Source organism: Pygocentrus nattereri, chromosome 23, assembly GCF_015220715.1.
Source record: "Pygocentrus nattereri isolate fPygNat1 chromosome 23, fPygNat1.pri, whole genome shotgun sequence".
In the NCBI taxonomy this organism is placed as follows: domain Eukaryota; kingdom Metazoa; phylum Chordata; class Actinopteri; order Characiformes; family Serrasalmidae; genus Pygocentrus; species Pygocentrus nattereri.
Genome location: NC_051233.1, coordinates 15977537 through 16099838, shown reverse-complemented (window position 1 = coordinate 16099838; position 122302 = coordinate 15977537). Strand labels below are relative to the sequence as shown.

General features: G+C 40.0%; 3 protein-coding genes across 6 annotated transcripts; 2 read left to right on the top strand and 1 right to left on the bottom strand.

The window, feature by feature from the left end:
- Positions 1-19972: 19972 nt before the first annotated feature.
- Positions 19973-57916, top strand: kcmf1 (potassium channel modulatory factor 1). Its single transcript, XM_017724736.2, has 7 exons — positions 19973-20149; positions 44421-44588; positions 44686-44825; positions 49452-49553; positions 51388-51565; positions 52637-52922; positions 55990-57916. The coding sequence occupies exons 1-7, from the start codon at positions 20134-20136 to the stop codon at positions 56249-56251; spliced, it is 1152 nt and encodes a 383-aa protein (XP_017580225.1). The 5' UTR covers positions 19973-20133; the 3' UTR covers positions 56252-57916.
- A 4300-nt stretch (positions 57917-62216) lies between these two features.
- Positions 62217-94824, bottom strand: ntrk2b (neurotrophic tyrosine kinase, receptor, type 2b). 2 transcript variants are annotated; one of them, XM_017724738.2, is made up of 19 exons: positions 94251-94824; positions 92181-92255; positions 92001-92072; positions 91746-91814; positions 91423-91568; positions 90288-90439; positions 83418-83550; positions 79919-80233; positions 79197-79211; positions 78751-78768; positions 78611-78639; positions 78248-78347; positions 75565-75753; positions 75072-75202; positions 74088-74260; positions 72676-72916; positions 69284-69442; positions 65613-65806; positions 62217-64230 (listed from the first exon to the last, which is right to left on the bottom strand). In XM_017724738.2, exons 1-18 carry the CDS (start codon positions 94430-94432, stop codon positions 65621-65623), a joined length of 2385 nt encoding a protein of 794 aa, XP_017580227.1. In that variant the 5' UTR covers positions 94433-94824; the 3' UTR covers positions 62217-64230; positions 65613-65620. The 2 variants fall into 2 exon arrangements, with proteins under 2 accessions (XP_017580227.1, XP_017580226.1); XM_017724737.2 differs by having other exon boundaries at positions 62217-65806; positions 94251-94823.
- Positions 94825-100123: 5299 nt separating this feature from the next.
- hnrpkl (heterogeneous nuclear ribonucleoprotein K, like) lies at positions 100124-121272 on the top strand. 3 transcript variants are annotated; one of them, XM_017724739.2, is made up of 16 exons: positions 100124-100268; positions 101505-101617; positions 105421-105518; positions 106202-106258; positions 107272-107315; positions 108538-108610; positions 108823-108936; positions 114127-114255; positions 114380-114690; positions 115111-115164; positions 115838-115877; positions 116364-116379; positions 116578-116610; positions 116700-116767; positions 116879-117048; positions 120361-121272. In XM_017724739.2, exons 2-16 carry the CDS (start codon positions 101557-101559, stop codon positions 120389-120391), a joined length of 1299 nt encoding a protein of 432 aa, XP_017580228.1. In that variant the 5' UTR covers positions 100124-100268; positions 101505-101556; the 3' UTR covers positions 120392-121272. The 3 variants fall into 3 exon arrangements, with proteins under 3 accessions (XP_017580228.1, XP_037389434.1, XP_017580229.1); XM_017724740.1 differs by lacking the exon at positions 100124-100268 and adding an exon at positions 100326-100347; XM_037533537.1 differs by lacking the exon at positions 116578-116610.
- Positions 121273-122302: the final 1030 nt, after the last annotated feature.

Sequence of the window (122302 nt, the reverse complement as noted above, 5' to 3'; positions counted from 1 at the left end):
TATGCTGATAAATGACCTTTACAGCATTTAGATTTAACATGAATAACACATCACAACTAATTCAGTAATTAGTTTGAGTACACTACAAGCTCGCACAGGCTGTTTCCTTTAACTCTGTGGCACAGCAAACGCCCTCAAAGATTCCGTATTCAATCCAGTTTTACTTCTGTAGTTGCATAGTCTTTGGCTAAAGTGGCTCATTTCATTCAGAATTATCTACCCCACAGCACAGCCACTGTAAAAAGTGTGGCTAATGGTTACTTAAAAAAACATGGCAACAAGAGACACATTTTTAATTTAATAGATTTTATACCTAAACTTTGATTAAAATGCATTAAATAAGTTAACTAAATTTAAGCAAACAAACTAAGTAAATGTTAATAAAAGCAGTTGTATTTAGTAATAGTATGCCTCAAAATGATTTAAGGTAGCCCACAAAAATTGAGTAAATACAAATTAATTTAACAAGTAAAATTTAGTAATATCTACCAGGTGTCTGAGCAAAATTGCTTTATATTTACTCAATATCTGGAGAAAATGTATTTACATTTACTAAATATCTCAATAAACTGGTTTATATTTACTACACTTTACTACAGCTGTGGTTGCCAGATCCTCACAATAAACATATATAGTGGAAAAGTATAAGACATTACAGTATGCTTTTTTGCCAACACAGGACAGAGCCTCATGCGGACATGATGCTGGATGACTACTGGAACTTAAAGTTTGCATTGCCACGAGTTCCGCATGTGAACTTACATATTGTCCAACAGGTGTTCACTAGGGACATAAGTAAAAGTTAGAATGATGCTTTGCTTGAGCACGATGCCTACACAAAGATGAATGCAAGGGCTTCTGCTGTTAAACCGAGCTCCAATGTAGTAAATATACAAAAAAAAAGCATTTAGCATTCGTACCAATTACCCCAGCTTTATCTTGTTTAGTCAACTTACATAAATGACTGGTTTTACTGACTGATATCTGTCAGCACTAAAGTATTTAGTTGAGCTAACATAAGAATATTTGTTGTACTAAGTACAGCAAGTCTCAAGCAAACAGGAGAAGTACAACACAGGTGAACACAGCTGATCAATCAATATTCTGCCACTGTTCTAAGAAAGTAACATATGATGCCTATGTAATGTCTTAATATACACTGCTCAAAAAAATAAAGGGAACACTTAAACAACACAGTATAACTCTAAGTAAATCAAACTTCTGTGAAATCAAAATGTCCACTTATGAAGCAACACTGATTGACAATCAATTTCACATGCTGTTGTGCAAATGGAATAGACAACAGGTGGAAATTATTGGCAATTAGCAAGACACACTCAATAAAGGAGTGGTTCTGCAGGTGGGGACCACAGACCACTTCTCAGTACCTATGCTTTCTGGCTGATGTTTTGGTCACTTTCACACTCGCGGTAGCATGAAACAGACTCTACAACCCACACAAGTGGCTCAGGTAGTGCAGCTCATCCAGGATGGCACATCAATGTGAGCTGTGGTAAGAAGGTTTGCTGTGTCTGTCAGTGTAGTGTCCAGAGGCTGGAGGCGCTACCAGGAGACAGGCCAGTACACCAGGAGATGTGGAGGAGGCCGTACGAGGGCAACAACCCAGCAGGAGGACCACTACTTCCGCCTTTGTGCAAGGAGGAACAGGAGGAGCACGGCCAGAGCCCTGGAAAATGACCTCCAGCAGGCCACAAATGTGCATGTGTCTGCACAAACGGTTAGAATCCGACTCCATGAGGATGGTATGAGGGCCCGACGTCCACAGATGGGGTTTGTGCTCACAGCCCAACACCGTGCAGGACGTTTGGCATTTTCCAGAGAACACCAGGATTGGCTAATTCGCCACTGGCGCCCTGTGCTCTTCACAGATGAAAGCAAGTTCACACTGAGTACATGTGACAGACGTGACAGAGTCTGGAGACGCCGTGGAGAGCGATCTGCTGCCTGCAACATCCTTCAGTATGACCGGTTTGGCAGTGGGTCAGTAATGGTGTGGGGTGGCATTTCTTTGGAGGGCCGCACAGCCCTCCATGTGCTCGCCAGAGGTAGCCTGACTGCCATTAGGTACCGAGATGACATGCTCAGATCACTTGTGAGACCATATGCTGGTGCAGTTGGCCCTGGGTTCCTCCTAATGCAGGACAACGCTAGACCTCATGTGGCTGGAGTGTGTCAGCATTTCCTGCAAGATGAAGGCATTGAAGCTATGGACTGGCCCGCCCGTTCCCCAGACCTGAATCCGATTGAGCACATCTGGGACATTATGTCTCGCCCCATCAAATGCAACGCAATACAAGAAAGAGCAGGTTACTGTGAACAACACTGGACTGTCTTTTACAATATCACACAATCTTTAAAGTTCTATTGTTCTCATACAACAGTTTTGCAAAGTGAAGAAAAAAGTACATGTCAAATACATGTTAAAATACATGATATTGACAATGTCTTGTGCTAAAAGACACAATAAAATATTTAGCGTAATATGTAATAATATTTCAAATTACCATAAAAATACCATAAATTAAAGTACCTGGGACAATACCTGATCAGTTGAAAGCCAGAAGCAGCAGTAAGTGGCTGTAATCGTAAAACATTTGGTAATGGTTTAAAAGACAAACTTCAACAAATGAAACAGATACGGGCACATTTATGTTGACTAACTGCATTTGTATAAGCATTCAAGCCCCTCAAATCCAGTGAACATGCTGCTTTCATAGCTTAGAGACATTTTTCTGGCTTATACTGGAGTTGCTAATCAGCGAGAAGCTGTGTCTAAAATACAGAGCATCTTATGCGTAGTTCACACTACACGTTTTTAGCCTGGTTTTTCAGTCGCCGACTGTTTTTCGTAGATCGCCGACAGAAACCTGTGGTCGGAGGCAAATCGGCGGTCACTCGGCGCTCGCTCAGTCGTGTAGTGTGAACTAGTCGCCGACTAATTGCAGACGCCTGGCAAATATCTAGCATGTTTAATATCTAGGCCAGTCGGCGACTATGAGTCAACAGCAGCGTCTAGCTACAGCCAATGGGAACGTGTAGAGAGAGAACCGCGTCACCGTTGAAGATCTCTCTGCGCGACAGTCGAGGAGTACACAAACAGAATAATGGCTACCAGAGGTTCTCGCTCTACTTGGACACAAGAAATGGAGGAACAGTTGATAGTTGTTTTTTCTTCTTTCTTTTCTCACTACAAATCAGCGCAGTGACAAATCGGATTGCTTTTTTTTGACAATCTTCTACGTATTGCTAGTTCTCACGAGTTTTGTTTTTGTGTGTTCTCGTGTTTTTGGACAGCAGCCAGATGATTCGGCGATTCCCCAGGGTGAAAGTCGTTTAATTCGTGAGCCCGTGTCGCCGATCAGTCATGTAGTGTGAAAGCCACAACAATTGAAAGACTCGCGATTACAGCACAACCAGTCATGTAGTGTGACCGGCGCAAAAACCCGACGACTGAAAAAGTAGTGTGAACCAGGCATTAGTTGTTGCGTAAGACAAGTGTTGGTAATTTGAGTAAAAACATAAATATTCTTGGATAAATATTACTTATGAAAAGGTATTGAGTCAACATTTGTACTTCAGTCAACACGCACCCATCCATAAGAAACATTTAAAGACATCACAAAACCGTTCTTTCTCAAAGGTTATTACAGTCTCGACGTCTCCCATTCAGATTTGAGCCCATCATGGTCAGCACAGGTTAGTCGGAGTGAACTGGTCGTCCAGCAAAGCTATTAACATAGCTAAGCTAGCTAACTAACTAGGTTATTTGGCAAACTACCAACTCTAACAAGTAACGTTATACACACTAGTTTATTAAACCATAAATTCGACACAGTCTCTAAGATTCTAATTTAGCTAACTGTGAGCTAATTTAGCCTCACAGTCATCTAAAAGAGGTAGCTCGCTAGCGAGCTACTTAGTTAGCTAGCTAGTGTTAGCTAACTTAACTGTTAGCAAGTGATGCTTATTTTCATTTTGACATACGAAGAGTTCAACATTTACAAATTACAGAACTAGGTTTGAATAAATATCAGATTGAAAAGTTGCTGCTACGTCAAATAAACCAATAAATTATTCACATGCATGAGCTGGTGACGGCTCAATGCGTGTGTAATCTGCCAGTATCTACAGCGAGTGATTGTTATGGGCACACATCAGAGAGCCTCACCTCTATCTGTACCTCAACAGCAAAATCTGTTCTTTGCTATTCAAAACTAAAATGTATTTGCTAGCTGCTGGCTTAAATTTGACTTACAGCACAGGAAATTTGACATGTTGGCAACTGCCACAGCAACATGCTTTGAAATTGTTTGTTTTCTAGCGATAATTAAAAAGGTCTTACCTTTGGGAAGTTGGAGGACTGCAACCCCTTTCCAGAAGCCGAACATAGCGGACGGAGACGAAAATCGGCAGGTGAGTGAGGTTAAAAACACTAAACTCTGGTTTATCTAAATTATGAGAATAATTTACTAGTCAGGCTTAACAATTAGTGATGGGTAGATGAGGCGTCATGAAGCGTTTCGACCCATAGGGAAACTATTGATACTGTGTCACTGAATATTGACACCTACTGGACCTTAAAAATCCCTAGAGGCAACCTAGTTGACGGACTGATTTGATGACCTAGTCTATACAAAATATGTTTTAAGTCATTGTATTTTATTGTGTATTATTATTTAATATATTCAGTTACATTTAAAAAATCTTTGATGTTCTTAGATACAGTCAATAAATAATGTGAACATGTAACATGTGTTTGGAATGAGGATGCCTCTGCACTGTTTTTTCACAAATTTTTATTAAAAAAAAAGTTTAACATTTTGAATTTTAGTCTGTTACGCTTTTTTGCAACTTCTCCAGCTGTAGAAAACACTCGCTCACACGGGACAGATGAGGCTGGAGTGCAAAGATATTGTAAGGACAGCTGGAAGAGATTTGGATAAATAGTCTTTTGGTTCTGCCAGTATATCATAGGATCCTGAGACCTGGCAATATTGCCCTCTGCCAGGTATTTCTGCACCTCTTGGATGGCATCAGCAGTGGCACTTTTGGTTTGTCTGCTTATTTCAACATCAAGATGGTGCCAAAGGTTACCTAAAAACAACAAATTGGCATTTAAGTACATGATGTCCAAACAACAACAACAAACAAATAATGCTGAATAACATGCCTGATGTGGATGCAGACAGCTGTTGTGAAGACGGTCCAGGCTGTGCGTCCGATTACAGATGCACATTCGGACCGCAATCTACTGATGGCCTCATTGCCCCTGGAGGAACTGCGGAACCCGAGTGATTTAAATCTGGGGTCTAGAAGTGTTGCTAGGGTCAACACACTTAATGACTCCAGATTGGACGCAGTGTCTGTGACTCGACGCTTCAGGTGTTCATGTAGGTGTGTGGCTGCCTGTGACTGCAGGTTTGAAGCATTATGCTCTAGTGCAAGATGGAGCATTTTCATCATCGGGATGACCTTTGACCCTGACACTCGCCTCTCTTCAGACAACTCCACTATAGCTTGATGGAAAGGATTTAGAAGTACCACATTTAGAAGGATATAGAAGAACCTCATTTAGAAGTTTCAGGGTTGGTCAACCCATCTGTTGCTGCACTTGAGCAAGCTTCTCCTTGGCTGTAGTGCTTGATCTGAAGTATGTGACAATGTGCCTAGCTTTGTGCCTGATGGATGCAAGTGTGGGGATCTGATCACATGATTTTCTAACTAATAAATTGAGAGTATGTGCAATGCAAATCATGTGCCGAATTTGGAGCTGTCTAGTGGATGCGATCATGTTTGGTGCTGCATCAGTCACAAGACACTTTAATTTATTGGCTATGGCCCAGTCCTCCATTATGGCTCTTTTGACTTGGGCTAAATTGTCAGCAGTGTGACTTTGTGGAAAGTATTGTACTCCCAACACAGATGTACACAACTGCATCATTAATGTAGTGACAGGTAAGAGCCAAGTAAGCCTCCACGTTCACAGATGTCCACGTCAGCCGTTATACTCACTGCCACAGCTTGCTGTACTTCCATTTTCACTCGTTCACGTTCCTCCTCGTACTTTTTGGCCACCATTTGTTTGATGGTCTAAAAATGAGTCAAACCAAAAATAAATAAACAAATACATTTAAATTAAAGATTACATAAATTGGATTTATCAACTACTACTTTAGATCATTTCCACACAAACCTTTCTGGTTGGCAAAACATATGAGGGCTCAAGGACTTGAACCAGTTCCTTGAACCCTTCACTCTCCACAATGCTGAGGGGCTGGCAATCCATCAAGATGAAATTCAGCAGAGTCTCATCCAGCATCTGCTTCCTGGAAGCTTGATGGTTAAAAATGAAGTAAAGAATACATTTATAAAAATTAATTTAAAAAAAAACAACTGTGAGTAATTTGTAGAATGGTTGTATACCTGAGTTTATCCTGGGTGTATCTGGAAATTCATTCTCATCTTTGGCCCTATAATGGAGGTGGATTTGTTTAAATATGACAGTTCTGTCAAACAAATGCGACATTTAACCTGCAGAACATAATATGAATAGTAAACTATGAGTCAATTTGAGATGAATTTGGATTCAGATAGATCAAGTGGAAGCTCTGAAAGAAACCAGATGAAACAACGCAATTAAAACAAATACCTTATTTTCCGATGTAAGATCAAAATGGTCCCACACAGTAGAAAACTTTCTTCTTCCTTGAGGCTGTTCCATAGTTTTGGATGAAAAAGACGACGTGCCGCTAAAGTTAAGTGATTTTTTTTGGCAGATACATCGCGACAGTTGCGCTTCCTTATAAACACAGTTTGGCGCGTTAGTGTAATTTCGAAACAATTCCTGTATCGGTAATGTGACTTGCTGAAAGCGAGACGCGCACCGACGCGGGGTTTGCTCTAGGAGCTCGGCGCATGTGCCGACGAATCGGTGTTGTCGAACCCATCACTATGAACAATTTTTATAAACATGAGTTCAGATTACCGTTGCCCACTTGGCTGTTCCCCCATGAACTTAAAATAGATGCAGACTGATTAAGATCGGAGTCAGGAGTGCTCTGCTGTCTGAAGACTGAGGCAGACTGATTAAGAGTGGAGTCAGGAGTGCTCTGCTGTCTGAAGACTGAGGCAGACTGATTAAGAGTGGAGTCAGGTGTGCTCTGCAGGAGTGAAATGAAAACGTGCACCCACACCGTGGGTGGACTGGACATCTCTGAACTGCACTCATTCCAGATTCCATCCCATGACTTCACCCTTGCTGCTACCGGACCCTGCTGCTGATCCATTCCATGGTTTCATCTCCCTCCATCTGCTTAAAGAGGTCCAAGATGGCCGAGTCTCCAGAAGACTTCCTCATTGTGTCGCTTTGCTTTTGTGTATATTTTGCTACCGACCCTGCTTGTTTTGACAATTTAGCCTGACCCTAAATACTGTATATATCCTGTATGTTTGCAAATAGTCTGTGTGAACTGGCTGTAGGGAGGGGCTGCCATTTTGTTTGGGAGCAGGTTTGTTCGTGTGTATGGTTAGTCAGGGAGGTAGGTTAGGGCAGTCAGGGGTAGGTTCTGTCTTTTATTTATTTTTGTTTGTATGTAGGGAAGGTAGATTGTGTTGTATAGTAAAGTTAGTGTGGGTTTGTTTGTTGTTTTGGCCAGGGCCATTCTTGAGGTTGTTGCCAGTGTATAAATCTGTTGTTTTTGTCTTAGTCATATAATACAGTCTTGAACTTAATAGTTGCGTTTGGTGTTTCATCTCTCACATTGCCACATCTCATTCTTTCATAGTGTTACTGACCTAGACCGGGTCGTAACAGCATTGCAGATAAGTATCACCTAGCTAGTAGCAAACAAACAGGTAAAAGAGAGATTTAAGATGAACTTTGATAATTTGGAGATGAATGGACTTATTTGCGTTTATAAGCACTCAGCTGGTTTCCTGATACGTTTAATCTACAACGAGAAACTGTCAAACACTGAGTCGCGAGGCTGAAGTCAGCCTCTCACTCGAATTGTCCCGTTCCACCTTACATGGCGCAGCAGTACATTCTGGCCACTGTCAGCCTCATAAAAAATTGAATGTTGAGAGAAGAAACTCTAACTTTGCGGAAAAGTTTCATGACTGAGATGTGAGAAAAGCGGCTACAGCTGACCTGGAGCTTAAGAAGTGAAGTATGTAGCCTGTACTAGTACATTAGCATATACTGAGACATATTTACAGCCATGGTGGTTAAACGGACATAAAATGTTGCTCAAGTTTACTTGTCATTAGCACAAGGACATTTTATGCATTTATAGTCAGGACATTTTATGCATTGAAATGCTTATGGTGAAGCTCAGGTAATCGCTCTACAGAAAGTAAATAAGTAAAGTAAAATATAAAAAACATTGGAATATAATAAATATACACACAATATAGAGAAAATACACAAAATATAGACAATATACATTTTAAAGTGGCTTAAGTGACTCAGTGTTATTGTTAAAGTGATTTAGTTTTAGTCATTAAATGTTATTGTCCATAGCAGAGATGATATGATACAATAATAATGTTGACAAAGTGACTGAGTGAAATGCTAACTGAAGAAGGACCCACTGCTTCACAGCTTGTTCAGAAGCCTGACAGCCTGGGGGTAGAAACTGTTCATTAACCGGGTTGTTCTAACCTGGATGCTGCGGAATCTCCTGCCTAATGGCAGGATGGTGAACAGGCTGTGTGCTGGGTTACAATGTCTGACCAGATCTTTTTGACCTTCCTGAGGCAGCGGGACTGGTAGACGTCCTGTAGGGCTGGTAGTTTGTTGCCTATGATGGCTTCTGCTGTCCTCACCTCTCCTTTAAGGGCCTTGCCGTTGTAGGCGGTGCACCTGCTGTAACAGAGAGTGATGCAGCCCGTGAGGATGCTCTCTATGGTGTGTCTGTAGAAGTTGGTGAGGATGTCGGGACCCAGAGCTCCCCATCCTCCGCTCCAGAGTCCCAGACGATGTGGAAAAACATTATTGTTATTCTTCTTCTTTCGGCTGCTCCCTTTAGGGGTCGCCACAGCGGATCATCTGCCTCCATCTTGCCCTATCCATTGCCTCCTCTACTTTCACACCAACCATCTCCATGTCCACCTTCACTACATCCATAAACCTTCTCTGAGGTCTACCTCTTCTCCTTCTACCCGGCATCTCCATCTCCAACATTCTTTGCCCAATATGTCCACTATTCCTCTTCAACACATGTCCAAACCATCTCAACCTGGCCTCTCTGGCTTTATCTCCAAACGGCTCCACCTTCACTGTCCCTCTGATCTGCTGATTTCTAATCTTGTCCAGCCTTGTCACTTGTCCCAAGGAAAATCTCAGCACCTTCATCTCCGCCACCTCCAGCTCAGCCTCCTGTCTTTTAGACAGAGCCCCAGTCTCCAAACCATACATCATAGCAGGACGCACTACTGTCTTGTAAACCTTCCCTTTCACTCTTGCTGCTGTCCTTCTGACCTCTGACACACATCAGCCCTGACATCCGTCTCCACCTACTCCATCCTGCCTGCACCCTCTTCCTCACCTCTTTTCTACACTGTCCATTGCTCTGGATGGTTGAACCAAGATATTTGAAGTCATTCACCTTTACGACCTCTACTCCTTGCATCTTCACCTTTCCATCTGCCTCCCTCTCATTCACACACATGTATTCCGTCTTGTCTCTACTGACCTTCGTTTCTCTCCTCTCCAGTGCAAACCTCCAGATTCTCTTCCACCTGCTCTCTACTCTCACCACAGATTACAATGTCATCTGCAAACATCATGGTCCATGGAGCCTCCTGCCTGACCTCATCTGTCAACCTGTCCATCACCATTGCAAACAAGAAGGGGCTCAAAGCTGATCCCTGATGTAACCCTACCTTCACCTTGAAACCATTTGTCACTCCAACTGCACACCTCACCACTGTCTCACTATCCTCATACATGTCCTGCACCACCCTAACATACTTTTCAGCTACACCTGACTTCCTCATACAGTACCACAGTTCCTCTCTTGGCACCCTATCATATGCCTTCTCTAGATCCACAAAGACACAATGTAGCTTCTTCTGACCTTCTCTGTACTTTTCCACCAACACTCTCAATGCAAAAATTGCATCTGTGGTACTCTTTCTGGGCATGAAACCAAACTGCTGCTCACTGGACCTCTTGCCTTAGCCTTGCTTCAACAACTCTTTCCCATACCTTCATGGTGTGGCTCATCAACTTTATACCTCTGTAGTTACTGCAGCTCTGCACATCACCCTTGTTCTTAAAAATGGGGATCAATACACTGCTTCTCCACTCATCAAGCATCCTCTCACTCTCCAGGATTTTGTTAAACAACCTGGTTAAAAAGTCCACTGCCTTCTCTCCTAAACATCCCCATACCTCCACAGGTATGTGTAACCCAGACTTAAATACTGCTCAGTGGATTAAATTTAAAATAACCTTGCATTTTGGAATTAATTATTAATATAAATATACCATGTACCTTAGCATGAGGGTCACTGTGAACTGGATAATAAGAAATGTTGAATTTCAGATAGTCCTATTTGATTTGAAATCTTGTCACTGTGGACGTGGACTTTGTACACAGTTAATAATTAATTATTTGCAGTGATAAAAATTATATAAGCATATTAATTTTACTTCTTTGAACTAAAGAGTACTAGCCAATCAGGTTCAAGCCCCTCCTACCACACTCACGACTTGAGGTTTGGTATAAACTTTCTCTTCCCTTTTTTCTCTTTGTGCTCGCTCAGCACAGACATGCAGCTAAGCTCTGTGTTCTGATTAAATTAGAACACTGTCAGATATTAAGTTTTATCTGAGTGAGATACCACATCCAAGAAGCCCTGGAACTCCATTTTGACACTGAACACGTTTACTGAGCTTTGGTCAGGTTTTATTGGACCCCTTTGGAGCCTTGAGACAGCTTTAGTGTCAGAGTGTGGAATCCCTTCCCTTTGGCATCATCAACTCGAACGGTCCTGATTCCTCCTGTCAGGTTTCTTGAACACGTGGAACCTTGAGTGATCTAGCAGCCCTGATAGCAGGACACCCCATCCACTGGTGCCCTCTTTGAATTCTGATTTCTCCGGTAAGGAGTGGCGAGCCAAATTCTGAACAGGAAATAAAGCAATTGCATGCAGAAGAGAACACCTTGGAACTGAACTGAAACACACACCCACTTACACATTTTTATTTTTTATTTTATTTCATTTGTAAATTAATTTGATTCATGTGTATTGTTTATTGAAGTGCTGGTAATCTCCAGGTTTCATAAGACCCCAATTAAACTCAGCCAATTGTGCTATTTTTTTATAAAACATGGTCTCAGTCACTGAATTTGTCCTTCAAAGCTCACCAGCTCCTTCACGAGCCTCGGTCTGGTCCAAACAGTATGCGGAACCTCACTAACAGTGTCAAACCCGTTACATATGTCATCTGGACCAACTGCCTTTCCATTCTTCATCCTTTATAAACTTGCCCTCACTTCCACCTTACTAATTCTCTGCACTTCCTGATCCACTATCTCTGCCCCCGTTGTCCTCCTCTCTCTCTCATTTTCCTCATTCATTGGTTCTTCAAAGTACTCCTTCCATCTACTCAACACTCTCTGTTCACTCACTAGTACATTTCCCTCTCTATCCTTTATCAGCCTAACCCGCTGTACATCCTTTCCAGCTCTATCTCTCTGTTTAGCCAAACGATACAAGTCCTTTACTCCTTCTTTACTGTCCAGCCTCTCATACAGCTCATCATAGGCCTGAGTCTTTGCATTTGCCACCATTCTTTTTGCTATGCGACTAGCCTCACAGTACTCCTGCCTACTTCCTTCATCTCTCTGGTTATCCCACTTTTTCTTAGCTGCCTTCTTCTTCTGAATACTCTCCTGGACTTCCTCATTCCACCACTAACTTTCCTTGTCTTCTTTCCTCTGACCAGATGAAACACCAAACACATTCTTGCCAGTTTCTCTCACCACCTTAGCTGTATTTTCCCAGTCCTCAGGTAGCTCCATTTCTCCCTGAACTGCCTGCAACCATCCTCCTCCTTCAGCTTCCACCATCTAATCTTTGGATGTCTTCACTCTCTTCCTCTTCTTTGTTTCTAATCTCATTCTACAGACAACCACCCTATGCTGCCTTGCTACACTTTCCCCTGGCACCACTTTACAATCTCCAATCTCCTTTAGGTGGCATCTCCTGCTAAGGATATCATCCACCTGTGTGCACCTCCCTCCACTCTTGTATGTCACCCTGTGTTCTTCACTCTTCTGAAAATACGTGTTCACCACAGACATTTCCATTCTCTTTGCAAAATCTACAACCATCTGACCTTCCGCATTTCTGTCTTTCACACCATACATACCCAGCACCTCTTCATCCCTTCTGTTCCCTTCACCAACATGTCCATTGAAGTCTGCACCAATCACCAATCTCTCCTCTCTAGAGACACCATCTACGACTTCATCCATCTTACTCCAAAATTCCTCTTTCTCCTCTAACTGACAACCAACCTGTGGTGCATATGAACTGACCACATTCAGAATCACACCATCAACCTCCAACTTCAGGCTCATGATGCTGTCTGACACTCTCTTTACATCCAGAACACTTTTCTCAAGCTGTTCCTTTAGGATTATCCCTACTCCATTTCTCTTCCTCTCTACATCATGACAGAACAGTTTGAATCCACCTCCAATGTTCCTGGCCTTGCTTCCTTTCCATTTGGTCTCCTGAACATACAGAATATCTACCTTCCTTCTCTCCATCATGTCTGCAAGTCATTGTCCCTATGTTCAGAGTCCCTACGCTAACCTCCACACTCCTGCCTTTCCTTCTCTTTCGCTTCCTTCTAAACCGCCTTCCTCCTCTCCTCTTTGATGGTCTTCGACCTACAGTAGTCCAATTTCCACCGGCACCCTGGTGGTCAACAGTACCGGAGGTGGTCGTTGTTAACCCGAGCCTCGAACGATCTGGTATGGCAATCATATTTGTGATCCGCATGATAGTTTTGGAACAAGTTTTATGCCGGATGCCCTTCCTGACGCAACCCTCACCATTTATCCGGGCTTGGGACTGGCACCAGAAGTACACAAAGCACACCCCTAATGGCTGGTTTGGAAAAACATTGTTATTAATTAAAGTTAAATCAAAATTTTAGTTTTATTTAAATCTGTTCTCTAATGTGAAAATGAGTAGCAAATTAAAAGGACTGAAAAGGCATTCTTGCAAAAGTTAAAGAAAAGTGAAGAATCAATCTTGCTAAAAGTCAAAGTCACTTTAGCCGGAGGTTTTGTTCGAAGGAAAGAAAAGGCTTTCTTCATTTATTAGTTCCCATATGACAAAATGGTGCCCGAAAGCCAAAATATACAGACAGTCCAGGGCCTGCTCTTCCAGTCCCAGTTTGCCTGCCTTAGTTATATGCTTATAGGCCTGTCTGCTCAATTTTAGTGCTTATACTCTATTTTTTTTTAATTCCCAAGCTAATGATTATTACAAACCTTTCATTAATTTAGGGTTCAAGGACATATTTCTTCAAAAACCACGACAAGGATCTGAGGAGGCAGACCAAACGTCCTGAGCCTATGCAGGAAGAAGAGACACTGACAGGCAGATCTCACAATAGTGTTGAAGTGGAGGGGACCAGGTAAGGTCATCAGTGATGTGTATGCTGAGGAACTTCACACTGCTGAATCTCTCCACTTCGGCTCAGTTGATGAACAGGGCAGAGTTACCACCCCTCTGCAGCTTCCTGTAGTCCACGATCATCTCCTTTGTTTTGCTGATGTTGAGACAGAGGCTGCTGTCATGGCACCACTCTGACAGAGCGCTGACCTCGTCTCGGTAGGCTGTTTCATCTCGATCAGTGATGAGGCCTAGGATGGTGGTGTCATCAGCAAACTTGATGATATTAGACATGTGTTTGGCTACACAGTCATGTGTATATAGGGAGTACAGGAGGGGGCTGAGCACACATCACTGGGGAGCCCCTGTGCTCAGAGTCAGTGTGGAAGAGAAGCTGTTCCCAACTTTCACCACCTGAGATCTGCTCGTCAGGAAGTCCAGTGTCCAGTATCCAGTTGAAGAGATGAGAGTTAAACCCAAGTCTGTGAGCTTAGCAGTTTGGCAGTGATGATTGTGTTGAAAGCTGAGCTGTAATCTATGAACAGCATCTTACATATGTGTTCTTTATGTCCAGGTGTGTGACAGTAGTGTGTATTGTTAGTGCAATGACATCGTCTGTTGATCTGTTGTAGCTCTCAAGATGCTTTATTAGTTGTTGAAAGGACAAAATGGCTCTTCTTAACATTTTGGTTGCCATCTTCTGAGCTATGCCTACTAGTAAGTGGTCACGGATGGGTTAATAGGTAAGTAGCGCGCTACTTTTTGTAGTTAGCTACAAATTTTAGTATCTAGTAGCTGTGGCCGGTAGTTTTATGAAATGTAGCTAGTAGCTGAAGTGCCTACAAATTTTTGTGTTGCAATAGCGAAAATTTTCAGTCAGTCACGAGACTCTTCCAGTCAATCACAAACCACCCAGCAGATCACAATCACGTGAGTACTAATCATCACCACCTATTTGCTTTGTTTGCCTGTCTGTTTGAACCTTGTGTTTGTGAAGTATTGCCCTTGCTTAGTCAGTGCATACCAAGCAGTTTGGTTTTCTGATTGCTGTTCCATGTTTGACCTCGCTTGTTTTATGATTCTCGCTCCTGTTTTGGCTTTGTTGTTTTCAAGTATGTGTTTTCTCTGGTTACAACCCTCGTTAGGATTTTCAACTAGACTTTCACCTATGCCTATGCATTTAGTCTTACTAGTCTGATTATTGACCTGGTCTGGTGTTAACCCTGTTTATCTCTTTAGAGTTCACTTTTATCCATGTGTGTCTGATCTACAAACCCAGCATTACACCAGCGTTTAAGACCATTTATTTTGAAAACTGTGTTTGAACTGTGTGTTATAACAATTTTACAGCAAAGGAGGATTATTATGTTATTTTACCTATAAATCTAGTTCTGCTGTGTAGCTGCAGCAACTCATCAACAGTGGAAAGATTATTCAGGCCTGATTCTCACCCTAAACAGAGTCAGATTCAAAGATGAGGATTTTGAGGCTAAAGTGTTGCTGAAGTTTAATAAAGACGCTGAATGTCATGTCTGGTTATACACTGATTAGCCATAACATTATGATCCTTGTTTCTACGTTCATTGTCCATTTTATCAGCTCCACTTACTATATAGGTGCACTTTGTACAACCCCAATTCCAATGAAGTTGGGATGTTGTGCGAAACATAAATAAAAACAGAATACGATGATTTGCAAATCCTTTTCAAGCTATATTCAACTGAATACACTACAAAGACAAGATATTTAATGTTCAAACGGATAAACCTTATTGTTTTTTGCAAATAGTCACTCATTTTGAATTTGATGCCTGCAACACGTTCCAAAGACGTTGGGACAGGGGCATGTTTACCACTGTGTTACATCACCTTTCCTTTTAACAACACTCAATAAGCGTTTGGGAACTGAGGACACTAATTGTTGAAGCTTGGTAGGTGGGATTCTTTCCCATTCTTGCTTTATGTACAACTTCGGTTGCTCAACAGTCCAGGGTCTCCGTTGTCGTATTTTGCGCTTCATAATGCACCCCACATTTTCAATGGGAGACAGGTCTGGACTGCAGGCAGGCCAGGCTATTACCCGCACTCTTTTACTACGAAGCCACGCTGTTGTAACACGTGCACAATGTGGCTTGGCATTGTCTTGCTGAAATAAGCAGGGACATCCCTGAAAAAGACGTTGCTTGGATGGCAGCATATGTTGCTCCAAAACCTGTATGTACCTTTTAGCATTAATGGTGCCTTCACAGATGTGCAAGTTACCCATGCCATGGGCACTAATACACCCCCATACCATATTCAAATTGAGTGAATATTTGCAAAAAACAATAAGGTTTATCTGTTTGAACATTAAATATCTTGTCTTTGTAGTGTATTCAATTGAATATAGGTTGAAAAGGATTTGCAAATCATCGTATTCTGTTTTTATTTAAGCTTTACATAACGTCCCAACTTCATTGGAACTGGGATTGTAGTTCTACAGTTACAGACTGTATTTCTCTGATACTCTTTTTCTTTGTTAGCCCCCTTTTACCCTATTATTCAGTGGTCAGGACTCCACCAGACCCTCACAAAGCAGGTACTACTTGGGTGTTGGATCATTCTCAACACTGCAGTAGCACTGACTTGGTGGTGGTGTGTTAGAATGTTGTGCTGATATGAGTGGATCAGACATAGCAGTGCTGCTGGAGTGTTTAAACACTACTCACTGTCCACTCTATTAGACGCACCTGCGTTGTCGGTTCACCATGTAGATGCAAAGCCAGAGATGTCAGCTCATTTCTTGCTGTACAGTATGAGCTAATCATCATCTAGTCTTTCATCAGTGGTCACAGGACGCTGCTCACAGGTTGCTGTTGGCTGGATATTTTTGGTTGGACTATTCTCAGTCCACCAGTGACACTGAAGTGTTTAAAAACTTCAGCAGCACTGCTGTGTCTGATCCACTCAGATCATAGCAACACACACTAACACACCACCACCACATCAGTGTTACTGCAGTGCTGAGAATGATCCACCACCCAAATAGTACCTGCTCTCCATGGTGGTCCTGACCACTGAAGAACAGAGTAAAAGGGGCCTAACAAAGTATGCAGAGAAACAGATGGACTACAGTCTGTAATTGTAGAACAGTTATATAATAAGTGGAGCTGATAAAATGGATGATGAACGTCAAAACAAAGAGGTGATCAGAATGTTATGCCTGATCAGTGTATCTTGCTGAAATGTTTAAATTGGAGCAGTTTTATTTCAACAGTTGACAATGCTTTGCACAAAATCATCTGGTTTATATTCGGTTATTTTAGTTGATTTTTGTTAGGAAAAACCTGGAATGATTGACTTAGCTTTTAGTCTTAATTTTTGTTGGACGCCTTTGGGTGTGTAAGTTTGATTATTGATTATACATTTTGGTAATCTTTTTGTACATTTGCAGCTTTTCAAGTGCATGTTTCTTTTGGACACAGGATTAAATGCAGTGTCTTGTTCACACTATCAGTTAGGCCTGTTTGGTGTCTCAGGCAGAGATTCACAAACAAACGTTCTGACAATCGTACTTTGAAAGTAGCTAAAAAGTAGCCACTGCTTTTCAAAATGTAGCTAAAAAGTAGCCACTACTCTTTTTCTAGAAAAGTAGCTAAATTGTAGATAGCTACAAATTTTGGGAAAGTAGGCACAAAGTAGCTAACTACAAATTTTTTAGTAGCTATCCCAACCCTGTAAGGGTTGATCAGTGCATGAGACCAGTGTGTTACCGTTTGCCCAAGCTGTCCACAGCTCAGTCAGGATTGAATAATCACCGCTAGCCCAGTTAATGACCATGTTCTAAGGTTTAAATTTGTATGGATTGCCTGAAGTCAATAATGAAATTTTAGTGAAAATTATTGCTATAGCTACACAAAAATGTGTAGATGCTACAGCTGTTCATTACATTTCATAAAACTGTAGCGGCCACAGCTATTAGCTACAAAAATGTGTTGTTAGCTACAAAAAGTAGCACACTACTCCCCCATCCCTGGTGCTAGGAGGGTGCTAGCACAGGCTTCCTCTGAGACCTGGTGAAACAAGCCATCGCATCTTTGTGAACTGCTGCTCATGGAACATCATTGGACAGCTGAACGTGATCAGAAGAAAGCGCCAAACAACTACCTGCGCTGACTAGTATTGTGCTATGTAGAGGCAGGGCCATCCTACCCACACAGAGAGCGAGGCCAATTGTGCTCTCTTGGTCTTACGGCGATGGATGGCTGTAGCATCACCAGGGATCAACCTCTCAACATCCTGATGAAAGGGCCAACGCTTAGACGGTTGCAAGAGTTAAGTTTTCCCATCTTTTGCTGATGACTGTAGTGGAGGAATAAACCAGATGGATCAGCCATGGATTTTAGTCATCTCATGGTGAACATGATTTATACACAAAAATAAGAGTTCAGAGCATCCTCCTGTGTTTTTCCATTGCAAACATATGAACATAACATTATTATTTGTGAGTTTTGTTTATGTAGTTTTTCTGTTAATGTTCCAGGACAAATTCACTTATTTAAATTTATTTAAATAAAATTGCAAAATGGGAAACATTAGTTTGGTTCCCATTGCCTGTTTCAGTCCACTGCTGCTTCCATAATCCCCCCCACATGCACATTGTCTAAGCCACTTATCTTTCTGGGTCACAGGGAGAGCTGAAGCCTATAGCAAGAGATAAAGAGAATGATTCTAGAATTCTAGAAATGATTCTAGAGGTGTTCAAAGAGATACTGACAAATGTGAGCACCCTCTATAAGCTCTTAGTGTGGCCTTTGGCACAGACAGGTCCAATACAGACTCATCAGTAACCTCTTATACAAAATTTCAAGACATCCAGTCCACTATCAATGAATAAATTAGCTCAAATTTAAAAAACAACTAATAACATAATTTCACTGGTACAGTACATGTTCAAATGCATTCTTACAAACCCAATGGAGTCAAAGTCTTTTGTCCTCTACATCAGCGCATTGTTGACATTACATTTTCAGGAGGACTGCAGGGATTAGGGCACTTTAGGGTAGTTGTCCCTGGAGGTTAGGGAACCAGCCTTGTGACTGGAAGGTCGCTGACTTGATCCCCTGGGCTGACAGCGAACTGAAGTGCCCTTGAGCAACGCACCTAACCCCCAATTGCTCCTTAGGTGCCGCAGTTAGAGCTACCCACCACTCTGGGCAAGTGTGCTCAATGCTCCCTAGTGTGTGTGCATTCACTAGTGTGTATGTTGGTGTTGCACTGCATGGATGGATTAAAATGTGGAAGTGAAATTTCCCCACTGTGGGACTAATAAGGTAATGCAACGTTTGGGTCATATAGGGCAAGAGTCCTTGAGGGCTATAGTTTAAATGCATGCATTTGGCATAGACTTATGTTTGCTATGTGCGTACTGTATCCAGTGCAAGCTATGTGTGTACTGTATCCAGTAAAATTATGTTCAATTGTACTAATTTTTTCAAACTGACCTATTTGCTTCTCTACAATGTCTTGATCCAGACAACAAGCATAATGTATTTTAGTGACAAATTAATAAAATAATAATAATAATAATAATAATACATTAACTCACACATGTATCTTCTTTTTTTGCCATGTTGGTCAGCCAGCTATAAACAAATCAATCCACTCTGCTTGGTCCTATCTTACACACAGGGCACACAACTCCAGTCCTGGAGCGGCAATGTCCAGGTTTCCCAATTCAAACACACCCACTAAACCTGCCACTTAAAAGACAAGCCTAATCAGGTGTTGGAGAGGTAAATCATCAAACTGTGCCAGACACTGGATCTCTAGGACCAAAGTTGTGCACTCCTGCTATGGAAGATGTCTTCAAATCTGGAACTTGAATCCAGTTTCTGACTCTGGAATTTAATATTCAATAATAAACTGAACTGTTAATACAACTGATTGACCACCTAGTTTTATTTCTAACAGTGATTACAAAATCCAAGACTAGAAACAGGATTTTCAGTCTGGATTTTTAGACCTCTGCCCTATAATCACAACCCTCACTTGTACATGCAAATGAGGACTGAGGACCTCAAGTGTGCCAAATGGGACAGGTCAATCTTTCACCATGGCAGTTGGTGAAAGCAGCTTTGTGTAGTCATGATAACAGCGGTCCGGTTAATTTTTATGATGATATTTGGTCAGTAAGCCTATCGAGCCAAGGTGATTTGTAACGAACGCGCCGTTTGAAAATTACCGCCGTTTTAAACATTAAAGAAGAAGAATTTCTTTTGTCCGCGCGCCCCCTGCTGGCGCCCCGTCAGTAACGGCTCACCGCTGGCTCATGACACACGGGGAGGGGAAAAGGAAGAAGTGTAAGCCCCGGATTCATCTTCAAGAGAAAATAGGAGAGACCGCGTCCCACTTTTATTTCGTTTTTAGCGGCACCTTTTCGTACAATACGTGTTAAAGAGCCCGAGGAGCGGGCTGTGTCATTGTCTGTAGGATGTCCCGACATGAAGGTAGGTGTGAAACAGTCGATTGTTGCGTCGTTGGGTGAGAACTGTAACCTAGCACACTTGCTTGTCTTCAGCCGTGGGTTGCCATGTTTTGTATTGAAGTGCATTGGGAATGGCTCATGATGGCTGCCGCCATGAATTTTGCAACCTTTTCGAAACTCCTCTTTGTCGATAACTTAGCAGCCGTTTTCGCGAACTCGTTCTTACAAATTCACAGACAGACCAGCAAAAAAGATGTCGCTGGTTAGTCCGTGTGTCCTTCATTTTGGCTTGCTGTTCTGTCTGGTGGCTAGGACTTTGGTTAGCGAGCTAAGGCTAACTGCTAGGTTAGCGCCCTGGCTTTGGCCTGTTGTAGAGGGCGAATGGAGAGCTGCCACGGCACAGGATTGGATTTTTAGCTATTCCGAGCTCCTGGGCCACTTGAGAGGTGACTGCACTGTCATCAGGGTGGCCAATAATAGGTCAAGGCCTTGTAGGCCTACTTTAGATTAGTCCTTTAAAATGTTTCACAGAGTAATACCACCAAAGCAGGATGATCCAGCAACTATTCGTATTTCGCCCAATTAAGCTAGCTAACTTGAACGAGAGGTTTGGTTAGTCAGATAAAGCTGGACTGGTCTTGCTGGTTATGTAGTTTATTTCATGCTAGTTAGCCAGCCGTCTTGAGTCATGCTGTGTGTGGAGCCTCTGTAGAAGCTTTGGAAGCCTGTAAGACTGAATGACTTGCACGTCTGCATTTAGCATTTGGCTACGACTTGCATGTCAGCAAGACATATGAAAATTCACGAGTAGCTCATTCACATTATATAGTTAAAAAACTTTTTAATATTTTTACTTAGTAAGCAATAAACCCATATATTAAAAGTAATATTGTTACTGAGTTCTGTGGCGATGATGGTATTCGCGTAGCTCTTGCTAAGTCAGCTGCTTTCTTGGCTAACCTGCCATTAATGGATTTTACCATTCAAACGAGCAGATTGACTTGAATTAGTGGCTTAGGCTGCCTGTAGTTTAGTCTAATCTGGAAAGTTATCTTAAAAGACCTGTGTCCAAATATGGTGATTTTTTAAAGACATGATTAGAAGTCTTAAGTTGATAGAAACGCCAGGCCAGTTAGCTTTAAGTCTGTTTTCCCAAACCTAACTAACTCCAGTTCTCGTGGGCAGTATTAGTCTATGTTGAACGTCTTGCACAGACTCGTCCAGCTTCTTCACAGAGATACGTTGTAAAATCTACTCTTTATGTTTGTCTTATGATAACGGCCATAAGTAATACCTTAACTGGCCCACCCATGTAGTTAACATTTCTGTTAAAATACAGCCTGCGTTATATTTTGAGGTCCTGCGCTGATACGTGTTTTTACTTTCTGGTTAGTTGTGATATAAATTTAGTGCACAGAAAAAGTGCAATTTTTGTAAATGTACTGTACAAATTTCTATGTTTATCCTCAGTAGTGGTGAAGAAAGCTGTGTTTCTTGCTTTCTAAGGGACTTATGAGGGAATTTGTTGAAAGTGAAAGTCTTGAGTCTGATTACTTGGTGTAGATGGAAGTGAATGGCTTTTAGTATGAGTATTCAAAGTAGTTAGTTACTAGTACACACAGGCCAGTACAAGCATGGGAACGATTGGGTCCTAAAGTAATGTTTTGTCTGTGTATATGTTTTGTCTTGACAAAATTATCATTTATCTTTGCCTGTACTTTCAAAGATAGTCTGAGAAAAAGAAAATTATGGCAGTATTTATGTGCCTCTCCCAGGTCCCAGTGTGCTTAACAGGCTATAAGATCACCTGCAGCTGTGACCTGTAATTTTTGGATTTCACATTCCTTAAGTTGACTATTAAATAAGTTTAGCATTAAAATAACCTCACTGTTTTTTTTTGAGATTTTTCTGCTGTAGTTTCCGTTCATTAGTAATGAAGATTAACCTAATTCATCAAAATTGAGAAGCTGGATACAGTCGATTTTCACCATCCTAGTGGTTGCGACCTGTGAACATCAACTTTATGCAACTAAAGCTTCTGTTTGGTTTGTTACATCCTCTCCTGTAGGGATGCATTGATAAGTAGCCTACTTAGAATTAAATGATTTTTAGTGCAAATGAATGCAGTGTGCCGTAACAGTTAAATAATTAAAATGGAGCCGGTTTAAAAATGATGCGCGTTAGCTAGCTATGTTGCATTAATTGCTTTGGATAGAGTAGTATTGCAGTGGAGCACAGTGGGGTATGTTGCACATCAGAAAAGTACTTCTGCACAACTGGAAGTATAGCAGGGCTGGGATGGTATGTATTTTTTTTCTTACTGCAGTGAAAAAGCAGCTTATCCTTGTGGTTCAGTGATACTGCCAGTGATGGGACCCCCTCAAAGTAAAAAATTTACAGGCAAGGCGAAATTACACCGGTTATGTGGGGTTTGGAAATGTGAATGGGTAATGTAACGTTAGCCTGGTGAGTAGGCTGTAGACCCAAACGGTGCAGTCGCCACAGTACAGACCAAGTGGTGCCGACATGAGTTTCGATGATAGAAGCTAATTTTTGATGGAACAAATGTCAAGTGAGTGACTCAAATCCAAATTCAGACTTGTTCTGTGGCTCTTGCTTTTTGAGACTCACTATTGTTGCTGTTGGCTTGAGGTTGTACCTTGCTCTAAGGCAAGTTGTGTTGCTGCCAGGTCCAGCAAATGCAGCAGGATGGGCAATTCCAAGATGTGATCTTAGATTAGGTGTATTTCCTCACAAGTTGGCTACTTTTTTTCTACAAATGCGGCATATTGCCTCATCCAAATTCACCAGCTGCCCCTTTTTCCTCTGGCTAAACTAAAACCAGGCAGTAATGCACATGGTAGACTTTTTTCTTTTTCTTTTTCAAGTACAGTTACAGAAATCAGCATATTAATATTTATACTTATCCAGACCGAAAGGCAGAATGTTTAAAGTGACCAGTGGCTTTGTGTCCAACTGCCGTGGTGTCAGTAACACTTTGCTGTGGGAGCAGACCCTTGATCCCTGCCAGCTTGAATCGTTTATTCTTTGGTGCAGCAGTGTGACAAGCTTGTCACGTGGTATCAGTGATACCCGATGCCAGTACTGGTATCAATGCATACCATACCATACATCCAGCATCCAGGCTGGCTAGTTAAAAAAAATAAATAATGGCAGTTCTTGTCTCTTTCAGACCATTAGCTATGCTATGCTCAAATACTGTCTTCATTAACTTTTTCATTATTTTCTAGTGGTAAACATTGTCAAATCAGAAAGATTATAACCGTCAGTGAAGACTCTCATGTGTTTGTCATTGTGATAAAATGCAGAAAAATTAACAAACTAATTTACCATTGTAAATTTGTCAGCAAGGTTTATTTTAGGCTGCTTAATAATTTGTGAAAGGTAACGTTCACATTAGCCTGTTGTGGCAGAACTGAGTGTAGACTTTAGGCACACTGATGGTCATGTATGACCAGAATTTTACCCATTTGTCTGGCAGTCTCAGTCCTTCCCAGTCACAGTGAAACCCTCATGAAGATGATGTGGTGGCTTTATAATGCCCCATGAACTCCCTTATCACTTAAAATGTGTGATATTCATTGCTGATACATTGAGAAGATAAATTTATCAATAGTTTTTTTTAAGTGAGTGATTGATTTTAAATGAGTAATTAACAGCATTCAAATGGATTTAAGTCTTTTACAAAGTTAATTTGCTTCAAAAAACGTTTACTATCCTAACTATAAAGCTTTAAGCACAAGCCCAGCCCAGTATTCTTCCTCCCAACTCAATGTTAAATAAGCAGGAAGTATGTGATTATGGTGTGATTCTGTCCAATGTATATTTGGGCACTAGTGCATAAAATAACCTGAATTTTACATTTTTTTTTTTGGTGTACTGCCCCTAACCACTCTTTAGGAATTACATTTTATTTCGCACAATCTTAAACATCACAAGTAACACATTCACTTTAGCAAATTATACGCTATCTTATTACATATTCATAAACAATCTCTGCAGACCTCTCTTTGTGTAACTTTATAGCTACTAGGAGGTGCCACTCATTTACAAATGCTTAGTTTTTGGACACAAGGGAGAGAATGGTCACTCTTTACGTCTTCTTCCCAATAATTAGATCAAATTGCTCAAATTTATTTCAGGGCTTGAAATGACACCCAGTACAATTATTTGTAGGAAGAGTTTGTTATTGCTGGCTCATGTGAAAACTACAGGTCTGGATTTACCTGCCATCAAGCTGAAAGGCACAGCTATCCCGACACTTACTGGAGGTGAATGATAATTACTTATTTTAAAATATTTTTTCATTTGTACATTTATTCAGCAATGTAGCCAGGAATGAGTGTCAGTGTGTAGGCTAAAGTTTGCTAATTGTGCTATCTAACAGTAATATTAGCTGCCTGCCATCAAATATTTTGCATTCAAGGTGCAAGCCAGCTACAAATTTGTATGATGTTATGACATGATGCACTGAAATTTTTTTAAAATTGCCAGTCACTGACTAATCTAAGGTTTTGCATTTCAACTGTGTTAACATAAAGCTGCTTAAATCAACTATTAATCAGCTGTTCAAATTTTCCTCTTCCACCTTAAATGGTGCAGCATTTATGGTTTGCCTTTCCCTGTCCATCCAGGCAGTAATGTTTACTGCAAATGCTGTTAGTCAATCTGATGTCCAGACCCACATAGCAGAATAGTTATAGGTGACAGATAAAAATTAAAATGCAAAACATTCCTTCTAATGTTGTTTTTGAGGAAAAAATTTAAATTTTTTTGAAATATTGAAATATATTTGTTTTTCACAAATTTAAAAAACTGTGTAGGGCCTTTACAAAGTGTTTCTCAAATAACTCTTCATACATTGAACATTAACAAACCCACTATTAATATTAACCTATTTATATGAGCTTGTTGTTTTATGTCTGTATTAGAAAGCCATAGTCTAATGTTTGATAGAGCTAGACAAAATTGCTGTCATTGTATGCTTATCTCAAGCTAGACTTCTGAGCTTGCCGTATGTGTCCATTGTCTGATTTACAGTATTACTGGGCACACTACTGGACACAGTTTGCATTATAGTCATGCTAAAAATAGCCATCCAGTTGCATGTGAGCTTTGGTTTGTTACATCGGAGTTGGTAGAATATATACACAAGTTATACATAGTATAAATAGTGCATGCTAGTGAAAAGGAGGTGAAAAGGTACAGCTGGTGGACACATTAGACACAGGTTTCTGTCATCTTTCACTTTTTCATACCCTATTCAGTTTTTACTAGGGTTGTAATGATGCACTGTATTCACGATTCAATTCATGATACCAAGTTCATGATTCATTTTTATTTTTTTTTTTTTATTTAGGGTCCAAGCACACAGTGCATAGGACCCTATTGTTTTTGCTCAGATTTTTCTTCCTCTTCTTTTTCTCCTGAAAAAAACATGTTGTGGAGAAGAGTAAGGCATCCAGACAACAAACGTGGTGGGTAGGTGTAGTTTGTGTGCATCTAGTCAGGCAGCAAAAATGACCCAGATTGGCCAAAGGCGGGTGCTATAGAGCACCAAAACATATTTTGCTTCATAACTCCTAAACCGAGATGTGTACAGACAAAATTCTTCTTGTGCCTCATTTCTTGGGTCAAGCCAAACAACTTTGCCACTGGTACCATTTAGCTGCGCCCACTTAGATTTTTTGCTAATTTGCATACTATGCTAAACCTACTTTTGTGAACTAGTCCTACAATTTTCACTCAATCTTCAATTTTCTGGTATCAGAAAACAGTCTGTTTATCAGTAATTATCAAAAAAATCTTGATATTTGCAAACATTATGGCTACCATATGCTAATTCTGACAACTCAAAATTCACTTAAGTCTCTCTTAAGAATTCTCTATATAAGATTTCTTCAGCCAAAACATTGAAACTTCACATGCTTATTCAAGACAAGATTCGTTGGTTGCCTTTCAATTTTGGTGGGCATATGTCATTAGGGGGCAGGGTAATTGATAATTAACTTTCACAGCATCTGTGCATCCAATCAAACTGAAACTTGGCAGGCATCATCTACTACACATACTGTAAGTGAATCTTGAAGGCCTATTCGATTGCATTGAAATTGATGGCCACTAGCCAATCAGCATTCAGCAGGCCTTTGACAGGCTTAACATTGACCAGTCGTCATGAAACTTGAATGGTGTCTCTATGTAGGCACTTTCTAACAACCACTGGCAAGTGAAATCACTTATCATGAATCATGAAAATCACTTATTACATGTTAAGACATAATTACAAAATTGTCCAAAAGTCTGAGTTAAATGTAGAACAGTGTGCCAAACAAATTTGCAATTACAATTACATTTAAAAAATGCATAGTTTTTTAGTAATTGTTAACTGTTTGAAAACCTTGCAGAAATATTCTGCAGTGTGTCAAGGTAAATAATTAATTATCAATAAAATTTGGACTTTTTCCACCCAAACTGGTCTTGCTCTATCAATTCATCACTGCGGCCATGGCATTGCTAGCTTGATTTAATACAATAGTCGAGTCTTTTTTCCGATCCTCTCAAAACTTCATGGCTTTATGTAAATTGCGAAACAGATAGGGTCTGCAAAGGTTGGTCCAAATAGACCTTTAGGGAGAGCGTTGGCACTCATCTATCACACAATTTTTGTTTTTTTCTTCATTGTGCATCCTTTTTCGTTATGAACACGGGTGAAATATTCAGCAAAGCGCAAACACAGGGTAACGGACACGTTAGACTGAACATTCTACTAAAGCCCTGTTTCAAATTGCGCACTAAGCCTCCTCACAGTCCACACTTTGGTAATGTCAGTAATGTGTCGATTGATAGGGCAAGAAACTGAGTGCTGCACCAGGCTATTAGTCTTATTTTGTGTGTTTAAATAAGCTTGTCTACTGTGACTAAATGTACATTTCAAAAATAATGCAACATGACAAGTTCAGTAAACTTATGAACATCCTTGTGTTCGAACTTGGTGTTCGTTATGGACAGTCCATGCCTGGCACAGAAGTCCAATAACAATTCACCATTCAGGTTTAGATCGGGCAGGCCGTTCTTCCCAATCACGCCTCTCCAGGTCTCCCAGTCATTGGCAACGTGAGTATTGAACTCTCCCAGTAAGACTATGGACTCTGTAGGTGGGACCCTTTCCAGAACCCAAGTTCTGGCTCCTTCCCCCCCAGTAGGTTACATTCCATGTACCAAGAGCTAGTTTCTGCTGCAGGAGCCTAGGCCACCAAGGGCTTCTCCGCAATCTCCCATTGCCAATACGGCACTGCACCGCTCCCCCATGCTGGACCTTGCGGGTGGTGGGCCCACATGGCAGGGTACATGATAATTTTGTGCACCATATGCATGGAGTAGTTTGGATCGCGTTAGTCTGGGTCTTCACTCCAGACCTGTTCGCCTTGGGAGACCATAGCAGGAGCATATTGCTCCTGACGACTTGGCTCTGAAGATCCCTAGACCACACAAGCCCTTCCACCACGACAAGGCCCCGATCCAGGAAGGGTACCAGAGCTCCTTGGGTCAAAGGTCAATGATCGACTTTGTCGTCGTCTCATCTGACTTGGGACCATATGTTATGGACACTAGAGTGAAGAGAGGTGCTGAGCTGTCAAAAAATCACCATCTGGTGGTGAGTTGGATCAGATGGCGGGGAAGACTGATGGTCAGATCCGGTAGGCCCAAATGTATAGTGAGGGAGTGCTGGGAATAACAGGGTGGCCCCTGTTGGGGTGGTAACCCAGGAACCTCCTGGTGCACACCGGTGGTGAGGGAGGCCGTGAAGCTGAAGAAAGAGGCCTTTAGGGACTGGTTGGCCCGAAGGACTCCCGATTCAGCAGATGGATACCGACTGGCTAAAAAGGTGGCAGCTGCAACGGTGGCAGAAGCAAAATCAAGGGCATGGGAGGAGTTTGGTGAGGCCATGGAAAAAGACTTTCGTTCGGCCTCAAAGAGGTTCTGGACAACTGTCTGACGACTCAGGAGTGGTCAGGGTGGCTGCGCCCAAGCTGTATTCGGCAAGGGTGGAGAAATTGACTTCAAATGAGGATATTGTCGGTCGGTGGAAGGAGCACTTTGAGGATATTCTTAATCCGGGAGATGTGCCTCCCTCACAGGAGTCATGGCCAGAGGCTCCTGGGGTGTCAAGTTCCATTTCCCTGGTGGAGGTCACAGAGGTAGTTGGTAAACTCCTCAGTGGCAAGGCACCGGGGGTGGATGAGTTTCGTCCAGAGATGCTCAAGGCTCTGGATATTGTGGGGATGTCGTGGCTAACACGCCTCTGCAATATTGCATGGACCTCAGGAACAGTACCCTTGGACTGGTAGACTGGGGTGGTCTTCCCTATTTTTAAAAAGGGGGACCGGAGGGTGTGTGCCAGCTATCACACAAGTATCACACTGCTCAGCCTCCCTGGGAAAGTCTATGCAAAGGTGCTGGAAAGGAGACTCCGACCGATACTTGAACCTCAGATTGAGGAGGAACAATGTGGATTCCGTCCCGGCCGTGGAACAATGGACCAGCTTTTCACTCTCTCGCAGATTGTTGAGGAGGCATGGGAGTTTGCCAACCCAGTCTACATGTATTTTGTGGACTTGGAGAAGGCTTATGACCATGTTCCTCGAGATATCTTGTGGGAGGTTCTCCAGGAGTATGGGGTGCCGGGGTTACTACTCTGGGCCATCCAGTCTCTACTCCCGGAGTGAGAACTGTGACCGTGTACTCGGCATTAAGTCAGACTCTTTCAGTGTTAGCGTTGGACTCCGCCAGGGTTGTGCCCTGTCTCCACTCTTGTTCGTGATATTCGTGGACAAAGTGTCAGGGTGTAGCCAGGGTCAGGAGGGCATTGTGTCTGTGGATGCCTAAAGCGCTCGCTGGAGCGGTTTGCAGCTCAGTGTGAAGCGGTTGGTTGGACCTGCCCCAGGTGGAGGAGTTTAAGCATCTTGGGGTCTTGTTCACGAGTGACGGGAAGAGGGATCGTGAGATCGGCCGCAGGCTGGGACAAGCGGCAGCAGTAATGCGGTCACTGTACCGGACTGTAGTGGTGAAGAGGGAGTTGAGCCAAAGGTGAAGCTCTCTGTTTATCGGTCAATCTACATCCCAACCCTCACCTATGGTCATGGGCTGTGGGTAATGACTGAAAGAACGAGATTGCAAATACAAGCGGCGGAAATGAGCTTTCTTCGTCGGGTGGTGGGCTACATGCTATGTGATAGAGTGAGGAGCTCGGTCATCTGGGAGGAGCTTAAGAGTAGAGCCGCTACTCCTCCGCATTGAGAGGAGCCAGCTGAGGTGGTTCGGGCATCTGATCCAGATGCCACCTGGACGCCTCCCGGTGGGGGTGTTCCAGGCATGGTCAACCGGGGTTGTCCTAGGACCCGCTGGAGGGATTATATCTACAAGTTGGCCTGGGAGCGGCTTGGGGTCCTCGGGACTGAGCTGAAGGAAGTTGCAGGGGACAGGGTCATCTGGGATTCTTTGCTTTCCCAACTGCTACCGCGACCCTATCTGGACTAGCGGTCAATGATGATGAAGATGATGAAGTTCAGTAAACACAATTTTACTCTCATCTGAATATCTATCTCTCTGCCATGTTAGCCAGATAGTTGTAAACAAAATCACCCAGTCTGATTTTCATCTTCAGTTGTTTCCTGTGTGTGTGTGTGTGTGTGTGTGTGTGTGTGTGTGTGTGTGTGTGTGTGTGTGTGTGTGTCTGCATTGTTGGACGTAGGTTATGGGATAATTCTGTTCAAAGTAATTTTCATTTGGAAGTGATTCTTGATTGACTAGGAGAGCTCATGGCTACACAAACGACAGTGTTAGTGATATGTTGACCGGTGTGCTTATGAATTGTGCTACTTTGTTGAATCGTCCTTCCAAATATGAAGCTTATGGCGGCTTCTTATTCTAATTTTCCTCGTCCACTTTAAATGGTGCAGCAGTTGCACTGGCGCCTGAACTGCTGCTGGATGGAGGCTTACAGGAACGTCAGAGGAGCTGGATGGCCAATAATGGATATTCTTATTAAGGAGGTGCAGGGCCACTGTGGTTTAAAGCAGTTTTTCCACAACCCTGCTCCTGGAGGAACTTAACATGATTGTGGAAAACCGGGCCACCCAGCTTGTTAACAGCCCCTCCCTATTTATAGCAAGTGAGTTAAAACAGTGAAAGCACTAAAATGTGCTGGGCAGAGTTTCTCTGACGCTTCTGCATTCCTTTGGTCACAGTGCCACTAACGTTGGGGCTTCTGCAGCCACAAACCCGACTAGTTGGTCAAATAAAGACTTCAACGCTAAACGGCTTGATAACAACCGCTTAAAACAAGGGAAAGCTCTAAAATGTGCAGGGCACTGTTATTCAAATACCACTTTCTCCAAAGCTCCTGCAAACCTCTGCCTTAAGCTTGTCACAGTGTCATGAAAAAAAAAAAAAAATGGATAGAATCCTCAGCCTGATTAGAGAGTGTTAAGATGCCACTAGGTGGTTGATATTGTTAGCTGTGTGTTTGTATTAAACAAGCATCTAGCTCTGCACCCTAGCTGCCAGAGTTTAGACATGTCACTTCCTCTAAGAACACACTCCACAGTATATAAAAAAAAAAAGTCCCTCCTGACGTCCTGCCCAGCATTTGATTGGAGTGCCTTGTTGACAGTGAAAATGCAATTGCTTGCAGGGTTGCAAATGCATTTTTATGTTGGCAGAGCTGAAGCATGACTGAGAAAAGCAACTGCAAATGAAGGACTGGTAGTTGTTTTTTAATCTGTCAGGATCAGACAAGACCATTAATTTTACATGAAACTGAAATGTAAGAAACACGTGTGTGTGTGTGTGTGTGTGTGTGTGTGTGTGTATATATACATATATATATATATATATATATATATATATATATATATATATATATATATATATATATATATATATATATATATATATGAGAGAGAGAGATAAAATGTGTGTGTGTGTGTGTGTGTCTGTACATATATATTTTATAATTTGTGTGTTACTGCTGCAAATAAGTATTTGAACACCTGTCAATCAGCAGAAATTCTGGTCCTCAAAGACCTGTTAGTCCGCCTCTAAAAAGTCCACCTCCACTCCACTTATTATTCTAAATGAGAAGCACCTGTTTGAGGTCGTTAGCTGCATAAAGACACCTGTCCAACCCACACAATCCGTAAGACTCCAACTACTAACATGGCTAAGACCAAAGAGCTGTCCAAAGACACCAGAGACAAAATTCTAGATCTCCACAAGGCTGGAAAGGGCTACAGGGCAATTGCCAAGCAGCTTGGTGAAAAAAGATCAACCGTTGGAACAATTATTAGAAAATGGAAGAAGCTAAACATGACTGTTGATCTCCCTCGGACTGGGGCTCCAGGCAAGATCTCACCTCATGGCGTATCAATGATCCTAAGAAAGGTGAAGAATCAGCCCAGAACTACACGGGAGGAGCTGGTCAATGACCTGAAGAGAGCTGGCACTCATACTTTAGTTATGCATGGCACGGAACGTTCCCCTGCTTAAATCAGCACACGTCCAGGCCCGTCTTAAGTTTGCCCATGACCATTTGGATGATCCAGAGGAGTCATGGGAGAAAGTTCTGTGGTCAGATGAGACCAAAATAGAACTTTTTGGTCTTAATTCCACTCGCCGTGTTTGGAGGACGAAGAATGATGGTACCATGAGTACCATCCCATAAACACCATCCCTACTGTGAAGCCAGGGGGCTGGAAACATCATGGGGGTGTTTTTCTGCACTGTATTAAGGAGAGGATGACTGGGGCCATGTATTGTGAGATGTATTGTGGGAAACAACCTCCTTCCCTCAGTTAGAGCATTGAAGATGGGTCGTGGCTGGGTCTTCCAGCATGACAACGACCCAAAGTACACAGCCAGGATAACCAAGGAGTGGCTCTGTAAGAAGCAAATCAAGATTCTGGAGTGGCCTAGCCAGCCTCCAGACCTAAACCCTATAGAAAATCTTTGGAGGGAGCTCAAACTCCGTGTTTCTCAGCAACAGCCCAGAAACCTGGCTGATCTGGAGAAGATCTGTGTGGAGGAATGGGCCAAAATCCCTGCTGCAGTGTGTGCAAACCTGGTGAAAAACTACAGGAGACGTTTGACCTCTGTAATTGCAAACAAAGGCTACTGTAGCAAATAACATTCATTTTCACAGGTGTTCAAATACTTATTTGCAGCAGTAACACACAAATTATTTAAAAAAAAAAAAATCATACATTGTGATTTCCGGGTTTTTTTTTTTTTTTGTTTTTTTTTTTATTTGTCTCTCACAGTGGACATGCACGTAAGATGAATATTTCAGACCCCTCCATGATTTCTAAGTGGGAGAACTTGTAAAGTCTCAGGGTGTTCAAATACTTATTTTCGTCACTGTGAATGTGTATAATATATGTGTGTGTGTGTGTGTATGTGTGTGTGTGTGTATGTATGTGTGTGTGTGTGTGTGTATGTATGTGTATATATATATATATATATATATATATATATATATATATATATATATATATATATATATATATATATATATATAAAAACTGAAGTTGGGACACTAAAGAAATTGTGAATAAAAACTGAATGCAATGATGTGGAGATGGCAAATGTCAATATTTTATTCAGAATAAAACACAAATCACAGATCAAAAGTTTAAACTGAGAGAATGTATTAATTTAAGGGAAAAATATGTTGTTTCAAAATTTCATGGTGTCAACAAATCCCCAAAAAGTTGGGACAAGGCCATTTTCTGTGTGGCATCCCCCCTTCATCTTACAACACTCAACAGACGTCTGGGGACAGAGGAGACCAGTTTCTCAAGTTTAGAAATAGGAATGCTCTCCCATTCAAGTCTAATACAGGCCTCTAACTGTTAAATTGTCTTGGGCCTTCTTTGTCGCACCTTCCTCTTTATGATGCGCCAAATGTTCTCTATAGGTGAAAGATCTGGACTGCAGGCTGGCCATTTCAGTACCCGGATCCTTCTCCTACATAGCCATGATGTTGTGATTGCTGCAGAATGTGGTCTGGCATTATCTTGTTGAAAAATGCATGGGTCTTCCCTGAAAGAGATGACGTCTAGATGGGAGCATATGTTGTTCTAGAACCTGAACATAGTTCTCCTCATTAATGGTGCCTTTCCAGACATGCAAGCTGCCCATGCCACAAGCACTCATGCAACCCCATACCATCAGTGATGCAGGATTCTGAACGGAGCGTTGATAACAACTTGGGTTATCCTTGTCCTCTCTGGTCCGGATGACATGGCGTCCCAGTGTTCCATAAAAACTTCAAATCGTGACTCATCTGACCACAGAACAGTCTTCCATTTTGCCACGCTCCATTTTAAATGACCCCTGGCCCAGTGCAAACATCTGAGCTTGTGGAGCTTGCTTAGAAATGGCTTCCTCTTTGCACTGTAGAGTTTCAGCTGGCAATGGCGGATGGCACGATGGATTGTGTTCACTGACAGTGCTTTCTGGAAGTATTCCTGAGCCCATTCTGTTATTTCCTTGACAGTGGCATTCCTGTTTGAGGTGCAGTGACGTTTAATGGCCCGGAGATCACGAGCATCCAGTAGAGTTTTACGGCCTTGACCCTTACGCACCGCGATTGTTTCGGATTCTCTGAATCTTTTGATGATGTTATGCACGGTTGATGATGATGATAACTTAAAAGTCTTTGCTATTTTATACTGGGTAACACCATTCTGGTAATGCTACACTATCTTTCTGCGCAACAATGGTGGAATTGGTGATCCTCTTACCATCTTGGCTTCTGAGAGACACTGACACTCTGAGAAGCTCTTTTTATACCCAGTCATTTTGTCAATTGAGCTAATTAGTGTTAATTGGTCTTCCAGCTGTTCGTTATATGCTCAATTTCCTTTTTCCAGCCACTTATTGCTACTTGTCCCAACTTTTTTGGGATTTGTTGACACTGTGAAATTTTGATTCAACATATTTTTCCTTTAAAATGTTACATTTACTCAGATTAAACTTTTGATCTTTCATATATGTTCTATTACGAATAAAATATTGACATTTGCCATCTCCACATCATTGCATTCAGTTTTTATTCACAATTTGTTTAATATATATATCTCACACACACACACACAGCTCAAAAAAATAAAGGGAACACTCAAATAACACATCCTAGATCTGAATGAATGAAATTCTCATTGAATACTTTGTTCTGTACAAAGTTGAATGTGCTGACAACAAAATCACACAAAAATCAATGGAAATCAAATGTATTAACTAATGGACGCCTGAATTTGGAGTCACACACAAAATTTAAGTGGAAAAACACACTACAGGCTGATCCAGCTTTGATGTGATGTTCTTAAAACAAGTCAAAATGAGGCTCAGTATTGTGTGTGTGTGTGTGTGTGTGTGGCCTCCATGTGCCTGTATGACCTCCCTACAACGCCTGGGCATGCTCCTGATGAGGTGGCGGACGGTTTCCTGAGGGATCTCCTCCCAGACCTGGACTACAGCATCCGCCAACTCCTGGACAGTCTGTGGTGCAACGTGGCGTTGGTGGATGGAGCGAGACATGATGTCTGACGGGCGGGTCAGTCCATAGCTTCAATGCCTTCATCTTGCAGGAACTGCTGACACACTCCAGCCACATGAGATCTAGCATTGTCCTGCATTAGGAGGAACCCAGGGCCAACCGCACCAGCATATGGTCTCACAAGGGGTCTGAGGATGTCCTCTCGGTACCTAACGGCAGTCAGGCTACCTCTGGTGAGCACAAGGAAATGCCACCCCACACCATTACTGACCCACTGTCAAACCGGTCATGCTGAAGCATGTTGCAGGCAGCAGATCACTCTCCACGGCATCTCCAGACTCTGTCACGTCTGTCACATGTGCTCAGTGTGAACCTGCTTTCATCTGTGAAGAGCACAGGGTGCCAGTGGCGAATTTGCCAATCCTGGTGTTCTCTGGCAAATGCCAAGCGTCCTGCATGGTGTTTAGCTGTGAGCACAACCCCCATCTGTGGACATCGAGCCCTCGTACCATCTCCATGGAGTCAGTTTCTAACCGTTTGTGCAGGCACATGCACATTTGTGGCCTGCTGGAGGTCATTTTGCAGGGCTCTGCCAATGCTCCTCCTGTTCCTCCTTGCACAAAGGTGGAGGTCGCGGTACTGCTGCTGGGTTGTTGCCCTCCAACGGCCTCCTCCACGTCTCCTGGTGTACTGGCCTGTCTCCTGATAGCGCCTCCAGCCTCTGGACACCTCGCTGACAAACACAGCAAACCTTCTTACCACAGCTCACATTGATGTGCCATCCTGGATGAGCTGCACTACCTGATTCACTTGTGTGGGTTTTAGAGTCTGTCATGCTACCACGAGTGTGAAAGCACCAGCAACATTCAAAAGTGACAAACATCAGCCAGACAGCGTAGGTACTGAGAAGTGGTCTGTGGTCCCCACCTGCAGAACCACTCCTTTATTGAGTGTGTCTTGTGAATTGCCAATAATTTCCATCTGTTGTCTATTCCATTTGCACAACAGCATGTGAAATTGATTTTCAATCAGTGTTGCTTCCTAAGTGGACAGTTTGATTTCACAGAAGTTTGATTTACTTGGAGTTATATTGTGTTAAGTGTTCCCTTTATTTTTTTGAGGTGTGTGTGTGTGTGTGTGTGGGTGTGTGGGTGGGTGTGTGTGTGTGTGTGTGTGTGTGTGTGTGTGTGTACAGTTCAAACCAGAAGTTTACATACACTATATAAAAAGACTTTGCATTTTTTTTCCCTCACTGTCTGACATGAAATCAGAATAAACTTTTCCCGTCTTAGGTCAATTAGAAATAATTTTGGTAATCCTATTTGCTAAATGCCAGGATAATGAGAGAGGAAATTTTTAAGGCAATTTTTATTACTTTCCTCAAAGCCAAAGGTTTAAATACATTTCATTAGTATTTGGTACCAGTGCCCTTTCGGCTTTTCCCATGAATTTTCAATAGGATTGAGGTCAGGGCTTTGTGATGGCCACTCCAAAACATTGACTTTGTTATCCAAAGCCACTTTGTAACCAGTTTGGCAGTGTGCTTCGGGTCATTGTCCATTTGGAAGACCCATTTGTGCTCAAGCTTTAACTTCCTGGCTGATATCTTGAAATGTTGCTTCAGTATATCCACATAATGTTCTTTCCTCATGATACCATCTATTTTGTGAAGTGCACCAGTCACTCCTGCAGCATCTTGTTTGTACTTGCGTATAATTGTTTGTACAGATGAACGAGGCACCTTCAGGCACCTGGAAATTGCACACCAGATGAACCAGACTTGTGCAAGTCCTCTATTCTCTTCCTGATATCTTGGCTGATTTCTTTCGACTTTCCCATGATGTTACACAAAGAGGCAGTGTTTTTCAGGTGTGCCTTAAAATACGTCCACAGGTGTGTCTCTAATTAACTCAAATGTTGTCAATAAACCTATCAGAAGCTTCCAAAGACATGACATCATCATATGGGCTGTCCCAAATTGTTTAAAGGCATATTAATCTTAGTGTGTTTAAACTTTTGACTTTGAGGAAAGTAATAAAAATTGCCTTAAATTCCCTCTTTCATTATTCTGGCATTTAGCAAGCAGAAATCATTTTGGTAAAACACATATACGTGAACACGTATTTTCAGAAGAGTGAAGAACACCAGGGTGACATACAAGAGTGGAGGGAGGTGCACACAGGTGGATGATATCCTTTGCAGGAGATGCCACCTAAAGGAGATTGGAGATTGTAAAGTGGTGCTAGGGGAAAGTGTAGCAAGGCAGCATAGGGTGGTTGTCTGTAGAATGAGATTAGAAACAAAGAAGAGGAAGAGAGTGAAGACATCCAAAGATTAGATGGTGGAAGCTGAAGGAGGAGGATGGTTGCAGGCAGTTCAGGGAAAAATTGCAACAGGCCCCTGGGGGCAGTGAGGAGCTACCTGAGGACTGGGAAACTACAGCTAAGGTGGTGAGAGAAACTGGCAAGAATGTGTTGGGTGTTTCGTCTGGTCAGAGGAAAGAAGACAAGGAAATTTGGTGGTGGAATGAGGAAGTCCAGGAGAGTATTCAGAAGAAGAAGGCAGCTAAGAAAAAGTGGGATAACCAGAGAGATGAATAATATATATATATATATATATATATATATATATATATATATATACACACACACACACACACACACACACACACACACACACACACACACACACACACACACAGATAAGACGGAATACATGTGTGTGAATGAGAGGGAGGCAGGTGGAAAGGTGAAGATGCAAGGAGTAGAGGTCATAAAGGTGGATGACTTCAAATATCTTGGGTCAACCATCCAGAGCAATGGACAGTGTAGAAAAGAGGTGAGGAAGAGGGTGCAGGCAGGATGGAGTAGGTGGATACGGATGTCAGGGCTGATGTGTGACAGAAGGACAGCAGCAAGAGTGAAAGGGAGGGTTTACAAGACAGTAGTGCGTCCTGCTATGATGTATGGTTTGGAGACTGTGGCTCTGTCTAAAAGACAGGAGGCTGAGCTGGAGGTGGCGGAGATGAAGATGCTGAGATTTTCGTTGGGAGTGACGAGGCTGGACAACCTCAGAGAAGGTTTATGGATGTAGTGAAGGTGGACATGGAGATGGTTGGTGTGAAAGTAGAGGAGGCAATGGAGATATATATGTGTGTGTGTATTATTGCCAGAACTATTCAGTCACCCGTCCAAATGATTAAATTCTCGCATTCCAATCACTTCCATGGCCACAGGTGTATAAAAACCAAGCACCCATGCCGGCAGGCTGCTTCTACAAACATTAGTGAAAGAATGGGTCGCTCTCAGGAGCTCCTGAGTGAATTCCAGTGTGGTACCATGATAGGATGCCACCTGTGCAACATGTGCAGTCATGAAATTTCTTCTCTACTAAATATTCCACAGTCAACTGTCAGGCCACGTAAAATTACATAGTCCAGAGGCTCATAGTGCGCAGAGGTCGCCAACTTTTAATTGCTGCAAACCCTCAAACTTCCATCACCTTCAGATCAGCACAAGAACATGGAATGGGTTTCCATGGCCGAGCAGCTGCATCCAAGCCTTATATCACCAAGCGCAATGCAAAGCATTGTGTAAAGCATCGCCACTGGATTCTGGGTTTGGTGGTTGCCAGCAGAACGGTACTTGCATTTTGCCAAGTGTAAAGTTTGGTGGAGGGGGGGGGGGATTATGGTGTGGGGTTGTTTTTCAGAATAATTGGCCCCTTAGTTCCAGTGAAAGGAACTCTTAATGCTTCGGCACCAAGAAATTTTTGGACGATTTTGTGCTCCCAACTTTGTAGGAACAGTATAGGGATGGAACTTGACTGGCCTGCATAGAGTCATGATCCAATAGAACACCTTTGCGATGAATTAGTGCGGAGACTGAGAACCAGGCGTTCTCGTCCAACATTAGTGTCTGACTGCACAAATGTGTAACTTTTAACTCAAATCGTAACTTTACAGAAGAAGGAAAAAAAACATAATTACTTTTAATATAAGTCAATGGAAGCAGAATTTTTTCTGAGTCATTTTGGTTCATTTAGTTTGGTCCATTCGTCATGAACTTCACATGCAATGTAATGGACAACAGGCATTTTCAAATTATGTCAAAAACGGAAAAACCAAAACAAAATGGAGATGCAAGGTTTTGTCCCGCCAGCAGCAATAGGGGTGTGTGTGTGTGTGTGTGTGTGTGTATATGTGTATATATATATATATATATATATATATATATATATATATATATATATATATATATATATATATATATATACAGTTTTAAATGCGAGTTATGTTTTTAATAATGCACACTCACATATGTAAATGTATCAGCACTGGCAGATATGTGCATGAAAAATATTCAATGGCTTCAAGCCTCACCCTCATACTTTCATTATAATTTTGTGACTGCTGTAACAGTGCACAGTGCAGTCACAAAGTGGCAATGTTTATAAAATGGGCCAAAGCTGACTTGGTTCCTGTAAGATTAACTGTGGTTATGTGTGAATAGTGTTTGACTGCCAGGGTCATTTTTAAATAAGTGAATAGTTCTCTACTTGTGCCAGCTGCAGACTTGGGAAGTATGTCAAATAGTCACCTCATGACACACCAGCTTTCGACGTAGTCAAGCTTGTGTGTGCTTGACTCGCACTGCAGTCTTCATCTGGAGTATGGTCTTTTCTCGCAGATTCTGAGTGACCAGTAAAGTTGCCATTTACCCTGGCAGGAACTCTTGCAATCAGCTACTCACCAAAGCTACATTGGTTATCTAGCATTTTTTTTTTTTTTGTAGCTCTTGACCTCCTGGGGTGGTTCTTACCAAGTGGATAACTTGTACCCACAGTGTCACAAGGCATACCTCAACTGAAGCCTGTCCCATTGACAGACCTGCCAGCACTAGACCAGTTTATGCAGAAACACTGACATTGTAAAAGCAGTAGAATGGATGACAAGAGATGTGCTGCACACTATAGGGACACCTTTCAGGGCAGCCCAGGAAGCTGCTATTTCTCTAGCAGAATGTTCAGTAGCTGGTGCGGGCTGAGAATGGCTGACAGCATCATACACCAGTGTTAACACGTCCACTGGCCACTGGGAGAGCCACTGTTTAGATAGTGGAAAACCCTGTTTTGACTCGGAGATGTGTACGACCCAGTGATCTATTCTTAAAAGCCAAGCTGCAGCAGTGACCAAATATACACTGCTCAAAAAAATAAAGGGAACACTTAAACAACACAATATAAATCAATCAATTTCACATGCTGTTGTGCAAGTGGAATAGACAACAGGTGGAAATTATTGGCGATTAGCAAGACACACTCAATAAAGGAGTGGTTCTGCAGGTGGGGACCACAGACCACTTCTCAGTACCTATGCTTTCTGGCTGATGTTTTGGTCACTTTTGAATGTTGGTGGTGCTTTCACACTCGTGGTTTGCTGTGTCTGTCAGCGTAGTGTCCAGAGGCTGGAGGCGCTACCAGGAGACAGGCCAGTACACCAGGAGACGTGGAGGAGGCCGTAGGAGGGCAACAACCCAGCAGCAGAACCGCTACCTCCGCCTTTGTGCAAGGAGGAGCACTGCGAGAGCCCTGCAAAATGACCTCCAGCAGGCCACAAATGTGCATGTGTCTGCACAAACGATTAGAAACCGACTCCATAAGGGTGGTATGAGGGCCCGACGTCCACAGATGGGGGTTGTGCTCACAGCCCACCACTGTGCAGGATGCTTGGCATTTGCCAGAGAACGCCAGCATTTGGCAAATTCGCCACTGGCGCCCTGTGCTCTTCAGAGATGAAGAGGCCCTGGGTTCCTCCTAATGCAGGACAATGCTAGACCTCATGTGGCTGGAGTGTGTCAGCACATCTGGGACATCATGTCTCACTCCATCCACCAACGCCACGTTGCACCACAGACTGTCCAGGAGTTGGTGGATGCTGTAGTCCAGGTCTGGGAGGAGATCCCTCAGGAGACCAACTGCCACCTCATCAGGAGAATGCCCAGGCATTGTAGAGAGGTCATACAGGCACGTGGAGGCCACACACAATACTGAGCCTCATTTTGACTTGTTTTAAGGACATTACATCAAAGTTAGATCAGCCTGTAGTTTTTTTTCACTTAAATTTTGTGTGTGACTCCAAATCCTGGCCTCCATTGGTTAATAAATTTGATTTCCATTGATGATTTTTGTGTGATTTTGTTGTCAGTACATTCAACTTTGTACAGCACAACATATTCAATGAGAATATTTCATTCATTCAGATCTAGGATGTGTTATTTGAGTGTTCCCTTTATTTTTTTGAGCAGTGTACTTTTAGCAACGTCTGAAACGTCGAGTTATACATTCCATGTTTGAGTGCAGCAGCTGGCGATCTGTTCTGCTGTGACCAATTTTGAGTAACGAGTTTAGTGCTGTAATTGTACTGTCCCACAGTAAACTCGCCTCTTTCTGTAGATCCTAACAGGCTTTAGCAGTGTTAAATCACGTCTGCTCATGAAAACTAAAGCGCTGTTACAGCAGTCAGTCATATTTAACTATTGGTGCTTTCCCAAGCAACAAAAGTGAAAGAAAGAAGTGGGTTCATGCAAGTTACAGCCCTGATTTAAATGAAAAGTAAACTGAGGAAGCTGTGAGGTTTTGGAAAGCGGGAGAACGCCATCATTACAATTATAAAAGAATTCGAGAGGTGGAAGACGGATCCTTCCACGATGTTGAGTGTGGTCGTTGTGTAATTTGTTAATCATTTGTAATGCTACAGTCAACCCAAGCTGTTGAGCAGAGTGCTCCATGAAAGAGGTTGTCAGCAGTCATGGCAAGTTGATATTGGTCCTGTGAAATACATTACTTAAATGATGATTAAAAATAATCCTAATTGGCCTATATTTGTTATAGTAGTTGAGTGGTGTAGGCTAGAAGCTGTTGACAAACTTTATTTTTAGATTTATTTATGAAACAGTGTGTCTGTTCTAGAGAGTAAAAAAAACAGGCCTGTCTCTTTAGTTCACCACTTTTAAATATTCTCTGGCAACATTGCTTACTGCAGCTTATAACACTGTTCATTGCTAAATGAGATTTCCCACAAATCTATTTAATGCTGTGTTTATATATTAAAAGTAAAGGGGAGTAAAACACACAAAAAAAAATCTTTTGAACAACTAACGCTAATGAGTGGATAAACTAACATTTAACTGATTCTGCCTAAATGGCAGATCTGAAGTCAGCCTCCTATTTGGCAGAGTTACGTAGAATTCTGAATTCTACTGCACTCAAATGGTGCAGCTGTTAACAGCAGTAGCAGCAGCACCGGAACGTAACCATTTAAGGTGGGACAGACAAATTTGAACAAGGGGCTGGCAAATAGGAAGCAAACTTCAGCCTTGTGCCTAAATGAAGTAGTGATTTGATATACCTGTGACTTACTTTTCTGCATTAAAGTTGGAGTATAGGAAAGTATTAAACCAGAGGAACATGTAAACACTGATTTCAAATAGAACGTTCGGTATAGTTTGATACCGAAATCTGCATTAGTCTTAATCTTATATCAGTTGGGCTCTAGTTCACAAGGCATGTAACAGAAGATCCAGCACCAAGGATACAGTCTCTTAATCAAAAAAGAAAACGCCACTTTGACGGTACATGGAAGCGGGTCTGTCTGGCTGTTTGAGAAACAGCCTGTAAACTGTAACAATGGGCAGGGTTAAAATAATGGACCCCAATTTGGTTACATATGTGGGCACCAGTTGGATCCCAGTCGTGTTGCCCATTCATGTATGAGTCTTGGGAGTTGCTTTGTAATCATTTTTTAAAGTAATTTTCATAGATGAATTAAGTGCTTTAAAATCATAAGAAATAGTTAAATACTGTTTATAGAAGTTCTGTAAATGAGTTAAAGGTTTTCAAAAAAATCGAATTAAAATGGACCTGTGCATTTGTATGTTTGTGCGTATATTCGTGTTTTATGTCCTGTTTTTTATTTATATATTTCCAAAAAACGTTGGGATGCTGTGCAGAATGTAAGGGCTCCTGACCTTAGCATTGTACCATGATGGTCACTTAGGGTATTTATGATGCAGTACCCTGGCCTCTTCTTTGTAGAAGCATAATAAGATAAAGTTCTATGTTCTCCCAGCACAACTACCAGCTCTGCATAAGCCCTGAAGCTGCAGTAGTGTCAGATATGACACTTCTGAGCTCAGCTTGATAAATGGATGACAGTGACTTGAGTTCGCTTTCAACAATTCTGTCATAGACTGCGATTCAAGAAACTACCTATGCACTGGATGGACTGGGGAGACTACTCTTCTCCTAATTTACAGTGAGGCCCAAAGCTTGAGTATCTGCATGTCTTCAACTGCTCATTCCTTGGAGGGGACGTATACCAGCCAGTCTCCAGAATTTTAAAATCCTCAGCCCTTAAGGGAGACAGGGCGGCCTGGTTGCATCTCTTGAAGACTCTGGGGGATAAAGAAAGACCGAAGGGCAGAGCTGTGAATCAGAATATTGTTTTTTGGAAAGCAAAGCAGAGGAATCACCTGTGTTCCAGCACAACAGGCGTGAGGACGTACATGTCCTTTAAGTCTACGTACCGAAGCTCTGTATCTCTTTGATACTTCAGAGAACTGCTGCTGTGTGCAGTATGCAGAAAGGAATAGCTGGTGTAGGTCTAGAATTAGACAAAGGTTGCCAATAAAATAAATCGAGTAGTATCCCTTTTGATTGAATGTGAAGGGGAACAACTTCTAAAGTGCCTCTGGACAGGAGGGAACTTCCTAGGAAAATGCACGAACAGGAGCCTGGTCACAAACAGTAACCCTTGGCCGAGAACGGAGTGGGGGCTGGCGATGAAACTGTGTAGCCTTTCCCCTAAGACAATGCAGATGTCCCATTTGTGTGATGCAGCATTCTTCCAATATATCTTCCAGGTGGGTTGCAATTAGTTAGGCTCATCAACAGCAGGTGTCTTTGGCTGTCTCGCCACAGTATGCATAACAGATTCTGTGCTGCTGGCTTCAGACGGCAGAGTTTAGGAGTCTGAGAAGAGCCGAAGTCATTCCTCCAGGTGGGTCAGGTGGATGAAAACAAAATGTCTCTTTTGTGTTTTCTACTTTACATGACTCTGAGAAGGATGACTGTCTTTCTAGAGCTTCCTTAACAGCCAGGCCAAGCACAAATGAGTCTAAAGTTTGGTCCTTCATAAGTCAATATAGAGATCTTGGAGTGTGCTCTGCTGGACAAGAAGCATAAGGGACAGCAGCCTTCCTAATTGCATCATGGGCTCTCTCTGTTGGTGCATCTATGCTTATTGCTAGGGCAGCATCAGTTGGGGTGCCACACTGAGCAATATAATAGCACAGTTTATACAAGAATAGATCAGCTCGTCACTGAGGTGTCGAATCCGAGGCAAGGGGTGTGAAACTTAACTAAGTGGGCCATATTAAAACAACAAAAAAAAAAAACCACACATACACAATCTGTGGGCCAGTTATTGTGGTGTTTTTTTTTTTTTTTTTTTTTTTTTTTTTTTTAAATATTTCTTGACCTGAGCTAGCCATTGTTTGTTCAAAATATAATATTTTTTTTGTAGTGCTATCTCATAGATATATATTTTAAACAAACAACTGGTTGCAGTGTTTTTTACCCATGCATTAAATTAGTTTTATGTATTACATGCCATGTACATTGTTTTGAGTTTATTCTGTGTAATCCTGACTTGCAGGTGTGAGCTGTGACGCATGTTTAAAGGGGAACTTCAGAGGGCGCAGATACAAGTGTTTAATTTGCTACGACTACGACCTGTGCGCGTCGTGCTATGAGAGTGGAGCCACCACAACTAGACACACCACGGAGCACCCCATGCAGTGCATACTAACCAGGGTAGACTTTGGTAAGCTTCTTCAGGCCAGTCAGTAGGTGTACAGTTTCTGAACTTTTTGAGAAGAATGTATGTTGGGGAGATAATTGCATGCCTTTTCTGTCCACAGACCTGTATTATGGTGGAGAAGCATTTTCAGTAGAGCAGCCCCAGTCATTTACTTGTCCCTACTGTGGCAAAATGGGTTACACAGAAACGTCTCTACAGGAGCACGTCACCTCAGAGCATGCAGAGACTTCCACAGAGGTGGTGAGTGTATTATATTGCTTTGTATTTTTGGACGTGTATGCCAAACTCTCTTACCAGGACAGCTGACCTAGCTCTTCCAGTGTTTCTTCTGAAGTAATGGGTATTAATTTATGTGCAGTAACAATATTTATTGGAATTTTTTTTAAAACTAGTTGCTTACTTTCAATCACAGAAGCGTTAGTGAGGTCAGGTACTGGTGTTGGATGATTAGTTCTGGATCACAAATGTCACTTTAGCTAGGGGTCGACTGATTAACCTGACAGTTAATTGAAGCTGATATTCAGTGTTTTTCCAATTACAGGAATCGATGTAAACTTGCTTCCTTGCCATCACCTTTTGTGATGCAGCTATGATCAATAAAACACACTTCTGTAGTCTGCACCAGGTCCTGCCCCCAGTATTACTGTATTACTTGCAATGTGGATGACTTGAATACAACCAAACAGCACTTGTGTAGTCTGTCTCTGTCTTGCTTCATGTCGAACAGATCCAATCAAATGTGCTTTTTGGTTTTGTGAGAGATGCCGGAGGGTATTAAATGGCATCTGTTTCATTCATTTTGTGAGGAAAAGGTAGAAACACTCAAAGTTGAACAACATAGCTGTCAAAAACATTTTTATTGCATACAATAAAATAGTTTCGCTCACTCTAGCCTGACAAACATGACTTGTGCATGCAGTTTGAGCCCTGCCGGAAACATCACGTTTGGTGAGAGTGTGGTTTCTGTGTGTGGGAGCAAACGCACTATCCTATATAGTAGTTTGAATGCATTCAGAATGTATGCATTTACACTGGAGCGTCAGACCAGCCTCCGGAAGATATCATTTTATGTTAATGTTATACATAATTTCTGGTCATTTTCATTTCTGTTTTCGCTGTTTAAAGTATAGACAGTTGCAGCTTTCAACTTCCAGATTTCACTGTTGTGCTTAAACTAAGAGATCCAATTCCATCTAATCATGCAGCACACAGTATGTCTTTTCACATTCAAAATGTTTTAACTACTGCTTGCTATGGCATGAAATACATTTTTTGCGGAACAACAGAATGAAATAAACACGAACATTCATATTTCCTCATTGTTGCTTTTCACAAAGTAGTGGCCATTTTTATTGCATGATTGCTGTAATATTACTGTGCTCTTAGTAGTGCTGTAATATGTGAGTAAGGGTTGCATTTTTTTTTTATTTTTTTTTTATTTTTATTTATTTATTTTTTTTTTAAATTTTCACACTACAAACATAAAATTTATGGTACAAATATCGTTTTTCCCATGTGTTATGGCCTGATCTAGGGGTCTGATCCCGTAAGAAAAGTGAGGTCAGACAGATGTGTCTAATACTTAACAATACTGTTTCATAGCGACTAGTGATCTACTTAGTAGGTAATAGTGAACTAATGATTAGTGTAGTTCAGTATTAACTAAACAATAGCAACTGGATCTCAAAGAGAATTACTTAGTAACTATGCTTTCTTAGAACTAATACTCAAATTACAGAGTAATTCAACATTAATTGCTCGATAGCTAAGACTGACAAGGTTCCCGCTGAACTACTTATGTGTATTCCAACACTTCTAACAGTAGTGAAATGCACTACACAGTGTGCAGTCTCTACAGTGTAATGGATTATATTCTCCATTTCTATTTACAGAAACACGTATCCTCAGAAGCCAGCTGGGCATCACACCACACAGTACTGACTGCTGTCCCTCAAGTATTAGTTTTAATCAGAAACCTTAAAAGCCTAATGCACATCATATTTGGCAGTGTGAATAAGTTTGCACATCAGTCTACAAATGGGACAACTGATAAAATACTACAGTATTCTGTAGACCAGTCTGCTTATGTCTCCTCTTTATAAAGGAAAACACTTTTTTTTGCAGGAGCACGTGCCAGTGTTTTTCTGAACAGTAGCTCTTAAAAGAATTGTAGGCCTTCCAAACACCAAGGTGGCCAGGATGCTTATGGTTATAGGCTACACTTGACATACTATAAGACTTGGGAACAACCTGGAAAACTGAATTCCACTCATACCCAGAGTTTGCAGGAGCCCACTTGTGCATCATCCTCCTAGAGGCAGTAAGCAATGGAATGCTAGGACAACTCAGATTTATCTACACTTACACAAAGTGGCGTCATGTCTTTGGGCAGCAGACAAAACATAAGACCAGCAAAAAGCAAATGGATGATCCCCCCCCCCAGTTCTGTTATGGCAGGATCTAGGTTCTGATCATAAAAGTAAAGCAAGGTGAAACAACTGTATTGTTTGAATTGTTAGCTTGTTTGTTTATTGGGCAGTAGGGATGATTTCAGGAGCCTGCTAAGCCAAAAAAAAAATTAAATTAAAAAAATTAAACCTACAACTAGCAAAAGAGAGCAACACTAACTTACCAAAACTAAAGTGAAATAAGACACACAAACCTTCCCTACCTCCCTAACTAGTGATAACCAGGAGGAAAAAAGTATATAAACAAAATGGCTCCCAGTTACCCGCAAAGGTGCTGATTATTTATGAGTATTTGCACTCAGGTGAACGAATCCAGATAAGGTTACACAAAAATCATATTCACAACAGGCAAAAGGTTAGGCACACTAATAACAGTCAACAGGAACACAATGGTGTGTACGAACAAGTTATATGAAAGCAGTCTGCCGACTAGTGGACTTGACACTAATAGGAGGTGGATTATGGGAATCACCCAGTAAAGAGTGGAGGGTGGGTCCAACCAATCAGCGAATAGGATGATGGGCAGCACCTGGAATGAACAAACAAATGCTCAGAAGACATGCACAGCAGATGTGCTAAGTAATCATGACCTGGATTGCAAAACTGTCCATGTCCTTGGTCATTAATTAACAATATTTGCCCTTATAAAACCTTTCAACCCCTAACTTTAACTCTTTTCAGATGTATTCAGTGGTGCTCCATTACCTCAGAAAATGCAATTCCAGAGGGCGCACTTCCAGGTTAAAAAAGGTTGCCAAATATACTTTAGCAAAGTCTGAAACGTGGAGTTATACATTCCCTGTTTGGAAGGAGCAACCAGCGATCTGTTCTCCAGTGTCCAAGTGTGAGTGGCAAGATAAGTGGCATAGCTATGCTGACCTACAGTGACCTAACCTCTTTCCCTACATCCTAACAAGCTTTAGCAGCGTTAAATCACAGTCCTCACAACTACAGTGCTGTCAAAAGGTCATATTTAAGTATTAGTGCATTCCCAAGCAAGGAAAGTGAGTTCATGTCAGTTACAGCCCTGATTTAAACTAAAGTGAGGCACGCTGTGAGACATTGGAGAGCAGTAGAACGCTATCTTTTACAGGCTAGCTGTTTTTCGCAGCTGGCTAACTTGAAGCAGCGCTCAGTCACTCGGACAACAAAGCAAATTGATGAAACTGTAGATCAAACATGACACACAAGCACCGCTTTTAGTTTCAACGTACCTGAAAGGAGGACCCTGTTTGGTTTTACATATATTTCGGATCAGCCCTCAAACTACTATAGAGAAATCCAGATATCTGCTAACTGGCGTTTGAATACTGTGATATGCTTGTACATGGATGCAGCAGGACTGATGCCAGTAAGGTGGTGTGATCCATCACTGACGTACTGAGCCAGCTAATATTTGCCGTTCGTACTAAGTTGACGTTGTTGAGAAACTAAACTGTTTAGCACTGTTGCTGGCCACTTGTTTAGCATTTGTAACGGGATAGCCGAGCACTCGTCACCAGACAGCTGAAATGACCTGTTTTCTATCTTAAATTATGACTATATAACACAAACTGCTTCTGTGCTTTTCCAGCTGGTAAAAACAGCTCACCAGACACTTTCTCCCACTCTGTCCTATGACAGATTTGTGAAATGTTCCACTGTTTGTGTTCCAACCATAAAGGAACACCAAAAAGAAATAAACACAAAGAATAATAAACATAAAGAAAATTAACCACCCAGCAGCAAAAATCAGCCTTCAAACTTTAAAGAAATAATGAATTGACATTTATCGTGATATGTTTCGATATCGACCAATGTGAATTTTGTTTATCATAACATTTTTGGTCATATCGGCCAGCTCTATGTGTGGCTGTTCAAGAGTCTTCTTTCTCTCCCATTCTGTTGGCAGTGCTTTTCAGTGGAGATTATACAAGCTCTTTGTGCACAGTTTACCTGTGTCAGCAAGGGGTGCACCATACAGGGACACTCCAGACAGAGGAGTAAAACCCGTTCCTAACTGGGTAGATTTTTTTGGGAATGTACATAAAGTACTGGGGTGCTGCTTGTGCTGACCCTTTGGACTCTACTCTAAACCACCAACATCTTTTAGAAAGGGGGTTGATGTTGTTTGGAAGGAGTATCCCTGTTAAAATAGCTGAATTTACTAAGGAGATTAATGTTTGGATGCTTTTGGATGCTCATAGTGTCAGACCCACTCACAAAATCACTGTCTACAGATACATTTTTATTTTTTTGAGAAACTTTCCCTCCCTTGTTACTCCCATTCATTATACACTTTTGGGTTTACAGTTTGTCCTTAAAAGATGGTGAAGAAAATAGGTACGAACAATGCATTGCTGGTTTGCTGTTTTCCTTTGTCAGTTTTGTAAAGATCTTCGTCCTCCTTGTCTTTCAGATCTGCCCAATATGTGCAGCTTTGCCTGGAGGTGACCCCAATCATGTGACAGATGACTTCGCTGCTCATCTCACGCTTGAACACAGAGCACCTAGAGATTTAATATCCTTTATGGTGTATGTGTTCAACTTTTGTGTGAAATTGCTTTTTCATGATTTGTGGTTCATGTCAATTGCGGTAAGCACATACCATAGCACTGTGATAATAGTATGGGTTAAGTTAAATTGCCTGCACACAGTACCAGAGTGACATCATCAGATTCAAAGGAGTGACTGTGTGAAGTTGTGGTATTCTCACCTAGGCTGTGGTTTTGGAATTGCAGTCCTGAAGGGCATGTGTCCAGCACAGTTTACAGATTTTCTTGTTCACACACATCAGTAAAACCTGCCAATTAACAGTCAAGTTGAACCAGGGAAATAATCTAACTCTGCTGGACATTGGTCCTCCAGAATAGCAGTTGGAGAGCCCTACTAAAATGCACGTGCTGGAATAGCTGAACAACATATCAGCTATCGTTACATACTAAAGGATTGACATTTGGCTGGTATTTCAAATGGATGTTGGATGTGCGTACTGTACTCTGAAAAGGCTGGACATCCTGGGCTACTGTGTTAAAATGTTTTACTCTAATTTTAACTATAAAGTTATATTTCTCTGTAATGTTCTAGTTTACATCTCCACCTATGCAGATATGTACATAAAAAGGACATGGCATTCATCCAAAATTCCCATGTCAGTATTTCCCTGAATTGAATTGAAATGTATTTATTTGTATCTTACATCACAGTATCCAAAGTTGTTGTTGTGTGTTTTTTTTTTTTTTTTTTTTTTAATATATATCCATGTTTTGAATCCCTAATACAGTGGTGTGAAAGTGTTTTGCCCCCTTCCTGATTTCTTATTCTTTTGCATATGTGTCACACTTAAATGTTTCAGATCACCAAACAAATTTAAATATTAGACAAAGATCACACAAGTAAATGCAAAAACATGTGAAAAACTGATTACCCCCTAAATCTAATAACTGGTTGGGCCGTCCTTAGCAGCAACAACTGCAACCACACGTTTGCAATAACTGGCAATGAGTCTTTTACAGCACTGTGGAGGAATTGTGGCTTACTCATCTTCACAGAATTGTTGTAATTGAGTCACATTGGAGGGTTTCTGAGCATGAACTGCTGCAGAACCCAAGTGCGCTTCAGCTTGAGGTCACAAACAGATGGCTGGACATCCTCCTTCAGGATTTTTTGGTAGACAGCAGAATTCATGGTTCTATTTACCACAGCAAGTCTTTCAGGTCCTGAAGCAGCAAAACAGCCCCAGACCATCACACTACCACCACCATGTTTTACTGTTAGTATGATGTTCATTTTCTGAAATGCTGTTACTTCTACACCAGATGTAAAGGGACCAACACCTTCCAAAAAATTCAACTTTGTCTTGTCAGTCCACAGAGTATTCTTCCAAAAGTCTTGGGGATCATCAAGATGTTTTCTGGCAAAACTGAGACAAGCTTTTATGTTCTTTTTGCTCAGCAGTGGTTTTCATCTTGGAACTCCTAGCCATGCAGGCTATTTTTGCCCAAGCAGTCACTTTTCACACAGGGCCCTGTAGGTTTGGATTTCTTTTTCTCTTAATAATAAAGACCTTCATTTATAAACTGCATTTTGTGTTTACTTGTTATCTTTGTCTAATATTTAAATTTGACAAACATGCAAAAGAATAAGAAATCAGGAAGGGGCAAACACTTTTTCACGCCACTGTATGTGGATGTGAATAGTTTAGCCATAGCTCATCCCTGTCATCATATGCTTCTGTAATAAGGTAGCATAGTGTGACCTCTGCACTGGGTGTTTGTCCAGGGAGGTGTGTGTGTGCGCGTGTGCGCACTTGCTATATGTGTCTGTCTGTTATTCCTTAACTGTCCTGCGTCCACGATGAGACAAGTGGCGTGCGGCATGTGCGCCGGATGTTCCACCCTGGGCGTGGGCTGGGTGGTCCGCGAGCACGCAGGACTAACATGCACTTTACCAGCAGCTCCACTGGGGGGCTCTCCTCTTCACAAAGCTCGTCCTACTCTCCAAGCAATAGGGAAGCCATGGATCCCATAGCAGGTGTGTTTATACCATCTTGACATTTGACATGGTCTTTTTAGTTGTATATTTCTTGTTTATTTTATAGTCCGTCTTATTTTTTAATGAACTGTATGGTTTTCAACTGGTGAGTTTTCAGTTCCGAAGGTTAACAAGCTGAAGCTCATCATCCGGTGTTCTCAGCTGCAACATCAGATAGTTTTGAATATTGTGTCAAGTGTGATTCTGAATGTTTAAATATTTCTCTGAGGATGAGGAAAGTTCAGAACATTTGCATTTTGATAATTGAAAGAATAAACTTTTTTGTACCACTCCATTTTTTTAATAATTAATGTACCTGAAATATTACAAAGTAGTGGTAAAAACATCAAAATCAATTGGAGGTGGGAAATATGAAGATTTAAACATTATCAAGTTTTCAACATTTAAGTTTTATTACTGGATGTGCAATATGCTTGTCTAAGCATTTTATGGATCAGTACTGTAGAACCAATGACCAATGGCATATTACAAAGAGTTCTGTTTGTTTTAGACAGTACAGAATGTAAGATGTTGAATAAAAATCACATATTGTACAGTGTGTTGCTCTACAACTGCCCTCCAGAACATGTGCTAAACTCTGCCCTGTCAGTCCACACTTTCTTCTTTTACTACTCATAACAGATTGAAATATAAATGCAACTTAGATCATACTAGCTAATCGGGAGTAGTAGTAAACTTATTTGGTTTGTACCTGGCTGAAGACTGAAGATTTAACAAATTTAAGTCCTCTTGCAAGCCCTGCTTCAGATTGTTGTCAGAGAGTATGTTGGCTTTCTGACATGCATTTTAGTATGACCTGTATGAGCTGACAGTTGCCAAAATTTTTGTGCTAAAACAGCAACAAAAAAAAGAACATCTTGAAAGAAATTTGTAAAGAATGTTTCAGCAACCACCAGCAAATGCCATGTTGGTAAAGAAACCTACTGTATGTTCCTCCAGAAGGCTCACTGTTGTTATCATGTGCAGAGCAGGTAACTGCATGATTTATTTTTTCAGATTTTATTGGAGATTTTATTTTATTTTATTTTTTTGACCATCTCTCATTTTTAGAGCTGCTGTCACAGCTGTCAGGTGTGCGGCGCTCAGCGGGTGGCCAACTTAACTCTTCGGGTCCATCGGCATCGCAGCTGCAGCAGTTGCAGATGCAGCTGCAGCTTGAGCGGCAGCAGGCACAGGCAGCGCGCCAACAGTTGGAGACAGCACGCAATGCCACACGCCAGCGCAGCAATCCCAGCAACATCAACGCCAGCATCCCACCGCCCAGCACCGCCACAAACACAGCCATGACTGAGAGCAACCCACTGGCCTCACACAGCTCCCAGTTCCTCCTCACACGGTACAGCAACTCAATGAAACAAACCTACTCCTACAAGGAGCACATTGAAAACCTCTGGTTTCTAATTGATCTGACTTCTGGGATGAGTTGTACCAACAGGGCTTATGGCTGGTTGTGTAAGCTAAGTTGATCTTATCCTGTGTGTGAAACTTTCACTAATTTTTCTAGCTGGGCTATTTCTATGGTATGGTAACCTATTTAAACGAAGTCCCTAAGCAGTGTGATTTGAAGCAGAGCTTAGTCAAGCAGCAAATTTTAGTACATTATTAAACAGCATTATATGATTATATGATTAAATAAAATGTGCAAAAGTAGGCAAGTCCAATTTTTTTTTAAGTTGTTTAAAAGTCTAAGGTAAGGCCATGTGATGTCTGCAGGTGTTTCAACATATTTAAACCTTTAGTTTTATCCAAAGTGAATAACTGTTTCTGTGTTTCTGGCCAAAAATGCAATGTTCTTTCTTTTGTTTGGTGTGTTGTGTGATGATTCAAAGCCTTATTCTGGGACATACTGCAAGAAGCAGCAGAGCTAGCAATGTAACAAATATTAACCACAGATTGCACAGCCAAGTCTACGTCCCCTACTTGGAAAGATGTGAAAAACTAAGGTGTGTTTCAGGAGTGAGTTGAGCGGGAGGGGTCAGAAACACCAAACTACGTTTTTTTTTTTGTTTGTTTTTTTTTTTTTGTATGGTGGTGGCACAAAAAAGTTGAAAACCTGTGTTCTACTGTGTGCTGCTTCTTTGAATCCTCTTGTGTTTTTGTATTGTTTTTTTCCTTTTTCTTCCTTTACATAATTTATTGTTTTTATACAACTTTTGGTCTTGACCACCCAGCAGCAGGTGTCTGTAGCCTACTTTTAATAAAATTTAGGCTTTCACTAGATCACAAACATGGAGTTTGTCCTAAATGCACATATGTCTGTAACCATTCCATTTTGATTTTTAGCAAGTGCTTTTGTCCATAGAAATTTAAAACTGTAGGAGAGAGTAACATAAGGAAAGTAACTTGACTTTTATTGCTTTAACAGTAACATTGGTGTTCTGGTCTGATAGTGTGCAATACATGTACATTATATACTCGCAGAAATAAAAGTAGTAAACAGTCACTGGGGCAGTACCCCATTTGTCACTGGGGTCTCAGTACCTTTAGTCAGAAAACATAACTGTACCATAATCCATTGAAATAATATTTTAGTCCACACACCCGGTCTCCTCTCCATGGTTTTTATTTTATTATGTTTTTAAAAGGCTCTGAAAAGGTACAAATACATACTTTTTCACCCTGGAAAAGCTTATATGGGGGGAAACAATTGGACCTTAAAACCACTGCTGTATCATATTCATATCCTTCATATCCTTTCTGACTATTCATGGCTCTGTCTTATCCAAGCTTCATCTCAAGTTCAGCTCTGAAGTGTCTTAGCTGTGCCACTCCTCACTCGGCTTGATCTCTGATCGGCTCCTGCAACACAGCTCCCTTCTCACTCTACATGGATCCATCTCAGCCTATTCCACCCCTGATCAGCATCTGCAACCCAGCTCTGCAGCTCCTTTCTGACTCTTCATGGCTCCATCTCATCCTGACTCCATCTGAAGTTCAGCTCTGATGCGTCTTTGCTCTGGAGCTCCTCACTCCACTTGGCTCCATCTTTGATTGACTCGAGCACAACTTGGCTCTGCAGCTTATTTCTGTCTCAACTCTGCTCCATGTTGGATCAGCTCTGTCTCAGATCAGCTCCAGTGCGATCAGCACTGCAACTCATGCCTGACTCAGCTCTGCTCCATATCGCATTAGCTCCAGTGCAAACAGCTCTCCTACTCGTTTTGGATTCTGCTTGGCTCCATGTCAGATCAGGTCCAATGAAGCTCAGTCCTTCCATCTCATTTCTGGCTTCACTGAACCCCACCTCAGATTGGCTCCATCTTAGATCAGCTTACATTTCTTAGTTCTGCAACTCATTTCTGATTCACCATCATCCATGCAAACAGCTTTGCAACTCTTTTCTGGCTCCATTTGGCTCAGATCAGCTCCTATGCACCTCAGCTCTGCAACTTCCTTCTGATTCAATTTGGCTCCATATTAGATCAGTCCCATCTTGGTTCTACTCCATCTTAGATCAGCTCCATCTAGGTTCGCATCCAACGGTCAATTCTGCAGCTCGTTGCTGTCTTACCTTGGCTTCACCTCAGACCAGCTCCACCTTGTATGAGCTTTATCTTGACTTGGTTCCATTTTTATTTTGTTTCCCTCTGACTGGACCACTATTGGTTTGTTTGTGAAAATGTTTGTCAAGCTGCTCTCCTAGTCACTTTGGCCGTTCTTCAGCCACCTCTTATTTGACTCGTGCCGTTTAATTTATCTGTTGTGATATCGGGCCGCACATTCCATATTGTCTCTAGCACTTACACTAGCTAGCATACTTGCTGTTGTTCCTCTTTTCTTTAAACACTATATTTACTGCATGTAACACTTCTGTCCTTCGGATTGAAGATTTTTCTGTAATGAAAGACTCATTTGAAGCTGTGTTAAACATGACAGGTTTTTAGTAGAGATTTACATTTATACAATGCAGTGCCTGCAGCTAATAAGAATAACCAAAGTTCTCTACTTGATACTCGACTCTCACACTAGAGACTCAAGGCTTGACTCAGACCATCTATGAAGCTACCTGTGAATGTTTCTATGTAATTTTGTAATTTAGGTGAATATTCTACAGCCTGTAGTAGTTTTACTTCAGCAGTGCTTCACTCACTGGTATGATTTAATTTGGCAACTGGTGATGTGGTCAAATATTACGGTCAGTTCTCAGTTGTCAGAGCTTCTACTTTGTTCAGTCAGGTCCTAGTTTGTTTTCTTTGTTGCTTGAGTGGGGAACACGTATCAGACACAAATTTTTTTGGCCATCAGTATTGCCACCTTCATAATAAAATATTCATAAAGTAAAAGACTATAGTTTGGTGTAGGTTTAGTACATTAATGTAATTGCCAGTTTTAAAATGGCTGACCATCTAAATGACACTTTGTCCTCATTTTGCCTCTTCCTCTTTCTTCTTTCCTCATGGCAGGTTGAATGAGCCGAAGATGTCGGAGGTGGAGCGTCAGGCTTTGGAGAGCGAGCGAGCTGATCGCAGCCTCTTTGTCCAGGAGTTATTATTGTCCACGCTGATGCGCGAGGAAAGCTCATCCTCAGACGAGGACGAGCGGCGAGACTTCGCCGACTTTGGAGCCATGGGCTGCGTGGACATCATGCCTTTGGACGTGGCGCTGGAGAGCCTGAACCTGAAAGAGAGCTCTGCTGGCAAAGAGCCTCCACCTCCTCCTCTTTGATGTTATCCCACCACCACGCAGACATTGTCCTCTGTGCTGTAACTGCCAATGACGGTGGGCAAACACACAGCTCTCAATTTTTTTTCCCTTTTTTTTTTTTTTTGCTTGTTTTTTTTTTTTTTGTTTGTTTTTGTTTTGTTTTTTTGGTGATTTGTAATTTTAGGTCTGTCACCTTTTGTTACATTGTAAAAATCCATAAAAAGGAGAGCAAAAGTGAGAGGAAAATGTGTGAGAGAATGAGTGAAAGAGAGTCAGTACAAGTGAGGAGAAAAAAAAAAAAAAAAAAAAAAAAATATATATATATATATATATATATATATATATATAAATAAATATATATATAAATATAAATCAATTCCATATAACTAATTTTTTTTCTTTAGCGGGTGAGCGTAGGTAGCTGTGGCAGACCTCTGCTTCCTGTGTCTAACAAAGACTCTCCTTATAAATACTCCACATTCAGAAACTGAAGAGGAAACAGAGTCCTTCTCTAATGAAGCTGCTGTGTGTATTTATGAATATTAATGAATAAAAAGTGCTTGGATGGTTTACCATAACTACTGCATGAGGTTATTTGCAGCGTGCATGACTTTTAATGACCTTGTCATTAAAATGGCGAATAAAATCCCAAAGCTTCTTTAATTTTTTAAAGGGTTACTTGAACTAAAGTGTTTTGAATGAAAAATCACAGAATCAATCATTTGACGACCGTTTTTGTTTTTAAAAGTTTTTCTAAAGCAAAGCAAAAAGCTAAATTGGAATCTGCAGTAGCTTCATAAAAATGCAGTGCAGTTTTGTGTCTCAACTTTTTCTTTTTCCTTTTTTCTCTAGCTGGCAAGAAACCAGTCCCGAAGTCAGTTTCACCAGTTGCAAAAAACAAACAGAAAAGTTTATCAAGCTGGTATAATAGTGGCTGTCTTTCTGTTTTGTTTTGTTTTTGTTTTTGTTTTTTAGCTATAAAATAAAAAATAGAATGCCAGGCGTAAGGACAACTTGCCTAAAGTCCCCAAGACGTTGATGTTTTAGTGACAACTGTGTAATCACCAGATGTACGTTCTAACTTTTGCACCTGTACAGAACAGTTAGCCTCTCCATGCTCATCGCGCTCTGCTTCTCACCTTTGCTTCCAATAGACAACAGCTGCTGCTCTCAATGCATTTTTAAGTCAGGGTGCTGATCTAGGATCTGTTTTTGTGATTAATCACAAAAATATGGGATATATCAGCTCTCCTGCTCAGAAGGTCTTTTGAGTTTCCCCATTTTTATTTCTTTTTTTTTTATTTTTTCAACTTTACCTCTTTCTTCAGTTGAAGAATGAGTGTTTGAGACTTGCCATGTTTCTGGCATTGTTTTTGTTCAGCGTTTTAAAACAAATGACATTCTAATTATTGCTCTGCTAAAAAAAAAAAAAAAAAAGAAAAAAAAAAGCACCTTCTATTTATTCAGGTTTTTAGTTTCTCTTTTGATTATTTTTTTAAGCCTTGTGATTGACTCATGCCACCTCCATGCCTATACTCTTATCCTCAATGTAAAATACAATGAGATGTATATTGAATTTGTGCGTTACCTTTCATAATGGTTCTAGGACATGGGCAGACTTTCTTTTTTTAATGTAAATTTAGAATACTACAATAAAAGCGGTGCACAGCTTTTGATGAAAACGAATCCACCATTCTCTCGCTCTTGTTCTGTTCTACGTGCGTAGTCATATAAAAACACCTTCTACTGATAATACAACCAATATTTTGCTAAATTATTGCAGTATTATTCCCGTCATTAGAAGTACCTATCCTGGTTTTAAGGTGTTTCATGTTCAAGTGCCTGCTGTAAGTTTACAGTAAAACTTTAATTAATCTGTACATTGTCACACAGCATTCTAACTAACAGGGTTCAACATTAACCATAGCAAGAAAAACGGCAGATTGGGAGAGCAGCACTGAAAAGCACTTGCACAGTCAGTAATAATGTGACATTCAATTCTGTGAACACCACACTTAATATTGCCTTAATTCTCCTTGTGTATCACCCTACACAAATCCAGTCTCCTTTTTTTGTAATCATTTACAGTGTGAGGCATGATTTAATGCTGGCAGTGGGTTAGTATGAAGTGAAGCAAGTGAGAGACTTTATTCCTGGGAAAATTCTCTTTCCTTAAACCGATTCCTCCAGTTTTACACTGTTTGTAGGTCTGCCTAACAAGGCAAACAAAACCAGACTAACACAGTTTATAGAAAAGTCACTATATTGTAGGGCTGAGCAATCATTTTTGTATCAAAATCACAGTTTGAAAGAGTGCGGTTTTTGACTAGAGCTGCAGGTTTATTTATATCCTTTAGTATTCATTGTTTTAAATTTTAATTGGGGAAATTTAACCTTATGACAGAGCTTTCAAGCCTCAAGCGTGGAAAAACTGGATGTGTTGGCCTTCTTAAAGAGGGGAGCCTGGAGCTTTTTGATATTTGATATGGAGCACAATTTAATATTTTTCACCTCCAAGAATGTTATAAAAGATTCCTGTCGTCTCGCACGTATGAGCATAAAAGGCTGCTCGCCCATCGAGTGTGCTGGACATATGTATGCAACTGATGTGGTTTTTATTCATAATACGGTAGACTCACATACATGTCTTCATTCATATATATATTATATAATAGTAAAAATGATTAGAGAAGTTTTTTGTGGCACATGTATAAATGCTTTGAGCATGCATGTGTGTGTGAGAGAATAATGCATTTTATTTAAGGGCAAAAATGTCAATTTCAAATGCTTATTTGAAAAAGTGTTTTAAAACAAAACGTTTGTTTGGAATGGTACAAAAGGCCCATGGGGGCGGGTGGGGAATGTTGAACCCTGAACTGTTTGTTGCTACATGTAATCACTGTTTCACCTCTGGTCTAGAAACCAGATCTACTAGTTCTATTGATTTCTCTGTGCAGATATTCCCATGGTTAGGTGCAGCTGCCCTCGTCACTAGACCATGGTTAATGTTAGATTTAAAATATTACTTTTGGGATGCCTTTCATGCCTACAAGTGGCCTCCACACCAAAACAGGGTTTAGTGAGCAGCGAGTGTCAATCAACTTTGTCTTTGCCAAAAAGAGGTAGAGTAGGATAGAAATTAAGTTGACATGGTGAGATCAAATGACAAAATGTGACTCCGTTTGTCACTGCAAGTTCAATCATTCATATCAGTATGATCTAATTCAGTAGCATATACAGTGAGGAAAAGTATTAACCCTTGTTTTTGATAATGTACTTCCAGTGCATATATTCACGTCACATTCACATAGACAATGTCTTTTGTACTTTGTACTTATGAAAAATTATGTATCCCTATGCATAAACAAAACAAAAAAATTGAGTATTTTTCAGACACCACAAAAAATTAGTAATTTCATTGCAAAACAATTGCTGGCAATTGCAGCTTCAAGACGTCTTACCATGGACGTAATTAGCTTTTTTTTTTTGCAGCACTTTGGTTTAGTTTGTTCCTTTTTGCAAACCATCTTCAGTACACCAAGCAAAGCTACCAGACAGAAAATAGGAGCCATTGGCTCCTAAAAAAAACAGGCGCATTTTCTGTAATGGTTATGGTTGCACTGCCTCAGGTCATTAGACATTGTTTTACAGTAATTTTGTGATAAAGTTTTTGTTTAAATGTATTTGAACTAATTTTAATCCATTCATGGTGGAGGGATACATTAAAGATATACTAAGGCAAAATAGACTAGATTTACCACTATTTTACCACCATCAACATTACAAAACTTGGAAGACACTGTAGGTTCATTGGTGGTTTTGGATAGTAAATAAAATGACTGACTACATTTACATTGTAGACATTAGGAGTCCTGGTTTCTGTCACCATCACTGGAAAGACACAAGTCTGTAAGTTCTCTGCAAATGAACCATTTCACAATAAAACATTTTGAACGTCTGTTTGTATCTCAACCACTGAATTGTTCAGACATTTGAAAAACAATCGGTGGAATTCCCCTTCAAGTTTCTCTGCCTTGGACCGTGCCTGATTCACGCATCCAGTCCACTATTTTTCATTAACAAGATTTGGGAGATGAATTTGGTGAAGGATTGTTCTTTCGTGCCATCATGTAGGCTGTCTTGAATTCAATTTTAAGCTACTTCTGCATGAAGTGCTGGAGGGGGACAGTTGGTCAGGTGCATCTTCGTGAGAGACTATTACTGGTCTTGAGTCAGACTGGGGTTGAGCAGATGACCTCTTAAGGTCTGACAGAGACGTAGATTATATGAAAATTTGATATTTTTGCTTCACCATTTTCTACACGCGGACGTTAAAGGCAAAAATCTCGGCTCGGCACATGCGCCTTATTTGTCCTGTCGTTGTACAGCTCTGGTTGAATTCCTGAGAGCATGCAGACCTTTGACAGGCGGACGCCTCCATGTGACGCTAAAGAATATCTGTTACTTTTTAATATGAAAAATGACTAAAGAAATACAGAACATTTTTTTTTTTTTTTTGATGACTAAAGAAATACAGAACAAGGGGCGGCGTGGTGGGTAGCGCTGTCGCTTCACAGCGAGGAGGGCCTGGGTTCGATTCCCCGGCCGGGCGGCCAGGGTCCTCTCTGTGTGGAGTTTGCATGTTCTCCCCGTGTCTGCGTGGGTTTCCTCCGGGTTCTCCGGTTTCCTCCCACAGTCCAAAGACATGCAGTCAGGCCATTTGGACATGCTAAATTGCCCCTAGGTGTGAGTGTGTGAGTGACTGTCTGTGTCTGTCTGTCTGTCTGCCCTGCGATGGACTGGCGACCTGTTCAGGGTGTATCCTGCCTTCCGCCTGAAGACTGCTGGGATAGGCTCCAGCATCCCCCCGCGACCCTGATGGAGAAGCGGCTTAGAAAATGGATGGATGGATGGATGGAAATACAGAACAGTAGTAAAAAATACACACACATAAAAAATTAATTAAATAATAAAGTTGCTACCTGTTGCCACTGACAAGTTGATTTTATGACTCGCAAATAAAGCATTTTTTAATTAATTGTAGTTGCAGTCTAGAGGCCTGCCAAGGTTACAAAAGTAATTTCAAAATCCTCCATAGATTTTCAGTGACAATGTCCTGACTGATATAAAGGGTGAAAAGGCATATAAACACCTTCACCTTTTCTGAAACCAGTTTCGAGTTAATTTGGCTGTATGTATGGACTTATTGCCTTTTTGTCTTGGATTTGGTTTCTGGGCCTCTAAGATTGAACTCTCTAATACGTTCCAGTACATCACTCAATTCATGTTTCCTTTGATGATGCCCCAGTAATGTTTGCAGAGAAGCAGCCCCATGTCAGGATGCACCCAACTTCAGAATGAACTGTGAGTATGGTGTTTTTGGAATCATTAGACTGACCAAAGTACATTTGTTCCAGAAGAGTTATGATTGGCGTAAAAGCTTGTGTGCAAATTTTAAGCCCATATTTGAGCTTCTTTTTCAGCAGATGAGGTGTGCATGGGTTGTAGGAACAAAGATGTGTTGAAGTTTGATTTTTCTCTGTGTAACTGCGGTTCACACTTTTTTCAGGTTGTCCTGCAACTCTTTGAGTGACCACTGGCTTCTCTCTTACCTTTCTTATATTTACTCTGTGTGAAATCTTGTGTGGCACACTTGTCCAGGAACCATTAATTAGGGTTTCCACTTTCTACTAAGAACTGGATTGGTCCTCTCACTGAATTTAGCTACAGTACGGTTTTTACTGGTTCAGTCATATGAAGTAATGCATGTGTAGTCACCGGATGCAATGAGTGAAATAAATCATACTTGCTCTGCGTATTACATGTAAAGGTGGACAATTTTAACTGACACTGTGCATTAAAAGTTACTCTATAATGCAATTGAAAGACCCTCTGCTTGTTTAATGTGCTACTGTGATTGATAGTTTGTAGTTGTTACCTTTTTTGCAAAAGGCAACTGTGTATTACAATGCACATAGAAACATAGTCTTGTAAGACATACCACCTTTATTAAATGCACAGTATTACAAGGAACATTTCCACTGACTGCAGAGAAGCTGCTCACAGGATGCACAAAGCATAGAATACTGATATCTAAGCAGTGAGAGATCGAGTCTGCCAGGAGCAAAAGAAATAAATGCAACTAACACTCTCGCACGGACACTATGCTCAGGTATGCCCCGGACACACACACACACACACACACACACACACATACTCACACACAGTCATACTCAGCCAAAATTGGGCTAAAACAGAGTACCTCCAAAAGAAAGAGAAATAAAAAAAGTTATTTTTCTTTGTTTGTTTTAAATAGGAACAAGGATAAAGTAATACAGTGTTCCAGCGCCCAGTCACAGTTCATCAGTGAATAAACACATTGGTTAGAAGTTAAACTTTTAAGGACAATGGGGTGGACAGGTGGTCCTGACCTAGATGGAACTGTGTTTATGGCAACCTGCCCTTACAAAATTGTAACAAGGAGGGCAAAGTAATACTTCTTTTAAGGTTTAATTTGTTTGTAAATAAGAAATTCAGTTAGATTTATAGAGAAAATCCAAACAAAAATATTCTCACTATATTGTGAAAAAGCACAGAAATAAATTTATACAGTACATTATCACACAAAATTGTATTTACACGCATGTTGCTTGTGGCCCAGGAGAAATGTTTCCTTCCTTAGTAACATGTCTTGACAGCTGTTTTTAAAGAACATTGTGTGTATGCATATATATATATATATATATATATATATATATAAAATATATATATATATATTTATTTATTTTTTTTACTGTACAGCATGGGCTATGAAGTATATGAAGTACAGGCTGGCTATTTAGAGCTGACACATCTCTATAGTAAAAAGTAAAAAAAAAAAAAAGAAAATCCATCTTTGTTCAATTAAGTTAACTTTTAAGTCAGTCTGTCAACGCACAAAAACGAAGCATAAAAAATCTGGGTTTAGACAGAGTCTTAGGTCTTAGCATAATGGTTTAGACCAAATATTTATTGTGTGCAAATTTTCTACATTATTTTCTTGCTTATTTTTTTCTCTCAAAACCAGGTTTGGGCTAATTTAGCCAACAGTTGGCTAACTGATGCTTTTTTAGCAAGGAAATCTGGATATCAGTTCTTTACATCAAATAAAGCACTCTTCATAACATCCTACTTCTAAAATAAAGGATCTGCCTGATGGACAAATACCATATCTTCAAAGACATATATCTCTTTCTGTGCATTTTTGCAGTGCTTACAATTATTTGAATTTTACAAAAATATGAGCAGTCAACAGAAAGGAAGGTTACAGCTCAGATATTTTATAATGCTTCATAATCACTGGTTCACAGATGACCAGTGCTGACCAGTTCTTGAAATGTTTAGAAACACTGTGAAGGGATGCCTGAAAAAATACATGTCGCTGATACAGAGACAGCTTAGAAAGAGCCCAACATCAGGGTACAAAGGACAACAAATGTTTCTAATGTTATTTACATTCTGATTTCGCACTCACTTGGTGCAACACTTTTTCAGAGCTTTGTCACTTTGCACTCACGAAAAACCACTCACAGCATGTCACTAGCAGAAAGGATATCATGAGGACATCCACTGAATGAATAAGGAGTTAACCATATACAGGAGAATTTGCCATACTGTAATGTTAGAATGGTAAATCTAGCTGTGAATAAGTGTAGTTTGGTGTAGTAATGAACAAGTGAGAAGTTGGTCAGTCAAAGTCAGTTATGTATTATGGAAAGTTAGTGCTTCATTTACTTAAGTGTAATAATCAGATGTAGAGTTGGTACGGTGACTTGCAATAAGTTATTTCTTCCTTTTTTCACATATTTGGTGGGGTTGAAGCACACAGACATGGAACCCTGGCTGTCCCTTCATAGGGTCTGTGTTGTCTGGAGGTGACCTCAGGGATGGCCAAGTTCCCATCATACCACTCTCACATCAATGCTTACGTCACAGTGCCCACCAAATCCATCGCTTTGAAACTGCCCACGAGACATTGAAAAAGAAACATCACAGAAGATTACTGACACACTATTAAAAGGTTATTTCATAGTAGATAATCGATCATATAAAACTGATAACTATGGGAAATCATAAGTGCAAATGAAATCCGTCTTTTCAGCGGGGGTTGTCGTGCCATAGTCAATGTCTGTGATCTATAACCCCTAAACAAAAAGAAGAAAACAAATCTTCCAAAAGGCAACATCCATCCAATTGGCAACACAAGATACAACAAATAACATGGAGACAATGCTGAAACAACACAAATCTGTTCACTTTTTGCCGCTGAGTAAGTACCCTATGATGCAGTCATTGCTGTAACCATGAACCAGTTAGCAAGACGTCAATAAGGCCCTGAAGTAGTCCTTAAATGCGTAAAGAGGCAGCCATTGTACTGGCCCAAGGACATTGTGGAACACCACTGCTGGTGACTGTGCCAATGTGCTCTCACCAACACCAAAGAAACCGATGAATCAGTAAATTAACAAAATGGATGAATTAATACCTGTCCCCTGTGCAACAGCCTTACAGCAACAACTGAATTGCATCAACTTTCCAGCATGAAAGATTCCTGGGTGCCTCTTTGTCTCTGTGCTTCTGTTACTTGGTTAAGACTGTGAAAGATACAATGCATATTCACCACATTAAAAAAAAGAAATGGCACCAACCCCATTCAAGTGGATACATAAATGAATGAATCAAGCTACAAATAAAAGAAACTGGTGATTAAATGATTGTTCTTCCACCAGTGTTTCACAGTCCACACTAGGTTAATCACAAAGTGTGGTCAGGACAGCAACAATGTTGTGCTAATTAATGGGCCTCCAAAATAGAACTTTCTTGTAATGTCCATCTTAATCCAATAAGTGTAAATAAAAATGGCACTGGTGGCAGGAAAAAAGAGAACAATATGCTGTTAAATCCACAAGAAAGTTTTCCTTTTTTCCAACAAAAGTTCATAGTTCACAATTGTCTACATTGTCCTTGACACATGTAAGCTTAAGCATGACCTAATCAAAGAGCCTCTGTTTTTAATTTTTGCAGTTTTTTTCTTACTGTTGCATTGTTTCTTTGTCATTCTGCAGAACTTTTCTCCATTCATTGAGAGGAGAAAACACAAAAAGAAATTACATGTCCATGATGAGTATTTACAATAGTGATTAACGATCTGTCTGATTCCCTTTGTTCACCTCTGGCACATAGAGAATTAAAAAAGGACAATTTGATGCAGGGCATGTCTCCAGAGGGAGGCAAAAAACCCCAGAAACGCACACAATCAACTTTAAGGCCTTTAGTCTATGTGGTGAAGAGGCAGAAGCACAAGCAATGGCACACAGACAAACATATCCTCACACATACATACACAGACGGTCAGCCCAGGATGTCCAGATAAACAGGTGAGGCCTTGGCCAGGCTCTGGAGCAGATTGTGAATCTCTTTGATGTTGAGTCTCATGTAGGGTTCGCGCTGCCAGCAGCCCAGCATCAGGTCATACACCTCTTTTGGACAGGTCCGAGGCCTCTGCAGTACACGGCCTTGTGTGATGCACTCAATCACCTGCAGGAGGAGCCACACCAAATGCACACAAGCTATTCTACAATGACTCACTAGTTATTAGGTATAGGAGTGCAGGGCACAACCTAAAGGCTACAACACAGAGGTTTTATATGCATCAACATGTTTTTATATAGCAACATCTGTGAATTCTGACAACTACAGAATCGTCTCATCGTCTGAGCTCCCTTCTTGGTGGCTGTATCACAGCACCATTTTGAAGCATATAAACGTGAGTTTATAAATATGAGAATAGTCTGCTCCCCTTCATATGAATTTCAAACCATTTTTAAAGCATATACACAACTTTAACTACGCTAACCCACAGCCTGCACATGGTGTGGTTAGTTTTAAAATGCTATAATAACTAAGCCTCCCAAAGTAAAGAAAAAAGAGCCAGATTAATAAAACATAATTCAGTTGGCCTACATCATGCTGATACTTGCTGTTCTAGTTTGTAGTAAAAAATTAACAGTATCCAGTTTTATACTGTTGATTCATGATTTTATGTGTTTGGGTTAGAAAGCTCATTTGGTTCAAACAACATAGAATTGCATTAATTTAAATGTTTGCATCAACCTAGTACAATTAACCTTGCCTCTGGGATAAGTTGTAACATTTTCACTCAAACTAGGCTGAATTCTTCACATACAATATATGCTCTGAACATACAACCCCAATTCCAATGAAGTTGGGACGTTGTTTAAAACATAAATAAAAACAGAATAAGGTGATTTGCAAATCCTTTTCAATCTATATTCAATTGAATACACTACAAAGACAAGATATTTAATGTTCAAACGGATAAACTTTATTGTTTTTTGCAAATATTCACTCATTTTGAATTTGGTGCCTGCAACAATTTCCAAAGAAGCTGGGACAGGGGCATGATTACCACTCTGTTACATCGCCTTTCCTTTTAACAACACTCAATAAACATTTGGGAACTGAGGACACTAATTGTTGAAGCTTTGAAGGTGGAATTCTTTCCCATTTTTGCTTGATGTACAACTTCAGTTGCTCAACAGTCCGGGGTCTCTGTTGTCGTATTTTGCACTTCATAATGCACCACACATTTTCAATGGGAGACAGGTCTGGACTGCAGGCAGGCCAGTCTAGTACCCGCACTCTTTATCTACAAAGCCATGCTGTTGTAATGCGTGCAGAATGTGGCTTAGCATTGTCTTGCTGAAATAAGCAGGGACGTCCCTGAAAAAGACGGTGCTTGGATGGCATCATATGTTGCTCCAAAACCTGTTTGTACCTTTCAGCATTAATGGTGCCTTCATAGATGTGCAAGTTACCCATGCCATCGGCACCAAACACACCCCCATGCCATCAGAGATGCTGGCTTTAGAACCTTGCGCTGATAACAATCCAGACAGTCCTTTTCCTTTTCCTTTGACCCGGAGGACATGGCATCCATGATTTCCAAGAACAGTTTGAAATGTGGACTCGCCAGACCACAGGACCCTTTTCCAATTTGCATCAGTCCATCTCAGATGAGGTCGGGCCCAGAGAAGCCGGCAGCGTTTCTGGGTGTTGTTGATATATGTCTTTCGCTTTGCATGGCAGAGTTTTAACTTACACTTGTAGATGGAGCGACAAACTGTGTTCACTAAAGTGTTCCTGAGCCTATGTGGTAATATCCATTACAGAATGATGTTGGTTTTTAATGCAGTGCCGCCTGAGGGATCAAAGGTCACGGGCATTCAATGTTGGTTTTCTGCCTTGCCGCTTACTTGCAGAGATTTCTCCAGATTCTCTGAATCGTATCATCGTTTGATGATATTATGGACTGTAGATGATGAAATCCCTAAATTCCTTGCAATTAGACATTAAAGAAACGCTGTTCTTAAACTGTTGGACTATTTGCTCACGCAGTTGTTCACAAAGTGGTGAACCTCACCCCATCCTTGCTTGTGAACTACTGAGCCTTTCAGGGATGCTCCCTTTATACCCAATCACTCCAATCGTTTCCAATTAACCTGTTCACCTGTGGAATGTTCGAAACAGGTGTTTTTTGAGCATTCCTCAACTTTCCCAGTCTTTTGTTGCCCCTGTCCCAACTTCTTTTGAATGTGTTGCAGGCATCAAATTCAAAATGAGTGAATGTTTGCAAAAAACAATAAAGTTTATCCGTTTGAACATTAAATATCTTGTCTTTGTAGTGTATTCAATTTAATATAGATTGAAAAGGATTGGCAAATCATTGTATTCTGTTTTTGTTTATGTTTTACACAACGTCCCAACTTCATTGGAATTGGGGTTGTAGTTTATTTTCAAATTTGCTCCAATTAAAAATTTGTGTTAGGTTGAGCCTCACTTTCCCCTGCACCTTCTTTAATAAAATTTGCACTTTTTGTTACAGATACAGCAGTGTTGCTGGGGTTTTTAGATATTGTGTACACTTACTGACCACTCTCTATTAGACACATCTGCCTTTTTTGCCCATCTTGTAGATGTCACTTGTAGAGACTATGGCCCATCTGTTGCTGCACAGTTTGTGTCATCCTCTAGTCTTTTATCCATCATCAGTTCCTGACCAAAGGACCACTGCTGGCTGGATATAGAATTTTCTAATATCATCAAATATTGTGTGCTGTACTGAAAATGAATCACCACCCAAATAATGGAGGTCTTATTCCAATGATGGACAGAGTCAATGGTGGCTATAAATTGCGCGACAGATGGTCTATAGTCAGTAATTGTACACCTAACCAAAGTGCACAAACATGGCAGGTGTAACTGATAATAGTCAATAATTGTAGATACAAGGTAGGTGGACACTCAGTGTCACTTCATCAGGAAATTTTACAAGAACAAATAGGATGCTCCACAAAATTCTTAAAGTAGAATTCCATTGATTTTTTATGTGTACATGGTTAAATCACTGAGATATCATTCAGAATGGTTTGCTGAGAAACTTGACAACAAAATCACTTATGCTCAGTTTTATAAAAAACATTTAACTTTTGTCTTAATCATCAGTAGCTTATGTACTGCAAGAAAGCATTTTTCCAACTGCTGAAGTTATGGCAGAAGATTTACAGCATCAGTTGCTTTAAACACAAGTAGAAGCAGTATACGTTTACATTCTTTATAGGCAGGTACCAAATGGGTTCTATGGAGCATTGCCATAAAAGAAACAAGTGTAGTTCCCTGAAGAATCCCCAGTGTTTTTTGAACTAAACGCTATCTGATGCACATGGTCACTCACCATGGACAAATATTTAGACACTTAATTACTTACTAAGTAAAACAATAGAAAACCTGTTAACACAGGTTACACTTAAAATAGAGATCAATGGCCACTGGGTTTTGAGTCAACAGGGTGAAAACCCCTAGAGCACTCCTTTGCATTCATTGAAAGGTTCTTTAGGGACCCAAAGGTGGGTCTTCTATAAAATTGCTCCAAAGAACCCTTTTGTCATTATTATTTGTAAGTGTATAAGTACTTGACACTTAAGGGGTTCTGACCTCATTGTTGGAGAGCTGGTACCAGGGTTGCTTGCCATAGGTAAAGATCTCCCACAGCACCACCCCAAGGCTCCACACGTCACTCTCTGTGGTAAACCTGCGGTACATGATGCTCTCTGGAGGCATCCAGCGAATGGGCAACATGGTGTGACCGCCCACCTGCCATCACATGTGAATGATTTTATTGAGGTATATGGCTATCAAATAAGTTACATTTCATTTAAATTCATAGCTTGTCTGTTAAAATAGTTCCATTCTCATATATAGGCTGCAGTAAGTTGTTGATTCAGTGTCTGGCATTTCACAGCAAAAGGGGCTGGTGTCCCATATCACACACAAACACACACACACATACACCCAGAAGGCTGCTGACACAGCAGAGTGTTTCCGCCAGTGTTGGCAGGGGGCAGATTTGGGAGAGCCCTTTAGTGTCAGATGGTCAGAGCTTTTTCTGGAACAACTCGCTGTAGGGGGAATTGTCTTTTTTTAAAGCACATTTATATTTCATCATGTCTAATTGACTGTTCTAGGTTTTATAGATTTAAACAATCAGTTTAAATCTATAACAGTTTTTTTTAATCTATTACAGTTTTTTGGCCAAATATATGCTCAATTGTTAACAAAGACTGTTAAATAGACAGCAGAGTATCTGTTTAATTTGTACTTGTGACATTTTTGTACAGCTTCAAGGTCTAAAATCAACATAGCAAACTTACATGTTTTTTCTTTGTTGGGCCCATTAGGATTAGAGAATTTTGATTTAAATAGTATTTATGAGAGATAAAAATAACAGATCACTGTTATTATAATTACAACCCCAATTCCAACAAAGTTGGGACATTGTTTAAAACAAATAAAAACAGAATACGATGATTTGCAAATCCTTTTCAACCTATATTCAATTGAATACACTACAAAGACAAGATATTTAATATTCAAACATATAAACTTTATTGTTTTTTGCAAATATTCACTCATTTTGAATTTGATGCCTGCAACACGTTCCAAAGAAGTTGGGACAGGGGCATGTTTACCACTGTGTTACATCGCCTTTCCTTTTAACAACACTCAATAAGTGTTTGGTAACTGAGGACACTAATTGTTGAAGCTTTGTAGGTGGAATTCTTTCCCATTTTTGCTTGATGTACAACTTCAGTTGCTCAACAGTCCGGGGTCTCCGTTGTCGTATTTTGCGCTTCATAATGCGCCACACATTTTCAATGGCAGACAGGTCTGGACTGCAGGCAGGTCAGGCTAGTACCCATACTCTTTTACTATGAAGCCACGCTGTTGTAATACGTGCAGAATGTGGCTTGGCATTGTCTTGCTGAAATTAGCAAGGACGTTCCTGAAAAAGACGGTGCTTGGATGGTGAGGTGTTTTTACAATCATCTTGCATTTGTTATATTGTAATAATCATGTTTTTCTCTATAGTATTATAACTGTTATATTTACGGACAGCTTTTTTCGTCTGTGTGTGTGTGTGTTCTGTTGAGGGCCTTTTCCGTCCCTTCCTTTAAGAGAGGAAGCTAATGTATAGAATAACATGTCAAGGTTATGAGAACAGTGTTTGCCAGGGGTATCTGTTTATGTTGAAATAAGCTTTTCCAGATGTTTCCTTATGGGATGTATAGATGTGTGTGTGTGTGTGTCCCTAATCATCTTATGTGTGCACGGTCATTCACCATATATAAACCAGAGCAATCTCGGACTTTGGAGGAGATCCCACATTCGGCTTTCGGGACTCTAACAGGGCTTTAACACTATCTTATTAATTTGAAATGAAGTTGTTCATATTTATATTCAGATAGTGTCTACAGAGCTTTCGTCTCCACACCTACACAACTGAGAATAGACAACAATGGCAGCATATGTTGCTCCAAAACCTGTATGTACATTCCAGCATTAATAGTGCCTTCACAGATGTGCAAGTTACCCATGCCATGGGCACTAACACACCCCCATACCATCAGAGATGCTGGCTTTTGAACTTTGCGCTGATAACAGTCCGGACAGTCCTTTTCCTCTTTGGCCCCGAGGACACAACATCCATCTATTCCAAAAACAATTTGATATGTGGACTCGTCAGACCACAGGACACTTTTCCACTTTGCCGTCAGTCCATCTCAGATGAGCTTGGGCCCAGAGAAGCCGGATTTCTGGGTGTTGTTGATATATGTCTTTCACTTTGCATGGCAGTTTTAACTTGCACTTGTAGATGGAGCGACGAACTGTGTTCACTGACAATGGTTTTCTGAAGTGTTCCTGAGTGGTAATATCCATTACAGAATGATGTCGGTTTACTTACTTACTAACTTACTTGCAGAGATTTCTCCAGATTCTCTGAATCTTTTGATGATATTATGCACTGTAGATGATGAAATCCCTAAATTCCTTGCAATTGGACATTAAAGAAACGCTGTTCTTAAACTGTTGGACTATTTGCTCACGCAGTTGTTCACAAAGTGGTGAACTTCACCCCATCCTTGCTTGTGAACGACTGAGCCTTTCAGGGATGCTCCCTTTATACCCAGTCACTCACAGTCACCTGTTTCCAATTAACCTGTTCACCTGTGGAATGTTCCAAACAGGTGTTTTTGAGCATTCCTCAACTTTCCCAGTCTTTTGTTGTCCCTGTCCCAACTTCTTTGGAATGTGTTGCAGGCATCAAATTCAAAGTGAATATTTGCAAAAAACAATAAAGTTTATCCATTTGAACGTTGAATATCTTGCCTTTGTAGTATATTTAATTGAATATAGGTTGAAAAGGATTTGCAAATCATCATATTCAGTTTTTATTTATGTTTTACACAACGTCCCAACTTCATTGGAATTGGGGTTGTATGACTTACATTGCAAAACAATTTTCCAGCTTTTTATTCTGTTTCTGAGCCTTACTCCTGCATAAGGGTGAAATAGCTTAAACATCTAGACCTTCCTACGTTGTTAAAAATAAAGGTATTTTTTGTTCATCAAGATACAAATGATGTAAATATACCCTCAAAGGTTAAACAGTGGTTCTGAGGTCCAATTGCGAACCTTGAATAAATTTGTCCTGGTGGAAAAAGCACATATTTGTATATTTTCATAACCTAATCTTTTAAAACAGAACAATAAAATAAAAGCCTGGAGACTAGTCAGAATGTGTGGAGTCAGTGCAACTTCGAAAATATAATTTCTATGGATTACGGTTCAATTGTTTTCCCTGACTAAAGGTACTGAGATGTACCCTTGAGGGAACCACCCTAGTTACTGCCCCAGTGACAGTTTTGCACCTTTTATTCTGAGATTGTATTCTAGGGCCACAGTATTACCATGGTCCAAAGCTATCATGAGAGAGAGTAAGAGAGTAGAATATTTCAGGCGCTCATATATGAACACTACCACCTTACCCTGTAGTAATCAGTGCTGTACACATCTCTGGACATGCCGAAGTCCCCTATCTTGACAAGCAGATTCTCTCCCACCAGGCAGTTGCGCGTGGCCAGGTCTCTGTGAACAAAGTGCTGTGAGGCCAGATACACCATACCGGCTGCTATCTGCTGAGCAATGTGTAGCATCTGCGACTGAGTCAGTTCCACCAGCATACTCTGCTGCCCATCCGCCATCAGCACAGCATCTGGCCCGTGAGCCCTGAGAAAACAAGATAAAAAGACATTAAAAGAACAGTTTGACCAAACCTGCTAGCATAGCTAACAGTGACCGTAACCTAGTTGGCACCAATTTTCACTTTCATTTATTGTTAGCAACATTGTCTTTTTCTGTTTAAACTGTTCCTTTATGAATAGCACCTCTCATACTAATGTACCACCAAACATCAGGTAGAATACAACTGACTGTGCAAAGGCACAATTGAATGTGTTCACAGTTACAGATAATGCACACTAGCTAACATGTAAACAAATAAATATACACTATATGGACAAAAGTATTGGGACACACCTCTTGATCATTGAATTGAAGTGTTTCATTCATTCATTTTGCCAGAGATGTATAAAATTAAGCACCTATCCATGCAGTCTGCCTTTACAAACATTTGCGAAAGAAAGTGTCTCAGTTCAGTGAGTTTGAGCATGTAATAGGACACCAATGCAACAAGTCAGCTTGTAAAACTTCTTCCCTTTTAGATATTCCACGATTAACTATATGTGACAAAAAAAGATGTGCTGGGAGCTATATGGCATGGGTCGCCATGGCCAAGCAGCGACTGTAAAGTTTGGTGGATTTTTTTTAAAGTAAAGTATGGGGTTGTTTTTTAGGAGTTGGCCTAGGCCCCTTAGTTCCAGTTAAGGAAAATCTTAATGTTTCAGCAGACCAAAACATTTTGGACAATTGTATGCTTCCAACTTGGGAACAGTTTTGAAAAGACCTTTTTCTGTTCCAGCATGACCATGCCCAAGTGCACAAAGCAAGGTCCATAAAGGCATGGTTGGGGAGTTTGGTGTGAAAAAATATGACTGGCCCACACAAAGCCCTGACCTCAACCCCGTCGACCACCTTCGGGATGAACTAGAATGAAGATTGCGAACCAGGCCCTCTTGTCCAGCATAAGTGTGTCACCTCACAAATCCTCTTCACACAGACACACTCCAAAATCTTGTAGAATGCTTTTCAGAAGAGTGGAAGCTGCTATAGCTGCAAAACGTGGAAAAACTCTATATCAATGCCTATGGATTTAGAATGAGATGTCATAAGAGCTCCTGTAGGTGTAATACATAAGTGTCCGAGTACTTTTGTCCAATAATCAAGTAAACAATAGACTTATTAAAACTTTGTTTAGCACATGTCACATACATATGGATACCTGAGGAACTTGTTGAGGTCTCCGTGTTTCATGTACTCGAACACCATAATGAGGGGATCACTCTCCACACACACGCCATAGAAGGTGACGATGTGCTCATGCTGCAGGTTAGTCAAGAGCTCCGCCTCTCGGTGGAAGTCAGCCCGCCCACTTTCACTTGCTTCTTTTAAAGTCTTTGTGACACACGTTTCATCTTAAGAATCATTACATTGGACCTGATGGTCACATTACAATGGCCTACCTATGGTGTACATTTTAGATCAATCAGACCTCAGCATCAGTACTCGGGCATCAGACAGATAGGCATCATTCCTCAAACTAAATAACTTCAAATCTCAAGAAAAAAACGCCATCATGTCTCCGATCTTGTGTAATGGAACATCAGACTAAATGGTCTCAGGAAAAAAGTTACACCTTAATTAAGCATATACTGGTTCAATGTAACTTAGACAACTATTGCACATTCTTGAAATAAAAGCTGGTGTAACATTTGCAAAGTGTTTTAAGAGGACATGAAATCAGATACGTCTCATCTCTCTCCACAGCACATCTACCACAATCAAGAGGCTGCATGGTCAGCTCTTGCCAAATGCAGGTGCTACTTTGAAAGATCAAGGCAATTTGATCTGACATGTTTGGGCTGATACCTTTTTTCCGAGGCTGTTTGGTCTGATACCTTTTGGTCTGAAGCCACTTCATCTGACGAGATCTGAGACATGACAATGTTTTTTCCTGAAACTCAAAGTTATTTAGTTTGAGGAACATGCCGTTCTGTGCAATGCCTGAGTACTGATGCTGAAGTCTGAGGATGTCCTAAAATGCACACTGTACCTACCAATTATTCCATTATCAAAACACAAAGTTTACTTATGTGAAATATGTGCTTGTAATTAATGGCAGCTATGTACCATACATATCCTCTAACACAGTACAATGTAAGTGTTACTAGTACTTCTAATGTTTCAGGATTCTAGATTTTCATACCTTAACAGCCACCAAGATCTTCTCCTGGTCTGGTGACAAGTTGTAGCATTCGGCAAGGAACACTTTGCCAAAAGCCCCCTCTCCAAGTTCTCTCTTAAGCACTATGTTGTGGCGTTTGATGTGTTGCACAACTATGGAAAAATGCATACAGAGCTTGTGATCAGCTGATTTCTGGCCTTCCTTTTAGCCTTAGGGGCGAATACCAGTTACAGCAGTGAAAAACATACTTATTGCCCAGGTAAATGGTTTTCAACAATTTGCTAGGTGCCTAAGACTTTTCTGTGGGAAGGGCATCTGAGGATCATAGTTACAGAGAATCATAGTTACAGTTCTTATACCTATAAAATCTACCATTAGAGACCACCTGCCTATAATATGGTTGCCATGGTAGTGGAACCATAAAAACTCAAGCTAACTCAAGCTGGGGGTTGTTAGTGTGTGTGTTTGTGGGAAAGGGGTGTTGGTAGTAGCCTTGTGTGCCCTGGCAACTCACAAGTGTCTGATTTCAGCATGCTGCTGGGGTTACGGAAGTACTGTGGGTTCTCAATCACCGGTATCTTGGTCATGCCAATAATGACAGCATCTGGGCCCATCTCAGAGGATGATGGCGTGTTGTTACCATTGGAGACATGGTGGAGTGGACTTGCTGAGTCGTCGTCATTGCTGATAACTGAGGAGGAACCTGAGCAGGAAAAGAGAAGAATTACAAATCTTGTAAAGAGGCAGAATATCAAGTGTCATATATCATTTAACTGTAACTATTATTCTTCTGGCACCGCTCGAGGCAGCTGTCTGTTTCAGAAGTTCAGTGTATGCGTCTTATAAGTTTTATAAATAGTATCTCTTTACCCACATCACTATATCACCTCTCCTGTTAATACCCACTTTGCAATATGTCGTAACCTGCTGCTGTAATGACACTTTCACTATGCACTTTACATTGTAATATTGCTGCAACTCCTAGTTATGTCTATACTCATTGTGCTTTTAGTTTATCTCATACCACTCAGTGCCTACTATCATATAAATACAACAAACCTATCTCATATGCTATGTAAATATGCAAATACACACACACATTTTCTAAGCCGCTTCTCCCTCAGGGTCGTGGGAATATGCAAATAGATATACTTTATTTTTACTCCTACACTTATGTCTATTTTAATTTCATTTTTTTTCTGCATAATATATGTAAGTTTATGTGAAATTTTATGTCTTGCTGCTCCAGCACCCCCTGCCCCACGATCCTAAGGGAGAAGCGGCTTAGAAAATGTGTGTGTGTGTGTATATGTCTTGCTACTGAAACACTGCAATTTCCATTCAGGATCAATAAAGTTCTATCCATTTATCCATCCATCTACAATGCTACACATTCAAACACCCACTGAATAAACCATAAACATATTTAAAGTATTTAAGTATTCTAGAATATTTGAGCAATAATAACCTTGGCATCAAATGCCAGTTGCCAGAAAGTCAGAACAGAACTTTTGTAGTATTCTTTTCATATTCTTGCAGCTGACAATAAAACAGGGGTCAGAGGCTGCCCCAAGCTCTGTAAAATAGAGAAAAACCAAATATAGTGGACTACCAACAGACAGCCAAACAGGTCAAGGAGGCGTTTAGACTTGCCTGTACATTGTGTAGTAAATCATGTTGTAAGTTCTACAGCATATATCTTAACCTTATAGCTGGTGAGCTACAAACCTGATAAAGTTCTGATAAAACCAAGTGGGTGCTGAAGAAATAATGACAAAGTAAATAGCACCAAAATGCCTAGGATGACTTACAATGCCAGAAAAATCAAGAAAAGAAAGACAGAAGAAACAAAAATTGAAAAACCTTCTACAGAATAAAGCCCATGGTGAAAATCAGTGTGGCTTTCCAATGCTAGACACAGCTAAAGTAGCTTAAGGACATGTAGACTGATGCCAACCTTGCTCTATATTATCTGCTAAACATATAATAATTATGAATAACACATCTGAAGCCAATGAAATGCAATTACCAAACAACTACTTTAGCACCAGCTTTCAGGCATTCTAGATTAAGTATACTTATAGTCATTATACTGTTTGTACTGTAAAACAAAATGCTTTTCTTCACATATCCCAGCTTAGAAAGCCATGGTTGTGTCACACAACCCTGGAGTAGAGAGGGTTAAGTGCCTTACTCGACCCGACAGATCCATGTACTAAACCCACAACCATATGATCAAGTGCCCAGGGCTCTAACCACTATCCTTCCCCTGCCCCAGTCAACTCGTGCACATAAACACAAGAATGTGTAAACTGTAAATGTTACATCCAAATGTATATCTGTAGTAATTTAGGGGTTAAACCAGCAGCCCACATCTCAAATGATATGGCCCCACTTTTGCTAAATGTAATTGAGGCTCATACGGTGGATAGAGATTAGAGAAAGATGAAGCCTTTCATTTTTTTCCTTTTTCATCTTAAATGATGTAGCAGTTACTGTCATATGCATGTATGGTCATTATCATCCAACTGCTACACTATTTAAGGAGGAATGGAAATTAAAATAAGAAGCTGATTTCCTTTAATAGCTAAAAAAGCTAAAAACTAAGATGAGCATCAAGATATTAGTGTAACAAATTCAGCACAACTGTTTTATTCTGAAGCTGGCTGACACAATAGGCAGTATTCTACAGAACTTATTACATTTTTTACATTATCACAGGGGCCTAGTCATGGGTCAATGACAGACCTAGTCACCAAATGGGGTAAGACTATTTATCAAGCTGAATTTTTTAATGATAATGAAATCTGATTTGTTTTCTCTGCATGCTCTCACTTTACAAAATCTAGTCAAATCATTATGCTGCCCTCCAAGCTCTGCCATATTTTCCTCCCTTCCATATTTCCCTTAGCCCTGCTTAGCACCAGTTCCTATCTGCAATTGCTTCAATCCTTCAATTTATTTACAATACTCTGTTACTACAAAAACTGGCATGGATTTTTTAAAAACATCAAAGCACATGTCTATATATCACTTCAGTGCATCGAATCATCACAGGTAAGATATAAATGGACCATAGACATGTTCCATGCCCGCTGTAGCAATGTGTAGCAATTTAGTTTTTCCAAAATAAATCATTAAAATTTGAATTATGCTTAGTCAAGGACTAGAAACTAAGCCTAAACTAACATGCTTACCCTTCAGGCCAAACTTTGAGCTTCTTCCATACTTGAGAAAGATCAGCATCAAGATGCATCCAGTTAGTGCAACCCCAGCTATTCCCACCACCACATATACCTAGAATAGATTAAAAAAAGTCTTCATTATTGTCTTTCATTATAGAACAGTCTCACAGTCAGTACCAAACTGATTTCTCTTTATTTGTGCAAACGACACCACAGGTGAGTTTTCTCAAAAATGCATATTGTATTGCCAATATACTGTTTTTTAGATGAGGCTTCTAATCTGAAATAATACAGTTTCAATGTATTGTTTTACAAGTCATTAAATCAGACTATTGGGCTCCAGTTTCTATTTACTGAAAACAGGTCCACACTTACAGCAACTTTGTCTTCCTGTGGTGGAATCTCTAAACACAAGACCAAAATGTATCAACGTAAGTTTTATAAATATAACCAAAACGTACTGAAAATCATACACAATGCTCTCAGAAATTGCAAGAGAAAAAAAACAGACATACCTGGAGGAGTAGTTGTATCTAAGCAGAGAGTTTGCATACCAGAAGAGATAAATAGTTCCAGTACAGAACATGACAGAAAATGGTTAGTTCAAATTAATAGCCTATATTCAGCTGCATCCTGTAACATGGTAAAACAGCATCTACAGTTTTGTTAGCTCAGAAAAAAATATTATAACATAACATGGATGTAAAGAGAAAGAGCAATTATAGAAAAACAGGGGTTTCCAACGCCAATCCTGGAGGTCCACTGCTCTACTGAGAACCATAAATGTGAATAGCAATGGATAGCCGAGACTGGACTAGATAATCACTGTGGGTATACATCAAACACACAAGAATGTGATCATACATTCAGAAATTAAGCTAATCATTCATCCTTCATATATGTAATTAAATACAAGCTTCATGGATAATAAAATAAAGAATCATTTCAGAGAAAGACTTACCATAGTAGAACTCATCTGTAGAACAGAAACAATCAGATGGTTGGGGTTTGTTTTACACATATTTGCTAAATCAATAACAATGCTCAGCATGAAGCTTGGCTACAATCTTAATGTAAAAAGAGGTGCCAAAGGGTTTTTTGTACTGATGCCTCTTTTGGTTCCATGAAGAACTTTTCAGTGGGTGGTTCTTTAATGCAACGTTTTCATCCCAATCTATGTCACCTGTAGTGCATTCAATAAACTTAGATGCTTTTCCCTGTAAAAACTAAAAACAGGCTGATTCAAAACACACTGGCCATTGTTTTCTATTAGAAACATTTTTTAAGTCAGCTTTCTGTTCACAGGGACATACGTCTAAATCAGTGGCAATCAACTCTGCTACTGCAGATCTACCTTCAGTCACTCCCAGCTATGATTAAACACATCAGATCCAAATGGTCAATTCACTTAATTAGTTGGATCACCAAAGCTTTTGGGCTGGAGCAGAATTTTGAAAGAAAGCCAATCTCCAGGAGCAGGGCTGTTGACCAGTAGTCTAAAGTATTTCTATGGTAAGTAACTGTATAACTACAGAGGTGACAGACAGAGATCAGGTGTAAAAACCTCTATTCCTTCAAATAACCATCCACTTAAAAGGTGGTTCTTCCATGGAACTGCTCCAAAGAACTCTTTGGCACTCTATTTATAATTATGTACCACTGGCCACATGTGCCCAAGCCCACCTGTTCCTGAGTGCTCCACGTCAGGAATGTGCATAAAGTGTGCTGTGACATTCTTCTGGTCTTCACCAAATTCGTTGGTGGCCACCAGCGTGTAGACGCCATTGTGGATGTGTGTGGGGATGTCCAGCTGCAAGCAGCCATGGTACTCGCTCTCTGTTGACTCATGTATTTGTGTTTTAATGTAGTCCTGCTCCTCCAGTGGCTGGCCCTGGTGGTACCACTGCAGCTCAGGCTTGGGGTTGCCTGTCACGCTGAACGGAATGCACCAGTCATGGCTCCGCTCAGGCTCGTACAGCTGCAGGATGATTGGGCGGACTGACCCCAGCAAGGGGAGGGGAAGGAAGGTGGGAAGAGAAGGAAGGAAGGGAGGAAGAGGAGAGGAGAGGGAGAGTGACAATGGGGATGCAGCAGGGGAGCCAAACAAGAGGGGCGAAGGAGGAGTGTGGTGAGATTCTGAAGTTTGTTGGTAAACAGGAAGAGAGTGACAAAAGAGGGAAGTACGGAGGGGATACTAGGAGCAGGAATTGAGCAGAACAATAAGAAATAAACAGGCTTACTGGAGCATTAGGGACAGTAACACCAAAAAGAAACCTACATGTCAACAAAAAGGAAATAAAACTTTGAACTAAAACATGAATCACAGCTAATGAGCAGACATAATGAGGAAACAGACTAATAGGAATACAGACTAATAGATCCGGTAAAAAGGCTGTTGGTGTGTTTCACGCACTTTACTTTATATTTCCCTGTACTTTATACTGGAAAAAACCCTGTCGCAGAAGTCTTACAGCACTTATATTTAACTAAGGCCCAACTAATACATCAATTGGTTGATAATATTGGCTGATATTGAGATCTTACAAATGTATCAGTATTGACATAATTCTCACTGTTAAAGCACTGACAACATCTCAGTAACCTATGTGAAGAAAACTATTTGCTTATGATGATCTAATAGTCTTAAAAACACATCTATCCCCGCAATGCAGAACTGCTAAGTCTGAACATGAAACATTACCATACTTAAGTTTACCGAATCTAAATTTCAGCATTACAACAAAATAGTTAATTACATAAAACATTACACAAAACATGTAGACTGCTAATGACAAGTAATAATGAGAAAACTGACAACAAGTTGACTTTATGAAAAATAATATTTGAGAACTGACAATCATATTTAACACTTAGCACACTGACAGTCATAACAGTCTGAAAAATACTGTTTAAGTAAAATTATTCAGCAAAAAGATAAAATTTAGAATGTAAATAAAATCTAAAACTACATCAGCCAATATTTTCAGTTATCAGAATCTTTTCCCCACAAATATTTCATATCAGTCAGGCCACAACTAGTCAATATATGAAAGCAAATGTATATCATTGTTGTAACACTTTTTTTGCTTTTTACTTTTCATATCAACTGCCCTTTATATAGCTATATTTATAAATATTTGGACAGCAACAAAGGAGTTATTTCAGATGTTTACCACAGCATACTGGAGATTAACTGAAGTAATGAGTGTGAGCTGAAAGTGTACATTTAATTTGAAGGTTTTACTCCAAATCAGGTGAACTGCAATTATAATAATTTTTAGGGGCTCAAAAGTAAGTGGACAATTGGTTGACCAGTTCTTTGTTATTTATTCATAATCAATAATCATAATTCAAGTCTTGATAAAAAGAGTGGATTTCAAGTATGGCATTTGCATTTGGAATATGTTGCTATTAATTCTCAACATGAGGTCCAAAGAACTTTCATTACCCCTGAAACAAGCCATCATTATGCTGGAAAATCAAAACAAACCCAAAGATCGCAAAAACATTAGGTGTGGCCAAATTCACTATGTGGTATATTCTGAAAAAGTAAGAACAAACCGGTGAGCTCAGAAACACCTAAAGACCTGAAGACCACAAAAACAACTGTGGTCAATGACACAAGAATATTTTTCCCTGGGTAGGACAGACTTCTTCACAACAGCTGACAGGATCAAGAAATACCTCCAGGAAATGGGTGTATCTGTGTCAAATGTGAAAACTTATTTAGAGTAAATACAGAAGATTTACCACAAGATGTAAACTATTAACAAGCACCAAAAACAAGTACACCAGATTAGAGTTTGCTAAAAAAACAAGGCTTTACAGTTCTGGAACAAAATCTTATGGGCAGATGAGATAAAGATCAACTTGTAACCGAATGATGGGAAGTGAAGGGTACGGATAAGTAAAAGAACCAATTTCAGAGAATTCAAAGCATACCTAATCTGTGAAGTATGGTGGAAGTAATATAAAGCATGTGTCGCTGCCAATAGAATGTGTTCATTTCTATTTATTGAAAACTCTTCAAAACTCTTTGGATGGTACTTCACAGTGCAGATTGACAATGACCCAAAGCGTACTGCGAGACCGAGTCAATCATCTGACCTCAATCAAATCAAGCATGAATTTCAATCACTGAATGCAAAGCTGAAGGTAAATTGCCCAAAGAACAAGCAGAAACTAAAGACAGCTAAAGTAATGACCTGGCAGAGCAACACCATCACCATCACCAGGGCATTACCCTCACCAGTGTCTGCTGATGTCTATTGGTTTCAGACTTTAGGCAGTCATTGACTGCAACAGGACTTGCAGCCAAGTATCAAAGATGAGAATTTGTCATGAGATGTCAGTTTGTTTGATTACTTTAGAGCCTCTAAAGATGGGGTGAAATGGCATGAAAATGACCATTGCCCCACCTGTTTTTCCTGCTTTGTACTATAATACTTTATACTAACAATGTTTGCTGTCCGGTGTCAACCAGAGGAAGATGGGTTCCCCTTCTGAGTCTTGGTTCCTCTCAAGGTTTCTTCCTCCTGCCCTTAGGGAGTTTTTCCTTGCCACTGTTGCCACTGGCTTGCTCATGGAGGCTTGGAACTGGATTTTTTTTCTGTACTGCTGATTTTTCTGTAAATCTTCTTTGTGACAACACCTGTTGTAAAAAGCGCTATATAAATAAACTTTGCTTGCTAGCTTACATCTGATACAGGCAATGGAGATTTTGAGAGGTTTAGAACCTGCTGTGTTGGATCTTAACTCTCCATGGTAGTAGATCGCCAGGACCAGGATTGTACACCCCTTTCCCGCACTGTTCTTGTGATTTGGATGTAAATATCATCAAATTAAAGAATTAAATGAATTACTCCAATATGTTGATGTCCAAATATTTATCATGCTGACTGTAACATCTAAACATTTAATAACCAGTGGACCACTATAAATGGTCCAAAATAAATAAAACCTTGTTATACTATTGTACATTAAAGTTAAGAACATGTTTTCTTCTCCTATAAATTTACAATTTCTGAGATTCAAAGTTTGTTTTAACAGTGATGATGTATGCAAAAGACCTGCCCTTTCATTTAGTTTCCAAAACACAATGACATTGGTAGAACAGATCAATATGATAATTGTGCAGTTCAGCTCATTATCACAGACAAAAACACACAGGCAGAGTCCTTACAACGTATGTTGAGGGTGACGGAGGCTTCGTTTTGGCCCACAATGTTCTCTGCATTACAGGTGATTTCTCTCCCGTTGTCACTGGGGGACAGACCTGTCAGGGTCAGCATGGACTGCAAATCTGAAGTTTTAGTCTGATTGAGAGAAAATAGAGAAATATTGCTCTCACAAAAGTTTGAAAGAATGTGAACAATGAAAAGATATTCATCAGGCTATTTATACCTTGTCTGGGAGTCCATGTGGTTATAAAGCTAATCCCTGCACTAGAGTTCAAAACATTTTTTCATGTAGTCATGCACATACACAAAGTTGTTAGTTTTAACTCAGCTGACCAAAAAAAATTGCCTATGCATACCCATACAGAGAATGGCTAAACTTTGAGTCAAATCTTCAAACTTTGATATAAGATATATTTGTCTGTTAAAGACAGGATTAGTTACAGTCCAAGTTACTTTTATTAAAGGCAGTATTGAGAATACAGTTACTTTTTACTTAATTTTAAAGAGAATACCTTTAGAATACTTACCCACTAAATAAAAAAATACAATTTTCAAAAGAAAAATCATCAATGCTTGCTTATTAACTATTTTGCAATCAATGAATGGCATGTAGCAAACAAGCTTTGTAGACAAACTTTAAAGAGGACCTCAATTAACAGCTTCTTTACAAACTGATATTCCTACTAAAGCTTGAGTAGACTAATAAACCAATGTGATGAGCCAGTTATTAATCTTTTGAATGATGATCAAACTAATAAACTTCTCAGTAGTGGATGTTTTTGCAAGTAATAAGTGTTGTAATTGGGGGACAGGGGTAATTTAATTCATAGGCTTACCTGGACTGAAGCCCAGGGCCCCAATATTTCAGGGCCCCTGATTGGTTATTTCTTTCCCTTTTTTGATGAGATTTATTTTCCCCCTACCAGGCCTACCCAGTCAAACTGTGCAAGTATGTTTAAGCTGACTTGTTAAATTATTCAAACTTCATATGTTTTCTGTCAATGCTGTCACTGTGTTATGGCCGAACAAATTATTACGCTTTTTTTCAAATTTTTCTAAGGCCTCCAATTACTGTGGTGGACAATAAATGTAATTCATTACTGTACTTAAGTAGTTTTTTCATGTATCTACTTTACTTAAGTATTTCCATTTTGGGCGACTTTTTACTTTCACTCCACTACATTTCAAAGTCAAATATCTTACTTTTTCCTCCACTACATTTTGAAAAATCTGTCATTCCTTTTGGTTTTTGTGTGTATAAAAACATAACATGTCAAAACAAAAGAAGTGCTAAGCAAGAACACCAATCAGGGCACAGTGGTCACTTTGTTCTGAGCTTGTTTTGACCTGTTGGTCATACCAACCCAGTGCAAGCACACAGTTCAACGTCAGTGCAGCAGCGTAAAAATTTGGGAGCACATACGTCTACCTAAATGATGGAACTAACCTAACTTTGTGTAAATAGGCCACAGTATAGAAATAGGTACACATATGCAGTTGTGTTTCTTTTTTTCTGAATTCATACAAACACTTATTTTATAATTTTATGTTTATGAATAGAGACCTACATATCAATATAGTAAAGGAAAACTTATTTGTGAACCTGTTTTTAAAGCAAGCTTTTATTCAGCTTGTAACTAATTTACAAAGTAATCTTAAACTGAAACTTTGCTTGTTTGTAAAAGTGATTTCAGAGCCACTCGGTTCTGCCTGATGGAAACTGTTTGCCTTTAGTGTTTTGTGCTTATGATCATTTTAATAGACGCCAGTGTCACTAATTAATGACATTCTATTAAAAGACTGGTTTACCAAGAGAGACACTGGAGTATTTTCACCTAAAATGAGTTAATGAGTTACAAAAATGATAACAATACATTAGAGCCATAATTAATCTTTTAGTACTTTTACTTTCGATACTTAAGTACATTTGAAGCCAAATACTTTTGTACTTTTACTCAAGTTGATCTAGATGGCAACGGTCTAGAGTAAGGACTTCTACTTTTACTGGAGTAATATTTTACCTTTATCTCTACTTTAGCTCAAGTACATGATTTGTGTACTTCGTCCAGCTCTGACAACAACCACAACTATCTGCATTCACCACAAGCTCAGTTTGTTATCAGTGCACCAGTGTTTGAATCTGAAGTTCCAACCACTGTTAAAAGGTACATTGGAGCATGTGCAAAAGTAAGATTCCGTTCTGTAGAATATGTTGGTGTTGTTTTCTCCGAATTTGTTATTTAGAATGCTCTTTTGCTACAAAGGCTGAAGTGAACTTTTTGAAAATGCCAAAGCAAACATCTATCAAATATAAGACATGAATAAGCATTTTATATGCCTGCCATGGTCATATGCCTTACCTACAAAGATTAGGTTTAGGTTTTTAAGCTTTCTCTAAGTCATGTCATTTTCTTTCGATCAGTGCATTTGGACATTGTGTCTACCAAGTTAACCTACCCACTTTTTCATGCTTACCCAAAACTTTACTTCTTCCTGCTCCACTGAATCAGATGACATGCTACAGCTTGTCGTGGGCCTAGGCTGTTCTGACAATGTTGACAGTTTTACAGAGTAAACTGTACCACACACTGCAGGAGTGTGACAGATTGGATGCAGTAAGCGTATAATATATGAGCTCAAGTTCATCGCACATTACAAACCAGTGCCAGAATGCCCCTAAATGTATTCAGTTATGTATTTCGTTACAGTAAATAAAATAGTAACCTATTCAGAATACGTTTATAATACAGAACTTTACAGAACTTTTTGGTAAGGCACATGGGGAAAACACTGTTCCTCACTGTTACTGGTTGGCACCATTTAAGTGTGGCACCAAGTATGGCACCATTTAAGGTGGAACAAAAAAATTGAAAAAGAACATGGTGGATAAGAAGTTAACTAAAGCTTTGTTTAAGTTTATGCAGTAGTGAATAGATGATGAATGGTTATATTGGAAGTCACAGAAACAAAGGATTTCAGTTTTTGGAAGCTGTGTGTGACTAGAACCATAGGGTCCACAAACACTTGTACGCCCACATCCCCTGAGCAGGTTAAAGCGCTCCCTGAAGGGGGATTATGAGAGCAGCAGTGCACAGAAGCAGGTGATCAGAATAAAAATGATAATTTTCAGATTTAAATAATAATATTTAAATCATATATTTAAATAATAATATATTTTTATGAAATGTATAAACAGAAAAAAAAAACATGAAGGAAACTGCCAACCAGTAACAGTGAGGAACAGTGTTTTCTCCATGTGCCTTGCCAAAAAGTTCCGTAAATTTATTATAAACGTATACTGAATAGGTTACTATTTTATTTAATGTAATGAAATACATAACTGAATACATTTAGGGGCAATGTATTCAGTATTCAGCCATCATTACTTTTTAAAAGTATTTTGCCCAACTCTGGTTACAAATAGCAGTATAGAAATGTATTACTTACATACAAAGTGTCTCACAAAAGTGCAAGCTGAATCATATGTCTAAAATTCAAATCAGGACACAAATATTGACTGTGGATCTATTAGGCTATATCAAAACATTTTAAACACATAACACTGTGCTTATATGTGTTTTTATTTGTTTTTAAATTTTTAGTATAAAAAAAGATGCTGACTTTATAAGGCAGGACCAACCGTGACAGAACCAACAAAGTGGTTCTCATTTTGTAAAGTACAAATAAAACCTACATTTTTCATGTACAATTGAAAAATCAAAATCTTTTCTTTCCCATAGGTTCAAGTTCTGATTATTTTTTGGTTTGGCTAACAAAATTCTGATTGTGAAAAAAAAAAAAAAAACATGGAAAAAAAAACTGCTGTCAGAAAAGTGCAAAAGAATTTGGGTTTGGAAAGATATACATTGACCTTAAGTATGTTGATGTAATCAGTATTTGGAAAACTTGCCTGTGTGCTCAGAAAAGCCAATTTATCTCCACCTCAGGAAATTAGTCGTGAAGCAAATAGGAGGTGAAAATTTCGCTCAATAGGAACTCAAATTTTAAATCTACATTATGGATAGTGAGGGGTAATTACTGACAAGCCGCTTGCTTGGTTTAAAGCAGCCAGGGTTCCATTCAGTTGTTAAATTCCAGCAAATAACTGAAATGTCACAAAAAAAGAATAGTTTCCATCAGCTCTGTACAAGAGAATACGGCTCTACATGTCTATAAAAGCATGTCTGAGAAATATGGGCCTAGTTTACTTACAAATCTTTAATGATAAACAGTTGAATTTTTATTCACATGATCACTAAGACTAAACACACTGGCAAACATAATGGACATGTACATTAAACTGCAGCTGGCACCTTATATCTGTTAAGCATCTAATATCAATGTGTATTATTATGTTTTTTACTTTGATAAGATAAAGGTGCCTCAAGCTTATCATTGGGAGATTGTAAGCTGAATCCGTGGCTGGGAGACCAAAAGAGCATTACTGGCCTCACTCTCTCTTGGTGAGTAAGATGGCCCTCCCTCTCCCCCCATCATTTAGCGTGATGCTAGAAAACACAGCCGTCTGTTAGCTGATGTAACAGAATTTGCAGTCAGCTAGTGGTTGGAACTGGAAATGACTCAGTTATTTGCAAAAAGTTCAGTAAAATTAAAATTCAAAAATGTAAAAAGCTAAGATCAAGATATGTTTACATTTTTCATCAGTCCACTTACACCTGCTACCTTCTGCAATGTTTCATAGCTACGGCTTGGCAAATATGCAGTCACATGAAATTATTCTATTTGTGTTTACATTATACATTTAGAAAATATGCTTGCATTGCAATTTACCACATATAATTTAAATATTAAAATTATTCGCTTCAAGTGAGTGTTTTATCATGTGTATTTTGGCCATTTCATTTCATAGTTGCAGTTTTTATTAATTTATGTTAAATGTTTTATTCAGTATTCCAAATTATGTTGAATTGTCAGACAAAGAAAGTGCCACTCCTAAATTTAGTCATTGATATTTAGGTTAATTTATAAGTGCTCTCTGGACCCCAACCAGCACTGTTAATACACACTGTATCCCACAGGTTGCTGTTTTTAAGCAAGCACAAGGGACACTTCATTGTAAATATTACAGTAGTGACATTAAATATTAATGAAAAACATGGGGCTTTTAGGCTCCTGTGGTCTGAGTGTCTTATAGAGCTTTACAGGTCCATTACTGGGTGTAATAGAGATTAAATGTTTAAGTGCTTCTTCTTACTGAGCAAACAGTGTTATGCGTGGGCTATTTAGGCCTGGTGTGATGTCATATGGTTATAAAGCTTATGACTAAACTACAGTGTAAAGCATGTTTGATGTAGTCATGCACATAAACAAAGTTGTCAGTTTTAACTAAGCAGACCAATAGAAAAGCCACCTATTCACTAAATGACTCTGCATATGATTTGCTAACAGTTATGGTGTTAACTTCAATTATTCAGTTGTTTGTTTTATACCTTTAAACTTTCATATAGGATACTCATATTTCTCTGTTTAAAAAATTGAAATCTATTCCTTGCATACAGAAACTCACAGAAGTGTCAATTTAATCACAGTTCAACAATTCAGTGGAAGCAAACATTGACTTTGGACCTATTATGCTCTATCAAAACATTTAAAACACATAGCACTATGTTTGTATGTGTGTGTTTTTGTTTTCATACAATTCCAGTATAAAAAGATCCTTACTTTGTAGGAAATTGTTTCAAACAAAATCAAAGACTAATTTTGATTTTATAAAGTACTTTTTAAAAACCTACGTTTTTCAATTTCTTTTTACTGAGATTAAAGTCAGGGTTAAGTTTTGGTTTGGTTTAAAAAGTCCATTATTTACAGGTACACTATATGTCTAGAAGATTCCATACACCCCTTTTTATTAGTGCATTCAGGTACTTTAAGGTACATCCACTGCTGACACAGCATTCAATGCACACAGCTTGTATAATTTCTATGGAAAAGCATTGCTAAAAGAATGGGATGCTCTGAGGCAGCCAAAGTTTCAAAATGCCAAAAATGGAGGGACATACTCACAATTAAAGTCTTTATTTGAGCATGTACAAACTTTTGAACATTCAGTGTACATGATGTACAACATATATGAGAGATATTTTCAATATGAGGTCAATACTGAAAACCTCCAAGAAATGGGTAGGTTATATGCAATGGTAGTAAATTCAGGTCCAGAAAGTAAAAATCCTCTCTAGGATTTTGTTCCAGTTTCCTGGACATCTTTGCTGCTGGTGTGAGCCCATTAGAAAAGCCAGGCAGTTGGAACAAAATATTGAGATGGATTTGTACTCTCTGGATGTCTTAAAATGACAGCTCAAAACTCAAAAGTTTTCTGACGTAAATGGTAAAGATCCAGTAAAACCTTTGTAAGAGGCCCAGATTCATAGGTAATAGACAAAATATAAACATAGCTATATACTATGAAAGACTCTTTGTACTTTGTGTACAATAATTTTTATCCCAAATAACAACTAACGTCTTTTAACCAATATTAACTGCACAGTAGTGTTGAGTTTGTACTATATACTTGCCCAGTTAATGCCTTAGAACTTACCGTCATGTTTCCCAAAAAATATTGCTTAGCACTCTAGAGTCTGTACCTCACACTTAAATGGTTAATACCTTAAAGTTAAGGAACTGTAAAAGAAAGTGTTACCAATTGTTTTTTTCACTCAAAGTCAAATTCACTCAATTTTTTTCCCACCTGCCTAGAATGATGGGGGCATATGTACAAAAGTAATATTGCTGACTGGTGAAATTGAAGGCTTTATAAGGCGTTTTGGGTAACAGTCTTACCCAGTCTCCCTGTGGTATTTTGAATTCAATATCATGCAGCCAGTTGGCAGCTATGTTTTACAGCTATGTTTTACCTCATAGGCAGTTGTAAGTGGTGGATGGTCAGTAGAGTTCACGTTCCAGGAGACCACAGGGGCTGGAGCTCCAGAGGCACTACATGCTACTATTGCATCACTCCCTGCCATCTGGGTAACGACATTGGGGATGACTTCTACTCTGGGATACTCTGAAGAGAGGAAAAGTTGACAAGTTATTGATATGCTACAATTCTCACCTCAAGGCTACTCTTTGGTCATACTCTTGCAAAGAAAAATAAAGAGCCAAATAAGTTCTTTGGAGATATATCATATTAGGTTCTTTAAAAGAACATACGAACATTTTTCAAACTTAACTCTACCTCCTGCATGTGCAGCATACATTCGCTTAGCATTGTCTTTACCAAAAAAGGTAAAAAAAATGCATTTCACTTAGTAAAAGAAAAGAAAATCTGTTGACTCAAAGCAGACTGCACATTGGCTTGAGTTCTAAATATACTGTATTTTTAATATGTTTTTTACTTTACTTTTCTTAGAAGAATGTGTATGATTTATCATACATGGTAAGTACCATAAGCTACAGCTGGGCCGACTGGTTGATTACGTGGTGGTTCAATGGCATCTCTCTAAGGAAGCCTTTTTATGCCTTTGTTTTGTAAACCAAACTCATTTTCATTCAAATATAATATAGCAGACCTCACACCAAATTCTTGTTGAATTTCAAGATATACCTTCAAAATTTAGTCAAGTTACCTAGAACATGTTGAATTGAATTGAACCATTTGTCACTGTGTTTGCACACTGTGAAATTAGACTTCTGTATTTAACCCAACCATGTAGTGAAACACCCACATACATGCACACTAGAAAACACACACACTAAGGGGCAGTGAGCACACTTGCCCAGAGCAGCGGGCAGCCCTATCCACGGCGCCCGGGGAGCAATTCGTGGTTAGGTGCCTTGCTCAAAGGCACTTCAGTCATGGACTGTCAGCTGAGGGGATCGAACCAGTGACCTTCCGGTCACACGGCTGATTCCCTAACCTCCAGCCCACGACTGCCCCCAGTTCAGTCTAACTGTACAGAAAAGGCCATAGCAAGTCATTCTAGATGACTAAAAAAAATACGACTATAATGTAGTGAGTATGCTTATCTTTTTAGTGAATGGAATTACCACATGAGGGGACAGTGAGTTTAGAGAGGGTTTTTACTCTGCCCCCTTCTTGCAGACACTGTAGCTGATCTCGCTCACTGTCCTCCAGCCAGGCCTTGATCCACATGTTCTCACAGGCACACCATAGAGGATTTCCAGCAAGCAGCCTGTAATAACAGAGGAATAACATTAAAACACATAAATCCTAGAAAAATGAATCATATATTAAACAATAATAACAATTAGCCACGGTGGCTTTGTTGTAATCTGAGGTTTTCGTTGTAGTTTCATACAGATGGGTGACATGCATGGTAAGTATTGTAAACATTGTAAAGAACACTTACAAAGTTGACATGTTGCAGTTGCGAATCACTGTCCATGACAGTGTTGACAAATTGTTGTCTCTTAGATTCCTACAAATCAGAGCATTAAAGCTTACACAACATTCCGCAGAATATATTTCCATCAACAATAACATCTGATCTTACAGGGCTGTTTGCCATCATTCTCTCCTGTAGCTAAGTGAAAACACATACACTCAAAACCTAAGAACAATATTATTCACTATAACGAATTCCACAATAAAAACAATAACTTACAAATACTGAAGTTTGGCATTGTTGGCAAAGGCTTTTGAAGATACAGATGTTAGATGAGTCTTGGTCACTGTTCTGTATTGGACAAATTTATTTGGATGTTAGGCACACTATTTCTATATCTAAACATAGAAATCTAAAGTGAGCTTGAGCTATGAAATGTTTTAACTGTCAAATACTCACAGATTCCTGAGATTTGTGTAAAACTTCATGTGGTCCTCAGTGATTGTAAATAGTCTGTTCTGTTTTGTGATATATCTGGAATAAATAAATAAGATTATACATAATGTGATTTTACTTTCTTGTTTTGGAAAAGCTATTAATACCTTGAGCAGAAGAATACAGATAGATGCTTCCTACATTAGCAGCACTTGATGCAATTTAATGAAAGATAGATTAGCCAAAATAGGTTTTGGATGGTAACTAAGTATCACATATAACACATGGTAACATGTAAATATCACAGAGAACTTTGGAAATGGTTAAGCATGCCAACAAACATAATGTATTGTCAATGTATAGTTTTTTCCTGTTTTTTTCACTCTATTTTTTTGTTTTTTACTGCCCAGATCAACTGATTTACATATGATTTTTTCCACTTTGCTATGTACAGTTGGGTCCAAAAGTCTATATATATTTATATATATATATATATATATATATATATGCTATTTTCTGATAACAAGGACGACATCAACAAAAAAGAAACGTGCTGGTGAAATAAGTACGAATGAAACAACACTAAAAACAATGAAAGGTTTGGTATAGGACAACTGATCATTAGCAACAGGTTAATTACCGAGCAAACAGTTCTCTCATAAGCTCTGAGCATTGTATAGGCTGTGTGCTTGAGGCCTATGGCTAAATGCTGAGGCCTGACTAATTCTTTGGCACTGATCGTGTTCCCAGCTGGTCCAGGCGCCTGCATTGCTCGCTGCCCCATCACACTCGGCTTTAATGAAGGCGCTTGTGAAAGCGCCGTGATTGCGCCGTACGCGCCTAAAGTGTCTCCACGAGCCGTTGTCGTGGAAACGGAGTGACATATTTGCGTAGGCGCTGATGCCGTTCGCTTTGCGGACGCTTCGCTTGACTCTGCGCGAAACCCGAACGATATAACGGACTGGATATAGTGTGATTTCCAAACGACACGCAGGCGACCATTCTTATTCGGTGTTTGTGGCCGCGCGCGTGGACAGGATGTCCGTGAAAGGAGCAGGGCAGTCTATGGTTGAGATGTTTTCAACGTCCATATCATCTGACGGTCCAACCAAACGTCCCTTCACCATTCAGATGCTTTGGATAGTCCTCAGCAGCGGAGAATCACTGAAATTGACGTTTTTCCAAGTGTCAACCGCCACCAATTAGCTGTGTATGTCCAGAAAATTGAACTGCTATGTAAAATGTAAAAGCTGTGCATTTCTGTTTCGTTTTTATTCGTAGCCATCAGCTACAGTCAGAGACAGGAGACACTACACGCGTCCTTCAGATCGACATCTGCTCTGGCTTGGTGCCTTTGAGCTTGTAGAAATTTCATATAGGCTACTTTTATTTACCATGCTCCCCCCTTTCACCCGTTACAGATGCGCGCTCGCGCTACCACGGGCACACGCGCGCGCAACACACACACACACACACACACACACACACACACACACACACACACACACACACAAATTTATACATACATACATACACACACACACACACACACACACACACACACACACACACATATATATATATACACATACATACATACATACATACACACACGCGCGGGCGAACACGAACGCACACATACGCACACACACACGACCCTTTACGTTAATCTATAAGATGGTCGTGTAGAGATTTAGGATCGTAAGTATTTTTTCCATTTGGTGTCAATGTATCGATTTTCGGGCTCTCATGGTAGCTGTTCAGTATATAAGCCTGCATCAAACGGTGAGGGGATGTGGGAAGGTTATTCGATGTCACCCGTGGTTTTAGACAAGAGGATTTGTCTGAACCTCTTTTAAAAAATCCTCTACATATATCCTATATGGATACACTCTCAGTTAGTCGAAATAGCAATGCTGTTCAGAGAACCCCCCCCCCCAACACACACACACACACACACACACACACACACACACACACACACACACACACACACCATTTGTCTTCTGATTGACCATCTAGCTGTTACAGGCAGTGGCACGACACGTCTTTACGTCTCCTCTTCTCACCGTTTCACAGTCTGGCTGTACTTACATATCCGTGATGTTTTCCATGTCGGTCTCGGGCACCAGGATGGGGAACTCATCGATGCCAGGCTCTTGGTCGACGCACGAGATCCTTGAGGTGTTACATGAGCAGGATGCGGGACAAGAAGAGGCGAGCTTCAGCAGCCCCATCAAAACAACATAAAAGCTCCAGCGAGCCATTCCGACCATGGTAGCTCTCCGCGATAGTCCCCCACCACCACCTCCACCAACACAGCCACCACTCGGTAAAATCACTTATTCCTCTCCTCCACTGGCGCCCCGCTCGCCGCCGCTGAGGTGCGATGCGCAGAGCCGCTGGGCGCCGCTGGGCGACACTGTCATGGAGGGAGCCTGAGCTCAGCAGAATGGCGAGATCACACCATCACAGGTCGCCGCCGCAGCTTGGGGACTCCAAGACGCTTTCCTCTTCGTTTCTGTCCTTAAAGTCCAGCTAGAGCGAATTCTCGACGCAATCGCAAAAGAGAAAGCCGTCTGGATCCGCCACCGATTTTTCTTTTTTTGCCGTGGAATCCGAGCGGAGTAAAATCCGATAGGCTCCCCTTTAGCACGGCCGAGCAACTATAGCCAATCTGCAAAGCGCTTGGCTGACAGCGCTTCGGTCCCGCCCCCTTTTGTCCCCCTTCACTTATCCCCCCAGAAAAGAGCTGTGAGGTAGGGATGGGCGATACTACTACATTTCTCTTCGATACTGAAGGCTAATATCTGCGTACCAATACTTTAAAAAATCGGCTTGAAAGCCAGTAAATTTGACCATCAAAAGTTGTAATTATAAATCTTTGCATTATTTTTAAATAGCCACATAAACTGTTCTATAGCAAGAAATAGCTCCATATGATTTGCAATTTTAGAGCATTTACTCCACCGCATTTGATTGTGTATAAGAAGCTAGCAAAAAGCAGACTAGTTCACTAGTACACATTTATTTGCTACTATTTTTTTTCGCTTTTAACGCATCAAATACCAATTCAATAAAGACACAATTTAATTACAAAACAGATATTCGGTTTACTACTTAAAATACTTGACACCAGTCTTTTCATGTAGGGATCGATTTTCAAAAGAAACATCAGCATCGGTAGTATCGATTCTTCAGTACTGATCCGCCCACCCGTACTGTGAGCTGAAACGCACTTTGCCCTGCTGGAGTTTCAGGCTGGTGCGGTGCTGCATCGGCTCCATGCGATAGAGCTCGTCAAAGCCGCTGCCCTCCAGAAAGCGGCACAGCGCGATAAAAGCGTGGCACTATGGCGACCGAGGAGGAAGAAAAGCGGAGAAGGAGCCGGGGAGCTGCGCGTGCGAGGAGGAGGTGGAGCACCTGCGAGAGCCTATCGATTAGCCTAGAGTCGAGGACAAACACATCTGTGCCAGCAATCACCGTAATCACATTTAGCTGAGAATGTTTAAGATACTCCGAGCGTCGTTATGTGGGCAGTTTATCACTGATACTGTCAACATGGGTGATCTCAGGTAGATACGGCTTCTCACGAGCGCATTAAACTCTAACGTGGCCTGCAGATGTAAGCCCGTTCTCCTTTCCAGCCTTTTCAGTGCGCTATGGCGGCATACGAACGCACTAAGTTACTGTTGTTGTTTTTGAGCTAGCATTATTTTAAAGCGTCGTTTAATGCTTAAGTTGAATTCGTATCGCTGTTTTCAGCACCGCCACAACTTCACGGCTGGCCATTGCCAGAGTGTGACGTACAGTCTGACGCACAAGATGGGCTGCATCTAAGAAAAAATAATTACAGAACAAAACTGTCCGCGCCACGGCTATAGTAAGTCTTGCATTCCAATCGAGTGCAATGATGGTGGTGCAGAATATTTAAAAGCAGGTGAAGTAGTAGCTTGTCTAGTGAAACACGACCACTTCTGTGCTTATTCCGTGTTTCTAAGTGAAGGTGCGGAGACGGACATGAAGCCTGTCGATTAAATTCTCACTTACAGATGTAGACCATCAGACATGTTTTCCCGTCACAACTACACCATGTGTATTTTTCAAAAACTGGGGAGTGCAGAAAGTCATGCTGATCTAATGCTAGTTCTGAAGCCCCACATTATTGACGTACTGGCCATTCCACATGAGTTCTCTGCTGGCAACAGGTTATTTGCACGTATTTTTCTTTTGGTTCTTCATCACATGCACATGAAATTAAGGCATAGGCTCTCGGAGGATTGGTTTCACGACCACACACGGGGGGGGGGGGGGGGGGGGGGGGCGGCAGTCCAATTTATGGAGAATGGACAAGTGTTGACCACAAGAGGGCGGAAAAGACACGATCAAATGGGCTGTGGATCGACCTAAGCGGCACTGTATTGAGTGAATTTGAGGTGACGCACATTACAAGTTGTACCATAAACTACCACGTCGCCTCGGTATTCAGTTATATTTGGCAATACGTCGGTTGGATGTTTAACTAACAGAAAAAGACAGAGACACAGTTTTTACGAGAGTTTGTCGTGGGAATGACGGCACTATCGTACATCCCATTATGTGGTACAGCTTTACAAGTTTTGTAGTTCAATCGTATTTTAATCTTCACAGTAACGGCTCGGCAAAATATTCAGCTTTAATGATGTTTTCATAGCTGACGTGCTTGTATGGCGCAAGGCCCCTTTCCCTACCCATAGGTCATACTGTGCAGACAATCGGTCGGTGAGATAAAAAAAAGAAACTATCACAGTCGTTCCGTTAGTCACTAGAATGCCTAATATAAATAACAACCGCCAAAATCGAGTGACTGAAAAAATATTGCGTATAGTCCCTACGTCTGACTTTAGCATTCGTTATTGTGACATGGTTGCCCAGCACACATTTGAGATGAGGTCCTACAAATCTAAATAAACAAGCAAAAAGGCAAAAAGGCCCTGGTGTTGAATGATAATGTGACTTTCCATACTTGGATGACATCTAGTACTGCAAACACCAGCTATGAAGTGCTCCTAATGCACTTATAATGAATTTCATATTTACTTCAGAGGAGTGCTGATGTCCTCTGCTGTTTATCCGATGAACTGCAGAGTGCTAGAAAACAGATGTCCTTCTCCAGCACCGGAGGGTACACAACGTTTAAAACATCACATTGGCTCTTGAATGAATGTGCCTAGCACAGACGTCCAGTCGTCTAATAAATAGCCTTGCGTGCATGTGTGCCTCGCAGGCTGTTCACAGTAGAATCATAAAATTTATTGTGTAGCCTGTAACTGTATCTATAACCCTAGCTACCATAGTGGTGTATTTGTTTACAGCTTTAAATAGCAATTTTTTGGGGTAATGGTTGCTTATAACTCAAAAATTATTTTTAAACCTTGTATTAGGCCAGATCAGTTACATTAGATGCACTGTGCTTAGAGAACAAAAAATATATAGGCTTAATTAATGTGGAGTGATATCAACAATACCTTTAAACTACATGTCCTTTCTGTGCATGTTTAAATAAAATCTGTTCACTAATGGTTGAGGATCTAATTGATTCTTTCCATAATGGAATGTTATTATTGCTGTTTTTATGTGTTAAAAAAAATGAAGGTAAGGTTTATATTCAGCTGACTTCAGTTGGTGACTTCTGACTAATTGTTAAAGAAGAGGAAATTTTGAACAATGTAAAATATGCCTATAACTACGTATGTCTACACAAATGTGCCCAATGCATTTTAGTAGATAATCGTCCTTGAAGATTCATTATGTCTAAGTGGAAAACTGAAGGTTTAGATATTCAGAAACAGATCATAGTTTTGTTAGCATGGAGATGTTATTAATTCATAATAATTTTGAATTCAATAATTTAATTTTAAAAAGTGTTTAAAAATGTGATTGAAGTGTAGGCTTTCAGTGTTAATTCAAGGGTTTTAAAATATTGCAGTAAACTGAATTGTAGCATTTTCTATGTAGTTCCTCTATTTTCACAGGCTATTGACTATTTAGCAGTTTCATGGACAGGTGTGGCCTCCCTCTTCAGTTTATGACATATGTAACACATATAAGTCTAAAGTTAATTTTAAATGTTCAATAAGCATTTAGTCACTATCCATGGGAGCTCTCAATATGCACCCAAACAGTGCAATGCAACTCAAACTTTAGGAGTGGCCGAATTAACAATTTGGTACAATCTTAAAAAAGAGGATGCTCAGCAACACCAAATGGCCTGGAAGATCATGGAAGACAGTTAAAGAGGATGATCACAGAATTCTTTCTATGGTAAAGAAAATCCCCCTCACAACACTTTGAGGGCTTACATCAGTCTATCAGGTCATCAGTCCCTCACAGCACTCAAGAACATAAAAGCCAAATGAGACTTTGGTAGAAAATATCTAAAAAAGCCTGCCCAGTTCTAGAACAAGATTCTTTGAACAGATAAAACCAAAATTAACTTGTACCAGAATGATAGCAAGAGGAGAATATAGAGAAGGAAAAGAAGGGCTCATGATCCAAAACATACCACATCCATCTGTCACACATGCTGGAAGCAGTGTTATGGACTGGGAATATGGTTGCCAGTGGAATGGCATCACTAGTGTTGTTTGATGATATGACTGTTGATAGAAGTAGCAGGATGAATTCTGAAGTGTACAGAGCTCTACTTTCTGCTCAAATTCAGTCAAATGTTGCAAAACCGATAGGACAGCACTTCACGGTACGGATGGATAATGACCCAAGTTAGACAGATCGACAAACAAGCAGCAACTGAAAGTAGCTGCAGTTAAGGGTGAGAAGGGAGGAAATTCAGCTCATAGGAGGAAACTTAACATTTGAAGAAGTTCACCTGTTCCAAACTCCATCCTGCTTAGGATTTACATCTAAGTATTAAGAATAATCTGTTTTTATAATTGTGTTTGTCCAACACAATTATGAATATATATATATATATATATAAATATATATATATATATATATATATATATATATATATATATATATATATATATATATATATATATATATATATATACTTGTATGTAATACTCACCGATTGGCATCAAAGCACTATTTATACAGTTTCACTATTTGTACTATATTACTGTTACTATTACTTATTACTGTAGGCCTAAGTGTCATCACTGACTATAACTTCACTGTGTCACTTAGATAATGATAGTGATGTTTTGATACTAAAAGATTTGTTCCTTGCCAGTGTTGATTTTGACTTGCTCACCACAACTAAATTCACATTTCTGTAAAGTTGCTTTGAGGCAATGTCTAGCCTAATACAAGCACTTAATGTATCATTTCATATTTCAGTAAAAACAAAAGACATTGCTAGTTAAAGGCAAACAAATGACCATATGTACATTAAGATCTTCCTCTTTCAATAAATTTACTGAATGGAATAAATAATCTGCTGAAGTAAAATTAAATTACACCAGAGTGCTACAGGTTTCTTTCTTTGTAACCAGGTTTACAAAGAAAGATTCATTTTGCCTAAATGGAAGACTAAATTTTGTACTGTATTGGGATAATATGAATTGTTTCCTCTTTCATTAAAATTTCTGAATGAGAAGTGCAGTTTTGTGCGTTTTGAAATATAGATCCAGTGTGCAGAAGGAAAGCTGGAGAAGGATTTGACATTATACAGCTGAAAGCTTCACTGATATTTCGAGCATTGTGAGTATGTAAAAAACATAGGAAAGGTATTCTCTTGTGTACATAATTGTTGGAAAAGTATAAGCGCTAATCGCACATTTCTGAAAACAGAAAATAAAGGAGACATAGACGCCCTACACTGTTGCTATGACAATAACGTTAGCGCCGCTAACGCTAGAGCAGATCAAAGGGGTCGGGCCTTTTGTTCTGACTGACAACCACAGATACCAATTGTTCTTATATCTGCGACACTTTTTATTTGGCAGTCCGTCTATCCAATCAAATTCCAAGAAAGACACTCCCTCCAAGGTTGTCTTCACCAATCACAGATAAAGGCAGGAGTCCATGTAAATTTGCAATGAAATCAGGGTAGAATGCGTAGGTTTCTTGGTCAAATTGTGGACTGACGAACGGGGCCATCTGCAGGTTTGTCTCAAATGACTTTCTAGTCTTATGGAGTGATACGAACGCGATTAATAATTCAGTCGAACTCAGTAATCGTGCAGTATGTGTACCTCTTAGCTGTCGTGTGATGAAGTGAAGGGATGTGTGTCTACATTAATTAGTGTCATTAACTGTTTTGTCTATAGTTGCCTGCAACAGCTTTAGTTCGCTATGTAGCTCGTTAGCCTGCTAGCTAGTCACAAAATAGTTAATCTAGCCATCAATCAGAGACCTTTGCTTTTTCCTAACGTAGCCAGTTAGCGTTAGCTGATAACGACGTACCCGTGAAGTAGTTGGCATGACTTAGCTCACCTAGTTAGGTTAGCTAACACGGCTAGCTAGCTGTGTAACCAGGTAGCCTTACTTGTCTTGAAAATGTAACTAGCTAACGTTGATTCACTAGTTAACACGCTAGCTTGGCCACAAAGTCTTTGCATTGACGTGCCAACGTGATTAATTAAACGAGCTCCCAATTTGTTTCAGCTAGCATTCCTAGCTAGCTAGTATAGCATTTGCTATGCTAACGTGAGTCAAGATAGCCGGAAAAGCAAGCCATTTTGTGAATAGCTAAAGAGCTAGCTAGCAGGTTAGCCACCAATCAAGACTTTAGACTATGGGGAATCTTGGTGTAATATTGATCAGTGTATGAATTACAAGCGTTTAAGATGCTCGCTTTGGGTCCTTGATCAAATTACCAAAGTACCAGTATTCATGAAATCTACTTGTTAGTTAACCTTTAGTACATTTTGCTAATGCCATTAGCTAACGAGCTAAATGCTACCTATGCACCATTTTGAAGCAATAGAAGTGCAGTGGGCCTGTTGTTGCTAGAGCTCTGTACCACCTCTCATGGCTGTTATAGCGTCTGGAAATATGGTGCATGAACACTGGCTACCCATCAGAGTGCTTGTGCTTAGTGTCGTCTGCTTTGAAATAAGATATTCAACCTCTGTTGCCACGGTTCTGTTATCGTTGGTCATGCCCAGTTAATTTATCTCTGGCTTGTTTGTATGACATTTTTTGTTATTTTGCAAAATGTTCAAAGTGTCCTGTGAGCTTAACATCGTCAAGAAATGTGTAACTCTTGAGGATAGTTAGAGTTAACAGTTGCACAGTTTCAGCAGTGACCTTTATATAACCAGTCGTTGACACACCCACTTAAAAAGGCTGTTAGGATCAAATGCTTGCATGAACCGTCCACTTGTCTCTGTTCCTTAGAGAGACCTACGGAGAGGAGAGCCCTTTCCAATTTTCCTGTTGGTAGAAGACAATGGAGACAGAAATTGAGCAGCAGGAGGAAGATACTACATTCAGCAACACTGACACAAACGGTAAGGTTCACAAAAGACGAAATCTGTAGTGTCTTCTTTCAAAACTTCAGCCTGTAATGTATTCCATATTTCTAATTGTGACATTGCTTTCTATTAGTCATGTACATTTTCAGAATTGTGAACAGTACACACATGGTGTGTGACATACGGTACAGAACAAACAAGTGCAGTAGACACCCATGAATACATCACCCATTCAATTTGAGAGAAAATGGCACATAAGCTAAGTATAAATAAATAAATAAAAGATTGAAAATGGAAATAAAAAGAGCCAAAAAGACTTGAATATATGAATATGCGCAAATGTGCTATGTCTGAGAAGATCTGAGGGACAGTTATGGTATAAAGTGAACTAATTTAAAAGCAGAATGTGAACAATGTTTATCAGTACTCGTACAGGCTTTTAAAGACTGCCATTTTTCTGGAGCATTTATTTTTAAACAGTTTTTTTAATCCTTTGAATATTTTAAAATTCCCTTTACTTCCATTTGCTTTCTCATACATCGAATGCAGAATCTTATGTTGTGAAGTCTTTCTTTATGTGTATATGTATTAAAAATGTAGTATTTTTATGGTATGGTAAATGGTCCATGTTATCCAGTACCAAATGTTTATACCTAAACAGTCAGTCTTATCAGCATCTGAGAGCCAGTAAGTATGCACGTTCCAAAATCCGGACTCCTCCTTGGCCTAAATTACAATTTGTGTGCATGTTTTTACTGTGAACGCTTCTTAATTGGTTTATGGTCGTGCATGGTCTTGGGGTGGCCGATGTGGCAAAAAAATTATACCATGATACTTCCAAGGCATTTTTTTTTTAAACACAAGATGCATTATAATTAGGGCTGTCAAATGATTAAAAAATGTAATTGCGATTAATCTCAGAATTTCATGTAGTTAATCAGTTAATCGCTTTTTTAAAATCTGTGTAAATGATATACAAAATAAGGATTTTTAAGTGAAATGTTACAATTAAAATAGTGAACACATTTTATGCTAAATGTACTTATGTTAACTGCTGGGACAAGAGAAAACTGAGTTTTATTCACTCACATACTAGGCAGTAATACTGAACCTACAAAACACAAAATTGAATTTGTAACAGATTAGGTAGCTGTAGTCTCAAATATACAGTGAGGAAAATGAGTATTTGAACACCCTGCGACTTTGCAAGTTCTCTCATGGAGGGGTCTGACATTTTCATCTTAGGTGCATGTCCACTGTGAGAGACATAATTAAAAAAAAAAAGAAAAAATCTGGAAATCACAATGTATGTTTTTTTTTTTTTTTGTTTGTTTGTTTTTTTTGTTTTTTTTTAAATAATTTATTTGTGTTACTGCTGCAAATAAGTATTTGAACACCTGTCAATCAGCAAAAATTCTGGCCCTCAAAGACCTGTTAGTCCACCTCTTTAAAAAGTCCACCTCCACTCCACTTATTATAAATTCGAAGCACCTGTTTGAGGTCGTTAGCTGCATAAAGACACCTGTCCACCCCACACAATCAGTAAGACTCCAACTACTAACATGGCTAAGACCAAAGAGCTGTCCAAAGACACCAGAGACAAAATTGTAGACCTCCACAAGGCTGGAAAGGGCTACAGGGCAATTGCCAAGCAGCTTGGTGAAAAAAGATCAACCGTTGGAACAATTATTAGAAAATGGAAGAAGGTAAACCTGACTGTCGATCTTCCTCGGACTGGGGCTCCATGCAAGATCTCACCTAGTGGCGTATCAATGGTCCTAAGAAAGGGAAGGAGGTTGTTCCCCAAAATCCCGCAATACATGGCCCCGGTCATCCTCTCCTTAATACAGTGCAGTCGTCCTGTCCCATGTGTAGAAAAACACCTCCAAAGCATGATTCTTCCAGCCCCCTGGCTTCACAGTAGGGATGGTGTTTATGGGATGGTACTCATTGTACCATCATTCTTCGTCCTCCAAACACAGCGAGTGGAATTAAATAGAACTTTTTGGTCTTTGGTCTCATCTGACCACAGAACTTTCTCCCATGACTCCTCTGGATCATCCAAATGGTCATGGGCAAACTTAAGACGGGCCTGGACGTGTGCTGATTTAAGCAGGGGAACCTTCCGTGCCATGCATGACTAAACTATGAGTGCCAGCTCTCTTCAGGTCATTGACCAGCTCCTCCTGTGTAGTTCTGGGCTGATTCCTAACCTCAGTTAGAGCATTGGAGATGGGTTGTGGCTGGGTCTTCCAACATGGCAGTGACTCAAAGCACACAGCCAGGATAACCAAGGAGTGGCTCCGTAAGAAGCATATCAAGGTTCTGGAGTGGCCTAGCCAGTCTCCAGACCTAAACCCTATAGAAAATCTTTGGAGGGAGCTCAAACTCTGTGTTTCTCAGCGACAGCCCAGAAACCTGGCTGATCTGGAGAAGATCTGTGTGGAGGAATGGGCCAAAATCCCTGCTGCAGTGTGTGCAAACCTGGTGAAAAACTACAGGAGACGTTTGACCTCTGTAATTGCAAATATTAACATTTTCACAGGTGTTCAAATACTTATTTGCAGAAGTAACACAGAAATAAATTATTAAAAAATCATACATTGTGATTTCTGGATTTTTTTTGATTATATCTCTCACAGTGGACATGCACGTAAGATGAAAATTTCAGACCCCTCCATGATTTCTAAGTGGGAGAACTTGCAAAGTCGCAGGGTGTTCAAATACTCATTTTCCTCACTGTAAGACATGTAGTCACATACTACTGTGTCTCAGTTCAGATATGTGTAACATAAGCTAAAATTAAATTAAACTTCAGTTGTGCTAAAGTTGTATTCAGTCACAACCTATAGGACTTCACAGTACTGCGCAAACAAAAATAAATTACACAAAGTTGGACTTCATTAAAGGCATGTAGTGTCATACCACAGTGCTACAGAATTGTAAACAGCACGTTAACGTGGCTTCTCACTCATCTACTCTTAATGAGAGATGCCGCGCACGGTCAAGTCTCAACATGAACTACAGTTGACTCGCAGGGCCAAATAGAATTTGCATTAACGGCACTATTTTTTTAAAAATCGCATTAATTGAGATCATGTTAATGCATTATTATCGTGTTAACTTTGACAACCCTAATTATAATATTTAGTTTTTCTGAGAGGTTATAAGCTGAAACGGGCAAAATAGGAACTTTAGTGCTGCATCAAAATAAAATACTAGAATAACAATTACACTTACAACTACAGTTATATTTTTCTGTGTTTTACTCTGAAGTTTGGTAATTGATTGTTCAAACTCTATATTGGAATTGAAGAGTTTAAAATGATACCCATCTCTAGTGAACAATGCCATCTTCTTCTGAGCATTTGCCATCAGGTTTGTTCTAACTCTTAGAATGTAACACATTTACAACAGAAGTAATATGTTGTTGAGAATGATAACCTTTTTTAAGCATCTTGCAGGGCAGACTACTGCACAGACAGTAATGGACAAGAATGCTTTTTGATTTTTGATTTTTTAAAAATATTTTTTTTTGCTGAGATGTAGCAGTGGAGTAACTCTCCCATCATACTTACACAAGTTACTGTCATAACATAATAAAACTAATATCCAGGGTGTGAGGAGCTGTAATGTAGACTGTACACTTCATGACCCTGCTGCTTTTATTACAAATATAATTAAGTCTGGAATTGATTTTAAACATTAAGGACATAACTTTTTTAATTTTTGCCTTAAAGCATCACTCATGGTAATTACTTAACATTTCTACATAGATCACAAGCATTTTATGAACAGGTTCACAAGCATGTTTTTGTTTCCATTGCTCACTTCTGTAGGCAAACGCCCTGCTGAGGACATGGATGAGGAACAAGCCTTCAAACGATCTCGCAACACAGATGAAATGGTGGAGCTGAGGGTGCTGCTACAGAGTAAAGTAAGGCTTTTTTTTATTAATAGTGGAGACTTATTAGTACGGAGTACCGAGCCGATTTAAAAATAAATAAATAAATACTCGAAGAAAATGATTGTAACCTTTAAAACTTTAGCTTTTCAAATATTACAAGTTGCTGTGCTACTTGACATGTTTTTATTAACCAGCATGAGTCGTGCTTGTCTTGTTGGCTGATATTTCAATTGAGCAGTGTAGATAGTTGATTTTTGGGTTGGGTTGGGGGGGGGGGTACAGTATTTGCTGTACAATACTCAGTTTGTCCAGAATTCAACAATGAGACGTTTGGCGTCTGTGGTTGCCCAAAATATCAACATTCAGTTTATTCCACCACTATAGTCAATGGCAAAAGTTGGGGAAAATTTAAATGATGGAGAATGCTGCCTTCCGCTTAGGCTCTGTGGACTGTTGCCACTGGCAGCAGCAGAATTTTCTGTTGTGGCTCCACTGAAAACATTGGAATATCCAGTTTGTTTAATGAGGTCAGTGTTTGTGTCGATCCAATATGTATCATTACTTCTTTGTAGATGTAAAAGTAGAATGAGCAAATGAAAGAATGCAGAAAATAGTTTTTGTTAACAAGACATGAACATGTTCTACGGATCTTTCTTCAGCTTAATGGTGTCTTTATGAAACTAACAAAAAAACTTTAACTCATCTCTTTTCAGAATGCAGGTGCTGTGATTGGAAAAGGTGGCAAGAATATTAAGGCCCTTCGGACAGATGTGAGTATTTAAAATTTGGAGAGGATGGTTAATGCAATTATATGAAAGCATTGTTCTCTAAGACTGGGACTTGCTTTCAGATCACCAGCAATCAAGCTTACAAATGTTTTGTTGGCCAGCATGTTTTTTGTGGGTTTTGGTTTTTTGTTGTTGCTGGGGTTTTTTTTTTTTTGTTTTGTTTTTTTTTTGTGAGAGTTAAATTCTGCCATTCAGCTGCCACATCAATTTATTGAAATCAAAAATTTTAAAAGAATCTTACCTATATAAATGCATCTGTAAGGGCACAAATCACAAGTATTGCATGCCACTTGACCCCAAAGGGGAAATCTTACACTTGTTAGGCAGTGCAGTGATGTATTGTAGCTATAGGTTAGCTCATTTGACAGACTCTCAAGCTCTCTGAAAGGGACCTGATTGTGGGTGGGGATCTTGACATTTACACAACTAAACGTGGGAAAGTGTTCTCATTCACAAGTTCTCTTGAAGATTCTCTCTTGCTCTGCTTTGACAGGGGTGTCCTGGCAGCCAATCCATTTTGTACTAAAACCCTAAAACAGATGTCCTGACTCTTGAGCTGACCCATAGTCTTATTTTAACTACTGTGGTTCTGTATCATAACTGTCCAGCCCTATTTCTTGTGCACTCGTTGCCAAGTCTCTTGAGATTATTTTGGACAATAGAGTGATGAGTTTAGCGTTGTATTCAATTAAAATGTATTCCTTCTCCCCCTCTTCCCTCTCCTTTACTTTTGTTGTTTTTTTTTTTTTTTTTTTTTGTTTTTTTTTTCTTTTTCTTTTTCATTTTTGGCCACCTTCCTCCGTTGCCCATGTACTGGATCGACATGCCCCTCCTGCGTTGCCCACCTTGACGTTGGCCCAACCTCCGCCCCTGAACGCCCGCCCACCTGACACCCCGGTTGGCCCCATAAACGTGCCCCTCCCTAAACGGGCACCTTACTTGACAACATGTGATTGAATGCCCTTGCCCAATGCCAACCTCCACGACCAATGCAGTACAATGCCAGTGTATCAGTCCCAGACAGCAGTGGCCCAGAGCGGTATGTCCCACCAGTTATTGCCTCACTGCCTGATTAGAACAGAGAACACATGTCTTTGATAACCTGCCTTCTGTTTCATTTTTAACGTTTTATATACACAGTATCCCCCTTTTAAGAAAAATGTATTGTTCCATTTGATTTTTATGTCTTCTCCCCTTCCCCCAACACCCCATTCAGTCTTTATTTGGGACCTTTTTTTTGTCAAAGTGTATTTATGAAGTTGGTTCTACCGCACAAGAGGGAGAGTTTTTCTGTCTCAGTTGTTCAGTTTGAATGGAAGGAGCACTGCTTTAAGTGAAAAGCTAAATATATCTTCATTGTTGTTGCTACTGTTTTTGCTGTCATTCCTTGCTCTGGTATTGACTGTGAATTGTTAAAAAGCCTAGTCTTATTTCTTTCTGTCCTTGTTGGCCCACCTTGCCCCCCTTTCTCCCCTTCCGCCCCCTGGGCCCACCACTTCACTGTTCTCGACATTGCTGTCCATGATTCTGGCGCTACTGCGCACCCCTCTCTGTCATCATCACTGTTGTCTTTGATTTGTCTCCAGTACTGCATCTCTCCCTGGTTTGGTTTTCCTCTCAGGCCACCCAACAGGCCCTTTCCCTGTCGCCTTGCTCCAGCTCTAAATCACACCTAGTGGTCTCCACTCACACCCCCTCCACCCTTTTTTGCTTTTGCTTTTGCATTTAAACTTTTTTTTTTTTTTTTTTTTTTTTTTTGGCTGATAATTTTTTATGTATTTAATTTTCTCTCTCTATTACCGTCTCTCCTTGTCTGCCACCACCAAGAAAGGTGTGCCAATAGTGTTGTAGTTGTAATGACAAGGGGATTTGTTTTTCTCCCTCCTCTCAGAATTTGCTAGTGGTTGGGTAATATAAAGTAAAGTGATAGTTTCTCATGGCCTGCAGAATGTTTATTACCCAGTGATTCTGAGTCCTTCTGCTTTTACCCATATCCTCAGGCCTGATATCTTGTTTGAACGTGCAAGGGGCAAATGCATGTCAGCGTTTAAGTCCAGTGTTGGAAGACCTAAACATGTGTTCAACAGTCTTCTTTTTATTCACTTTTAATGCTTTTTTTTGTAAGACTTTTATTTATTTTATTTTATTTTTCTTCAATTTTGTTATGCTGCACTGCAATTAAATGGACCTAAAGGTGTGTGTCTGTTTTGCTCTTGTCTTCCATCATGCTTTTATTTGGCCTTCTGGTTGTGCTGCTGCAGCATCCTGAGTGTGAGTGCAGATATTGAGACCATTGGAGAGATTCTTTTAAAGATCATCCCCACTCTTGAGGAGGTAAAGATTTGTCAGTAAAATTTCAGCACCTCAGTGCATAACTACAAACCCAATACTGTATTACATGGCAGTTTTCCGTGTTACTTATTTTTGGTAAAGTTGACATGAGTGCTTTCCATGCCAGGCTGTGTATACACATGTTAGTGTTGCTATATAGTCAGGTTAGGTTTTTGGTAACTCAGAATTGTTCTCTCTCTGCATATGTTTTGCAGTACCAGCACTACAATGGTATTGACTTTGATTGTGAGCTGCGCCTGCTGATTCATCAGAGTTTGGCTGGAGGCATCATTGGTGTCAAAGGTGCCAAGATTAAGGAACTAAGAGAGGCAAGTTGTATTATTCTATATTAAGTTACTTCTCCCTGTGGATTGAAAAGAAGTCTCATTTTTATTTTTTTATCCTCCTCATCCAGATGTCTATATTTTATGTATAATGAAGAGTGAATTAAAGCACTGCCCTTATAAAACTGGCTTTCTGCTGCAGATATTCCATTTATATTACAGAAGTTTTACATGCATGTATAATCTCAATTGTCATGCTTATTTGCTGGAGCTTAAATGTAATTGAAATTCCGAAAACTACCCTATTTTGATTTTCAGTCACAACCTCACCCAAATATTTTTTCTTTTTTTTTTTTTTTTTATTCTGTTGGTGCAAGCAGTGGCTAAAACTAGCCCTTTCCAAAAACAAAACAAATAAAAACATCTTTGGATTAATGTGTGTGATTAACCTCAACATCAGCTAAACACTGTCTGCTTAAATTTTCATTTGCTGGTAGTTGATAAACTTTTTACAGGAATATTTTTGTACATGGATATTGTCACGTATTTAGAACCCCAGTGTAATTTTGACTGGCCTGATAAAGTGGGTCTTCGCTGAACCATTCAAATCGTTTAAAATGGTTATTAAAATTGCCCTCTTTGAGTGAGGATGGGAGGGGAGAGAAGGGGCACTTCGAACCTCCTCTGAGCTGGGACGTTAAAGGAAAGGCGGCAGGGTGGGTGAAGAAGGTCTCCAGTTCTCCTGGGAGCTGGGACTGGAAGCTTCAGGGGTAGTGAGAGGCGGGGCTGCTGCCCCCCATGCACATCGAAGGTTGCCGCTCCACCAGCAGTGTCACTCGCATGACTCACGTCTGTTGGGGGAGCTCAGGCTTCGCGCTCTGCCCCCTCTAATTTAATTAGAATTATATTTATTTTTATGTATGCCCGTATGCCAGCATCAGGATCCAGAAATGCTGCTGCTTTCTCTGAGCCCAAGTTAATTTAAGATGGACTGGGGTGAAGTGGAAAAGTGTCCTGAAAATTTAGACACTGTTGACATTGTTGACATTGACACTGTTGAATTTAGACACAATCTTGGACACTGTGTTCTTGTGTTCTCCGGGCCAAAAAGGAGCAGTTCAAAAGCTAGCATCTGTGATGGGTGTATGGGGTACATTACATGGTATGGGTGACTTGTACATCTGTGAAGTCACCATTAATGCTGAATGATGTATACAGGATTTGGGACAACATATGCTGCCATTGAGTCAACATATTTGTTTTCAGGGAATGCCTTGCTTAATTTATCAAGACAAATTAGTTGGCAACCTATTTAGTAGTCAATTAGTTACATTTACAGCATTTAGCAGACGCTCTTATCCAGAGCGACTTACAAGAAGTGCTTGTCAATGTAGAGAAAGTATCTTTGCTAGAAAAAGAAACAGAGTTGAACACAGAACTCTTTCAATGCAATACAATAACAATAAGATACAATACAGAGTGCAGTACAATAAAATAAGTGCAGCTTGGGGTTCAATGCTCATTTAAGTGCTGTGTAAAGAGATGAGTCTTCAGTCTGCGTTTGAATACAGCAAGAGACTCTGCTGTTAAGATAGCCAGTGGGAGTTCATTCCACCACCTGGGAGCCAGTACAGTGAACATTCTCAACGCTTGTTTTCCGTGCACCTTGAAGGATGGCGGGTCAAGCCGAGCTGTACTCGAAGCTCGAAGGGCTCGTGGTACAGTTCGAGATTTCACCATTGCCATCAAGTAGGTAGGGGCTGGTCCATTTTTGGCTTTGTAGGCAAGCATTAGGGTTTTAAATCTGATGCGCGCAGCTACAGGAAGCCAGTGAAGGGAGCGTAGCAATGGGGTGACGTGGCTGAACTTGGGCAGATTGAAGACGAGTCGTGCTGCCGCATTCTGGATGAGTTGCAGAGGCTTGATGGTCTGCATGGGAAGATCAGCCAAGAGTGAGTTGCAGTAGTCAAGCCTTGAGATGTCCAGACTAAGATGAGGACCTGTAGTTGCAGGGATGAATATCAGCTCAGTCTTGCTGGGATTGAGCTTCAGGTGGCGGGCTGCCATCCATGTAGAGATGTCAGACAGGCATGCCGAGATGCGACTGGAAACCTGTGTGTCAGAGGGAGAGAAAGAAAACATTAGTTGAGTGTCATCAGCATAACAGTGGTAAGAGAAGCCATGAGAAGATATTACATCACCAAGAGAGCTAGTGTAAAGAGAAGAGGACCCAGGACCGAGCCTTGGGGGACGCCAGTGGAGAGCCTGCATGGAGAGGATGTGAACCCTCTCCATGTTACCTGATAAGAGCGATCCTCCAGATAGGAATTGAACCACTTCCACGCATAACCAGTGATTCCGAGGTTGGCGAGGATGTCCAGAAGGATCGTATGGTTGACTCTGTCAAAAGCTGATGAGAGATCAAGAAGGATCAGGACAGAAGACAATTTGACCGATCTTGCAGATTGGAGGTTCTCAGTCACTGCGATGAGGGCAGTTTCTGTAGTGTGCTGGTTTGAAGCCAGACTGGTTGGGGTCTTGGAGCTGGTTCTGTGTGAGAAAGAAAGAAAGTTGATTATAGACTGCACGTTCGAGAACTTTTGAAAGGAAAGAAAGAAGTGATACCAGTCTGTAGTTGTTGACATCAGAGCTGTCAAGCATGGGTTTCTTCAAGATGGGAAGTACTCTTGCCATCTTGGAAGTTGCTGGAACTTCACTCAACGCCAAAGACTCGTTGATGAGAAACGTGATGAAGGGCAATAGGTCCTCAGAGATTGACTGAAACAAAGCAAATGGGATTGGACCCAGTGGGCATGTGGTTGGGTTACTGGTTGGGTGACTAGTTGATGTCATTACACATTTTTCTCACGCTCATAAGAAACGTTTTGACTTTACTGTTCACTTAACAGCGCGATGACAACCTCAATAAATAAAGTCCTCAATTGTGGGAGCTAAACTCAGGGGGAAAAAAAGCATTTGTAAAGCCTAGCTTAACTGGCACGGGAGCACATCCTCCATGCAGGAGCATCTGAAAAGGAAACTTGTCGGCTCACTGGATGAAGAGGTATATCTACGCCATGTCCCAAAATTCACACTAGCACATTAGTGTGTAAAAAAAGCGTATATACCATTAGAAGTGTACTTAATTAGTGTGTGGTTTGGGACGTGGCAATAATGGTAATGTCAAAATCCATCCTACTTTGATGTTATAAACTGAGCTGTAACGTTTTATGTTTCAAAATGCATTTTTCTCTTGAATTGTTAAGAGTTGGAACAGAGGAACAAGTAACTATTATTCACAGCAACCCTGTTCACCTTCTAGGTAACATTTACAGTTTTAAACAGTGCATTGTTGTCTTGACGTCGAGACCACCAGTGCGTTCAGTTTCGGCGAACGCGGAAGAGCAAACAGTTTGTTTTCCACAAACGTTTAGCACCACTCCCAGTTTAAGGAGGTAATTCTCCGTGAACACACAGGGCAGCTGCACAAAGGGTTACTGTTGAAATGAAGCGTTTACACAAAATTGTTCAAATTTATCTGTTCATGTTTGCCACAAACACACTTCTCTGCAGTGGGGAGTATCTGCTCTCAGAGGAGAGATGCTGACTTTCTTCTGCTTTACTAAAGATCTGTGATTTGTAGAATTTTAGTTGCAGCCAAGTGTAGACAAGCAGCAGAATGCACATATCACAGACTGCATGGTTTATATTTAACATTTAAATTTAGGTTTCTTTTTTAAATTGATTTAAAGAAAAAAATGTTTTGTTTATATTTTATTGCTGATATGTGGCACATTTGGGTGGCTTGGTTATAAATTTTGACAGGAAAAAAAAATGTATTTAAGTTTTATTTTTTTTTATATTTAGTGTTGGCAGGAAAATAAAGTGAATTCTTGAAATTTTTCATTTGTCTTCATTTGTCAGTTAGTTAGCAAATGTATAAAACAACCTCAAGCTTAATTTAAAAGCTCAAAACTACATAAAAGTTCATTGTTAATGTAGTGATTCATAATCTGAATAATCAGTTATTCAGTTATTTCAGTTATTCATCCAGTAAACAAACTTTGTTTGAAACCTTTTTTTTTTTTTTTTTTTTTTTTTTTTTTTAAAACAACTACATGCTCTAGTTGGAGTTATATTCCAATTGGTGTTACATCAACTTGCTCCTGCCCCTCAGAGGGTGTCTTTGCCTGGCATTGCATGAAATTGGAACATTTTATGACTAACAACCAGTCATGTGAAACATGACGAAGTGTTACCAAAGAAGGAAAACTACTTCTACTTATGTAGAAAGTAAAGCATTTATAATTATATAAAAGCAACACTGTTGCCGCTGGCCACTAGGGTTCCATCCACCTAAGCTTAAAGTTTGCTGGGCAGAAAAGAAATACTGCATTGTGTGACAAACCGAAAATGCTGGGAAGATTATCTGCTATTTAAGTGGTTACTGCTCAGAAATCCAAACAAAGCACCCAGTCATCAACAATACACAAATTACGCAGTTCTAAATGTATATAATTTAGACAGCTTGTGGTAGTCTAATTTTTTTTTTTTATTTTATTAACCTCTAATTTTACTTTATCAGCTAGCAAGTTGGTGGGCACACCAAAACTCCAGCTGAAGGCCCCTGAAAGGCCCTTTTCTATTCTTTTTTTTTTTTTTCTGTATTATTTCAATATTATTTTAAAGGGGAGTTTTCAGCCACTCTTCTTTGCAGAACCAATCTATTTTTGCAATATTCCAGGGCCATCTAGCATGCTTAAGCAAGATCTGCTCACAATAAATGAAGGTCTCACAAGTTAACAAAGTTTAAAAAAAAAACTGGAAGCATGTCCGAAGTGCTACAATTACTGTTTTGTTTTTTTTCATCAAATATAAAGTAATGGTGCATTAACGTTGGCAGAAAAAAGCTTGTGCATACAACTGTATACTCCAGTCAAGATTAGATCACATATGATTGGCTCTTTGAAATAATTTTTTTAAAATCCTAAAATCCCTTCACACTGCTGCAGTGCTGTAACACTGTTTTCTCATGCGTCAACAAAAATGTATGTATGTATTGTTTGTTCATTCTTTCCTGAGTTATCCATGGATCAGGATCATGAAACTGAAAACAGAGGTTGTGGCCTAAAATATCAATTAATGGGCTGTATTGGCCCAAAAAAACCCACAAGAGGTAATATTTATTTATTTATTTATTTATTTATTTATTTATTTATTTATTTTATGTTTCAGAATACACAGACCACCATAAAACTCTTTCAAGAATGCTGCCCACATTCAACTGATCGCGTGGTTTTAGTGGGTGGTAAACCAAAACGAGTGGTCGAGTGCATTAAGGTCATCCTCGAACTGACGTCAGAGGTGATTAATGTTTAAAACCAGAATGTATAATTAAGTGGTTGCAATTGCTGGTCACAAATGATGAAATGGTGTTTTGATTTAAGACATGTAAATCTAAACTTTCTCTTCCCCTCCTGCTGACCAGGCTCCTATTAAAGGACGTGCCCAGCCATATGACCCAAACTTCTATGATGAAACATATGACTACGGTGGTTTCACCATGATGTTTGAGGAGCGGGGACGGCGGCCTATGGGAGGGTTCCCCATGCGTGGGCGTGGGGGTTTTGATCGCATGCCCCCTGGACGTGGTGGCCGTCCAATGCCCCCCACCAGACGAGACTATGATGATATGAGTCCCCGTCGAGGGCCGCCGCCACCACCACCAGGTAGAGGTGGTCGAGGTGGGAGTCGTGCCCGAAATCTTCCTCTGCCGCCTCCTCCACCACCCAGGGGAGGGTAAGAGAACAAAATCATGAAATAACAAAATCTTATCTTACAAGGTTTCCCCTCAAACGTGTGTTAGTGGATGGTGATTGGCTATAGAATTTGTACTACTGCAATAGCTAAATACGTAAGCTGTGCGTTGAGAGTTTTGGAAAGTAAGCCGTGCTCAAGTGTCTACATAAATCATATTTGATTTAATGAGAGTACTTTTATTAGCCTATATTTTTGGATTCTACCTCCATTCAGACTTTATTTGCTTTGTTCTTGCCTTGTCTTGTTTGTTCCAGGTCTTTTAGCACTGTGGCCTTGTATACTGAGGCAGATCAGATCATATTATGGCCTTCCTGGGCCCACTTTTTGTTTTGTTTAATGAATTGTGTGTGCATTCTCACCCTGCTTTGACCAGCTCGCTTGGTTTTATCATTTTTATAGAGGAGACAGGTTTTCCCACCAGAGCTATCATGGCAGTCTAGACGACAGACCAAAGTAAGTAAATTTAAGGACTGGCAAAACTCTAGCCTTTTTAATGCTTGGAACTGATAACAAATGTTATTTCTGCTAAACTAATACATTGCTAGTTATCTGATTTTAATGACAAATAAGTTCACAAATAAGGTTTCCTTTACTGTATTGATCTGTAGGTCTCTATTCATAAACATAACATTCATAAACTAACAAACTACATTATTATAAAATAAGTGTTTGTATGAATTCAGAAAAAAGAAACACAACCGCATATGTGTACCATATAAGTTCCATCATTTATGTAGACGTATGTACTCCCAAATTTTTATGTTGCTGCACTGACATTGACAAACACCGACATTTGTAATGCCCAAAATGGACATATTTAAGTAAAGTACAGATTCATGAAAAAAAACTACTTAAGTACAGAAACTAATTACATTTACTTAGTTACTGTCAACCACTGCAAGTTAACCTTGCTGTCATGTGCATTACTTTACTGTTGTTTATTCATATAATAAAAAATGTGATTTTTCAGTCTATAAACTTTTTTTTCTTTAATTTTGAGAGTATTTGGTGGATTATAAAAAATGCTTTTTGCCTAAATGCTAAGGATGCTGTCTTTATCAACCTCAGCTGTGTAAGTATGCACAGCTGAGCTACAGAATTCTAAATATTTCTCTCTTGTTCTAAGTGACAGAAGGGGAAGACCTGGAGACCGCTATGAAAGCATGGTGAGTTGCTATTGTAGTTCTACGATAATGCCTTTGTTGCTCTTGTGCCTTAAGATAAGGAGTTCACAGCTAGTTCTGGGGTAAAAGGGACCCCTTTGGAAAAGCGCAGGGGAAACCCAAGTGGAACTGCTTGTTCTGTCTCGGTGAAATGACAGTGTAATGGATGCGTATATGGAGCTTTTATCCCTGGTGCACTAGTTTGGGCTGCTGTTGCTAGGCAACAGATTTTTGAATCACTTGTTGCCTTGGTTACCAAGGAGCAGCTAGATACGTAGGTGAAAGCCATCATGCTCGCCAATGAACTTGGGGCAAAGCAGTTGCAAGTGCATAGCTCTGTAGAATACAGAATGCTTGCTGCTAATGGCTGCCATTTGGAGGTTTAGCAGACAAAGTTAGATTTTTAATTGCATTGTATGTAACTTACATGTGTGTTTTATAGGCATAGATTGGAGTAACTTTTTTTTTCCCCCCTCTTTAATTGAACAGAGTGGAGGTGGATATGGTGAGTGTAAAGATTTATTACCATCTACTTATTCTCTCTCTTTTTTTTAAAAATGTGTATTACACACGTCGAAACATATTGCACCACCCCTCTCAGTAGCTCTAGTACTTCCTGGCTTTCTTTAACTGCCACCTTTCTCTCATACCTCTATCTTGACCACATTTTTCCTCATTTTCTTTCCCTTTTCTTTGTCTGAAGACAATAACTCTTCTTGGGAGCCCTTCCAGTCTGGTGAGTGTAGACTATACCTTTTTGTGCAGATGGGATCTATGGGTTTGAACTGATGTCAGTATATAATTTTTGTCCATGTATTTTACCAGGCGGTCGAGGGTCTTACAGTGATATCGGGGGTCCTGTCATCACGACACAAGTGACCATACCTAAAGATGTAAATGCACAGTGCACTTGCAGTCCTGCCTTTTATACATGCATACATACGTACATTCATATATAAATACATTCTCAAGTGAACATAGTAAACTTTCTTTGCTGTTTTTAGTTGGCTGGTTCCATCATTGGAAAAGGTGGGCAACGGATCAAGCAAATCCGTCATGAGTCGGGAGCCTCCATCAAAATTGATGAGCCTCTTGAGGGTTCGGAGGACCGCATCATCACTATTACAGGAACACAGGACCAGATTCAGAATGCCCAGTATCTACTGCAGAACAGGCAAGTTCAGAAACCTAACAGCCAAGCTTATCTTCTCTTGCAAGAATTTACTTTTTGATTCTTATTTTTTGTTGTCTTGGGGCAAACAAGTAGCAATATCTTTTATTAGGCAGTGCATGCTTGCTTAATCTTCTGAGACTTATCTTTCTATCTGTCTGTCTTTCTATCCTTCCTTCCTTCCTTCCTTCCTTCCTTCCTTCCTTCCTAACTTAAATCAGTTGATCAGTTCTATTTGAAGTATATGTGGTATTTTAAATGTATAGTGAGTAGAACCTCAATTTAAAATGACAGCTTGAATTTTGACAACTGGATTCTTGGAATTTTTTTAAGTTGACTGTGCAGTGACCATGCAGTTGATTTCTCATGTCAAGAAGCTATATGGTCAACTGCATGGCCTGTAATGATTTATGCTAATTTGAGCACAGCATGAAGAGGTTTACTTACTGTACCTTTTTAAAACCTGTTAGTAACACTTTAGGTACCTTTTTGACTGCAACATCTGGTATGCTTTTTTTCTCCAGCTTTACTAACAGTTTTCTACATCAGGGTGAAAAGTTGTTCTCAGCGACTTGCATAAGGGGTTTTGTCAGTTCCATTTGTAGTAGAAATCCCAACTGAAAAGTGAGGGGCAAATGACTTCGAGCCTAGGAGAGTGGGAGAAAGCTGGCTTGCTTCTGTGTGGAAGACTTGTGATTTTGTTGTTGTTAGTTAGATGAGGTGACAACAAATCACAGTCTGCCCTACAGCACAGGCCCAGCCTCATCTGCCCACCCCAACCCCCCCCCCCACCCCCCCACCCCCACAAAAAACTCTTACAGTCTTTCTCATTTCACTTACCCTACCATGACCTGTTTACTTCACTCTGATGTTCTTTTAACATTTTGCTGCTGAAAGCACAACATGACTGTATTGTGTTCCTAAATTTCTGCTAACCTGCAGCATTACCCTGAATTTACCCTCCAACCTTTATGGCACCATGTTGCACTTAATCCAAACAAAGTCTTGCTGCAGCTTGCGCCTAACAATTTTCATTGACCTTATTTGCATTTGACATGTTACTTGTACTCCAGCATAACAAAATTTAGCTCATTCATGCTTGTATAAATATTTTTCTTTCTAGTTAGAATAAGCTTGATTTAAATAATTCTGGTAACCTGTGATCTAAATTTCAGTTGGTGTTTTTAGCCCTGTCGTCTGCTGAAAAGTAGCATAATACAAACCTTACAAACCAGTTTCAAAAGATCTCTACTTCATTTAAATGCAGGAATGTATTGGGGGGAAAAAAGAATTTGACAGCTTTTTCCCATTTTTACATCTTAGACTTCAATAACATTTAAGAGTACTGTCAGATGTTTCATCTAGAGAGTAAAGATACAGACAACAAGAGCTGCAGCAGTAGTCAAGAGTAGGGCTATTGAGACCCTGTTCATAACTTTTTTTTTTTTTTTTTTTTTTTTTTTTTTTTGTATTAGCGTTCTATTTTGACGTGATAATGTCAGTTTTAATTGCCTGTTGCTGTCCATATGCTTTTCGTGCTGCTCTCCATAGCGTTTATATTTATACAATTATTTATGTCTGTATAAACAAAACATGCTGGTTAGCAAGCTGTTCATCAAGGGCAGAAACTACCTTATTAAAACTGCTCTGGGCTTTAAGATTAATACACCTGAGTTTAGCACATGCTGGTGTATAAAGCATTTTTTTTTAATGGCTTAAAGGAATAGTGAAACATGATTTTTCACTTACCCCAGGTTTAGTCGATTAGCCAAGACATGTTTGGTACTTGGCATCTGTTTCTCAAGTTCACAATGGAAGAGGCTAGGCTAACTTTGCTAACATGCTGGAATTAATAATCCTTTATAACCTGAATTTGGTGTAAGGCAGCAAATGTATTATTCTAAAATCTACAGCTTTCTATTAATAAGAAGTGAATTTAAAGTTTTAAAGAATGAAAGGTTTTAAGGAATTAAAGCTTTGTTTAATTTTTATCTACCTTTGTTGTCTTCTATCAATATCTAGCTACCGTCAAGCCATATGCAGCTAAATGCTTGACAACACTGTTTTATGCTGTTTAACTGTAGAAATAAACATCCTTTTACCTTCAGTTTCGGTAAGCATGGTATCAGAGGCTCTTCCCACAGTACCATTGTTGGGTCTGGCATCCAGCTGGCTCATTTGATCATGTGTGTAGTTTGAACATTGACAATCCCATTTTCAGCCTTCAATCACAATCAGACATTGTTTTGACCTTAAAAGTTCAATAGCTGAGCTTCTCTGACAAGTCTTACGCACAGTGTGTGTGTTTAGGAATTCATGTGAGTTCCGCCCTTTGGTTGTCTTGCACAAAATGATACCACATATTTCTTTAAGTAAAAGTGGTTCCAGTTATTTACCATGGCTGCCTCATCATTCACCTTTGCAGACGTTTGTTTTTTATAGAATAAAAAAGTCAGTCTCAATAGCATTTTCTGCTACTTGCAATAACAATAATGGCTTATTAGTAATGTTTTCAGATTACCTGTAGTTTTGTTAATAAATAAGAATAACAGATTGATTTATTTTTTTTCTTTTAAAGTCGAACACATCTTGAGCTTTCCTATAGAATATTAATTTTCAGTTCTAAAAATATTCAATAGAATATTCGAAGATGTATTTGGTTGTTGCAGTCCACCAGATATCCTGTATTAACTAGAGCCCGACCACATGAGGTCCTGCGGTTTTATTAGGGGTTATATTTGTCTTTAACAAGTAGAGTTTGCTATGGTTTGGAGCCTCATTTCATACAGGAAAAATGATTACTGATTAATGATTACTGATTTGTAACTGCAAATGTTAATGAATCAAAGCATTTCATTTTGCCAGGCAAAGTATTCTACTTTGTAATGTTTCTGAGTGAGAGTGAGTTTATTTAATAGTAATGGAGCTGAAGAGTCTATATTTCTATATATCGTTATATCTTTAGATCTATAAAGAAGAAAAAAGATTTATGAATTGATTCTGAATTTGAGGAAATGACATTTACTTTAGTAAAACAATGTTTACAACTTTCGGAGTGTAAAATTGATATAAATACAAAATGAAATTGACCATTCTCAAACACTTAGCAATAGCTAGCATTAACTCTAGTTTTACAAAGACCACATTAAATTGATGCAACCAACAGTCTGTCAAACAAGCATCAGGTTCTTATTTGTTGTTGCTGTAAGATCGGACATGTTTTGATCATTCATGGTGGGTCACTCAAAGTTTCCTCGCAGTAACTCAAAACGACAAAATCGCTGCTTGTCTCAATTCTGTGTGGTTCTCTTTCAGTGTGAAGCAGTACTCTGGTCGATTCTTCTAGAGGACGGCAAGCGAAGCCAAACTGCCATAGCCATTTTACTTCAGCTTCTTTTCAGAGTCTACATTCCTCTGCTTCTTGGGTAGATGTGCTCCCTGCTACTCTTCTAACATCAAAAAAGAAATTTGGCGGAGGTGTCTCAAGCAGCAAAAAGAGTGGATCCTTTTCTCAATTACCCCCACCACCAGCACGCCCTGCTTTTCTTGTGCGCAATTTCTCATTTCTATTGGATTCTTGTACTGTTCTGTGCAGGGCTCATCTATATGTCTACTGTTAGCCTTACCAGAACTGCATGCCTGTTCAGTGCAACATGCAGAATGTGATCTGTTTCTGGAGAATGAATATTATTATTTGGTGTTTTTATTATTTTTTTTTTTGGAAGCCCTCCCCTCTTTGTCTTAAAAAAAAAAAAAAAGGACAAACTGTAAATATTCACTTTTCATTTGGTGTGAGAGTAGAGTTTTAATATCAGTACAATCTTATTTAAACAATGAACAACTGCAATGGGTTAGAATAAGGGGAAAGTTGGAGGTGGAACATGGATTAATCCCTGATGAAATTAAGATTTGTTTTTCCCATGTTGCCATGTCTTCTAATCCACCCATGGAGATGGACTGAGTACTTTTAATTGGCTATCGGGATCCATTCAATCTTGCTGATGCTTGTTTTGTATGTCTGTTTGTAAGCATTTTTAACATTTTAGATGTTTAGATGAGATCTTTCTAGACACCAGTCAGCTGGAGGAGAAACAAAAGGTTTATCTGTAGAGATTTGTGGCAGGTCTCCCTGTATTCTCATCTATCTTTCTCCTTCTCACCCCCTCTGGTGTCTATGTAGAATGTGCTGCAAGTCTGAATAAAGTCTGTGCCACCTTTTATTAATAATATGTTGCTGGCTTTTTTTGATAGTTTTTAATGTATGCTTGTTTTATATTTGGTTTGAATTTCCATTTTAATAGGCAGTACTGGTGGGGAGGTGCTCTTGTGTTGAATCAAGATGGCTCTTAACACGTGAAAATGAATCTGTTTTAGTACATTTGTAGAGGGGAAGAATACAGCTTGTTTCATGACATACTAGCACATACCTTAATGCAAGTTAGGATTTCTCCATGTAGATTTCTGTGTATGAGTAGCTGTTATCACACACACAACTTCAGTTTTAATGTTCTGCAAATACACACAAATATTATATACACTGCTCAAAAAAAAATTAAGGGAAAACTCATAACACATCCTAGATCTGAATGAATGAAATATTCTCATTGAATACTTTGTTCTGTACAAAGTTGAATGTGCTGACAACAAAACCACACAAATCAATGGAAATCAAGTTTATTAACCAATGGAGGCCTGGTTTTGGAGTCGCACACAAAATTAAAGAGGAAAAACACTACAGGCTGATCCAACTTTGATGTAATGTCCTTAAAACAAGTCAAAATGAGGCTCAGTATTGTGTGTGGCCTCCACGTGCCTGTATGACCTCCCTACAATGCCTGGGCATGCTCCTGATGAGGTGGCGGATGGTCTCCTGAGTTATCTCCTCCCAGACCTGGACTAAAGCATCCGCCAACTCCTGGACAGTCTGTGGTGCAATGTGGCGTTGGTGGATGGAGTGAGACACGTCGTCCTAGATGTGCTCAATTGGATTCAGGTCTGGGGAACGGGCGGGCCAGTCCATAGCTTCAATGCCTTCATCTTGCAGGAACTGCTGACACACTCCAGCCACATGAGGTCTAGCATTGTCCTGCATTAGGAGCAACCCAGGGCCAACCGCACCAGCATATGGTCTCACAAGGGGTCTGAGGATCTCATCTTGGTACCTAATGGCAGTCAGGATACCTCTGGTGAGCACGAAATGCCACCCCACACCATTACTGACCCACTGCCAAACCGGTCATGCTGAAGGATGTTGCAG

Excerpts from the sequence above, each read along its gene's own strand:
- kcmf1 (XM_017724736.2), top strand. Across the intron at positions 44,826-49,451 it reads CAGAGACTTCCACAGAGGTG|ATCTGCCCAATATGTGCAGC; the intron begins GTGAGTGTATTA and ends CTTGTCTTTCAG. Across the intron at positions 49,554-51,387 it reads ACAGAGCACCTAGAGATTTA|GATGAGACAAGTGGCGTGCG; the intron begins ATATCCTTTATG and ends TCCTGCGTCCAC.
- ntrk2b (XM_017724738.2), bottom strand. The coding sequence starts at position 94,432 with ATGGTCGGAATGGCTCGCTGGAGCTTTTATGTTGTTTTGATGGGGCTG. Across the intron at positions 91,815-92,000 it reads AATGCCAAACTTCAGTATTT|GAATCTAAGAGACAACAATT; the intron begins GTAAGTTATTGT and ends TCTGATTTGTAG. Across the intron at positions 75,203-75,564 it reads CATGCTGAAATCAGACACTT|TTGTGCAACACATCAAACGC; the intron begins GTGAGTTGCCAG and ends ATTTTTCCATAG.
- hnrpkl (XM_017724739.2), top strand. The coding sequence starts at position 101,557 with ATGGAGACAGAAATTGAGCAGCAGGAGGAAGATACTACATTCAGCAAC. Across the intron at positions 101,618-105,420 it reads CAGCAACACTGACACAAACG|GCAAACGCCCTGCTGAGGAC; the intron begins GTAAGGTTCACA and ends TCACTTCTGTAG. Across the intron at positions 115,165-115,837 it reads AGTCTAGACGACAGACCAAA|TGACAGAAGGGGAAGACCTG; the intron begins GTAAGTAAATTT and ends TCTTGTTCTAAG.